We start from the raw sequence: 144,179 nt of genomic DNA, 5'->3' as shown, positions 1-144,179 counted from the left end.
ATTTTTCCGGGGACTCGAAGTAATTATGTCGTCTATTTCTGTAAAGAGCCTTTAATGATTGATTTCTGCCACATTGATTTGACTTCTTGAAAGTTTTGTCAAATGGATTTGTATTGTGTCCGTCATTTAATCATGTAACCATTGTCTTACACATTGCAGACGGAGACTTTTGAGTTTATTTTGAGTTCGATACAATTTGTGAATTTCTTTGTAGCCAGCCGCATTTGCAGGATTGTAGTAACTCCTGGTCAAACGTGCGTCCATATTGTTGCTGCTTAGTTACTCATCCAGTGATATGGACTCTTCTGTTCGTATGGTATTTTGGTATAATAATAGAAAGGAAAGTTTCAGTTTCCACAGACGTTATCTGTCCTTGTAAGCATTTGTCTTGCCTTTTTTTTACCTCCGTCCTCCTCCTTTTTATCTCTGCTGAAGAGGGTGTCGACATAACTATTTTCATCAAGTCTTCCATTTCTTCTCGCAGTGGAGTAGACGACCTTGTCAACAGGGTCACCTAAATCGGGAGGGTTGGCGTGTTCAAACAGAAGAGGTTTGAAACATATCTAATTCTTTTTGTTTTCTTTCTATCCCCTTGGCAGTGTCTGTCGTCTTTAGAGCTGCTGTTGCTTTTTTTCTTTCTTTGATTTTAATTACATGTTTAAAATCTCATTTATATCTTTAGCTAAATACGAAGACATCTTTGGACATGGACGATGCTGTGTGAGATGCCGTGTGAAAGAAAACATTTAATTCAGAGGAACTTAAGCGAGTCTTGTCCAACACTTTTTTTATTCTGGAAGTCGTATCCAATGATTATCAGGACTTCGTGCCCACTTGACACTGACCCCAACAAGATGACGTGTTGTCAACGGACTAAATCGTACCAGTACTTGTTTGGACAAATCCTGTGAACTTTTAAAGATTTCTTATCTGTCTTGCACTTTTTTCTTAGGGGATGCTGACGTTTTTATTTCAGGAGCTAGAGTAAGAGAAGCAGACGTAGAAGTCGATTTGGAGATGGGTTTCCATTTTTTCATCTGATGGGAGAACGCATGTCTTAAATCATGTTTCACTGACATCATCAATAGCGGAGTAAGGGATATGAGGAGGAGAAGAATGAAAGAAGGATGTATATTAATGTTTTCGTAAGTACTTCCGCGGTCCAGTCACAGTACCTCTCTTTCATGGTGGGTCCAGTTTTGGTTTCGTTTTTTCTTGGGAAAGATTGAATTGGAGTGTGAACTCACTGCCACTCTCTTCCATTTAGTCTCTATTATGAATTTTGGTTTGTTCGTTTTAGATTTCTCAGCTTTGGCTCTAGTTGTAAACATTTCTAACATTACTTTTCCCATTCACCCCATAACTGTCCATCACGTTAATTATATGGGCTTATGTTGAATTCTCATAGACCCGACAACGGACTATTTGACAGATGGGTTTATGGGGGGGGGGGGGTAAAAATGGTGACCTAATATTAAATTCACATTGACTCTTTACTGGCCCATTTGACTCCACGGTAGCCTCCTACCCCACTCATACCACGACAAGCGATGGGCGGAATATAGAAAATGTCTACACCAGCTTTGTAATGTATAAACCTTTTTCTTTATTCAAGTTAAGAAATAACTTTCTCGTGTAGAGTACCTCACTGTACCTTCGTAATTTATATTTTTAACATATTGAATATAACTGATACTTTTGCAGATACAGTTATCAGTTTATCCCTTGAGCTTAAGTGCAAATCACGCTTTAAAGTCCAGAATCCCCCACCCCCACCCCTGCATCCATCCCGGTGACTTTATAATACCTCAGTTAAATTAAAATCAAAACTGTAGGCTAGCTTTTGTATATCTTGTTTGTAGTCAGGGAGAAATGATGCAAACTGCATAAATAATTTGTCCTTGTTTTGGGTTAAACAATCGACCACTTTGATGGCGAATGCACATTAAACGCCTTCTTCTCATATTTTATCCAAAACTTTAAATCTTAATAAATAGACGGGCTGTCTGACGCAAAGAGTAGCTGTCTGTATGTGTGTTTATATTTTTAAATGGGAGTATCGACCAAAGCAATCAATACATGCACAAGCAATTAAATTTCTACTCAGATGGGTTATCTTTACGCAGATTATAATGCTGAAATGGTGCAGGTACACCAAACAGTCAGGGAGGTGCTTCTCCTTAGATCCAACTATGCTATAAGGATACAATACACATAATGTCATTAAAGTCGAAGTAAAAAGTCAGGGACAGAAAATTATTTTATTTTGAAAGTTAGAAGTACATTACTTTTAGGTGCAAGAAAAAACTCTACCGACTGTTACAAAACCCACTTTGTATTAAGTTTTTCTAACGATATTACAGAAGCCCATTTGTGTCAAGTTTTTCTGACGATATTACAGAAGCCCACTTGTGTCAAGTTTTTCTGACGATGTTACAGAAGCCCATTTGTGTCAAGTTTTTCTGACGATGTTACAGAAGCCCGTTTGTATCTAGCTGAATCATTAAGTAGAAAATATTCGCAACACTTTTGTGCAAGCATGCACTAATACTACTAATATCTTTATGAATATTCGCATTGAATTTGCAAATATTTATGAAACAACTAGCCATGTAGGTTTGTATACATTTGTGTATGCATATGTTTGCATGCGTGTGTGTGTGCGATTTGAATTTTTAACCTAGCTTTAAAAAAAATTCAGTCATATTGCTTCGATATCTGCAGTGGGAAAGCATATAGTGATGTCTAGCACTGGGACATCATGCCACATACATGTAGCATGACGTCCCACCCAGTCACATTATCATGACACCAGACAGACCAGTCCTAAACACTAACCTCTTAATGCTGAGCGCCTAGCGAGGCAGCTGTTAATACCATTGTTATAAGTCTTTGGTGTGACTCAGCCGGGTTGCATATGTATGCATGTATGTATGTATGTATGTATGTATGTGTGTGTGTGTGCGTGCGTGCGCGCGTGTGCGTGTATATGTGTGCATGAATGCATGCATCTGTATTGATAAAAGGTGAAAAACCTCTCTCAGAGGACTATTTTGATATATACTGCAAGACGGACAAATATTTACATACATAATAAATCCCTGCATACTGCAAGTCTGGGACAAATATAGAAAAATGCAAACACAATTTCATAAAATACAGGTATATTTAAACACAAATCCATTATTGTTATTATTTCCTATTAAAATGGCTTTGCACCATTTGGCATCCATATTGCATAAATAACATATACTTATATACAAGTTCAAAGTAGGGTATTGGAAACAAAACTATAAAAGAGGAAAACTTAAGGCTACTGTTTATACCGATATAACAGATCAGGTTAGAGAACTGTCATTCTTTCCAACCAGGAATCGGAACCATGTATTGAGTTTGGCAGCTATCTGCTACATACCTATGTGAACGTTTCACAAAGGGTTACCTCCCCTCATAGCCGAGTCGTTGCTGAAGGAGCGCTCTACAGATATTACGAACTTTCGATAGTGACAGGTGTATGTTGAAGTGGTCTGCATTTGCAAAATGACTGCTCCCGTGTGCTAAAAAAATTACCCTGAATTAATTTGAAATACACTTCAGCAGTTATTAAAATAAGGAAAATGAATTTTGCTAGACTAGGCTGCAAGCCTGGCCCTAGGATGTGCGGGGCCCAAGCCAGCAAGCGATGAGCGGGGCCCCCACGCCCAAAAAAAAATCGCATTGCGGAGTTGATTTCCTGAAAGCGTGGGGCCCAAGGCGGTTGCCTCGTTTATCTTGCCCTAGGGCCGGGCCTGCCAGGCAGAACAGGCTGCTCAAAATGCAAATTATAAATTACCATATATATATATATATATATATATATATATATATATATATATATATATATATATATATATATATATGAAAAAGAAAATTATTGGCTCTTTTTTTACCAGTTACCTCGGAAGTCCAGGAAATGAAATTTACCAAGTGGAACAAACAGCTTTTTTAAATAAGTGCACATCTGAAGTAAGGTCAAGCTGTGTAATCCATAACCAATAATACATCCATCAATCATACACCAAACTAAAGGGAACAAAAAGTTCTTTTGACAATACCTAATATATACAAAGTCGTTTTAGATAGCCAGTATAACAAGCGAGGAAACCCTGTGAAGTTCGTTTTCTTTAAATATTTAACTCTATGAAAAATACGAAACTGTAGACTGTCACCGTACCGTGTCATATGTTGTCCGCTTTGATTCATACTCCTCAGTGATGGTTATCTTCCCTTGGAAGGATACTACTACTACCACAATGTGGTAATTTCGGTAGTAAAATGGCACCAAGAGAAAACCTCATGGTTTGATGGCTGCATCCCACTCAGTTTACAATCCATTCGGATGTCAAGGTTTGTATTATAAGTAGAAAATATGTAATATGTAGAAAATGTCAGTAATTATTAACTTGCAGTGATGCACAGAGCTGAGGACGTTGGAAGGTATTATGTGACAGACGTGACACCATACAGTCTTCATGGAAGTCACAATCAAGCGCATCTGAGCTGTCAAACAGGACGTCCTGGGCCGAGACACGAGAACGAGGCTCTTGATCTGAGTACAACGTTCTTGTGAATCGTCATCTGAGAGTGCATATTTGGGGATATCCGAGAATGTGTTGTTGGCGTTTGGGCAAGAAACTTAAACAAGTCGCATGCTTCACTTTAGATTAGATTTAAAGCAAATCTTCAATAAGTTACCAAAACGTTTTTCAAATTAATGCACAAGACATAACCGAGCATGTGCACTCATCTTTTCTTAGCATTATATGATCACTGATAGAATTATATTTACTGGAACTGAACATGTATAGATTTATAGTGGTACATAACCTATCTACTATAAATCACTGGACAATTACTGATTGGCAAAATTTCTCTGTAACAGTGGAGTCAATTTTCAACAAGCTTTCAATTCAAACGTATAATGAATCCACATGTATTGCTATAAATCATACATGAATAAGTACTCTGGAATAAATACTGTTCAAGTTAAAGATAAAATATAGAATTCAGTTGGCGCGTTTGTCTACTGATACAGATAGATGATGTGCTAAAGTTTAAACGACAGCCTTAAGGCAGCAATATATTCTGAAAGAGTACGAATTTGGAGGAACAGTTTGGCGCAGTTTCGAAATGTAATATGGGAGGTAACTCCATCGTAATTATTTAAAAATTCGGATAGATTTACTTCCATTTCTTACCGAAATGACCCTGACCCTATGATCAATATTTTAAAATATATTTTTGTTCTTGTTTACATAACAAATTTAAAATACTTTGTGAGCGAAAACCATATTGAATAAATCTAAATGTATTCAGTAAACCTCAAAACATCACAATTTTTGTAAGATAAAGTGGTAAAGTGAACTATCAAGAATCTAGAACATTACGCGAATATTCCAGAATAGCTGATGAATGTAAACAACGTTTTTGCGTCATACCTAAGCCGACCGTCAGTATATATAAAGGCTTGCATCAGAATTTTTTTAACTTTGTAGATATTTCCAGGACCGGCAATTTAGAGTATTTGGCAGAGACTATCTCTAATTTTACACGGACTAGAAGACACTTCGAACGGCTTGACCAAAGTAACCATCCCGAAAGAAACACATATACCGGCTTACCATTATGGCTTGGAGGAGAGCTATTTTACCATTTGTGTCGAGACACGGGCCCCTCAGGGCAGTATGCACTCGTCGAAATGTCCCCATTGTCCGTCCGTGGAGAACAAACCAGTCACTGTGGGATGATTTTTTCCATGATTTCCCAACTCCTTTCAGCCGGACCTTCCGTGATATGGATATCTATTTTTCGGACATGATGCGCAGAATGGACAGAATGTTCCCCAGGATATGGGAGACTCATTATGTAAGGCCAAGGTCTGCGGCGGAGGTGGCGTCCAAGTCAGAGGTGGCTGAGGTACTGGTTTGATTTACTGTTTTTGTTTATTTAAAGAAAACTGCCACAATATGCCACTGTTGTTTGCTAATAGTATTATTTGGGGGTTGGTGTTTAAGTCTCGGTGATGCAATACTTAGTGTTTGATAGATGTACTTTGTAAGAAAGACATGTTTGCAGGGTCGGTAGTTATATTAAGGTTTTCATGTGTTATGCATAGCAGGGAAATCCGTACATTTATATCACCCTAGTCCAATAAATCGGCCCCTAACCCCAACCTGTTGTTGATACCGTGGGCCTGATAGCACCTATTAATAAAATAGACGAAACCTTGCAGACAAGCCTGTCTGCAACATATCGGTGTACATTTTAGATATTTCTCGCGTTTCTTGAGCTATTTTTGGTTTAAGGGTCCTTTTGGCGATATGTACTGAATATTTCCTGATCGAATCTTATGTTTGGTGACTTGTAAATTCACGTGAAACAACACAACCCTATGTCCAGTGGACTTTTAAAATTTCATTCGTTACCAAATAGTGGTAAGTGTCTAAACTAAACGCGGGAGTGTTTCGGGAAGATTTGCATACAGCAGAATTGCACATTTTAATGAAAATTTTAGGTCAGACGAACAAATCATCCAAAAGTATCAGCAAAATTATTAGGCGGTCTGTTTTTTGTTGTTGTTGTTATTATTCTTTTGTTGTTGTCGACTAATGTCAACCTTGCATCCAAATTTTGGAATTGGGACATGCACGCTCAAGCCAAAATTGTATTCATCCGCGGCGTGTAGCCTGCATGATTTTGTTATAGTTGCACTGAGCCGCATAATTTCTTGTAACGCCCCTGACAAGTCTTCAATCTCCATGGTCTACGTAAGATTAATAATTTTAAAAAATGTATATATTACTTTTTAGAATGTTGTAATTTCCAAATATTTTGACGAAATGTCGTAAGAATATTGACATCATATTGCTGTTGAAGTTGTACAAATTTCCACTTTTATGCATGTCCACCCTTTACGTTTAAGTTGCATGTTGGAACACACCTTAGTTCAGTTATCTCTGTTCGCGAATATGTCAGTAATTTATTCATATTTTCTTTTTAGGTAAAATTTGACGGCAAGGATTTCGAGTTGAAGCTGGATGCTCAACAGTTTTCACCGGAAGAACTGGAGGTAAAGCTTTTAAACGAAAACCGGCTGGTCATACGCGGGAAACACGAGCAGAAAGCAGACGATCATGGATACGTGGCGCGAGAATTCCAGCGAGAAATGGATTTACCGGAGGTATGTCCATGTTTTCCTTTAAGTGATCTTATTCATCTTTTGAATTACATGACTTTTCTTTAGCAGTTGACTTTGGTCTTGAGGCACAAGAAATTGAATATTCATGTTTCTGTCGGGTTCAACTCGTTGTTTTGTTGAATATTTTTGGGTAGTAGTAAAAGTTTTAGAATCGCTTCTTTTCTTCGCATTCCGTTGCACAAGGGTGCGAGAACTCGAGTTCAATAACGAAACTTGTTACACGGAAAGAAAAAGTAAAAAATGTACTTTCTGTCTGTGACTTTCAATGCTAATTGCTGAGATTTAAATTTTGCCTTTGATATCTTTCAAGATTAAAAATTCGAGAGGCCCAATTTATGGACATCTAGGAAATACGTAACAATCATGTACTACGTCGCTCACTCTTGCAATCGTGGTCAGACGTTTCACAGTATTGATATTTCATGTATTAATATTTTATCAGACAGGTACAACAGTAGAGGTACATACTTTAGTATTGTTCTTAATGACAGTGCACCCCTGTTGAAGTTGTGACACTTTTCTTCAGTTTCTTAACTATTTTCTTGCTCATTTCTTTTTTTTCTAAAGTTAGAACCAACTCTGATAACCTACAATTGCTTTTATTCGCGTGGTAGCTTTTTCTTATTTCTCGGAATTCACGGGGGAAGTGGGAGCTGTCAGTAAATTACAGTAGCCGCCAACGTTTTGTTCTATAAATTATAAACAATACGAGGTTTAACGATCAGTAAACTTTTACTTTACGCGCCCAAAAAGAATATCTGGAAACCACAAAGCTTAGTAGTTACCAATAATTAAGAAGTGACGTTCGTAAGTTACAAAATTTATGAAGTCATACAACTTGAAACCAATTTTACACTGCTTGAATGGTTGTAGCGACGTGATGGTTGTTAATTCACATATGTGATCGATTTTCAAGTTTCATGACACAATGCAAACTGTAAAATATGAAGTTTTATGATTTTAATTACAAACAGTTATAAAAGTAAAAAAGAATTTCAAGAAATAAATAACGTTTCAAACGTTGCTTACAAATGCATTCCTTTCCTGTGTAATGAACTAATAACATCTAGTTCCCTTCATCTTTTGTTATAAATATTTCATTGTCGTTTTGTTACAAAATATGAGATTGGACAAGTTGTCTAACTCATTCAGGTCCTTTCCCAAAATTTTTTTAATCAGAGATGACATTCATCTTAGCAAATATTAAAGTACATCGGGAAAATATTTAATTTGTGGAAGAAGGTCGCTCAAATAGTTAAGTACTTGGTTATTCATAATCAAATACATTATACAAATCTCTTCATTTTTCTTCGTTGTGCTAAAGAGTTTCCAAAACAGTTAACGCATAGAGAGATTTTCTAGACCATACATTCTCAAACTTTGCTTCGCGGCACACGTGTGTACCGGCGGCCTTCTGGAAGTGATACATAAAAAAGCAGGAAGTGTGCCGTACAGTGTTTGAAATCCGTTGCTCTAGTATAAGAAATGGGTAGACCTATAACGATTGGTGTATTTTTTGTGCGTCACGTAATGTAATTTAAACCAATCTAAACGTTTCTTACAATGCTTGGTAAAAACGTGCAATTACTGTCCTTCAGAGCGTTTACATCCATGTGTTCATGTAGGCTAACAGTCTTTATTTCTCTCGCTGTTATTCTTCTTTCCAGAACATCGACCAAGAGAGTATAACGTCATTTATCACAGAGGAGGGCGTTCTCGTGATAAGGGCAAAGGTCAATGCTGCACAGAGTGAAAAGACTATAAAAATTGAAAAGGCATCTTCAAAGAAAGAATAATGAAAAGACTTAACATAAAATTCAGACTTGAGTTACTACTGCAAATGTTCGGGCGTTTGTATATTTTCTTGTTTTCTGTGGTAATCATGTTTTTTTGGAGATGAATGGGGGCGGGTAGTAATTTCATAAAATAAAATCATTAGCTTTCATTGCTCTTTATTTTTACATAAAAGCGTGAATATATATTAGGAGAAAGGTTTATACTTCAAGCCGTGCCTTTATTGCAGGCCATAGGCCTTTGCTTATATGTTGTTGAATTGTGTTGTACCTTACATTGCAGGCCGTAGCAGGGGCGCTCGCAAAATTATTTTTTCTTGGAGGCATGGGGCAAACATGTCAGCTACTAAGTTTTACGGATGTAGGCCAAAACATGTTTTAAAGGTGTAATGGGGGGCGGGGCTATGTGCTGGCGTCCATAGGGCTTGATCTTTCCTTATATTTTAAGACGAGCGGGATGCGGTAAGTCGCTGGTTCGAACCCCGGACGAATCTTACTAAAGACTTATAAAAATGGTACTAGCATGTGCCTATCTTGGCGTGCAGCATTAAAAAGTTATTGTTAAGACTGGTTGGCCTGGTGTCAAGATAATGTGACTGGGCGGGACATCATGCTACATGTCTGCGGCATGATGCCCCAGTGCTAGACATCTTTCTAAAATGCCACACTGCAAACATCGTAGGAAAATGACTAAAACTGTTAAAGCTACGCTTAAAATCTAAATAACACGCACGCACGCACTCACACATTTTAAGATATCACGTGTTGCTTCATATTGCAGGCCATTTATATTTGTTTATATTTCGTCCTTTTCATTGTCGCCTAATTTCACTTTGTTCAAAATGTTGTTGAAGTTTATATCCTCTTTTTAGTCAATACACTGTTTTCTGGAAATGTGACTTCAAATGTACACAGCGGAAACTAAACATTGTAATGTATTTTAACCAATCGGAGAATCTAAATTGCGTTAATAACAAATGGATACAATCAACTGATATTGAAGCAAAAACTTAGTTCATATAGTTTCCAAGACCAAACATTTACAGGAGGTTTTGATTTTAACCTTAAAAGATGTCATTGTTTTGGAAACTAAAATAACTGTTCTAGAGGCAGATGATTGAATTTGTATATTTATTTGTAAAGTAAATTAATTTAATATATTTGTATTCTAATCAGTTAGCGTTAATTAATATGTATATATTGTTCCTGCTGTGATAACTGGACGTTTTAATGGTAAAATATGGGCGTGTTGACATAAAAGAGACATAAGCCTTTACTGAATAAAAAGACATGGGTCTGCTTCTCGAACCCACGACCAAAACACTGCTGTAAAACCACGTGATCTAGACCCCAGTGTCAAAAGGATTAGCGTAAATGTCACCGAATGACTTGTCTGAGCGTCATAACGGTTCATCCGACGCATACAGTCCATTGATGGATTTTGACGTATAAGCAAAAGCGAAAAGTTAAGCTAAAAACCTTAACGCAAATTTTTCGACTGTAATGTTTTATCCCACTGCAAAAAGAGTGGGCAATCATATCAGAAAATGAATTATCTTCGATTCACATTGATTCAACTCGTGTATGAAGAAAATCCATCAAATAAGCAATGGAAAAGACCAAACAGAAAACCATGATGCAAGATATGTGATTCACTTTGACCCTGAGGTAAAAGAGGCGAGCCGGCATGTCAAACAATGAGCTGGGATAGCTTCATAATGACTGTTTAAGGGTTTAAGAAATATAAAAAGATTTTTAAAAAATAAATAAACCAGTACTTTGATACGTTAAACTGTTACAGACCCCGCCATCAGAAAATTGTTCCGATTCGCCTAGTTTCCTAGTAATGTTGGCTAGATATTAATTGCTTTAATTAAACAGGTTGATGTCAAACATCTCTCTCTCTCTCTCTGTATGTATGTATGTATGTATGTATGTGTATGTATATATATATATATATATATATATATATATATATATATATATATAATAATCATCATCATCATCATAATATTGAGGACTTTGTATAGCGCCCAATCATTAGAAGCTCTAAGTGCTACAATAATAGGCAACACCTATATCATAAAAAAACATATGTAATGATATGATTACAAAAATCAAACACTGTGAAATTAGAAGAAAAAAAAACATGCTGAAAATATTTAAGGTAGGAAACGTTATTAGGTCTTTAAGTTCGTTCTTGCAATCGAAATAGGTTAGTTTTAAGAGCACTCTTGAACGGGATCACTGTCTTTGTGCCTAAGTTCAGTGGGCAATTCATTCCACGTTGCTGGGCCCTGCTTTGCTGAAGAATGTTGTCCATATGACTTTGTTTTCTTAGTCGGAATAATGAGTATACGATTGTCAGAACAGGAGCGTAAGTATCTTGCTGGTGTATACACATGGGTGAGGTCGGTAAGGTATGTTGGACTGGAGTCCGTCAGTGAAATGTAGCGCAGAGAACAAATTTTGTGTTTGATTCTAGATCGAACCGATTGCCAGTGTATGGTACTGAGCAGCGGGGAGGTATGCTATGAAAACCAATGTGACTTTCTAAACAAACGCTCCACCATTGACCAATTATTCCGACTAGAATCGGATATAAAAATAGCATTCAACTCAACAAGGAAAACATATAGAAACCTTATAGCAGTTTTTCTTGACTTTGAAAAAGCCTTTGACATGATTTGGACCAAAGGTCTGATTGCTAAATTTAACTGCTTCGGAATAACGGGGCGACTTTTTAACTGGATAAATAACTTCCTAACAGGTCGCAAAATTATAGCAAAGTAGAAAACACCCTCTCAGACGACTTTGCTCTAGAAAACGGCACCCCTCAGGGGAGTGTACTCAGCCCAATACTCTTCAACTTAATGATAAACGACCTAGACCATAACCTGGCCTCCAACAAAGTCAGTCTATCTCAATTTGCCGGACACCCCTGTAGTAAACCAGTTATAAAAGAATTACAACTTACTCTGGACAACATAGGGAAATGGGCAGACAATTGGGGATTCAAAATCTCCCATGAAAAAACAGTAGCAATAATCTTCTTCCCAAAACACAACTCTAAACTTTTATACCCAAACTTGTATCTCCAGGGAAAACTAATTAAATATTCAAAGTGGCCAAATTCCTAGGCTTGTTTTTTGATCATCACCTAACTTGGAAACAACACATTGAATAGATAATTAAAAACTAATAATGATCTAAATTTACTACGAAACCTAAAAGGAACATCTTGGGGACAAACCAGGTCACTCTACTCACGATATACAAGTCACTAATTAGATAAAACTGGACTATGGCTGCCAAGTCTATAACTCTGCTAAACTAACATGGTTACGAAAACTGGACGCAATACAACGTAAAGCTCCCTAGACGAGCTCCAGATCCTAACCGGGGATTACCATTATACCTGAGAAGGCAAGAAATGATACTCGGGTACACAATTAGGCTAAATAACCACCCCAACACTCATCCTACCAAAGTTGCAATTAATAAATGTAACGTCACATTTAAAAACAAGCTAATACCGAATATCCCAAGCGGCAAACTCACCCTGGAGCTCAGGGAGAAACTACCTATCCTTGAGCAACAAGAAGAATACGTATAACCACCCAACCTAACCCCCTGGATGCAAACCACCAAGAGGGTCAAACCAAGGCCACTGAATACCGGAACAAACATGAACAGGAAAACTAACTTAAAACAGTAATAGCAAATGACATCCAACTGACATATGAAGGATTCACTAAAGTCTATACAGACGGATCCAAAACAGCTAAACCACGAAGAACGGCGGCTGCTATAGTTATCCCAGAATACAACATTCAAATAGAATCCCGATTGCCAGATTATTGCTCAATCTTCACCTTTGAATTCTGGGCAATTACTGAAGCGCTGAACATGGATAAAAGATAATAACACACAAAATACGGTCATAATAAGCGACTCTCTTTAGTGCAATCACATCAATCAAAAATCGCCACACTAGGACCAGAGAGCATTTCCTTGACAGGGCCATCTGTATGCTCAAAGAACTATCCACAAGAAAACAGATAGCTGACTTCATGTGGATACCATCGCAAATAGGAATCCCTGGAAACAAACTAGCCGACAAAGTCGCAAAAACCAAATTAGGAGACCCCAGCCCTATCCCATTAAAATATAGCACAACCGAAGCACAGAGCTTCGTTGTAAACTATATAAACCAAAAATGGCAGGAGCATTGGAATACCTCCACCAAAGGAAGAAAACTGTACACTCTCCTACCAGCAGTTGACCGATCCATCAGACCACCTAAGGGCTCCAGTGTAGACCAAAAACTTATTAACAGAATTATGACAGGAAAAACTAGGTTAGCAGGAAGCTTTGGCAGATTTATCGGCCCCAAACCAGCTAACATAAACTGTTATAACTGTCACACTGTAGAAAACCTAAGCCATATATTCAGTGATTGTACTAAATTCTGAAAAGCCAGAAATAACTTTCAAATAGCTCAAAAACAAATGAAATCACCTTATCGATACCCAGACTTCTTATCTCTAAATAATCCAAATAGGCACACGAGTAATCAAAATATAATAAAATTCCTTGAAACAACAGAGCTTAAAAATAAAATATAGGGACAGATAGGTAATAACATAAGGCAGGTGACTGAACGTCAGAAGAAAGCTCGGCAAAGAAACCTGCCTTATCCAATTAATATTATACACCCCCACCCCCTTAAAAAAGAAAACAAAAACAAAGTTAACCATAGGGAAATTAGGTCGGGAGGCTTTGACGCGTCTTAAGCGACCTGAAAATTCAGCAAGGCCTTCCAACTAACTCTAAACACCATAACTTACAGCAGGCCCCAAATTAACTTTAACAATTATAGAAGAAAAAAAAAAAAACTCTCATCCTTCTCCCTTTGTACTAACTACAAAACAGCACAGAGTATATTTAATTTTGGCAAATAAATATCAAAATTCTAAATTCTAACTCCACGCAAGCATCAACCTGGACCATGTGGACATAGACAGGAGCAGCAGACAAGAGATTACCTGAGCCGTACCTCCCTCTCCACGTCCAGACCATTGAAACGTCCCCATACAATAAAACTGAGTGAGTGCAGGTACTGTTCCCACTCAACCAAATAAACCAATCAAGAAAAGAAAAAGGAAAATCACCTTAGTATCATGAGTGCGTGGGTCTATTCCCACTCATGAAACAGCCCTACAATCAACCGCATGGGACTTAAAGGTCCCGCGGATGAAGACTAAAATTAACAGTGCACCTTGTGTACATAAACGCGTGGGGGATGTGGCTCTTATTCCTTCTCCCAGGGGCAATTAACAGGTTGCTGTGCAACTTTAAACAAGAGGCACATGCACATATGTGCCAAAGCCTCTAGATTCAAAATAAGTAAGGTGGAGGGTTAGGGACTGAAACGTCAAGATCGCATATAATGCAGAGGTGATCTGATGCAAGTTCGCGGGATACCAGGGAGGACCGTACAATATTATCATCTGGTCTGTGAAGATTCCAGTTTAAAATGTGACCATGTTTATGGGTCGGTTGCTTAACTGACTCGTTGAGGTTGAAACCATGAATGGAATCTAGGAGATTTGATGTTTTTGAGTTTCCTGGACAGTCAAAGTAAAAGTTGAAATCTCCAACAATAATCAGATTGCAACCCATCGAATTTTCATACTCTTAAAAGAGAGATTCAGTCAGCTTGTTTTTTCTACTAGGAGGGTGGTAGATACAGAAAAAAAATGGACTGACCTTTGTACCAGTGTGAGTGTGGTTTGGACTAGTTCAAACGATGTGTGGTAGAAATTGACTACACACACACACACACACACACACACACACACACACATATATATATATATATATATATATATATATATATATATATATATATATATATATATATATATATATATATATATATATATATATATATATATATATATAAGACCTGTAAACTTGATCAAATTGTATAGGTCAAGGGTTTCAAACCAATCTCTAGACTAGAATATTGGTTTGTCCAGAGTTGGCATTTACTTTTGTCATGAAATGACAAGCGACACGACACGCACGTACACATACAAGCTACTACAAATACAAAGAGTATGAAACTTTGTTGGCTGTATACATTTTCAGCGGACTGAGAAATTGACAATAAAAGACGCTGAACACATCATACGTATGGGGAAAAAAAACGTTTAACCAGGACACTGATGTATCTACTTTGTATGATTGACATAAAAAGAACATAACTAGACGACAGAGCCAGTTCTAGAGTGCACGGTGTCAACGCGCATTAAGAGAAACCTGACATTAAAATGCCGACCCAAAGTGGTTGTAGAAATATTAGATACACAAACATTCAACTAATTTGAACGATACATCCTTGAAAATAACAAAGTTACAACACAATAATGCTTATCATGGATAGGAAATGAGTAATAAGTGTATTCTTCAAATGACACAACTAGATAACTGGCTTGGGTGGGTACCTAACCCGTGACCATTGGATTACGGAGTCGGACGCTCTACCAACTGAGTAACCGCGTACCTCCTACAAGATAAAAAGCTAATATAATCCGCATTACTTTGGAAAGTCTCACATTATTTGTCTGGTAGTACATGAACATGAAGCATCTCGGCTGAGTTGACAAGAAAGAAAATCGTAATGTCCGTCAGAGAAGAAGTCTTTACACTCGGTGTCTAAAATATGTGCTCTGCTATCGGTGCACACCATCAAAGGATGCAGTCTGGTCTTGGTCCCCCCTTAACCTAATGTGCACAAATCCGCTATGTGTATCCTACACAAGTGCAATTCGTTCTGTATGGGAGATGTCACTCTACAGTGATGTGTTTAATATTTCATTTGTCGTTCTCATTCCACAGTGACTGCGTGGTAGTTTTCACTGCTTTATCTGGTATATCGTTGCCTTTAATACCAATCCGACAATGCAGCTATCCGTGCTACAATACTTTTTTCTTCCAGATTTTATGAGCAAACTTTGACTAATAATGGGTTGTCATACTTAGGATTTTGCAATGCTTTCAGTGTGGAATGGGAATCCGAAAAGATAATGCAGTGCGTTGTCACGGGATGAAGTGTGTTGTCAAGGGGTGAAGTGTGTTGACAAGGGATGAAGTGTGTTGTCAAGGGGTGAAGTGTGTTGTCAAGGCGTGAAGTGTGTTGTCAAGGAGTTTCAATGTAGTTGAATGCTCTGAGTAAGGCCGAAATTTATTCGGTATAAATGGGGTATGTTTCCGATAGCAGACTCTAAAAGTTGTTGTGGGATGTTGAAACGTCAACGGCAACTTTGTTTCCATCTTATTCAACCGTCTGTACACAGGTCAGTATGTCACTGTTATCAGACTCTTACTTCACTGAAAATATCCTGAAAAAAAAAAGATTCATAGAGGACATTTCAAAATGGCAAAGACTAATCTTTTCCCTTTTTTCCCTATGTACATTGTTATCATTTACCAGTTGATTCTAGTTATGGTATGTAGGGCCGTATATAATAAAAAATAATAATGAATAATAATGTACATTGTCAGTTGATTCTAGTTATGGTATGTAGGGCCGTATATAATAAAAAATAATAATGAAGAGAGAAAATGCATTTTAATTTCTGAATGTACATCTCTCTCTCTCTCTCTCTCTCTCTCTCTCTCTCTCTCTCTCTCTCTATATATATATATATATATATATATATATATATATATAAAGAACTGTAAACTTGCTCAAAAGGTCAACGGTTACAAACTCATCCCAGTTAGAATGTAGATTTGTCCAGAGTTGACACTTATTTTTGCCATGAAAAGACAAACAAAAAGAGTCACACACACAACAACAGCAACAACAACAACTACTACTATTGCTACTACAAAGAGAATGAAACTTTGTTAACGCTATACATTTTCAACGGTTTTAGAATTTGACAAGAAAAGCCATATATGAGAGAAAACAAAACACGCTTAACGATGATACTGATGTATCGAATGTGTATGATTGACAGAAAAAGAAAATAAGTACACGATATATCTAATAATATAGTGTATGATTTCAACACGTATAAGCATAATCCTGGCATTAAAGTGCCGACCCAAAGTATTTGTAAAAAAAAATATTAGGTGCACAACTAATTAAAAAGATATATCCTTGAAAATAATCGTTTTTTTTTTCTTCTCCTTTTTTATATCTGCATTTCCTACACAATAATGGCTGTATCATGGATAGGAAATCAGGTATAAGTGTATTCCCCACAGGGCACAACTAAACAATTGGCTTGGGTGGATATCTAACCCGTGACCATTGGATTACGAGTCGGTTTACGAGTCGTACGCTTTTCCAACTGAGTTACCAAGTACCTCCTACAAGTTAAAAAGCTAATATGTTAAAATACAGTTAAAGATATACAGAACACAAAAGAGGTAAGGCAATATATAGACCATATTTTGTTATATACTCCGCATTGCTTTGGAAAGTCTCAGATTATTTTTCTGGTAATACATGAAGCTTCTCAGCTGAGTTGACAAAAAAGTAAAAATGTTCCTCAGAGGAGAAGTCTTTACACTGGTGTCTACAAAAATGTGCTCTACCACCAATGGACGCTTTTAAGGGACGCAGACTGGTCCGGGCCCACCCTAATGTGTACGGATCTGTTATGTGCGTCCTACCCAAAAGAAATTCGTTCTGTATGAGGGATGGCACTCTACCGTGATGGATTTAATGTCTAGAAGCTTGTTGTGACTTTCCCATTCCAAATATTTGGCTAATTAGAAAGAGTATACATATTAATACAATAACTAAAATCGTTGTTCACCATTCAGAAACAGTGACTGAGTAGCACATTTGACGTGAACAGTGTTGTTGGGTGTTGAACCTTAACTGCAGCATTGTCTCCATCTTTTTGAACTGTCTGAATACATGGAAGTATGGTCATGATATCAGACATTTACTTCATAACAAATTTTCTGAAAAAGAAAAGTCATAGAGGAAATTTTGAAATGGCGAAGATCAGTCTTTCCCCCCCCCCCCCATGTACTTTGTTATCATTTACAAGTTTATTCAATGTATGCTCTGAGAGAGAGAGAGAGAGAGAGAGAGAGAGAGAGAGAGAGAGAGATTTACATTGCAAAATTCAGGGCAAACTGTCTCTCTGCATTTTAATTTCGCAATGTACATCTCTCTCTCTCTCTCTCTCTCTCTCTCTCATATACAGCGCTCGATGTTACTTCTTTGCAAGTGTCATCCTCCTTGGTATACAAGCCATGTCATATTATATGTCATATTTACTAATTGTTGACCAAACGCCTTTTGTTTTCACGGACAAAAATGTTAGCAAATTGCCCTGTCCGACCCTTTCACCCGTACTAATTAACAATTATATTGACCCTGGTACCCATCTTTAAAATTGTATAAAAATCCCTTTATTTTCACATTAATTAGGTGAATACATTTGGCTGCAAAGAGGACATTTCAACATTGCTCCTTTTTAATACAAAGTAGATAATATCCGATATAATTCTAGATTATGCTTTTGACAAGCATTCGGATTGGTTGCAAGATGAGAGAGAGAGAGAGAGAGAGAGGAAGTGGGGTACGGCAAGCGCTATAAAAAGTAAACCATATACGAAGCTGGCGTACACTTGCCTTTTACAGATGCATATATCACATGTGCAGGCGTGGATATAATAGTATGGTTGTGGTGTGACGGGTTGTTATGCCGTCACTGTGCTATGTGTTATGGTTGGGGTGGGGTGCTCCCAATATTATATTTAAATTATTACAGATATCCCACCAGGCTAGATTTGATTCGAAGTTAAATTAGTGAAAGATAGATGTAAAGCTCCGAGCCCCCAGGCAGCAATGCTGACGGTTAAATGGCTGAATATACAAAAAAAAGTGAAATTCAACGAATAACAATTTAATGACAATTCAATAGTCAAATGATTAACATTTCCCAAGTACTCTCCTTGCGCTCGGCCCTATTGCATCATTTGATTAGTGGTGTGAGATAGCTTTCCACCTGTTCTTGTATTCTACTCATCTGTGTATTCTTCTCTCCTATATCCTCCAATTCCTTCTCCTCTTCCTCCCGACTTTCTCCAAATTCCTTCTCCTCCTCGACTTGTCAATACTCATCCTCCTTGACTTCTCAATACTCCTCCTTCTCCACTCCCTCCTCCTCGACTCTTTTTCCTCCTCCTTCTCGACTCTCTCCACCGACTAGATTTGTCGACTCCGACTGCTCTGGTAGTCTCACTTCCCTCTCCCCTCTTAGAGAGTCGGGACTCAACTGAAACTGGATGTTCTGTCCCCCAAAAGGCTTCCTGTGAAAACACAAGGACGGTACAATATTTTCCTTAGCCCTCTCATCTCACACTACACACAGCCTGTCATCAGATAACGGCTATTAAATTTATTCGGTCACGCATTCATTCACATCGAAACACTCATACGTTCTTGTATGGTAAAACAACTTCGTAATAAAAGCACGGTATCAATTACTTCTCATGCATACATCAATAAATTGCGTCACATCAGTATATATTCTTAATCCCATTATACTAACAATATCACAGCAATCAGACGCATTTCTTTACATTACAACTCATACCAAGTACACAAATATTCAAATATCCATGCTCTGATATATCCATACATACATACATATTAACTAATCTTACAGACTTCCACCATTTTATGAATTTACAATTCAAGCATGTCCAAATTCTAACAGATAAAATGAATAAATGCATTAGTTTACTACGAATTAGCGAATGACAAAATTAAATCTGGCCACAAGCTAACAATCTACATAATTATCTACATAATACTCATACTCATTCCTCAAATACGCATGTAAATTAAACACTATGTACTAAACGATCCTAGTAATTAAGTATACACACAACACATAATTACAATTACAATGCCGTAATATTCTGCAAAAATCGAGAAAACAACTTACTGACCTTTACGAAGCTCTGTCTTTCCTTAGAATCTGCTTTCCTTAGAATCTGCTAAGTTTTACCGCCAAATTACGAGTGGCTTCCTCGGAGTTGCCCTATATTGCTCAGCAATCTCCCTAGCCGAGACTAAAATTTCGCTTGCTAGCTAGAAGTTATAATTCGGATCGAAATTGTTATCACACCCTCTATTTCAATTCCGACTGGGTGTCGCTTTGACCGAATCAAATCAAACTTAGCGGTCAATGTCCTTCTGCTGTCTGCCCACGTGGGGACGGATTTTGAACACGCACGGTCCCTTGCGGTTCCTTTGATCTTTGTAACACATAGGTGGGAAGTCGCTCGATCTAATGCCTGTGCCGATCCAAGATGCAGCATCTTCAATCTGGTCACGGTAACCTTGCGTAAGAGATTAACTGTAGCCTGCGGCAATGTTTAGACATCAACCATGGCTTGTAATAATACCTTAGTTTATAGACGACTTACAAACTGGGGCTGAGCAAACGTGACATCGGTGTACAATTTCAAAGTTGATGAGTGGCGTTAAAAAACAAACGTCTAAACCCTATTGTAACCATAAAAGTAGGAAATTCTTGAACAAACAGACAGGCAACTAAGCGTGAAACAATCCCGATCTTTTCATAAATCGACATACTGTGTCTCACCAATTGTACGCTGGTGGCACTCTAACTGCCCAACTGAAGCCGAGGCTACCATCAAAGGCGCAGAGAGGTGGATTTCCGATGTGTATATATGGATGATATGTAACAAGCTGTAGATGAATGATGATAAAACTAAAGCGATCCTGATCATCACGCAAAGACGTTCTCGTTTACAGCTTTACCACAAGGATTAAGTATTAGCAATAACAACATTAAATTTAAAGTCAATACAAAACCTATGTGTCACCCTCGTCAGGACGCTCTCATTGCACCAACATGTCATGAACATATGCAAGACTGCATATCTAGAGTTGAGATACATCAGCTCCATTCGCAATAATCTTTCAATTGATGCCACTAAAACACTCATGAGTTCCTTAATACTTTCAAGACTGGACTTTTTGCCATTCACTTCCATCTGGTTCGTGTCAGTGCCTACTACAGAAACGTATAAAATATTCAAAACACGGCTGCTCAGGATCATCCTTAGAGTACGATGAACTGAGCACACCTCTCCCAGCTTTGCAACCATCACTTGCTATCCCTTCGATCCAGAAGCAAGCACAAAATGTATTTGACAACTCCATGTAACCGTCCATACAAAGTTGCGTGACACTCTGACCTTATGTCAACGATAACATAAGTCGACGAACTGTGAAATGTAGTCCAAGTCAACCTACATTCGCATGACAGTTCATTTGTCGTCAAATTTCATCCACATATTCAAGTAAAAGATGCTGCTGGTGAGATTATTTTAACATTTCACCTAACGCCATGCTAAACAAAACAAATAAAATATGCAGAAAAGGAAAGACTGAGGGACAGATTTGGAAAACGGATGAGATGGAGATGAAATGACTTGTCACATTTATTGTGCATCACACAAAATGGTTTACGTCCTCAAAAAAATTTCACCGTTAGACACAAGGTATAGTGTTTCAAAACGTCAACCTTTTTGTAGGAAACTTAAAACAAAAATTTTAATTTCATACTTTATATAACAGCTTATCATAACTTAAAATAAAAAAGTAATTAAAAGCTAACAGACATGCGCAAGAAAATATCTCAAAACTGATGTCGATGACGTATATGCGATAGCTTTTAAGGTGCTGATTTGTCAACATTCTTTTGTTGAATAACAGAAATATAGTTTCAGGTTTGAAGTCAGTATAAATTCCAGTGAATGTCTTTATCCAAGAATTTTGACAGAGCACTTTTCTATTTCCAAAGAGAGAAAAAAATCACTAAAATTAAATTATTTGAACTAAATCAAATTCAGCCCAAACTGGTCACAACAAAATACAACTTGAAGGTGCTAGATATTAAAGCACGAATGATAAAATCCTCACAGTCACAATATTAGAGAGTTTTCTACTTGACTTAAGTCACAATTAGCATTTACTTTTTAAAAAATTACGTAATGGAAACCTTCTAGAATGATTTAATGAGCCTTGTTTATTTACAACACAATAACCTGTAGAATACACTTAGGAAACTCCGAACACTTGAAATAAATACACATATTTACTCCTTCTTATTACCTGAAAAATAATCCGATATTAAGCTCATACACATACAGCATAATTTAGCTATTTATTAGTTGTTGACATAAACGTAAATGAAAAATAGTCAATCAGGTCAAGCAGAAATGAAGTGAATTTTGGACAAGGTCAAGTCCAGAATGCAATGTTACACTGCAATTACTTATAATGAAATATAAAAAAAATTGAAACTAGCAAACAAACAATTAAATTAAATATACATATACTTCCCCTCATAAAGAAAAAGAAGAGTTTAACTATAGATCATATATACGTGTGGTTAATAATACATAAGACAAAATCTTACGAGTGACACAAAGTATGCACGAAACAATATATTTCTATACACGTGAAAGTGCATCTACTATTAAATTGTCTTTTCCCTTGATGTACCTGATGTCAATATTATATTCCTGCAACAACAAATTCTACCTTAATAATCTATAATTTTTGTTTTTCATCTTGCCGATGAAAGTAATAGGGTTGTGGTCACTAAATACAATAATCAGAGAGGAGCTAAACTAGTGTAGACTTCAAAGTGTTATAATGTCATTATCAAAGCCAAATAGTCCTTCTCGATTGTGGAATGATTTCTCTGTCGCATATTTAATTTCTTTGTAAAATAGCACACTGGATGATCTACATCATGTTTGTCTTCGTGAATCAATACCCTCCAAACCCGACATCAACAGTTTAAATGATTAACTGAAATTTGGAGCTGTAAGAGCTGGTGAGCTCTTATGTATGGCCCTTAACTTATCAAAAGCCACATTATATTTTTCAGACCAATGAAACTTGATTTTCTTGCGCAATACATTGGTCAATCATTCAGCATTTATGGAAAAATTGAAACAAAATATAAGATAGTATCCAACCATACCTAAAAATCGCATCAGTTGTTTTTTTTTACTGACAGGCACATGAAATTCAGAGATAGCCTTGACCTTAGCATATATAGGTTTAACTTGTCCATGTCCCACGATATGTCCTAGAAATGTTACACAAGGACGGCAAAACTCACTTTTTGACACAACAGAATTTAATTGTCAAACTTGCATCTGTGAGTCTGTCAACGAGTTTCCAAACTGTCTCTAAATGATCTTTCCAGGTGTCGTTGTAGATGATGACATCATCGATGTAAGCATCAGTTATCTGGACCAAATGTAATCATGTTCATTAAACGTTGATAAGTACTAGTCGAACCTTTCATTCCAAACGGCATCACTTTATATTGATAAAGTCCATCTGGAGTCACGAATGCCGAAATTTCCTTTGCTTTTTCCGTCAGTGAAATTTGTCATAATCCTTTCAAAAGGTCAAATTTGGTGACACACTTTGTATTTCCGATTTTATCAATTTAGTTATTGATTCCTGGTAATGGAAATGAATATGTTTTAGTCACACTGTTCACCTATCTATAATGAGTGCACATGCGGAAAGTATTATCTGGTTTCTGAACAAGTATAATTGGTGAACTCGTCACTCGGCTCTATAAAATCATTCTTCAGCAAATACTGAATTTCATTTTTCAAGCATTTCTGTTTGACAGGGTTCATCCTGTAGGGGTGTTGTTTCACAGGTGTGGAATTTACAATTTCAACGTCATGGTAGATTTTATTTGTTCTTGTAGTGTTATGTATATTTAATTTAATTTAATTGTTTGTTTTAAAAAAATTTTATTCCATTACATGCTATTGTAATGTAACATTGTTTACTGAATTTTGCATTGTCCAGAATTGATTTTTTTATTTTTTTGCTGTATTTTTGATGTAAACAATTAATAATAGAAACATTGTATGTAGTTGCTGACCTTGTTCCAAAATCATTGACATTTTTGGTAAACAACTATTTTTTTTAAATGATTTTATTATTATCTTAGAGTGAGAATCGTTAAGTTTAGTCAATGTCATACCTGGATTACTTATCCTTAGGCATGTCTCAATTGGTAAACAAACTTCTATTTTTTCCAGACGTTTCATCCGGGAATCTGTTTTGCGTTTTAAGTAGGTGTATAACTAATGTTCTGATAAAAGTTCTATCAGTCGTGCTTTAATATCTGACACGTTAAGTTGTATTATGTGTAACCAGTTTGGACTAAGTTTTTTTCTTCTTGAAATTATTGAATTAAAGTGATTATTTTATTCTCTAGAAATACAAAAGTGCTCTGATATAACATTTGCACAAAGATATTCAATGGAATTAATACGGAACTAAGAACTAGAATAATATATACTGTGCTTCTGCAAGAGACTGTTGACACATCAGTACAACGATGACCATTACAAACGCCATTGCTTTCCATCTTGAATTTCATTGGGATTTGAACTGAAATTCACTTAGAAATTTTCACTGATAAAACTTGTGTTTTTAATTTTTGGATAATTTTAGGATTTAATTCGTAAAACCGTAAGTTCTTTTTTCTCATTTTTCACTTTGTATTCTAAGGAAATAAATTATTTGTTAAATTTTGCAAAGCTTTTGTCTTCACTCTTTTTTCTGTTACTGTTTTAAAAGCATAGACTCATAAGAGTAGGAACATCTGGAAATAAGAGGTCTAATTTAAGTAATAACTGTTTACTTGTTGTTGCAAATGTAAAAAAATTCTGGACCAGATTATTCAGAATTTCAGAATTCTGAAGATTTTGTTAGTACAAAGTCAATACAGTCCGACTGCATTCATTCGCGTAAATCCTCAGTGTGTTGACAGGTACAACTAAATTAATTGCACGAATAATCTGGCAGTCTCTCTCAACATACTCCTTTAAAATATTTATGTAGCAAAGCTTTTGTTTTCGCCTCCCAGGAGTATTTATTATATAATTTAGATAATTTACTTTCGTTTCAACTGTGTAAGTACTAATATACTTGGCCTGAAAGGGATTTTGTGGTATGGGCAAGAGAGCCAGAACTCTATCACCAGACTGAATTTTTTTTCCCCTTGCATTTTTACCATACCTGAATTTCATTTTTGTCTGAGTAGAGTGCATATTAGCTCTTGCAACCTAACAAACCTTTGACGACTTGTACTTAAAATTGGAAACATAATCGAGAAGATTCATATTAGCATCTTCATTAGAAAGAAGTTTCTCTTTTAACAACTTCAATGGTCCACGTACAGTATGTCCAAAAACTAGTTCAAAGGGTCTGAATCCTAAAGATTCTTTAACTGATTCCCTAACAGCAAACAATATTAAATAAATGCCTTCATCCCAGTCTCTATCCGTATCAAAAACAGTATGATCGAATAATATTTTTCAAAGTTTGAAGAAATCTTTCTCAACCCCTTGGCTCTCAGGGTGATAGACAGCAGATTTGAATTGGTGGATGCCTAATTCCTACATAACTTGCTGGAAAATTCCAGACATGAAATTTGAGCCTTGATCAGATTGGACAGATCTGAGAAGGCCAAATTGAATAAAAACTTATCAAGCGTTTACTATTGTTTTTGTTTTAATATTCCTCAAAGAAATTGTCTCTGGGAATTTTGATGATGCACACATTATGGTTAGCAAGTATTGGTTACCTGACTTGGTCTTAGGTAAGGGACCGACACAAGCTACCATTATTCTGTTAAATGGTTCATCAAATGCTGCAATAGGTTGCAGATGAACCTTAGGTATCTTCTGATTGGGTTTTCCTACCATTTGATAAGTGTGACAAGATCTGCAGTATTTACAAACATCACTTTTAATTTTTGGCCAATAGAAGTGATTCAACATCTTGTGATAAGTCTTATTAATAGCTAAATGACCACCCAGAGGAATTTCATGGGCCAGACTAAGAATTTCCGGTATGCTTGATTTTGGAACTACAGTTTGATAGTTCACTAACCACTTATCACCAGCAGATACTTCGGGTTGTCTCCATTTTCTCATAAGAATCCCGTTTTTAATGAAATAACAGACAAGTACTTCTGTGTCTTCAGCTTCACTAATGGCCCTTTGAAACAAACAGGAGATCTCAGGTTATTTTTCCTGTTCTACGACAAGTGGTCGTCTTTTGTCACCCTGATTAGAATAAAGAAAATGAGTAGTTAAAAGAGGATCACTGTGATAAATAGCCTTTGATTGATCCAAACGAGGAGTGAAAGTGACCGCGTCAAAAGCCTCACCGATCTTATCAGAAACTTGATTTCTAAACGTTGCATGTGAGTGGAATTTAGAAGGATCCCTATTAAGCTGAAATACTTTCTTAACCGAAAACTGCTGAATGGAAGACTTTCTAACAAAATCAACATTATGAGCTAAGGAATACTCATAAGCAGTATCATCAGCAGTACGAACATCATTTTGCAAGGTTTCTACCTTATGCTCATCAAGATAAGTGTTAATGTCACTAAGGACGCAATTCTTAAACTCTTGAAGTAATACGAGTTGTCTTAGATTTTGGTAATCTTTATTAAGTTTATTGTAATAAAAGAGTCCAATGTTCTCTTGTCCATTTCGAATTTTCAGCAAGTTTTCAAAATGAGGAAAATATTTATTTATGTCTGTTTCTCTAAAAGGGGAACTTAACTTAATATTCTTGGTAACATCAAAACTTGAATTTGTTTGTCAAGTGGGGATGTGCCTTTCACTTGCCAGCTCTAATTCTTTTAATTTAAACTGATATTCCCTTTCTTATTTCTATCTTTCTCTCTGCAATTCTCTGTCTTCCTTTTGTTTTTTCATTTGTATTTGTTTCTCCTCTTTCTGTAACTGCATTTGCTTCTCTCTCCCCTCTTTCTCCAACAGCAATTTCCTCTCTTTCCTCTTTATCTAATTGCATTTGCATTTGTTCCTCCCCTTTCTCTTTCTGATGCTCAAACTTTCTTAACTCTAATTCCACCTTGTATTTTAATTTTAATTCCATATTAGAGTCTGATACAGACTTACTAATCAAATCCAAAGCACTTTTATCCAAAACATTCTTTTCTACTAAATATTGGACCAAAATATTTTTTTATTTCTTGCTTCGTTTAAGAAGCTTTTGCCTCAGAAAGATATTTTCTGGCAAGCTGAAGCAATTCATCCTTTTTTCAAGGAGTCTAATTGCTCCTGGTAAGATTTGAAATGTAGATCTCCACTTTAGATGATATTGAAAAAGCTTGTTGATTTCACTAAATATTTCTAAAAGTTGAAATAAAACTTGGGATTTTCAAATTGAAAATTCAAAAACAAAGTTTTCTAAAATATTTTAGCAAAATTCGGATTACAAGGACGAGCGCCCACTTTTCCGTTACGAGTCCGTGCTCTTAAAATAAGTAACAGAAAAGAGTGGGAAGACCATAAGTATTGTAAAATTTAACAAATAATTTATTTCTGTAGAATACAAAGTGAAAACGAGAAAAAACAACGTACGGTATTTCGAATTAAATCCCAAAATTATCCAAGAATTACAAACACAAGTCCTAGTAATTTAAAGTCTTGAATAAAATTCAGTAAAAGTCCAGAAAATATCTCAAAACTGAAGTTGATGACGTGTCTGTGATAGCCTTTGATGTGCTGCTGTGTCAACAGTCGTTTGTTGACTCACATAAATATAATTCCAGGTCTGAATTCAGCATTAATTCCAGTTAATGTCTTTATCCAAGAATTTTGTCAGAGCAATTTTGTATTTCCAGAGAAAATAATCACTTAAATTCAATAATTTGAATTTTAAAAAATTCAGCCTAAACTGGTCACATCATAATACAACTTGAAGGTGCTAGATGTTAAAGCACGAATGGTAAAATCCTCACAGTCACAAGATTAGACAGTTCTCAGCTTGACCTCAGGTCACAATTAGTTTTTTCTATTTAAAAAATTACCTAATGGAAAGTAACCTTCTAGAATGATATAATGAGCCTTGTTTATTTACAGCACAATAACCTGTAGAATTCACTTAGGAAACTCCGAAAACTCGAAATAAATAAATATATTTACTGCTTCTTGTTACCTGAATAATAATCCTGATATTAAGCTCATACACATGGACAATAATTTAGCTATGTCTTAGTTGTTGAGATAAACTTAAATAAAAAAGAAAATCAGGTCCAGCAGAAATGAATTCAATTTTGGACAAGGTCAAGTCCAGAATACAATGTTACATTACAATAACATATAATGAAATAAAAAAATTTAAACTAACAAACAAACAATTAAATTAAATTTATCACATAGTCGGTTCACTTTGCCTATAGTGCGTGCAGTTTAATATTTTTGAACATATCAATTTATGTGATTCTGATTGGTCCAAATAAGCCTATGAAATTATTGTGCAATATTCTCTTTACTGATTGGCTGCGATCGTGAGAAAACGTTTTTAACCCCGCCTTCTGGAATTTTTTGTTTTCATTGAACGTTTTTGGCCACCATTTTTAGTCGACTCGCGAAAGGAATAGGGAAAAAATGGTCTCGTCTGTTTCAGGATTGCCAAATTACGCCCACAGGGATTTTTTATGTCATGTATAACATATCATAACATGAAAAATGTCAAAAACCCCAAGACAAGAACTATTACAACAAGTAAAATTACGTGTATTGCTCAGATGATAGCGAGGATGAGGGTAAGGATGGAGGGGCGGTATATCTGTAGCATGGAATCCACTTTATATACAAGCTTGGTTTAAATGTGAACTTACTGAATTAAATAAATTCACCTTTGTGCACAGAAGAATGTAGACATAAACCGATCTTCCCAACTGACAGAACTTTATCCAACCTCAGCATATTTACGCGTTAAATATGTGATGCAAGTCCGACTCAGAGAGAGATTTGTTTACGTCTTCTGTACAATCTAATGTTCCAAATCAAATGCTGCAAATATCCGGTCACAAATACATCACAATAAATATGTGTATTTCTGCATCCAGTGATCTTCTTTTCACAAAAATATCGCAACAATGTAATGTTTAGTTGTGATGTAGAATTTCAACGTAAACATTGGCACTGTGCTGTGATGGCCAACTCAAACCGGTACTGTGCACCGTATCAAAGAATATGACATCACACGCATTGGACATTTTGTGTTGACAAATGTTTTGTCTTTTGTAAAATGTTCTGTTTATTTGGATGGACGCTTGTTCTTTGATTGATAATTAGCAAAACAAAATTGCTAAAGCTACGTTAAAAATCCAAATCATATACACACGCATCTTATCTCTAATTTTATTAAACATTAAATTCAAACGTTAATCTAACAGTATTTTCCCCCAATAATTTACAACAAAATAACTTGTAAAATTGAAAATTGGGTAAGAACCATTACATAAGGTCAGGAATATAAGTGAACATGAAATGTTTATTCATTCCAACAAGGAACAAGCAAAACCTTAAACACAACCTTCAACCTAAATCTTTTGCCTAGAAATTGACAGAAACAACTTAGTAAAATGGGTTGGAATGTATTGAATAAGGTCCGGCATATGATATTTATAAAAGTGACATCCAAATGTAACGTTCTTTCCAATAAAAAACAATTAAGACCGTAATATTAATGCCAGTACAGAGCAAACCTTAAACCTAAACTTCAATCTAGAACTTGTCCTAATAAATTATAAATTTCACAACGGAAAAGTCAGTAACATTTGGAAATAAAGTATTGCACTAGATCATACAGATACTGTTTAAAGTACAGTTTCCCACAAGCCTTAAATAAAACCTTAGACACAAAATTTAAGCTAAAACTTGGTACCATAACCACCGAACCCACCCACATCCTGAAAAAGGGGAAAATCAGTCAAACTGGGTACAATTATTAAATAAATTCAGAGAAATGTTATTTATCACAAAGAAGTGACATTGTAAATGCATATTTTCCGATAAGCCATGAACAAAGTTTAAATACAAATCGCATTCATGTACTTGGCACTGTATCTTTAAACCCAACACTGAGAAAGTTGAATTTCAATTTTTGGATTGAAATAATGCAATAAAGTAATTACAAACCCTTGCTTTCATTGAACTTTAAGTTAAAGCAATGAATTAATAGAGAAAATAGGAGTGTTGTGCGTAGGGGCTTCGAACGCCACCACCTCAAAAGACAAGCCACATAAACCAACAGCAGGAATTTTGTTGGACAGAGCAGCCAAACTCGACAAGACTGTTACATGAAATGGGGCATGGAATGTGAGAACGTTGTACGAGTCAGAGAAACCAGCACGCGTTGTCAAAGAGATGGATAGGTATATATGTTGTAGATTCAATGAATTGAGTGAGGTTCGAGAGGCAACATCTGTCAAAATCACAATGGAGAGGTATATGTTGTAGATTCGATGAACTGAGTGAGGTTCGAGAGGCAACATCTGTCAAAATCGCAATGGAGAGGTATATGTTGTAGATTCGATGAACTGAGTGAGGTTCGAGGGACAATATCTGTCAAAATCACAATGATATCGGGACAGCTCTTTCTCAACTCAGAACTGCTAACCTAGAACGTTGTGTATGTTGAGTGTCACAAACACATCAGCCTTACACTTAGTAACCCATATACTTAGTAATGCATATACTTAGCAATATGTACACTTAGTAATACATGAACTTTCTAATACATACACTTAGTAAAAGGTGAACGTAGTATTACATACACTTAGTAATTCATACACTTATAAATACATGTACTTAGAATCGAAAATATACTTTAAAAAGCATATAAATTGCTAAATAAGTTAAGATCCATTAAATACAAGCTGAGTACAAATTCATTAGATATAAGTTTCCTGTCATATATTAGGCCTGTACCGGTATGAGTAAGCAGATGTTGTCTGGGATGTTTGTTCATCCTTTGTTGGGAGAAATTGCACGTCAAGACAAAATTTATGTAATCGATAAAACTTGTCAGCATCAAATGATAAACTAGAAATAACAAAAACAAAAAATAGAAAATAAAAACCTTTGCCTAACTCTTCTATTTTCACATGGAACACACTAACTGAATGTGGCAAACGGAGCGGGAGTTCTCTACAGTTTAAAAAGTATATTACCCCACAACACAATATCGTTCCTTGTTGTTATCTTTCTGGTGACAGCAAATACGCTATGATTCATAGTAGGATCAGAAATGAATGTAGCGACCCTAAATATTTGTATGTCAATAACCTGCCGAATAATCTCCTATGCAATTGTGGGGTAGAAAGAAAAAGGGCACAACGTTATATTTTTATTTGCACTCGATACACAGTGCAAAGGCAAATTACAATGGTCTTAAGAAAAGGTTCGTTGCCGACACTACATACACTCATCTATTTGGCTCACCTGAACTCAAAACTTAAAAAAGATTATCTTCAGTTGTTTTGTTTTTTTTTATATAAAAAAGTACATTAAAGGTATATGTTGTTCAGTTAATATTTTTCATAAAGTACAATTATTTCTCAGAAAGTACAATGACCAATTGATAGTTGATACAGGGCCGTAGAGAGCGATCACGGGCCCTGGGGTAAGAAACACCCGGCCATCTTCTTTTTCTTGTTGAAACAAAAGTTTTCTTTTACAAAATTAAAACGTGTTGTTCTGTCCGCGTGGGTTCTAGTTTCAGGTTTGCCACCGTGGATATGTAAGGAGGCTTGCCATAGCTTCGCGTGGGTCGTTGGTTTTTCCCGGGATGTTTCCGGGTTCTTCCTCCATCAGATATACTAGCCGCCATGTACATCCTTTCATGTGCTGAAAAATGGCGCAAAACACAAAACAACAACAACAACAACAAAGTCAAACGAAGAGATCTTATACAAAGATCAGATATTTTATGTAATTTATGAAACATCGTATGCTGTAAGATAACTTATATAGTTTATGAGGCATGTAGTTTGTTGTTGTTGTTGTTGTAATAATAAATGTCAATTTGGCTTGCCCAAAGGAACACATTATTTGATGAAAGATTGATCACCCCAAGTTAAACATTGGTTATATTCCATACAAATAATATAACTTTTAAAAATATTTTTATTTATATTCTTACTGTTGAGTTCTTGTTTTGAAAAATATTTTTTACTTTTTACTAATTCCTTTAATCTGTATATTGTATGGAATATCATCGGGCACATGTTTGCAGATTATAAAAATGTCACCGTATATAACAATCATATATCACGCCCAGTCAATATTTTTTTTCCACATTTGTCAATAATTGTACCCTTTGTTGTTCAGCAGTCCACAGACGAATAAAGACAGTTTTTAAATCGTCGTTTTTTTTGTTTTGTTTTTTTTTTTTGTTGCGTTTTTTATGGTAAAGATTGACATGAAAATGAGACTGTAAATAAATGTATATAACAACGTTATCTCTTAGCAGTTCCGTAAGGACCAAAAATAACATGGTATGTTCGAAAAGGTGAATGCGCGCGCAGTCTGTTGTTGCGCTTACAAGATCAAGGACGACGATCAACAAGTGTACTTTTAATGTTGTCGAATGCTAAACGAGGAGATTGTTTTTATTCAGGTTGTGATAACAGGATAAACAGCGTGTAATGTTAGGCGAAGCCAGAGACAGCAACTGTGATGGATCTGTCAAAACGGAAAGGTTTGTCGACCATTTTCAGTCGCTATGCACGTAGTTGCTTGTCGCACGGTTTATAGACGAATTAGGCTATATTCTCGATAGGTATTAAAACTTTTGGTATAAACCACAGGTGCGCGTATAGTTGCTTACAATTTACAAATTAATCATATATCTACTATATTTAGTACATATATGAGTTATAGGTAAATTGTAAGCGACGATACGAGCCCCTGTGGTATAAACCAAAGGGGCTTTTATATGTTTCTTACACTTTACCTAAGCCGCTCATGTACATATATGTATATGAGCCACAGTGGTATAAACAATGTAGAGTACTTTTCAGTGTTTTGTAGCCTTTATTGTTCATATTGGCGTTTCATAGTTTAGGCCACAGAGGCTCGTATCGTCGCTTAAAATTTAGAAGTACATACATTAAAAAACTTTTTTTTGTTATAGAACATTTATAATTTATAGGTATCATTTAAACAAAATATGAGCCCCAGTGATATAAGCACTATAATGTCAAATTTAAAATTTCATCTCGGGTTCATATAATATTTTTGCGAAGGTTAAAATATCAAAAGTTGCATATTAACAAATAAATTATAACCCATTTCATGGTTTTTGCTCATAGCAGTTGTAAAAAATAGTTACTTTATTGCCTGCCAGACAAGATTTTGGTAAAAAAAGTGAGCATTCTTTGCAGTGTATATAATAAATACAAACCTGGTAAAGGAGTGGGATTTTTTTGTTGTTATTTTTTGTTGTTTTTGGGTTCATTCTCGAAGCAGTCACTAAATAATATAACCAGACTGTTCTTGTGTCATAATTTACACATTTATGTTGTATATAATAGTGGTTTAGGAGACCATATTGAACATAAGGATTTCAGTCACACTTTTAGCTTATAAACAAAGTTTACTGCATGTAGTAAATATGGGTAAAACCAACATTCAGGTGAACAAACTGATGAACAGAATAAATAATAAACACCTTTATTCATGTTTTATTCATGCAAAAGTGAAAAATAAATGACATTTGTAACAACTGGCTCCTTAATTTTCAATTTTCAAAGAAATCAAAATGAACAATGTGTCAATAGACTGTCCATGTATTTGTGCCTTGTGAATGCCTACCTGTATGAGAAATTTGTTTAATTATCTCAGTAATACATATATATATAAAAAAATCTTCCCCGGATTTGCAAATTTTTTTTTGAAATTTTGTTTCAGTACTGTTTTACTGTATATACTGTTTCAGTTTTACCTTTTTTATTTTATTTCATAGATGAATTTGTGCTGTACTATTTTTATGATAATTATATTTGAAAAAATGTAAAATCATGATGAAAGGACAGACAAATGGAGATGTTTATTTGTGAGGATTTATGTTACCGCAGCCTGAACTGGCAAAACTGCAACCATATCTGTACAAGATATAGGTATAAATTTGTGTGAATTTTGTTTAGCTACATTAATTTAGTAACCAATATATATTGAGCAAGTACGATATTGTGTTGTAGCAATGAAAATAATGGCATAAATATTGTTACATCTACCAGCAGTTCAAGGGAGAGAACTGATATGCATTTTGTTTAAATAAAACCTTTCCTGCGTGAAACCATCATCTGTCCACATCATTTCAAAGTACCTTTTCTCAGAACTATGTCAAATTCTTACCATACAGTATGCATTCAGAGGAAAGCTACATGGTTTATGTGGATGATGACATCAAATGTTTCACAATCTATAAGATAATCCAAAAAACACTAAAAGAATGGGAGCACCATAAACTGGGTTACTTGACCTGTACAGAAATAATAACATGGAAGCATTCTGTTTGACAGAAGCTCCACCTTGCAGCATTGTTAACATTGCATGATACATTTAAAGAGAGCTTAATAAATTTTTACTTTTATGCTCCCAAAGCAGCAATGATAGTAAGACATGTTTACCTCTCAGTTAACAAATTACCACTCATCATGAGTTGGACACGTCTTACTCAACTCTCATAGCTTTACAATGAATGCAAGTCTTGTATGAAACACCAGTTTGAAAAAAGAATGGAATAGAACTCTTCATACCAGAAATTTTGAATGAATAGCTGCAGTCAGTCTTTATGTCAACCATGCATTTAATGTTGAACCAGAGCTGTAAAAACTCACTTTGTGAATAATGTTTCATGTGGTCTTAATGAAGGTTTAGAAAGCCATTAATTCAGAGCTGTGACGTGGAGAAATATATCTTTATTGCAAATATTTGCAGTACTTTTATAAATAAACACACTATCATTTTGTAGTAGAAATAATGACAGAAGGTATTGTGTTTACTCAAAATAGTAAAGTTTACTTACAAATTATATTTACAATAGTGTTTCTTACATGTGTGTATGGACACAATATCATTTCATTTATCTATAATAATGTTGTAATATATTCTTGTGAATTAACACATTATTAAAAAAATACTGTTTATTTGCATTAGTAATCTAAGTGGAATACTATTTTTGCAAAGGATCTCATTACTGTTGTGAATAAACAAAGTATGACATTGCAATTTTTTTGCAAAGGTATTGTAACATATTTGCAATATTATTGTTATGAATATTGACATTATGTTTGTATATTATATTTGCAAAAAGTATTGTAACATTTATAGAATCATTGTCAATATTGACTATTGTTATATATTATATATATTTTCAAAAAATATTGTAATGTATATCATTGTGAATATTGACAATATTGTTGTGTATATTTCCAAAATTATTTGTGTGTATATTTGCAAACATATTGTTACATATTTTTAATATCATTGTGAATATTGACAGTATTGTTGTGGATATTTGCAAACATATTGTAACATATTTGCTAAAGTTATGTGACCATTCACAGTAAAAACATTTTCTCCATGTCTATATCAACTGGACATGTAGACCTCATAAAATACGCATGTTTCCACTTATGCTTTGAAAAAGGATTTTATATTTTTTATTGAAGTAATTTAGTATGCCGTATTTGTATGAACAGAGTATACAGTTTACATTTTCTTGTATGTACTGAAAAAAATTGTGTCAGTTATTGAAATCTTTTCATGATTTTTTTTTGTAATTATGAAAATGTAGGGTTGCTGGCTAAATATAGGTTTGGTTGGGTTAGAGGAAACACATTTGGAGAGGGGAGGGGGAGCGGTGCTCATTAGTTTTTGTGTGCAGAAGACTCAGATACCTGAAAAATAAAAATGTAAGTATCCAGATATGAATGTCTTAAATGATACACTTTTTCTGCTAGAAAATCTTGCTCCCAAAAAAGCAGCTGGTCCTGATTCAGTACCCAATATCCTTGAATTCATGGAAAATTCCAGGTATCGTGGAAAATTTCAGGGATGAAATTATTACTTTGGGTAATTCGTAACAAATAGGCATCTAGAGTTTCTGACATCATCTCCTTCATCACAAACTGTTTACACGTCCCTTTATATCTGATTCTAGAAAAATATCAGTTTGTAAAAAAAATTATTTATATAATTTTGTTTTTGTTTTGAAAGAGAAGTTACTTTATTGTAGTGGAAGTAGTAGTAGTTGTTGTTTTGTTCGTTAGTAGAAAAAGAGTTTTTTTTACAACAAGTTCTTTATACGAGGCAAAAGTACATGACCCAACCAAGATGTGTCAGTTTACTAGTCTGGCATAATAGAAATTGAGACAGCATTAAAATGAATAATTTGGCAATGAACACTTGCTGTAGAATTCAAGTACTTGTTATGCCTGAGTGCATCAAAAATGGAGGTTTATTATGATCATTCTGACTTATACTACTGTTATGGCTATTTTCTTTATTAGTAATTCGCTTTCCAACAAATAAGGACTAAACACTTGTTGAAATTCACCAGAATAAATATGATGATAAACATTCGAAAAATTATTATAATGGAAGTAGTTTTTTTTCTTCAAAAGTGGGATATCATTATACACTGTCTTTAGTGTGGTGTAAGTGAGGGAGCCTTATGACTGAGGAATGCCCTAACTAGGCTGTGTAAGAATAATACAAAAAAACAGTATTAAACAATGTAATATGATACTGTAGTTGGTTATGATTTACCAAGAACTGAAATTTAGTGAAGTAAATAAAGTTGTGGTTTTAAAACAAAGCCTGTGTACTGAGCATTCTGATTTAAAAATTTTCTCTCAGCTGCACCCAGGTAGCAAAGTAGTAGATAATGTTTCAGCTTGTGACATATGTATGACTAGCCAAGATGTACTTATAGAACCTTCATTGACATGACTACCATGTGACATGTGTATGACAAGCCAAGATGTACTTATAGAACCTTCATTGACATGACTACCATGTGACATGTGTATGACAAGCCAAGATGTACTTATAGAACCTTCATTGACATGACTACCTTGTGACATATGTATGACTAGCCAAGATGTACTTATAGAACCTTCATTGACATGACTACCATGTGACATGTGTATGACAAGCCAAGATGTACTTATAGAACCTTCATTGACATGACTACCTTGTGACATATGTATGACAAGCCAAGATGTACTTATAGAACCTTCATTGACATGACTACCATGTGACATATGTATGACAAGCCAAGATGTACTTATAGAACCTTCATTGACATGACTACCATGTGACATATGTATGACAAGCCAAGATGTACTTATAGAACCTTCATTGACATGAGTACCTTGTGACATATGTATGACAAGCCAAGATGTATATGGAGCCTTCATTGACATGACTACCATATTCATCCTTGTGTAATGTTTACAAAGCTATGAACAAGAATAAGTCCTGACTTGACCTTTGCATAATATACGTGCAAATTAGGCACTGGACTGTTAAGTTCTAGTCATTGTTTTAGGCAATCAGCCTTTGCATAATATACATGCAAATTAGGCTCTGGACTGTTAAGTTCTAGTCATTGTTTTAAGCAATCACCCTTTGCATAATATACATGCAAATTAGGCTCTGGACTGTTAAGTTCTAGTCATTGTTTTAAGCAAACCCTTATACTTCTGCCATGCCAATTTTCTTGAACTGAAAATTGTGTGGTAAGGATTCACTCCTCCACTTGAAAATGGGAGAGACTTTCTGAATACAGGAGGGATTTATTGAAGAAATAAAAAAGTTTGGGGTTAAACATTTTTTATGTACGTTTTTTTGTGTGTAATTGGTTGATTATTTTGGCATGAAATTTTAGAAATTAGTATGAATCCTGCAATTACGTCCTAGATTGAAACCCCAGTTGTGGTTTATTATGTATCAAAGGGCTGGATTTATTTTGTTTTCACCACTTGATGTGTGTTATACATGGATTAGAATAAAAAGTGGGGAATGTATTTAATAGAGATTAATTAAATAAAATCCATTTATCAGACCTTTGATTATACATGTAATCTGTTATATTCAGTGGCAGCAACACTTTATTTTGTGACCAAATGTATTTGTGCCATTGGGTTGGAGTATCTGATATCATGGGGGATTTTAAACATGATAGCACACTGTGAAGATTTTTTTACTGCTACTTGAGACACATTCATATTGATACTCTGATGTCATTGAAAGACTACATACGTGTTATAAATGATGTCATTGAAAGACTACTTATGTTTTATAAATGATGTAATTGAAAGACTACTTATGTGTTATAAATGATGTCATTGAAAGACTACATACGTGTTATAAATGATGTCATTGAAAGACTACTTATGTGTTATAAATGATGTCATTGAAAGACTACTTATGTGTTATAAATGATGTCATTGAAAGATTACATACATGTTATAAATGATGTCATTGAAAGACTACTTATGTGTTATAAATGATGTCATTGAAAGACTACTTGTGTGTTATAAATGATGTCATTGAAAGATTACATACATGTTATAAATGATGTCATTGAAAGACTACTTATGTGTTATAAATGGTGTCATTGAAAGACTACATACGTGTTATAAATGATGTCATTGAAAGACTACTTATGTGTTATAAATGATGTCATTGAAAGATTACATACATGTTATAAATGATGTCATTGAAAGACTACTTATGTGTTATAAATGATGTCATTGAAAGACTACTTATGTGTTATAAATGGTGTCATTGAAAGACTACATACGTGTTATAAATGATGTCATTGAAAGACTACTTATGTGTTATAAATGATGTCATTGAAAGACTACTTATGTGTTATAAATGGTGTCATTGAAAGATTACTTATGCGTTATAAATGATACAAGTGCCAATCTGGCTTTCATCATGACCATCATGGCTGCCATCTTAAACATCTTATTGGTTTTTCTAATGAAATGATGGTTGCATTGACATTGGGGTTTCCACTAAAATACTTTTATACATGCAGATGATTCAAAATGAAAATGTTACAGATGTGGTATCCAACCTGGTGCCTTGACAATCTTTTTGTTATTACTTCTACTGAATGGACTGTCATATCACACTAGATTTTCACTGGAAGACTTATTTTGATACATTGTTGGTCCCAATTATAACTGGTGCCAATCTGATGTCCAATATGGCTACTGTGTCAGCCATTTTGATCATCTTAATTATTATTCTGCCTAAATAGACTGTTATATCGACACTGGGGCTTTTATTAAGACTTCTAGTAATATAATATGTGGGTGGTGCAGAACAAAAATTGTGCCCATCTGACTTCCAATATGACCATAATGCTAGCCTTTTTGAGTCTTGTTAGCTACTACATGTACTTGTGAATAGGTGGGCAAGTCTACCTGGATTTTCACTCAGAGACTTCTTATAATGTCTGGTTGTAAATGAACATGATCAGACTGCCAGCACATTCACAGTGGTGGCCATTTTGAAATTCTTGTATGAACACTTTTTTTTTGTCATATTGATACAGGTTTGTCACTAGAGCATGTCATACTATTTGTAGTTGGTCCTTTTTGAAAATGTATGTAATGTTTTATTACAGCGTCTCCTGAATGGATGATTGTATTGACATTGGTCTAACTTTTCCATTGAGACACTTACTGCAATGTTTAGTTGGTCCTGTATTAAACTATGCCAATTCAGCTTACAAAATGGCTGCCTTGGTGGCCATCTTCAGAATCTTTTTATGCATGTCTGTACTACTCCATTGTTTTACAGGATGAGTGATTGTATAAGTCCCCACTAAATTGAATGAATCCCCTTCATCACAATAAAGTCCCCACTAAATTGAATGAATCCCCTTCATCACAATAAAGTCCCCACTAAATTCCCTCTTTTAAAATGAGTGCACTGCAGCTGTGCTCATTTGATATGTTGTATCATGAAACCTTTAACATTTATTAGTACCATTACTGACAAAAGCATAAGGCTGAAATGTTTGCACATGTAAATGGTTTAGTATATTTACTGCCTGTAAACATTGTCAAAATTGGTAAATGTGTAAATGAACATCCATGTGAATGTCATTGGGACAGGAACTAAATTTCATTTAAATTATGTATTTCCAGGTCTTTGCTCAAGTGGATTGTTGAGTTGGATTTTTATGTCACTGCTTTTCTTAATATACCAATCCATGATTTTCACACTGGATGTGGCATCACTATGAAAAGAACATTTGACGAGAATTGGTTGTAGCACACACTACAGAACATAATACAGGTTGATAATGCTGACAAAACACAAGTCGTTATTTTTAAAAATCATGTTGTCTAACAGAACCTTTCATTAGTAACATTTTGTTTTAAAGAAATGCTGTTTCAAGGTTGTAAGCAATGGCACAGTTTCTTTGTAATTGTAAATCCTACAAAAGCCATAGGTCCAATACCATTGTTGATTTTATTCATGTCCATGTATCTTGTACATACACAGTGTATATGTGACATGATATAAACTTTGATTTTTTTTTTATGTCCATGTATCTTGTACATGCACAGCGTATATGTAACATGATATAAACTTTGATTTTTTTTATGTCCATGTATCTTGTACATACACAGTGTATATGCAACATGCTATAAACTTTGATTTTTTTTATGTCCATGTATCTTGTACATACACAGCGTATATGTAACATGATATAAACTTTGATTTTTTTTATGTCCATGTATCTTGTACATACACATTGTATATGTAACATGCTATACACTTTGAAGTGTTTTACTGAAACTGTCAGATTTACCATATATTCTCTTATAAGCCAAGTCCAACTGCAAACTGCACAGACCCATGTCTGCCATTGCATAATGCACCATCAGATTTGGGTCTGTACAGTTTGTTTGGAGTAATTAGTAGAACAAACAACATAGAACTTTTTCTGCAGGCACATTAAGGCATGGTAGATCAGGATCTATGTTGACTTGATTTATAAGGAAGTATATACTGTATTTAGCAAAGACATCTTGTAATTGAAATCTGGTCATTATAAGATTTGTTATTGTTGTTGTTCTAGGTTTTAACGCCATTTTTCAGCACAAGATAGGCTATAAATGGCGGCCAGTATAACTGATGGAGGAAGAACCCTGGAAAACCCAGGGAAGAACCACCAACCCACAAGAAGCTACTGGCAGGCTTTCCCACGTACCCATGCTAGCCGAGCCTTGGACTCACGCAGACAGAGGTGAGATGGCAGCGATCCAGAACAGTGAGCACTTTAGACCACTTGGCCACCCGGGGCCCCTGGTCATTATAAGAGGCAAAGGACATAGAGCAAATAACATAAAGCAACTGAAACAACTATAAGTAAGGAGTGAGAGACAGTAGTAGCAGCAGTTGAATAAGCCTAGTAGGTAAGTATGGGAAGAAAGTTGAATTTCTAATCATTTTGATGAAATTGCATCATTTTGGTTATTCCCTGGAGAAATCATTCAGTATTGGATAATACTTAAGCATTGTGAAGTATGTTGTTAGTCTTGAATGAAATTTATGCCTGATCTCACCTCCAATGTTGAAGTCATACTACTATATAACAAAGAGTCCCTAGAAGGGACAGGCACTATTATCTGAATAGTATTCAAGATAAGACCATCATTTTAAGTGCTGAATATTGATACTGTGTCTGATAATAATAAGTGATGAGATTTTACAATTAGCCACTGTGGCACTCATATTTGATATACTGTAAGATTAATACGATTTTCATTTAGGATAAATTAGATACTGTTTAAAGAAAACCTCATTTTGATGTGACTATCCATTCATAAGAATTAATGATAAGAATTTCAATATGTTCATTGTGGCAGCCGTATTTGAGGTTAGATCAGCACCATTTTCATTCAGGACCAACTAGACATTGTAATTAGTATTCTGGTGAAAACCCAGTGTTAGTATGTTTTCCATTTAGGAGTAACAGTAACAAGGTTTAAAAGATGGATTCTGTGGTGGCCATATTGGATGTCAAATTGGTACCATTTTCATCCAGAGCCAGCTTGACATCTTAGAGGTTTTATGGGGAAAACCCTGTGCAGATATGACTTTGTTTGGTAGTGATAATTTTTTTTCTAGATGGCTGCTATTGCAACCTCATTTAATATCAGATCAGCAACATTTTCATTCAGGCCCAAATAGACATAAAAAGTATTTCAGTAAAAACTGCACACTCATTTGACCACACATTCAGTAGGCGTAGTAATAGCAGGATTTTCAAGAGATGGCCACTGTAGGGGCCATATTGGAAGTCTGAGTAGAACCATTTTCATTTGCATGCAGCTAAAATGATAAGAAGTTTTCTGCTGAAAACTCATGTTGATATGACTTTCTATTCACCAGGAGAAGCTATGACAGGATTTTCAACATGGCTGTCATGGTGGCCATATTAGATGTCAGAATGGCAACATTTTCATTTTGGACCAAGTAGGCAAAAAATCTTTCAGTGAAAACTCTTATGTTGGTATGAGCATCATTTCAACAGAGTAGTGATAACAATATTTTGAAGATGGCTACTGCGGTGTCTGTATTATCTGGCTGGTGCCATTTTCATTTAAGACCAAATAGACATCATAAGTCTTTTGGTGAAAATCCTATGTTGATATACTTTAAGTTCAGAAATCACTAACAAGATTTTCAAGATGGCAGCTTTGTCCATCAGATTGGCACCATTTTCATTTAGGACCAACTTGAAATTATAAGAAGCCTTTAAGCTACAAGCCTATGTTGGTACAACCATTTGTTCAGGAGCAGTGATAATAAGATTTTCAAGATGATTGCTGTGATGGCTATATTGGATATCTGAACAGCACCATTTTCATTTAGAACCAACTAGACTTTGGCTGTATGTGTAAAGTTTCATGGTAGTCCTCCAAGTAGTTTAGAAGTAGTGATAACAAATGGAAACAGGTGAGAAACTATAGGCTATTCCATAAACTCTTCTGGTCTTGACCAGTAGGGCTAAAAATCTTGGCATTACTCCTTTTGAAGGAGTGTGGGCTTGTCACTGCTTGTGAAGGAATGTTGGCTTCTTGTCATTGCCTGTGTAGGAATGTTGGCTTCTTGTCATTGTCTGTGAAGGAATGTTGGCTTCTTGTCACTGCCTGTGAAGGAATGTTGGCTTCTTGTCATTGTCTGTGAAGGAATGTTGGCTTCTTGTCATTGCCTGTGAAGGAATGTTGGCTTCTTGTCACTTCCTGTGAAGGAATGTTGGCTTCTTGTCACTTTCTGTGAAGGAATGTTGGCTTCTTGTCACTGCCTGTGAAGGAATGTTGGCTTCTTGTCACAGCCTGTGAAGGAATGTTGGCTTCTTGTCACTGCCTGTGAAGGAATGTTGGCTTCTTGTCACTGCCTGGTGCATTTTGCAATGACAGATCTGAGTCTCTGCAGTTCACAGTTGGAGCTGACTTATAACTGATTATATATGATGTGTGTACTGTGACATTTTGAAGAAAGAAACAAATTTATGTATATAGTTTACAGAACACATTTTGTAGCATTTGCTTTTCATGTATAACTGAAAATAGTTTAAATACATACAAAATTTAGACTAACTTCTTTTTCATCTTTTACTTTATACACTGGATTCTGTCAATGTTCCATTTAAGAATCTGTCAATATTTCAGTTGTCAAGTTGACCATAAGAACAATGTTTAAAGAGCTAAAGTCAGTATTGTAATAATTTATGAGTATTAACATCAGCAATAAATTGATTTGAGACACAGATCTGGATACCTCCATATAAATGCCATCAGCTCTGATGGTTGATGCAGCACACATTACAACAACAACAATAACTACTCTCATTTAGTTGGGGATTTTACGACTTGTGGCAGTGTGTTTTATGGGCAGAAAATTACATTTCCTGACATAAAATATTTACTTTTATAAAAACTTGCATATGTCCTGCTATGGGGCATGTATTATATGTTATTTAGACACTTCTTTGGGTTTGTATGGTGCTTTAAGGCACAGCAACAGAAATAGGTCATTTAGCGCAAGAGTAATTGGAACCAAGTGCCTTGCCCTAAAACACACCATAGTAGCTGACCTATGCTGGTTAAATTGTAGGATTCAAAACTCAGACTTTTTCTATCATGAGTCAGGGCATCCTAACCACTGAGCCACCGCAGTTCCCTTTTGAACTTTCTATTGTGATATACTCTATCAAAATACAGACCATTGTATTATGATGCATATTGTATTGAGGCAGACCATTGCATTGTGGTACATTTAGTATCAGTACACAGACCATTCTATTGTGATATGTGTTGTATTAAGACAGACCTTTCTGTTCTGAAACATATTGTATTAAGACACAGACCATTCTATTGTGATGCATATTGTATCAAGACAGATCTTTCTATTGTGATACATATTTTATCAAGACACAGACCACATTGTTTTGATTTGTATATTGTATCAAGATACAGAAGATACAGACCATTGTATTATGATACATGTTGTATCAAGACACAGACTTTTGTATTGTGATATATCAGTATATTCTGTCAAGACAAAGACCATTGTATTGTGATATATTTTACCAAGACACAGACCATTGGAATGTGATACATATTATGTCAAGGCAGAGACCATTTTAGTGTGTGATACACAGGGCCAGATTAAGGTCCTTGTAGGCCTGAGGCACTTTAATAAAAGGATTGATATAGACATGATTCTACCTCATTGCATATACTCTTTCAAGTATCATGTTTTCATAGGCCCAATCCACAGTGCCTACTGTGCCAATTGGTAATGCAGCCTTGGTGATACATATTTTATCAAGACACAGACCATTGTACTGTGATATATTTTATCAAGACACAGACCATTGTACTGTGATATATTTTATCAAGACATAGACATTTGTACTGTGATGCATATTTTATCAAGACACAGACCATTGTACTGTGATGCATATTTGATCAAGACACAGACCATTGTACTGTGATACATATTTGATCAAGACACAGACCATTGTACTGTGATGCATATTATTTCAAGACACAGACCATTGTACTGTGATATAGATTTGATCAAGACACAGACCATTGTACTGTGATATATTTTATCAAGACACAGACCATTGTACTGTGATATATTTTATCAAGACACAGACCATTGTACTGTGATGCATATTTTATCAAGACACAGACCATTGTACTGTTATAGATATTTTATCAAGACACAGACCATTGTACTGTTACAGATATTTTATCAAGACAGAGACCATTGTACTGTGATGCATATTTTATCAAGACACAGACCATTGTACTGTGATGCATATTTGATCAAGACACAGACCATTGTACTGTGATACATATTTGATCAAGACACAGACCATTGTACTGTGATGCATATTTTATCAAGACACAGACCATTGTACTGTGATATATATTTGATCAAGACACAGACCATTGTACTGTGATATATTTTATCAAGACACAGACCATTGTACTGTGATATATTTTATCAAGACACAGACCATTGTACTGTGATGCATATTTTATCAAGACACAGACCATTGTACTGTTATAGATATTTTATCAAGACACAGACCATTGTACTGTGATAGATATTTTATCAAGACAGAGACCATTGTACTGTGATGCATATTTTATCAAGACAGAGACCATTGTACTGTGATGCATATTTTATCAAGACAGAGATCATTGTACTGTGATATATATTTTATCAAGACACAGACCATTGTACTGTGATGCATATATTTTATCAAGACACATACCATTGTACTGTGATATATATTTTATCAAGACACAGACCATTGTACTGTGATCTAAATTTTATCAAGACACAGACCATTGTACTGTGATCTAAATTTTATCAAGACACCGACCATTGTACTGTGATGCATATTTTATCACGACACCGACCATTGTACTGTGATGTATATTTTATCAAGACACTGACCATTGTACTGTGATAGATATTTTATTAAGACACAGACTATTGTACTGTGATGTATATTTTATCAAGACACAGGCCATTGTACTGTGATGCATATTTTATCAAGACACAGACCATTGTACTGTGATATATATTTTATCAAGACACAGACTATTGTACTGTGATCTAAATTTATCAAGACAGAGACCATTGTGCTGTGATGCATATTTTATCAAGACAGACCATTGTACTGTGATGCATATTTTATCAAGACACAGGCCATTGTACTGTGATGCATATTTTATCAAGACACAGACCATTGTACTGTAATATATATTTTATCAAGACACAGACCATTGTACTGTGTCGCATATGTTATCAAGACACAGACCATTGTACTGTGATGCATATATTTTATCAAGACAGACCATTGTACTGTGATGCATATTTTATCAAGACACAGGCCATTGTACTGTGATGCATATTTTATCAAGACACAGACCATTGTACTGTAATATATATTTTATCAAGACACAGACCATTGTACTGTTACAGATATTTTATCAAGACAGAGACCATTGTACTGTGATGCATATTTTATCAAGACACAGACCATTGTACTGTGATGCATATTTGATCAAGACACAGACCATTGTACTGTGATACATATTTGATCAAGACACAGACCATTGTACTGTGATGCATATTTTATCAAGACACAGACCATTGTACTGTGATATATATTTGATCAAGACACAGACCATTGTACTGTGATATATTTTATCAAGACACAGACCATTGTACTGTGATATATTTTATCAAGACACAGACCATTGTACTGTGATGCATATTTTATCAAGACACAGACCATTGTACTGTTATAGATATTTTATCAAGACACAGACCATTGTACTGTGATAGATATTTTATCAAGACAGAGACCATTGTACTGTGATGCATATTTTATCAAGACAGAGACCATTGTACTGTGATGCATATTTTATCAAGACAGAGATCATTGTACTGTGATATATATTTTATCAAGACACAGACCATTGTACTGTGATGCATATATTTTATCAAGACACATACCATTGTACTGTGATATATATTTTATCAAGACACAGACCATTGTACTGTGATCTAAATTTTATCAAGACACAGACCATTGTACTGTGATCTAAATTTTATCAAGACACCGACCATTGTACTGTGATGCATATTTTATCACGACACCGACCATTGTACTGTGATGTATATTTTATCAAGACACTGACCATTGTACTGTGATAGATATTTTATTAAGACACAGACTATTGTACTGTGATGTATATTTTATCAAGACACAGGCCATTGTACTGTGATGCATATTTTATCAAGACACAGACCATTGTACTGTGATATATATTTTATCAAGACACAGACCATTGTACTGTGATCTAAATTTATCAAGACAGAGACCATTGTGCTGTGATGCATATTTTATCAAGACAGACCATTGTACTGTGATGCATATTTTATCAAGACACAGGCCATTGTACTGTGATGCATATTTTATCAAGACACAGACCATTGTACTGTAATATATATTTTATCAAGACACAGACCATTGTACTGTGTCGCATATGTTATCAAGACACAGACCATTGTACTGTGATGCATATATTTTATCAAGACACATACCATTGTACTGTGATATATATTTTATCAAGACACAGACCATTGTACTGTGATCTAAATTTTATCAAGACACAGACCATTGTACTGTGATCTAAATTTTATCAAGACACCGACCATTGTACTGTACACAGACTATTGTACTGTGATGTATATTTTATCAAGACACAGGCCATTGTACTGTGATGCATATTTTATCAAGACACAGACCATTGTACTGTGATAGATATTTTATCAAGACACAGACCATTGTACTGTGATATATATTTTATCAAGACACAGACCATTGTACTGTGATACATATATTTTATCAAGACACAGACCATTGTACTGTGATTTATATTTTATCAAGCCATTCATTGGTAATGTACAGCTATAATATGTAGCTTGGTATCACTTTATGGAGAATGACATACATTTGATATGTGCTGACTTTTCTGCAAAATAGTCAAAATGACAACATCCTTAGCTCATCTTGCCATAAGGCCAAACTAGCTAATGATATACTGTATATACACTGTACTCACTAATAAGTTGAATCCAACTGCAAACTGCACAGACCAAGATCTGCTATCGAATAATGCACCAGCCGATCTAGCCTTGTGCATTTGTTAGGAGTAATCAGTAGAACAATGTATACCCTGGTTGTATTATTGAAAGGTAGATCAGGATAATTAATGTTTGCAGTTTGACTCAATGTATAAGTAGGTATATATGGTAGCCCTGTGTCTCTTGTTTGTCACTTATTGTATATAAACAGTTGCTATTTTAAACTTCATGTTGCATGTAGTTGGACTTAATTTATAAGTGATTATGTACTGTACCAGAATATTTTCATGGTAATAATTTACTGACTATTTAAACTATAAAACTATCAAGTGCGGATTCCTCAATTCATTCACATTTGAGTGCATTCACACATAATCGCAAAGACATCAATACAAGATGACATAAGTATTATTTTGCCTCTGATGTAACTTTTATTCCAAAATGTTACTTTTGTGCCCTTGAAAGGTCTCTTGCGCTTGTTGGGCGTGTACTACAATATGCTGAGAAATAGTTGTCTGCTTGAAACTGGGTGATAGGTATTGTTTCACATGCACACAGATGTTCTCGCTTAAAAACAAATGTTAATATTGTTTTGGTATTCTGAGATATTTCTTCTTTGAAACGTATTATTTGTATTTCAGGCCACCAACAGTAGAATCTTGTGTAGTTGATTCCAGCGGCCAACAGGAAGATGATGAAACTCCTAAACTCAACAAAATGGACTCCAAAAGGTAAAATGAGACTCAAATACATGTAAAATATATTTCAGGATTTTTCTTTCCATTATATTTCCATTTAATAGTAAGTTTGTTTTTCTTCTTTCATCTGCATTGCCATCCATCTGGTTTTATATCATGTATATAGTTATCTCTGTCATCGTATAAACATTTTTGCTTCAGTAGCATAACTCATGTACTGATTCAGTTATTTCAGCTAAACTTGGAACATGTATCAACTTACAGAGATGTGTCTTGATACATCGAATGTTTTCTATTGAATATTTGTTTATGTTTGGTTTTGTGGGTTTCAACACTATTTTTCAGCGCATGATAGACTATATATGGCAGCCATTGTATTTGGTGGAGGAAGTACCTATGAAACCACATAGGAGGAACCACCAACCTAATTTTTCACATACCCACATTGGCCAAGGTGAGACTTGCAGTCACAGTATGAGAGGTATAATGTCAGTATCTGTAAAGGCAAGCACGTTAGACCATTCAGTCACTTGTGGAACCTACCGTAGAAATAAAATACAGAAAATGCTGTATGTAAATTGAATGTTTCTTGACCATTGGGTACTAACACAAGTAGTATATCACTCAGTTGGTATGCTGCTTACTGTATATAAAGACTTCTATTGCAAGTTCTCTATGATCCAGTACTCAGTCTTATGCTAAAAAGTACCCTATGGTCCAGCACTCAGTTTGTATGCTGCTTGTATAAAGACTTCTATTGTAAGTACCATATGGTCCAGCATTTAGTTTGTATGCTGCTTGTATAAAGACTTCTGTTGTACGTACCATATAGTGCAGCACTCAGTTGTATGCTAAAATGTACTCTATGGTCCAGCACTCAGTTTGTATGCTGCTTGTATAAAGACTTCTGTTGTAAGTACCATATGGTCCAGCACTCAGTTTGTATGCTGCTTGTATAAAGATTTCTGTTGTAAGTACCATATGGTCCAGCACTCAGTTTGTATGATGCTTATGGTATATAAAGACTTCTATTGCAAGTATTCTGTGGTTCAGTACTCAGTCTTATGCAAAATGTACACTATGTTCCAGCACTCAGTTTGTATGCTGCTTATATAAATGACTCCTACTGCAATCACCCTATGGTCCAGAACTCAGTCACATGCTAAAAAGTACCCAATGGTCCAGCACTCGGTTTCTATGCTGCTTATATAAAGACTCCTATTGCAAGTACCCTGTGATCCAGCATTCAATTTTGAATACTGTATGTGCAGTTAACCTATGGTCCAGCACTGTATATGTAAGGACCCTGTGGTCCAGCTATCAGTTTTGTATGCTACACATGCATGTACCGTATGGACCGGCACTGTTTGTATATGTAAGTACCCAATGGTCCTGCACTCATTGTGTATACTACTTACCGTTGTAACCAAAGTCTGAAACAGTCAGTGTGTATGTAACCTATTTGACACTATGTTTCCATGGTAACATAAAGGAATCAATTCAGAAAGTTCTAAATATAATAAATCACCTCTGTGTAGTTTACATGACATTTGTACATAGTTTTTTTGAAATACATTGAAAGGTTTAAGAGCTGTGCAGTGTAAATAAAATTGTTTTTGGACAGTAGGACAGTTCAGGCAGACATAAATTTGAGAGAGCTGCCCCATAGGGTATGTATGAACATTTTTAAATTGTCCACATATCTATCTGGGTCCATTTTTGTGTGTGTGTGTGTGTGTGTGTGTGTATTGGAATGATAGTAGAATGTTTAATTGCTTTTACGTCAGTTTGGTACAGTTGACAAAATATTTACAATGGGTCATTGGTAAAGAAAGTCATTTGGTACAGTTCACAAAATATTTACAATGGGCCATTGGTAAAGAAAGTCACTTGGTACAGTTGACAAAATATTTACAGTGGGCCATTGGTAGAGAAAGTCATTTGGTACAGTTGACAAAATATTTACAATGGACCATTGATAAAAAAAAGTTATTTGGTACAGTTGACAAAATATTTTCAATGGGTCATTGTTAAAGAAAGTCATTTGGTACAGTTGACAAAATGTTTACAATGGGCCATTGGTAAAGAAAGTCATTTGGTACAGTTGACAAAATATTCACAATGGGCCATTGGTAAAGAAAGTCATTACATGTATAATACATTGAAATAAAAGTATAGCTGGCAGAAATAATGAGTCTTATTTGTTCTGTATTGCTTTTATCAAGAATAATGAGCAAGTAATGAACATATTAGTTTTGATTTAGAATATCCTTGTCAAAGAAGAGCTGGAAAAATATCCCAGAAACTACGGTATTGGAAAATTCATATTAATTGACATATTTTACAGATTAAACTCTCCAACCTTAATTAAGATATGGGTCTATCTAAAGATAATTTACAAACCTGGGATATTAACTTGTTTTACTTTACCTAATTCTGTTGAGAAATTTCTGGTTTCTGATATATTAATAGACAAAATACAGGAATTTTTCGAATCCAATTTTGTGGATGAATATAACCTCTATTTAGAATACAAACAATAATATAGAAATAATTTTCTGAGCAGAATATTTCTAGTAATTCCAATGGCACCAAAAAGACATTCAAAATACTTTTCTAATAATCATGCTGATACCATCTTTTATGATGAATACAAAATAAAATCATGTAGGGCAGATACGCCTCCTTTTCTGGTTGGCCTTTGTGGGCTTTGGCATAAAGAATAGGCTAGATATGTGCCCCAGAATGTTGTAAAAACAAACTAATAGATGCAATGTAGGATGTGTCCGATGAAGATGTTCCAGCCTTTAATGTCTTGGATGATTAAAATTGTGCGTTTATATTTTAAAAAACATTGACTTTGTATTTTAAGGAATTTACCAATTTGTTTTTAATTTTCATTCTTTTGTTTGTCTTTCTTGGGACACCTAAATTGTGCTTATGTGCCAACATACCCAACTGATGCATATAGATCCTTTTATTTAAAATGTCTCATTCACTTCAGTTAAATACAGATTTCCTAATCCATTAGCCACAGCTCCCGGTGGCCTAGTGGTTAGAGCATCCGCCTCGGATGTGGGAGGTCGTGGGTTCGATCCTCAGCCGAGTCATACCAAAGACTTACAAAAATGGTACTAACAGCTGCCTCGCTTGGCACTCAGCATTAAGAGGTTAGTGTTAGGACTGGTCGGCCTGGTATCAGGATAATGTGACTGGGTGGGACATCATGCTACATGTCTGCGCTTGATGCCCTAGTGCTAGATATCACTATAAACTGTCACACTGCAGACATCGTACAATATGACTGAAAAATTATTAAAGCTATGTTTAAAAAAAATCCCAAAATTCCAAATTAGCAGCAGCTCCACTTGAGGACAGAGGAAAGAATATCCCTGAAAGAAAAATGTTTCTTTAAAAAAAAATTTATTTAACCCTTTACCTCATAGAGCATATTACAAAGTGCAGTGCACTATAAATAGAACACATGTTACCTATTTGACTCCATATGCATAGTTCTGCCTGTTAACTATTAAGCAATGTAGTGTATGTTACGTTTAACAGCAATTTTAACCATTTTACATTTTTGGTACACATCTATTATATGCGGAAAAATTTAAGAGTAAAGTCCCATTATTTTAGCTGTGTAATTATTTTTCACGGAAGAATTTTTTTATGTGCTTTATAATCTTGAGAGAACCCCTACACCGTCATGTCAGCGAGGCTGCTTGACCAACCGTAGCTGCCATTTCTCATACTCAAAAATTTACAAGTTTTTCGTCTGCATCTACATCACTAAGTCATCTGAATTTGATAATTTATAAAAACTAATTGCTGCCTACATCAATATCAGAGCCTTTACCTAAGTTATTGAATCTTTCATAGTTGTGATTCTAATCGTAAAAACTTCGTAAGTACTGAATGAAATCCGCGACCTCCATTTTGGATAGTGGAGATTACGACCCAGTTACTTTAAATAGCAGATATCGACCAGAGCATAAACAGTGACCACATGATCTGATGTAATTGTCATGTGCTGAAATGAATGTAGTATCTAATAGGGGGTTTTCCCCGAAGGTGGCTTTATGAAAACCAGCTTAAAATGGCTGATGTTTATAGCAGGCATCAAAAGGCACTTCCATGCTAATGGAATAGAGGCGTCAAAAGGCGCTTCCATGTGAATGGAGTAGAGTCGTCCAAAGACGCTTGCATGAGGTAAAGGGTTAAAATGGTTATATAGTGACATGTTGATATTGACTGACAGGTAAATACAAGTACAATTATACACATACTTAATTTCAAAATGGGGCGGAGGAGCTGGGGTGGTCTGGTGGTTAGCATGTGACCAAAAATGCGTGTGACTGAATCCTTCGATCAGGCCTGACACAGTAAGTTATCTTGGTGTGTCCTTGGGCAAGGGACTTTACTCCAATTGTCTCTACACTTGGGTTGCTGTTCCATTAAATAATCAAAACCATAACAAATTCATGTTAGGCTATTGGTCAGTAAAGTTGTCTAGTCTTAAGATTGAGATACAAAATTGTACCTGTATGTTTGAAAAGTACCTCAAGGTCAGAATGGACTCATAACAAGACAACACCGTCTAATCATTAGAATTGACATACATTACAGTTAAACAAGGTCAAACTGGATGCAAAACAAGACAACACAGTCTAATCATTAGAATTGACATACTTATATTTATGCCAATCAAACTCAGATCTACATAGATAACGACAGTGTGGCCTGATAAAATCAAATTTAAATATCTTATGTTGGACTATCGTAGTATCAGTCTTAAAGAAATAGCAAATGCCATATCCACATGTATGCTTGTTGGATTGATTTATAATGTCTGTTGTGGGATTGGCTTATAAATAATTATAATATAATATATATATAGAATATAAATAATTAAAAACATCAGAGTATCAACATACTTATTTACATCATTCTGAAACATAGGAAAGTAGTATAAATGTTCAGTTTTTATAGGTTTTTTTCAGAGCTCAAACAAATTTTGATTCAAAGTGATTGTGCTGATCTTGGCAGTTGTCAATTATGGACTGAAGGATTTTGATATTTTCCTATTGATTAATTTAAGCTGTGGATACATGTAAAAAGAGACAAAACAGATGAGACTCAACTGATTTCTTTCTTTTGAGAAACCTACACATAGTCAATTTTTGCAGCAGTCTAGCTGTCACATCACACTGAAATGATCAAAACAATCAATATTTTTGTCTTGTCCAAAATGCAGGACAGAAAGCAAGGAGTGTAATGATAATGCCTGATAATAACAAAAACAAGGAGTGTAATGATAATGCCTGATAATGACAAAAACAAGGAGTGTAATGATAATACTGAACAAGATCTTGGCCAGTGCAGTTTGTTAGGAATGATCAGTAGAAGGGGGGTGTGTGCAGGTGGGGTGGTTGCCCCAGTTGCCAGTGATCTTAAGTCACTAAAACCACAGGTGCCAGAGACTTTGGGGTGCCAAAACCCCTTTGGGTCATCATCATTGCCCCAGGTGCCATTTACCTTTAGTATGCCGCTACATCAAGGAATGGAATCAGGGAAAGTAATTTTTTTTCTCAATTCATTCAAATAAAAATGGAAGATAGTACTTAATGCAGTATAAGTGCTAAGAAAATGAGATAGTAGTAATCTTGTTCACTTGACATTTTTGCCACCTTAACTTTGTAGACTGCACTGTACAATCATTTTTGCCTTTGGACATTTCCATTATTGCAGTAAATGTTTTATCAGGTGTTTAACTAATTCATGAAAATATTAACATGCTTAACCTGTTACGCGCTGTACTCTGGAATTGTCCGATCTGGATCATGGTCTCATTTAACTTGTCCAGTAATGTAGGACATCAATCCTAATATGTATAATTTCTCCACCCCAACCCTCTTTAATTGTACTCAGATTATATGTGAGGTATTTTCCTTTACAGGGTTGATGTCTTACATTCTAGAACATTCATATAACTTGAAATGTCTACTCATCCACCTGCATTCATTAAAATAATTTTCGTTAATTTTGGTATTAGTTTTCTAATTATTCATTCATTGATTAAATGACAAATTTGATATCTAAAAAAATGATAGTCCCTTTTGTCATTAATTTAACCTCAGAATAAATTAAATTATTGTTGCTGTAGCTGTGCCTTCTGCCTGAAAAATAAGCTTCACTATTGGCTTCGAAAACTTATGATCTCTCCTTCCTCTAATCTCTCCTCCCTCTGTCACCCCACCCCCATCTCCAGGTTTATAGTACACAGATTATATGTAAGCTATTTCCCTTATCAGGGTTGATGTCTTAAATTGTAGAAAATTCATTTAACTTACAATGTTTGCTCCTCCACCAGCATTTATTAAAAACAAATTAACTTATTTAATTTTGGAATTAGCTTCCTATTTCTAATTCATTGATTAAATGACAAATTTGATATCTGCAAATCATAATAGTCCCTTTTGTCATTATTTCATCCTTAGGCTAAATTAAACTGTTGTTGCCATAGTTGTACCTTCAGTTCCAAAAAATCAGTTACATTCGTGGCCATTGAAGACTTGACATTAAAAATGGCATGCTAACACAAACCTTGCATGTTTTGAATACCAAGTATGTTGTTTTAAAATGAAAATATACTGCCATCTGAAAGTTTTTGTAACAACATATACCAGTGCTAGCACCAATGTTGAAGTGTATGGACATGCTCTGAAAAAAAAAGTAACAGGTGTATTTTTTTTCTGATGAAAAACCGTACTTAGGAGGCATATCTGAATCAAGATTCGGGGTACTGTGGACAAAAGTTCCAGGAAACCCATAATCCTGCATGCTAATTCGGTATGAATCAGTATAGAATGGAGAAATACTGTATGACTCTGACATGTCAAGTTAATATGGACCAGAAAGAGTACATTATTAACTCTGTTATTTTCCCCATAATGTATGCAAAAACATCATTCTTTGTGCATGTACATGATTAAATATGTGATGGAGCCATGGTAGCTTATTTGGTACAGTATAGGACTTGTAACCAAGGGTCACAACAAAGGACTTGTAATCCTAGGGTCACAACACAGGACTTGTAATTCAAGGGTCAGAACATAGGACTTATAATTCAAAGGTCAACTTATATGACTTATAATCCAAGGGTCACAGCATAGAACTTATCCAAAGGTCAAAATATATGACTTATAATCCAAGGATCACGGCATAGGACTTACTATCCACAGCATAGGACATATAATCCAAGGGTCACAGCATTGGACTTGTAATCCAAGGGTTACAGCACAGAACTCATAACCTAAGGGTCAACGCATAAGACTTGTAATTCAAGGGTCACAGCATAGCACTTATAATTCAAGGGTCACATGATAGGACCTACAATCCAGTGATCACAGCATAGGCCTTACAATCCAAGGGTCACAACAAAGGACTTGTAATCCAAGGGTCACAGTATAGGACTTGTAATCCAAGGGTCATAGCATTGAACTCATAACCCAGTGGTCACAGCATAGGACTTATAATCCAGGGGTCACAGCATAGGACTTGTAATCCAAGGATCACAGCATGGGACTTGTAATCCAGGGGTCACAGCATAAGACTTGTAATCCAAGGGTCACAGCATAGGACTTATAATCCAAGCATATGACTTGTAATCCAGTGGTCACAGTTAGTGTGTGAAACTTACCAAAACCCCCAGCATGCCCACAGGACCAGTAACCTCAAAATGTTACTGGTCCTGTCCATTACAAACTAGTCATAAATTTCACAATACAAGAAGACAAAATAAGTAAATGACTCTGGGTAAATGAAGGTAGACATCAACATCAGCCCATAATATGATTATCTTGTTTAATGAAAAATGGAAAAATAAAGAAAAACGCAAACAAAATATTTATATAATATATTTTATTTATTACTTTTATATTAAAGTCAGTATAAAATGGCCACTGTTTATTAACCAGGACAATGCTGCTAACTGTCCAGCCGATTGAGATTCGTGCATACCTATTTTGAAGCTGGGTATCAGAATCTGATGTTGCCATTGATGACCAAACTAGGTCATAATCAGAATGGGAATTAGGATCCCCATACACTGACTTTTCTGATGCCCCATTGCTAGGGATCACTATTAACTGCCACCAAACATCGTAACGATATTTTTTTAAAAGCTATGTTAAAAATCCAAATCTCTCTCTCTCTCTCACACACATACACACACACACATGCACACACACACACACACACACTTGTCTTTAGTGACAGCATTAGAACTAGCCCCATCCTCCAAAGATGATGCAATATTACCAAACTTACAGGTGTCCATGAAATTTGGTCTGTGGAGAAATGAGTTGCAGGAGGGAATTGCTAGAACTAGATAAAATGCAGCCCAACAGTTACGATCTTGATCTTGGTCTCTGCGTGTATCCTGTTTCTTAATGCAGCCTTCATTTCCTTTATTAGAGACAAGCCTTTTTCACACATAGCACTACAGTCTTGTAGAAACAGGATTAAATCTATAAAACATCAAAGCATCCGAACAGTTCCACATGTTGATGTTGGAATTGGAAGTATAGCTCTCCACTAATACAACATGGTACATGTAGTAAGGCTCCAGTACTGTGGACCACATTATGCACTGAAACACATTATACTGATAATTGCAATATGTACAAAATTGTGATATACTGAGAATATCATAATAAACAGAACCATAGTATAATGGACACTATCAAAATTTGTTACATAATGTTGTTTTGAAAGAAAATGAAGACATAAGACAAAATTTTATATAATTTTCTTTGCTGTTTGATTTTGGATTTGTAAAGTAGCTATAACAATTTTTCAGTCATATCGCTGTGATGTCTGCAGTGCGGCAGTTTATAGTGATGTCTTGCACTAGTGCATCATGCCACAGACGTATAACATGATGTCCCACCCAGTCACATTATCCTGACACCAGGCTGACCAGTCCTAACACTAACCTCTTAATGCTGAGCGCCAAGCTAGTCAGCTGCTAGTAACAGTTTTATAAGTCTTTGGTAGGACTCGGCTTGGGTTCAAATCCACAACCTCCCACATCCAAGGCGGATGTTCTATCTGCTTAGGCCATCAGAGTGATGTAATTTTCTTTGAACCCACATTGGTTGATTTTGGTAATTGGGTCCATAGCAGTGTTGCATTATATTTGGAATTGCATTTTAACACATTAACCCCTGGAGGTTTTTGCCATTTTTGCCTGAAAATCGAGTAGGAAACACATTTTGAAAGCTATTTCTGAATAGACTCGAAAACACCAAATCCCCGGTCATCTTTCAATAACATACTGCCTAGTTGTGTTAGAAACATCGTTTTTCATTGGCTATTAGACTCGCGCATGAGCAGAAGGGTAAAAGTAGGACTTGTTTCTTGTCCTACTTTTTGCAAAGGCTCATCTGTCTGCTTGCAGCTGATACCAGTTTGCCTTAGATCTGAGACCAAAAAGTCTAAAATCCAGACACAAAATGGGATTCCGACCACGGGTGAATTTTGCGTAAAAAAAATCGGGTCCAAAAAATGAGGTTTTTCTATCTGTATTTTGTAGTGCAACTAGATATTCCAGATTATTTGGTATCATTGTAGAGCTACATCTGTCCACCTTTCTATAATACCATCCACGTTATGTTAGTTTATCATGCATGACCATGATGCTACAGAGCTCAGCAGCAGGCTACTACCTCCAGCCCCGTAAAGTCGTTGCTAGGGGTTAATGTGTTAACAAGGTGCATTACAATGGGAGAGAACTATAGCATATTTCCCGACATAACACAGACTGTACACCAATTTTTCGATAGTTATTTCACTTCTCATCTCACTCAGCAATTCTTATTGTTATGCTCTGCATTCAAAAGTCATCATCAGAAGCAATTAGCTGCTATTTATTTTTCACATGCTTTTTATTATATTTTAATATGGTAACAAATATACAATTTATAGATTTATCAAACTGGCAATACGGTCTGGTTACTTATTATTTGCACCTGTCTGCAGCAAAATTAGCTGACATTAGACCAGTGGGCTGGTAGCCATTTACTAAATTGGTTGCTGGTTCGATACCTTCACATTAAAACCACAACAACAAAAAAAAGAAATAACCAAGGTAATTATACCTATGACAAATGCAAATCATAATTAAGAACAATTTTTAATCAGTATGCAATATGATAAGTTTTAAGTATATGTATCTTGTTCAGTGTTTTCTGCAGCTTTCGAAGTAAAAGGGTGCTAAAAGCCAATTGGGTTTAGTTTATGGGGCCATGTGCACTTTCATGGGACCCTGCCTGTTATATGATAATTTTCTTATTATGTGTTTATTACATCACCACATTTATGAATATTTACAATACTCCTATACATTCAGTTCAAGTGATCTCTTGTTTGTTTTAAGTAAGAATGTTCAGAGAAAAGATATATTATAACTTAAAAAACACTTCCAACACAGAGTAGTACAGTCATGTGTTCTACTTTAAACTGTTGCATAGTTGTTAAGATTTTTTAAAATTATTTTGAAGTCAGCCTTTTTTATTGGGATATATGTAGTGTAATTATTCCATTTATTTATTGAGATACATGCAGTGTAATTATTCCATTTTTTATTGGGATTTATGCAGTGTAATTATTCCATTTTTTATTGTGATTTATGCAGTGTAATTATTCCATTTTTTATTGGGATTTATGCAGTGTAATTATTCCATTTTTTATTGGGATTTATGCAGTGTAATTATTCCATTTTTATTGGGATTTATGCAGTGTAATTATTCCATTTTTTATTGGGATTTATGCAGTGTAATTATTCCATTTTTTATTGGGATTTATGCAGTGTAATTATTCCATTTTTTTATTGGGATATATGCAGTGTAATTATTCCATTTTTTATTGGGATTATGCAGTGTAATTATTCCATTTTTTATTGGGATATATGCAGTGTAATTATTCCATTTATTTATTGAGATGCATTTAGTGCACTTATTCCATCTTTTATTGGGATTTATGCAGTGTAATTATTCCATTTTCTTGTTCATTCTTTACACTTGATTTGACAAACTTTGCTTCTCTTATTAAATAATTAAAAGAAGAATTTATACTAAATAAAATAGCAGACCTTTTAGAGAAAACACCAAAAGTATAAAGATCCATCAGGATTTTTTTATAGCAATTTATGACTTGCCGTAAATCAGCCATTCAGGCTTCTGTTGTCAAAAATTGATGTAATCTCAGGAACTGCAATTATACTAAACAAATTTACTCAACTAAGTAAACAAATAATGCAGTTCCCGAGATTACATCAATGTTTTTTTTTACTTAGTTGAGTAAATTTGTTGAAAATTGATGTAATCTCAGGAACTGCATTATACTAAACAAATTTACTGAACTACATACGTTTTGTGTTTTGAACACAGAGAGTCTAGGATCTTCATCCCTTGCAAAATGAAATGAACTTTGATATACCCATTTACAGCTGTGCATATCATGGTAAGATATTGTCTATCTGTGTCTCAGCCCATCTATTACATATTGGTTTCGGGATAATAACTAAAGCTATTTTGAGGAGGGATTGTGCTAGGGGTCAAGCTAGGGGTCAAAAAGAATCATATTAATTTCAGGCTTAAAAGGTCAGTGGTGTAGTCACTATTACAGAAGGAAAATGAGACCGCTCCGGTGGCCTAGTGGTTAGAGTGTCTGCCTCGGAAGCAGGAGGTCTTGGGTTTGAACCCCAGCTGAGTCTTACCAAAGACTTACAAAAATGGTACTAACAGCTGCCTTGCTAGGTGCTCAACATTAAGAGGTTAGTGTTAGGACTGGCACGATGCCACTGTGCTAGACATCACTATAAACTGCCACACTGCAGAAATCATGGCGATATGACTGAAAAATTGTTAGCTTTACTTCTAGGAAGGGAGGATCCAGTTGATTTGGGGGTTACAAGGTCATAGGTCAGAAGGTCACTGACTGACAGGAAAAACATTTTTTGTGCAATAACTTGAGTTCTCCATCATCACTGGTTACTGAACATTGTGGATGGATTGCACTTGGGGTAGGGATAAACCCTATTGATTTCGGAGAGAAAAGTCAAAGGCTGAGGTTTCTGTTAAGTAAGTATTATAACTCAGTTTAGCCCCATCCTAATAGACCGTGATAACTACTGTTATAAAATGCGTTCCTCCTGATACTAATATCCAAATTAGTATAGTGTTATTGCATGTTACATAAGCACAGACATAATGAAGTGTGGCCACTTTATTCAGATAAGTGAATATGCAAAATCTGCAGATAAATATACGTGGATTATGGCCAGGAGTTAGGATGCTTGGTAAAAATCATTTGGTCCCTCTCTAATAAAATAAGCCCTTCTATCAAGTAACACATGCAAAGTAAGAAAGGCCTAACTAACTTTTAAATGTTTTATATTTAAATTTAAAAATAAAAGGTATGTGATGGAATTTATGCAGTCAAACTGATATTAATGTTATTTAAAATAATTATAAATAACCATCAGTCACGGTGCAAAACCTTTTCACTTAAATCGGGGTATAATAATGAATAACATTTGCTGTTGGAGGCTACAATATTATAGTTACCATATATACTCACTTAGTCTAACTGCAAACTGCACAGACCCAGATCTACCGATGCATAATGCACAGGCAGATCAGAATCTGTGCAGTTTGTTAGGAGTAATAAGTAAAACAAACACCATAGACCCTGATCTGCAGGTACATTATGCTATGTCAGATTGGGATATCTTTTGTTTGCAATTTGATTTAAAAGTGAGCATCTCCAATCCATTCTATTTTTGTACTGCAAGAGAATGTATTTTGATGTGTTATTTGAGTCTTGCTGACTGCAAATTTTTAAGCAGTGATCATAGAACTCGCAGTCTTTTCATTTAGTCAAATTGCTTTCTCTTTTCATCCCAAACTGACATTTTGCACTTTTGTAAGGGGCCATCCATTTAGTACGTACGCAAAAATCTGGCAAAGCTTGACCTCCCTCCCCCCCTCCTGTAAACATGCATACTTTTTTACACACCCCACCTGCACATACGCTTGACGGATTAATAATATTAGTATGTTTAATAAAACAGACAGTCCACCGATGTTGCATATCTGGCTGCATCAAAGAAATAAGATGTGTAACTTTAAACGGTTTGTCTAGTGTCCGCAAAAATTCAAACGCCAACTGAACCCAGTCAAACAGGTTACATATTAGACAAATTATTATTATTATTACTATCATTATACCCACCCGCTTTCCTATCTGTACGTACATTATCAATAGACCCCACCCCCATTTACAAGTGTATGCATTGGGGTTACCCCTCCTCCCCCTCCATACATACATACTAAATGGATGGCCCCATACAACTTATTCCATAAATGGCAACCTCACACTCTCAAAACTAAACTATAGCTATTACAGTAAAGTCCAATGTCTTCATAATTATTACAGTAAAGTCCCATGTCTTCATAATTATTACAGTAAAGTCCAATGTCTTCATAATTATTACAGTAAAGTCCATTGTATTCATAATTATTACAGTAAAGTCCAATGTCTTCATAATTATTACAGTAAAGTCCAATGTCTTCATAATTATTACAGTAAAGTCCAATGTATTCATAATTATTACAGTAAAGTCCAGTGTCTTCATAATTATTACAGTAAAGTCCCATGTCTTCATAATTATTACAGTAAAGTCCAATGTCTTCATAATTATTACAGTAAAGTCCAATGTCTTCATAATTATTACAGTAAAGTCCAATGTATTCATAATTATTACAGTAAAGTCCAATGTCTTCATAATTATTACAGTAAAGTCCCATTTGTTCATAGCTGTTAGTAAAGCTCCATGTCTTTGTAGCTATTACAGTAAAATCCCATGTCTACATATCTATTACACAAAATGCTCAGGTTTCACTGTTCATTTTTATACTTTGCACAGGTTTAAATTTTAAAGAAAAATAATTTCCCATGTTTTCCTCACTAGTTATCATGGTTATTTAAAAATGACTTTTGATATATTAGGTATTTTTAACATAATTTTTAATTCCCTTTATTTTGTTGTGTGATTATTGAGTGTAATTGGGATTATGGAGTATACTTAAGATGTGCAACTCTCAAAAGACTGCTAGCTCTGCTTGGTCATTTTAACGTCCTGGATTTCAGAGGTAAATTGGGAAAAAAAGAAATAGTTGTTAACTTTAAATTTAATTTTTATATATTTTGTAATTCATTTAATACACTTTCAGAAGTTAGTATTTTCGAATCTGGCAAAATTCATTACACTATTTTAATAACTACTGAACTTAGTGTACATGTACCATGACTATTTTGAGCTTCTATGTCAAGCCGATGGGAACAGCCATTTCTATCAACTCTCTGCAGTATGCAACGCGTTTTGCTTAATACCAAATATAAAGAAATTTCAGTCACAGTACATAAAAGTAGCATAGAGCTATATAAACATTCTCTCAGTTGTACTTGTTGCGAACACACACAACTTCTTATAGCTCTCCAGATTTTAAAAGTACGTAATAACTAGAGCAGAACTTCATTGCTTACATGTGCATAATGAGTTTGCCACACGTGTGACTGTTTATAGTTTGATACCCTTGTACATCTAGCAATCGAAAGGTGAAACGTCATGATCGTTAAGGACTCAAAGTACTAATTATATAGAAAAATGGGAATCAGTCCTGAAATGGGTGGACATAAAAGCGAGTATATGTATGGGTTTGGAGGGCCATGATTGCTTGGTTATGAAAAGTAGAAACCTTTAGTAAAAAGTATTTTGAAAGTTTATTTTGTTTGTAGCTGGGGGAAAAAGTGACATTGTTTTATTGTTGGAGATGGAGTCCTTTACAGACTTCACTTTGGAACATTCATTAATTCCTGTTTCTTTACACATGGAATTGAAAACATGTGCTTCAGACACATATAGGTAAATAAAATGCAGTTGCTCATATGTTTATTTTTTTCAATGGAAGCTTGGATCAAGGGTGGGTCTTTGCTGATAGGTTTGATCGTGCACATTTGGAAATTTAAAGTTATTTAATTTTCAACATTGTGGTATTTCTATATGTTCAGTATTGGAATTTGACCATGTATAGTCTACCATGAGCTGCAAAATGGCATTAAATTCCAAACAAACAAATATTGGAGATGAATTACATACTATATCTACTCGCTTATAAATTGAGTCCAACTACAAACTACACAGACCCATCTGCCATTGCATAATGCATTGTCAGATCTGGGTCTATCAATTTGTCAGCAGTGACCATAAGGACAACAAACAGTCCCTGATACTCATGCACATTATGCTATGGTAGAATTTTATATTTGTTGTTTGCATTTTTTTTACTTGACTTATAAGTGAGTATATATGGTATTATCATCAATCCTATAGAGAACACCTGCCTTAAGGTGGGTTGGTGGGTTGACATCATTGAGTGTGTAAATCGGACTGTGTTAGTGGGATATTTTGACATGGTAAATATCTATGAAACTAAAAATAAAAATTTTAGGCAGTTTAGAAACTGTAGTGTAAGTTTGATATTTCCTAGCTACCATATATACTCACTTATCTGTTGAGGCAAACTGCAAATAACAAAGATCCTGAGCTGCTATAGTATAATGTGCCTGTAGACCAGGGTCTATATTCTTTGTTCTTATGATCAGTGTTTTCCTGATTACCCCTAACAAACTGCACAGAACCTGATTTGCCAGCACATTATGTGATGGCAGATCTGGGTATGTGCAGTTTGCAGTTGGACTCGACTTAATAGGCTAGTATAGATGGTATGTTTTGAAACTTTATGCTTCAAACTTGATCGCTTAGGTCTGTACCACCATTCTTGTTCTGATGACTCTGCATTATTTTGTGTCCTGCAGATTCCATACATTGATTGCGTTGGAACTTCATTTTTATTTTTGTTCGCTAATGCTTCCTTACTTTAGATTTAAATTACACATGTTCTGGAGAAGTTATAAGTAATTTTTGGCATTTAAACTTCCTTGTTTGATGTAATACATGCACACTGCATGCATGGTGACCTTGACCTTTTACTCATTTATCAATAATTTGACAAGGCTGATAATATATTTCAGTTGCAAATTGATGAGAAATAAATGGTGTTTGCAAACAAGGTAACCCATGATTAGACATATTTATTGGAATACTTTTTTCTGATTTTATGAAATGAAGTTCAGATACTTAAATGTTACCTGTAATATACTGTTGCTGAGGTTGGTATACTTGGACTTCCAATATACATGTAATCAAATATTCACTAATGTAATTATATGCACATTGTTCACTAATGTGTTCTTCTTATATACACAGGGCTGTCATGTAAGTCAAGGGAGGATATAGGACTCACATTACTTTAAATATATAGAAAATGGAAACCAGTCTAGAATGGTTGAACACAATTAGAGTACATATGTATATATGGATTCAGAGGGCCATGATTGCTTGAGGTTAAAAAGTATAATTTTAGTAATAGGAATGTTTTGGAAGCTTATTTTATTTGTTACTGAAAAATAGAGGCAATGTTTTATTGATGCAATTTAGACAGTTTACACAAGACTTAAAGTCTTACCTTTGGAACTCTCATTTTCTAAATTAGCACCATATTCTTTAGGTACTGAATTGAAAACACGTGTAGAAAAAAAAATGCTGCAAATGCTGTGGCCCAATGTGACTTTCTGTACATAGAAGCTTGCATCGAGGATGGGTCTATACTTAGAAGTACAGGTTTGATCATGAGCATTTAGAAAGTTAAAGTTACTGAATATTTAATATCATGGTGTTTATAATGGTTGTTATGGTAGTTAAATTAATACTGCATTCGGTAACATAATTTTTACTTTATGTTGACCAGAACTCATTTTTACTTTATGTTGACCGGAACTCATTTTTAATTTATGGTGACCGGAACTCATTTTTACTTTATGGTGACCGGAACTCATTTTTACTTTATGGTGACCGGAACTCATGCTGACTTGAGTTGAACAACATCGTGCATCTCAGCTGTTAGCTTTTATCACCTTAATAGTTAAAATTGGTATTGTATATTCTCGCTTATAAGATGAAACTGCACAGACCCAGACCTGTTAGTACAAAACATGCTGGCATGTCTGAGTCTGTGCAGTTTGTTAGGGTAATCAGTAGAACAAACAACATAGACCCTGATCTGCTGGTGCATTAAGCTATGGAATATCAGGATCTTTGTTGTTTGTAGTTTGATGTGACTTATAATCAAGTAGAGATAGTAGTAATGGCTAATAATTGTCAAATGGACAAAACCTGACATGGAAGGAATACACAGTGTAAGGGTAATTGGATTACTTATCTCTATGGATTAAAGTTAGGTACTTCAGTGGCATGTTCAACTGACATTAATGTGTTGAATTTATAAATCAATAAATATTCATGAGATTTCCATCTGTTAACCCCAATCTGGGTCAATTTGCGAGGGGAGATTGTACTTTTCTGCATTTATATCCTAGCTAATGATTTTGTTAGAAGGATGGCATCTTTGAGAGGTGCATTTAAACATGGATTCTTTGGATCCAAGGAATTCTTGCCTTAGAATATGAGTGGTTGCTATTCATTGGGGCCTTTCAAGAGGGGGGTCCACTTTGCTGTATTACATTGAAAATTACACCACATAATCATGATCTCACTTTTACCCAAGTTTAGTATCCTAAGTGTAACTTGGCATTCATGAAATGTTGTATCAGCCCATGAGTTTCAGGATTATCTATCTACATATAATGCATAGTCATTGATGATGTCACACATTTTAAGTAATAATGCTTTTGATATATAAATTTAAGACAATGTTTCCTGGTCATTTCATAAAATTTTCTGCTGAATAATAGTTTGTGATTTTCAGTGTAGCTTAAACGTGCATCTGCATTACATCAAGGCATCAAGACTTGTGTCTATTCGTAAACTTTGTCCAAATATTTGTTCACCTATATGATTGTTTATAACTATGAAACAAATTAAAGATTGTATGACCTTTAGCATCACATCATCAAAAATGTAATTATCATATTGATGTCCCAGTAATTTGTTTTGCTTTGTTGCAGTAATTTATAAAGTCCCATTTTTAAATTTGATCATATTTTCTATCACATTAAATTTATGCTTTTTAAGATTAACAAGGAAGTTCGGTGAGAAAGTCCGCAGAGATCGGCTGAACAGCTACATCACAGAATTGGCCAGTGAGGTTCCATTGATAGCAAGTCATCAGAGGAGGGTTGATAAAGCCACAGTTCTTCGCCTTACTGTCAGTTATTTGAAATTACATCATGGTGAGTGTAGACTTGATGTATTTTGATTTCATTGTTTGCGCTATTTATTTTAAATGATGCATGTTATACTTTGTTAAAAGATACATTATATAATTTTAACATGTGCTTTAAATAAAGGCCCATTCATTTTGCATTACTAAAACTGTCCAGTATTTTCCAGTATTGATTGGGTGGCTGCAGATGTCTGAGTGGTCTAAAGCACTCACCTTTACCGATCACTACCATATCACCTGTCTGCGTGGGTTTAAGTTATGGGCTCAGCTAATGTGGATATATGAGAAAGTTTGTCAATAGCTTCTGACAGTAGTGGTTGGTTTTTACCAGTTTTTTTCCAGGTTCTTCCACCATCAGTTATCCTGGCTGCCATGTATAGCCTATCTTGTGCTGAAAAATGGCGTTAAACCCTAGAACAACAACAACAACCAGTTATCCTGGCTGCCATGTATAGCCTGTCAAGGGTTTAAATGGTGTTAAACTCAGAACAACAACAAGTATTGAATGTAAGCCCAGAATATAGCTAAACTTTTGCATGTACCATTGTCAACCATGTGACATATGGCTGTTTTGTTTACGGAAAGTGAGGAATCCTGAGAGGCTTATGGGAGGGTAAAAAATTTTAAATTGTTTTGATTGTAGAGAATCTTGGTGCTAATGTTGGTAATACAAAAACCATTGTAAATAGTATCGTTGATTTTAGTTGTTAACTGAGTTACCACCTCAGGTTCAGTTTCATTGACCTGAAAATGGTAAGACTTGAAAGGACAGATGTGCGCATTTTGTATAATCTAGACTTTGTTGATACTAGAATTTTGATATCCATTGCTTTAAAGCAAAGAACATATTCCAATAACAATGATAATACTTGATTGCTTGCAGGCCATACTAATGGTGGCATAGCATGGAATCATTTTAATATGCATTGGTTTTATACTTATCAATCTATATCAGGGACTGAATAATCAGGTTTCCTTTGACCTTTCCCATGTTCCCATTTGTAAAGTTGGAACTAGTCAAAACTGCTAGGTGTGACATAGTGTAGTTGCTTTATGAAGGGGCTTCCATAATAAAGGGATCATGCATTCTACCCTGCCTGCCTGAAATTGATAAATACAATATTTATCTTGGAACTAAATTCCTAATTTGAATAAGCAAGTATGTGAACTGATTACCCATTATTGAACAGATTCTTCCTTGTAATGCAGCATTTCAAAACTGATATCATCACCATATCTACTTTTTCAATTGCAATTGAATCATCATTGGTGTTTTGCCATGAACTTCATTGCTTGTTCATAGCTGCCAACCCTCACGAATTTGGTGTGAATTTCACGACTTTTTCAGCAATTCACGGATTCACGCCGTAAGCCAAAAATTCACGAATTTTCCAATCTTCAATTGTTTTAAATCTTTAATAAAATAACCGATTTCCCGTTAAGCGCTAGTCGTGATATTCGCAGTTGCCGAAACGGTCCGGTACTGCTGGTCACGATATTAGTAGATCTACAGCCAATTAGTACAGTTGGCCCAGTAGCAAGCATTTTAGCCTATTTTAATCTATATGTATAAGAGTAGTTTTACAAATGCTTTTGAGAGAAACTGGGGCCTAACCAGAAAACTGCTCTGCGCATGCGTCAAAACACTGATTTGAGTTACCGTTCAGCATCACATGTAAGATGTTGAAAATGTCTTCACCACCAAGGAAAAAGAAATGTATTACTCAAAAAGTGAAGTTTAATTTGGAATATATCAAAAATTAGTCGTGCATTTTGCCGTTAAACATTGATATTCATTCATGCTTTTTGCACTCAGTGTGCCATCGCAGAGGTGGCACTCACCAGATAATATGTACTTTTGAGAGAGTGACATATGTAAGGTGAAGTAGTTCGCATTTAAAACATGCACAGTGGAGAGAATGTTTGCATACCTCTATGCTACATTAATGTAATGTGGATGATATTTCTTTTGGATATTGCACTTTTGGAAATTTTACATGATTTAAGCACACTGCTAACTAAAATGACTGCTCCCTTCTGTTAAAAAATCAGTCTGAATTAGTCTAAAGTACACTATACATAGCAGCTATTAAAATAGGGAAAATGAATTTTGCCAGACTAGACAATACCAGCTTCTGAAAGTGCAATGAATGAATTACCAAATATATAAAATGTAAAAAAAGTTATTGGCTCTTTTTTCATACAGTTTACCTCTGAAGTTCAGGAAGTGAAAATGACCAAGTAGAGCTAGCACTTTTTTGAAAGGTGCACATTTGAAGTAAGGCCAAGCTGTATACTCTATAACCCATAGTACACCCATCAATCATACACCAAAATAAAGGGAATTAAAGGTTCTTTGCATTATACCTAAGATATACAAGGTCTTTTTTAAATAGCCAGTATAACCAGTGAGGAAAGCCGGGGAAATTCTTTTTCTTTAAAATCCTAACCCTATGCAAAATGCGAAACTGTATAGCGCCACCAGAGACGATGTGAGGAAGAATGTCGGTTGCAAAAAACATGTAGAAGTTGGGAAAATTAAGAATTCGCAGATTTCAGCTCTGGAATATTTGAAACCATTGGCGGAAGATCTGCAGGCTACCAACGCTGAAGCATTATCTGTGAGTTTTCTTGTCGAACACAATCTACCTTTATCAGCTGGAGACCATGCTAAACATTTGTTCTGACAAATATTCCCGGACTCGAAAATCGCTTCCAAATCGTCCTGTGGAAGAACCAAAAATGCTGCAAATCCTGTGCATTCCTCACAGCAAAAGTGACAGCGAAAGAGTATTTTCTATGGTGAGGAAAAATAAGACAGACTTTAGGGCCTCCTTAGGTGCAAAAAATTTGTCAGCAATTTTAGTCCCCAAGATCAACCATCAGGCAAGAAGTCAGAACTGTCTAGAAAACAAACTTACGATCAAGCAGTTGAGGAAGTTCAAGTCTGCCAGAGTATCATGTCTTGATAAATAACTATCTCTGTATATATGTAGTGTTTTATTTTTATTTTGCGAACTTGATATAGTGTAGTATTGACGGTTGGAGTGGATGGGGTGGTCAGAGTGGATGGAGTTATTGTCATGGTATTTTTCACGAATTCATGTCCAAATTCACGACTTTTTATCCCTATATTCACTAATTGTGAGCCTGGAAGGTTGGCAGCTATGCTTGTTTGTTTTGCTTCATTGCTTGACCTAGCAATGAGGAAAAAAATGTGTTTTTCTGGTCTGCTGATCATCCCTGTTCTTTGGTTCTGAACCTAGCACTTTTCCCCTACTGATTTAAAAAAAAAAGAATTAAAAAAATTCTGAAATTGATTTGCTTTTTGCTTAGTACTTGAAGTGCTTTGTAGAATATGTGTGCTAATAATCATTGTTTACAAAAAAATTAAATTTAAAAACATAAATTCCTGAAAATTGATTTGTGCATCTAATTGAACTGGCTTAGCACAGTACTTGAAGCCCTTATTACATTTTATATACTAATCATAACGTATATAATGTTAAAAAAGCCTACCTTACCTAACCTAATTGTAAAACCAGTGCAGTAGGAAACATTTTTTTTTTTGCCTGAAGAAAATGTTGGCTACTAGAATTTGGGATAATATAAAGCCAGCAGTGTGTGAATGGCAACATATTTCATCTAGTTATTTGCTTCAGTCTTATCTTATTACAGGGATGAAGTATGTTGTAATTGCACTGTTATATAAAATAAATAATGATCCATGCAGCTAGTGCTTGATGTAGATTAAATTTACTACACCTGGTAGATAGTAGTTACCATGCGCCAGTGTCATATAGATTTGGCAAATTCGATTGGGGATGTGCACAGGCTTACCACCGCATTCTAAACATAGGATGGTAAAGGTTAGAGTAAATTCTGACTAGTTACTGAAATGCTCTAATGTTGCAAGATTTTGTTGCAAACACCATATTCTGGCTTGAAGGAAAATGACAATTACCACCACACCTTATGATAAAATGTCCAATGCCAAATGGACAAATATTGGTGGGAGCTTAGTATATTTAACTTTAAAAAAGTGTTTATTTTTCTTTTAATGTCAAAACAGTCACATAGATAATATAAAGAAATTTAGAGTATTACTTGCTTTTTTGATGTTATAACACAACACTCCTTAAATTGTGTGACTCAAAGTAAAAGACATTACTTTGCTGCAACAAAAAGTTTTAGAAAGGATCAATCTGATTATCATCACATAAAAAGGTTGATCTGATTGGGTCCACCTCCATCTGTGGGGAATAGGAAGGTGGTTGATCTGACTTGTTGCTGAATCCAGGTACAGTGTGACCCCGCTATAACATGGTAGTTGGGAGCCATAGAACCTGACTCTGTTATAGCCCGAACCTTGTTATAGGCAACCAGGTTAGTTAGCTGAAGAAGATTATGCATGTACTCCAGGGTGGGGTAGGTAATAAATGCGGACGGTAAAATATGTGCTTCATTGGCACAGTTGCCATCTTAAATCGATGCATATTAAATGAGAAATAGACCTGTAGTGAAAACAGAGAAAGCATATATAATATTTTACTTTATTTAGAGAACCACACATTGGTACATAGTACTTGTATACTTTTTATATATACATGTTTAATGTATAGCATGAGTCAACACCATGTACTCACTTGCGAATCTCATCATGTACATTGAATCCACAATACAAGTAATTCCAACAAAAACATGCACACACACAAATTTAAAATATTCAATAATTTTGTCACAGGTCATATAGGCCTGAATTCAGTGGAAAAACATGGAACAATCACGTAATGGACGATGAAGTACATTTACTTTTCAGTACGTCTCAAGCTGGTAAAAGTTAGTTTGAGTTTTAAGCTGCCGTTGGTAGCATTCATAAGCATAATTTTTTTCCTTGCAAAAAGGACACACTGCACAGTAAATGTGTTCCAGCAATGTTGGAAAATGAAAATAAAATCAACCAGATTCCATTGTTTTTTATTTAAGTTTGGTACTGACTTTCTTTGAAGAAAGGTTCATTGTTTTTATTGAAGATTGTAGTTGGCTTTCTTTGATGATGGGTGCATGCATTGTTGAAATCACTGCTAAAGGACAGGTTTGGAGAACCAAACAAATGCCCATTTCTTATTGTGGCAGCAACATCAAATAATTGTATTGCATGATTGAGACTGATTTTTTTTCCCATTTGCTTAGTACGATTTCATAATCGGTGCTTAAAAGTTAATCTGTTTCCTTTGAAATTTCAGCAAACTATTTTATGTGGGTACATTTGTAAAAAAACAAAATGGCCATCATTTGGTTGATTGTTCCACCATGCTTATTGAATAGACCAATAAGTAAGATGTTTTTTTGTGTGTGTTTTTAATAACAATTTGTGGTGCTGCCTTCCATGCATGCGTCAGAAATTTAACAAAAGATTAATTGACGATAGAGACGTAGATGCTGTGGTCTGATGGCAGGGATTACTACAGAAAATGTGAGTGTTCTGAAGGATTTAATTCTGAGTGAAAAGATGAGGAATTTTACTTACAAATGTCAGCCTGTGTAAATATATTAATTATTAGAATAGATTATGAGATAATGTCACGTCCAGGTGATTTCCGCTATCAGAAATGTCAAAAAAGTGGATATCTCACAACATACAGTACTTGTGTTAGATGTCAACACAAGCGGATTATGATATAACAATGTACTGTTAAGATGGATTGTCAGTATGAACAAAGAATTTGTTTATGTAACAATAGATAAATTTCAGTGCATTTTATATCAAATTTGCAGTTTCCTTTCATGAGTTCTCTGAATTTCTCCATTCCAAACCAATGGCTGTATATACAAATTTAAACAGACAACAATGTCGCCAATAAAAAAAAATCAGCAGATGGTATATTTTGCCACCAGTAAGGGAAGAAAAATTGCACTTTGCGACATTGCTGAAGCCCTATGTCATCCAAGAATAAACGTTTTACACATTATTTTTCATACTTTTAAGAAGGAAATACTATTTTTTCGTGTACGAGAAAAATACATAAAATTTTAGGAGCCATGCCATGATCATCTTGTATTATTCACACATTATCTTTTCCCCAAAATGATAATATATTTTTTAAGTTTTTTTACTATTAAGAAAGAATTTTTATTTCTCTTGTAGTCAGTACTGTAGATAAGCACAGTACTGACTAGAGCATACATCATCGTCATACATCATGGATTTTACATCAGGATTTGAATTTGAAATTATTAGAACACTTATTACTAGGACTTTTGCAATTTAATTCGTGGATTATTCCTAGATTAATTTTGGATTTGATTCTTGAAACCATAAGTTCTTCTTTTTTACATTTTTACAGAATTTTCCAGGAAAATAAATCATTTGTCAAAGTTTAAAAAGCTTGTTGTTTTCACTCTTTCTGTGTTACTGTTTATTCAAGCCTAAACACGTAACGTGTCAAAATCTGTCCTGCCAATCAAAAGTAATCCTCTGAGATATGGACAGTTAAATTCCAAATGTCAACACTGTTAAAAAGAAATTTGACAAGAATTAGCATCAAATGAATGTCTGTTGTGGCTTGGGAATGGTGTTATTTATATTACAATAAGCTATATTTCTTGGCATGTCATAATTAACAACCAAGGAAATGTGTCATTTATATTACATTAAGCTATCTGAATTGGCATGTCATAATTAACAACCAAGGAAATGTGTCATTTATATTACATTAAGCTATCTGACATGGCATGTCATAATTAACAACCAAGGAAATGTGTCATTTATATTACATTAAGCTATCTGATTTGGTGTGTCATAATTGACAACCAGGGAAGTGTGTCATTTATATTACATTAAGCTGTCTGAAATGGCATGTCATAATTAACAACCATGGAAATATGTCATTTATATTACATTAAGCTATCTGACTTGGCATGTCATAATTAACGACCAGGGAAGTGTGTCATTTATATTATATTAAGCCATCTGACGTGGCATGTCATAATTAACAACCATGGAAATATGTCATTTATATTACATTAAGCTATCTGACTTGGCCTGTCGTAATTAACAACCATGGAAATATGTCATTCATATTACATCATGCATTAATATGAATATGTTAATGAGGGCAGTGGGCATGACCTGTACTGGACCCTAAGTAGAGAAGTTCTGTGCATATGAAAATAGTAACAAAAGAATCCCTGTGGCTGTTATTATTGTATTATCACATCGTTGGCAGAGTTTTCCTATAGTATGTGCATTTTCATATTTTTGATATCACAACATTCCATATCACTTAATGTAATTCTGATTGGTTCAAATATGCCCTGAAAATATTGTGCAGTATTCTCTTTACTGATTGATCATAATAATAATAATAATGAGGACTTTGTATAGCGCCTAATCTTTAGAAGCTCTAAGTGCTTTACAACATCAGACAACACCTATAAGATAAAAAAAAATATAATGATATGATTACAAAAACAAACCCCATGAAATTAGAAAACATGAAAAAACATGCTGAGAATATTTACGGTAGGAAACATTATTAAGTCTTTAAGTTAAGTTCAGTGGGCAATTCATTTTACGTTGCTGGGCCCAGGTATGCAAAAGAACGCTGTCCATATGACTTTGTTTTCATAGTGGGATAAATGAGTATAAGATTGTCAGAAGAGGAGCGTAGGTATCTTGCTGGTGTGTACACATGGGTGAGGTTGGATAGGTATGAGAACAAATTTTTTGTTTGATTCTGGATCGAATGGATAGCCAGTATAGGGTACAGAGCAGCGGGGAGGTGTGCTCTGATCGTGGTACTCTAAGTATGATCTGAGCAACTGTGTTTTGAACTTTTTGAAGTTTCTGGAGTAGATATTGAGATGAACCAGACAGAATTGAGTTACAATAGTCCAGTCTTGAAAGTACTAATGAACGCACAAGTGTTTTAGTGGCATCAGCTGAAAGATATTTGCGAATGGAGCTGATGCGTCTCAGCTCAAGATATGCAGCCTTGTATATATTCATGAAATGTTGGTGCAATGTGAGAGTACTGTCCAGAGTAATACCTAGGTTTCGTACTGATTACATATTAAACTTACAGCAACAGTTTTGTTGTAATGCTTAAAAAGGATTTTAATCCATAATGAAAACCAAACTATTACTAAACTTAATCAGGAGTTGGATGTTTCTTGCATAAAAGAACCCATGGAAAGTTAAGGATTTTTTTAAACCTGTAACTATAAAATATTTTTTGTGTAGATACATTTATTTGTGCATAATTATAGTAACATAGAATCTATTATTTGTAGATGTCCAGTGGTTACATTATTTGGACTGACTGCAAACTACTCCCGTCTGACACTCAGTTATGAACATAAATTTTATACTTTTTCTTATATTTATCTTCAAAACTCTAAAATCAAATAATTTCAGATCACTTATCTTTTGAATCAAGCACGTGATTGCAAATTTTTATACGACAGATTACAGACTACCTTGAGTATTAGGCATGATTACTTCCTAATCTTGGCTTTTGACTTTCACCAAGCAAAGCAGATTAAGGTAGTCACTGCCATTGCAGTGATCCCATCTGTACTGTTACACATACTGTCAAGCATCAAATGAAATCTTCACTTGAAACTGTTACACATACTGTCAAGCATCAAACAAAATCTCCGTTTGAAACTGTTTGCATTGCTTTAACAACAATGTCATTGTGACTTTGTTTCAAATTAAAGTATTGATGCAGAAAAGTTAAGATCAAATCAATCACACCAAGCTTCTTTCCAAGTTTGGTTAATTGGTTGTTCATTACTAAAAATAGCCAATCAAAGAAGTTTGATGGCACAAGTTGCAGTTAATAACATCATAGGAAAGGTACAGCTCTATGATTTTCAACATAGTATTCATTATGAATAAAAGAGAGAGGATAAAAATTGTAATCCGAAGAAGCCCACAAGTTTCATAAGCAAATTGGGTCAAAGTAGATCTCATGACTGAGATGCTATCATTTAATGAGATGTTTTGTTAGATATGTCAAAGACCGCTCTGGTGGCCTAGTGGTTAGAACGTCCGCCTCGGATGTAGGAGGTCGTGGGTTCAATCCCCGGCCGAGTCATACCAGAGGCTTACAAAAATGGTACTAACAGCTGCCTTGAATGGCGTTCAGCATTAAGAGGTTAGTGTTAGGACTGGTCGGCCTGGTGTCAGGATAATGTCTGCAGCATGATGCCCCAGTGCTAGACAACACTATAAACTGCCACATTGCAGACATCGTAGCAACATGACTGAAAAATTGTTAAAGTTACGTTAAAAATCAAAATCAAAATCACAGTTATGTCAAAGGCACAAGTAGAAGGACAGATTTTGTTTTTCCAGAGTATTTCTAGTTTAGGAAGTCAACTCTTGTCAGCCATGTTGGATGTGATGAACAGATACATTTCTCTAAAGCTTCACATCCATTTCTTTGTTGGATAAGATGGCAGATGAAAGAAGCTGTGACAGTGACATTTTAAAATTCCTATCAGAAATTTACTTTTTCTACAGGAATTTGATGTTTCATTAATAAACTATGATGAAAAGTTATGTAAAAAATGAAATACCTGTAAATGTCAGTCTCGTATAGATGCCACAATCTCAACTTCCAACTTTTCCATTCAAAATACAGTATTTTTGATTGTTTCCAGCTCTTGTTTGTAATTGATTGGATTGAAGTTATTGTAAGTATACTGTATATGATTGAACTGTTGCTGGCATCTTTATGGTCATGATAACACCACCCTGTCCTGCACCATCACACAGCCCCCATCCCACTGCCTATCACAAGCAAACATCAAATGTATGACAGCATATATATATATATATATATATATATATATATATATATATATATATATATATATATATATATATATATATATATATATATATATATAAACACAGAAATACATAAAACAATGATTATAGCATTTATGTGCATGTCTTAAAGTGTTTTTTTCAAATATTTGACAGTTTGGAAATATGCAGTTTAGCTGGTCCTTATTCACACACTTCCACCCCACCCCAACTCCCAAATAAAACAGCTTGCTGAAGGTAGCAACTGAGGTGGCAATAGATTAGCTAGAACAAGTTGGCTGCCTCAGTATTCTTTTGGAAACTGTCTTAGTGTCTTTTTTGAGGCTGCCGCTGTGTTGTTGGGAGGCTGCCTCAGTGCCCTTGGGAGGCTGCCTTAGTGTCTTTGGGAGGCTGCCTAAGTGCCCTTGTAAAAGACCTTGACTCTCATTCTTTACCATTATATAGCTAATGATGTGTTCAAAATACTGATCAAAACCAACATGTCATATTGGCATGTTATATCGATTATTATTTTATTCTAAATTCCTGTTGATATTAACTGAATAAAGACATACCTATACAATTTACTTTTCAACAATTTTGTAAAAATGAGAATTGGCAATCTTCTTTTGTTTTAGTCCAGTAAGTTTAATCTGACATGTAAAAAATGTCAGGTTTTGTGAATATCCTCATCTTTGAAGTAACTATGCAATTAACTACTAGTTGTGGGGAAAAATTTATAAAATAACAAGGATTTATCAAAATATTACAACTGTTTCTCACCCTGTCTTTTATTTTATGCCTGTTTGTTTACCTTTTCAGGTCTGAAAAGGAAAAAATTAACCCAAGTATGGAGGCCCAAGTTTTTGACTCAGGATAAAATCCTGAATGCTCTAGATGAGGTAAAAAGAATCTTTTTATTTATCCAAATGTGATCGTACAATACAGTCAGCATCATTTTTTTGAGCATATAAGCAATATTTGTAGAAAAATACGGTCAACCTCAATTTGAGCATAAAACCAGTATTTGTAGACAAATACGGTCAGCCACATTTTTTGAATATACGCAGGAAGAACAAAGTTCTGGAAGCAATGACGATCTTTTCCCGCAAATCCCATGATATTTCCTTCTTTTCCACTATAATCTTTTTATATTAAATAATTTGAAAGAACATGGTCTGGAAATAAATGAATGGAACAATTTGTCTACAAATAAATTGCCATGCAGATAACGACATTACATCTGAATGAGAAATGCAGTACTGATGTTTATACTTATGTATACCAGTGTGATAGTATTCAATTTCAGTATCATAGTATTCAGTTTATGTATACCAGTGTCATAGTATTCAATTTCAGTATCATAGTATTCAATTTATGTATACCAGTATCATAGTATTCAATTTATGTATACCAGTATCATAGTATTCAATTTATGTATACCAGTATCATAGTATTCAATTTATGTATACAAGTGTCATAGTATTCAATTTATGTATGCCAGTATTGTAGTATTCAATTTATGTATACCAGTATCATAGTATTCAATTTCAGTAACATAGTATTCAATGTATGTATCATAGTATTCAATTTATGTATCATAGTATTCAATTTATGTATACCAGTATCATATTATTTAATTTCAGCATCATAGTATTCAATTTATGTATACCAGTATCATAGTATTCAATTTCAGTATTATAGTATTCAATTTCAGTATCATAGTATTCAGTTTATGTATACCAGTATCATAGTATTCAGTTTATGTATACCAGTATCATAGTATTCAATTTCAGTATCATAGTATTCAATTTATGAAATGTAGTTAGGAGTCACAAACCAACTTGGTGATTATCATGATAATCACAAGCTTATCATTCTCAGATTGAATAGTGTACAGCTCCGTCACTTTTCCCAAAGATATTATCTGTTTAGGTATTTTTTACATACAGACTAGAATAGTCTCACCATTACGATATAAAATTCAGGTAGAAAAGTCTTTATAAATATACCCATTAGTTCTTTTTATATCCGATATATATGTATTCATTGTTTTCACAATGGTCATATACACAAAATTGTCCTTTGCAAAATGAAACAAATCAAAATCACTCTTTGGTATGTTCACATGGTATAGAAAATCTTTTAGGTTATGTAAATTTTGGAATATGTCTTGTTGGCGTATTTTCTTTTCTGTGATGGTGAGTTTTGAATATTCTTAGAATAGTTTATTGTCAACATTTACATTCTATATTTGATTGCATGACTTTTACTCTAGTTTGTGACTAAAGATGTCAAGTTATTGACTTGTAATCTTGAGACAGATTGCTATGTTCTTTCATAAAGTCCAAGGTAGTCTTCACTATTAGTCATAGTTTAACTGAAAAGGGATTGAATTACGGTTTAAGTAAACAGAAATATAGAATTCTCCTAGATCATTTAAGCAGACCTTTTGTAGCTACTGTTTCAGGGGAAACTTCAAATAAGGGAGTAGCTTAGAGTAAAGAATGGGTAAGTATAGTTCAGAAGGCTGTATTTGTTTTGTTTTGATTTTGTTAATGGCTGTGAAATGTCAAAGAACCCCACATTGGCATTTCTACCATTTGATTACCAGCAAGATGATAAGATGGTCCAGTTTGTACAAGTAATTATCTATTGTCATGTACACTTAGGTTGACCTATGGGGCCTACTGCATGAACTCTTTTAAAATATAGGAAATAGTAGCTCTGAGCTTAAGTAACTAAAAAAAACTATTCTCTTGATTTTGCTTCAGTTTGTTGTGTGTGTGTGATTTGGATTTTTAACATAGCTTTAACAAGTTTTCAGTCATATTGGTTCGATGTCTGCAGTGTGGCAGTTTATAGTACTGTCTAGCACTGGGGCATCATGTCACAGACATGTTGCATGATGTCCCATCCTGCCTCAGAAATGTAGCATAATGTCCGACCCAGTCACATTATCCTATTTGGTATAACCTGGTTGGGGATCGAACCCACAATTTCCTGCATCTGAGGTGGATGCTCTAACCACTATGCCACCGGAGCAGTCTGCTTTGGTTTGGAATTTTTTTTTTTTAATTAAAGCAATCCTCAATTCCACAGTATTTCATAAATTTGGATAAACTAACAAAGACTTTTTTTTGCAAATGAACATGGACAGGGCTTGGAGCTGGTACTTGGAACTGTTAGTTTTTTGATAGAAGGTAAAGGAATTGTACAAATTAAAAGTTGTGACTTCTGGTGTGTGCATATTCATACAAGTTCAAATATAGTTTCTGGTCACCCACAACACTCGTAGAGTCTAATGTAGTGTCCCTATAACATGATTCAGAAAGGTGCTGATGCATGATGCCAATAATACCTTTCTGTGATGATGATGGTTGTGGTGGTGATGATGGCAGTGGTGGTAGTGATGATGATGATAACAGCAATGCCTTTATTGATAATTAGGATAATAAAGCTGTAATCAAGTAAGATTGCATTTTGGCATATGTGACCAGGAATTTTGCTTGACCTAAATCACTACTTGTACAGATATTTTGGTGAATGTGGTAGTAACTTTAAGTCTGTACATGAATCTATTTCATTTCACCATAATGAATCTTACAAAGACATAACATCATCAAAGTAAATGTGAACCAATTCTTTGGTCATAGAAAACCTTCTCAGTACAATGTATTTTCCATATTGTGGATACCTCTTTTCGTTATCGTAGATCCAAACTAAATCCATTCGTAAACTACATGTGCATGCTTTGAATGACAGTTTGGAACCATTCCCGTAATATAGATGTCCATTTTTAAAATATCCCAAATTAAACTGATGGGTAATTTTTGGTTCCTAGTTTAAAAATTTTAAGATAATTAATTTACTGGTAATCATGAAAGTTTAGCATATTTCTCTTTTTCATCCAGTTAATATCATATGGTATCATGAAATGTTCCTTTCCATATATTTGAATTATATGGAATAGGAAGTAATCTCTTATGAATCAAGGTTATTTTTCCAATTTGTGTCATGGTCTGTTTTTTTTCCCAATCAGGCTTAAAGGGACCCTTCTCAAATATTATGTTTGATTCCAGATTATCTTTTCAGGCAGCTAATGGATTCTTAATGGTCATCTGTAAAGATGGTTCCATCTTGTATGTATCCAGCAAGGTCCTTACTCACCTAGGACATACACAGGTACGGTTACCATTATACCTGGATTAAGTTGCTAAACATTGATACAAATTAAGCAAGTATTGGCTTTCATAAAATAGTGTGCAGTCTTTTAGCTGAATCATGTAGCCAATGGATGCAAACCCTTGGATGTATGGTAATACCCAGACTGTTACCGAGGAAGGTTGGTGGAGAATTTGTATACATAGTTTTAGCAGTAAAAGGCTGGAAGACCCTATGAGATGCTACATTGTCCATCATCTATCTGTCTATAGCTTAAGTTTGTTGTCACTGCTCCTTTTAAACTACTGAGGATTGCCATGAAACTTTACACAGGCATTAAAGTCTTGTTGGTACTCAATGAAAATAGTGCCCAACAGGTCTCCATTATGATCATCAAGTTGGCCATTGTGAAAATTGTGTTATCACTACTACTTCTGAATGGATGGTCAGATTGACATACGTTTTCAGTGAAATAATTTTTATGTCTTGTTGGACCTCAACAGAAATTGTGCCAATCTTAGATCTAATATGGCCACCATGGCAGCCATGTTGTAAATCTTGTTATTGCTACTACTGCTAAATAAAATAAATAAAACTCGTATAGACATGGGGTTTCCATGATAAAACTTCTTAAGTATCTAGTTAGTTCTAAATATGGCCTCCAGAAATCTTTTTACTCTTTCAGGATGCACGATTGTATCAGCCTGGAGTTTGCACCAAAGGACATATTATAATGTCTCATTGATCCAAAATTAAAATTGTGCCAATCTTATATCCAGTAGAGTGATTATGCCAACTATGTCACTACTTCTATGGTATGGATGGTCATATCAATATGAAGTTTTCACCAGAAGACTTCATATGATGTCTGCTTGGTCCCAAATAAAAATGCTGCTGTCTTGCATGGTGGCCATCTTGAAAATCTTGTTATTGCCTAAGTAGAAAATTTGTCAATGACAGGAGTAGCAATGCTTTACAGGGATGTTATCAATTATAGACAGCAAAAGAAGAATTGTATCAAATCTGCATTTTATTTGAAATATTTTTCATACGTGTTCATTCTTCCTTTTTTATGTTCCATTTGCATTCCTTTCACATTTGCATTTCAGCTGCCATCCTATTGTTGTTAGTTCTACTGTTCATAGATCATTAGAGCTTCTTTGTTGGCCTTTGTCTGTCGTCCATTGTCTGATGTCTATCTATTCATAGATCATTAGAGCTTCTGTGTTGGCCTTTGTCTGTCATCCATTGTCTGATGTCTATCTGTTCATAGATCATTAGAGCTTCTGTGTTGGCCTTTGTCCATTGTCCATTGTCTGATGTCTGTCTGTTCATAGATCATTAGAGCTTCTGTGTTGGCCTTTGTCCATCATCCTTTGTCTAATGTCTATCTGTTCATAGATCATTAGAGCTTCTGTGTTGGCCTTTGTCCATTGTCTGATGTCTATCTGTTCATAGATCAGAGCTTCTATGTTGGCCTTTGTCCTTCATCCAATGTCTGATATCTATCTGTTCATTAGTACAAGTTTGTTACCATTTCTCTGAAAACATTTGAAGGATTGCCATGAAGCTTTACACACATATTCATCCTAAGGTATACATGGTCCAAATTGAAAATGGTCTGACATTCAGCGTAGATTCCACCTTGAAAATTTTGTGATCATCACTCCTGAATGGAAAGTCATATTTACATGGGGTTTTCAAAAGAAGACTTCTGACGTCTAGTTGGTCTTAAATGAATATGGTGCCACTCTTACATCCAATATGGCAAACATCTAATGATGTTGAGTTGGTCCCAGTTGAAAATGATGCCAGTCATACATCCAGTTGTTTTTAACAATTAAAAGAAGAAATGGTCTTATCTCAGATTCCTGGAAATTCTTTTCAGCTGTAGAGCATCAATTCCTTTGAGGAACTTTTGTTCATTTGTAGTCTTAGAAATGCATTGTTATTTTGTATTTATTGCTTCTATTCATTATTTCCTTTACTTTTTGTTCATTTGCAGTGCATTCACAGTTGGGATTTGTGTTCTTTTGAATTGAAAGAACATTTGTTTTTGTATCTTGTTTTATTAAAAGTATGCATAGAAAATGCCAAAAATTTCAGAAAAAGCATATAAGTTTTGATAAATAAGACTATAAAACAGCAGTGGCAATATATATAAAAATATTGATGTAACAAGTCAACAATTGGGAATTGATAGCTCTGATTTTAGGTCAAAAGCTCAAAGGTCATGGTCACTGTGACTAAAGAAGAAAAAGTACTTCCTGGCATTAATTTCAGTTCTCCATCATCTACAATTACCAAACCTTGTGGATGGCTTGCTCTTTGGGTAAGGAAGAAGCCTTTCTATCTGGGGAACAAAAGGACAAAGATCATGATCATTGTGACTGAAAAAGAAAAGGTGGTTTATGCCAAGGAAAAAAAATCATTTATCTTCATAGAGGAGTACTAACAATGGGACAGGTTTATAATGTATTGTTTATGATCGTCTTATGTCATGCCATGACATGGCAGGCTGTTCATAGAATTCAGCAGAATTTTTATAATATTTTTAAAATAAGTTACTTGTTTAGTGTTAATAAAAATCAAGCAGAGAAGTAGAAATGGCATCTTAGAAGGGGTTGGGTGTGTGCATGGTCTGGTACCCATAGACAGCCTCTAGTCACAGTTTGAACAGGCTTTTCTTTTATGTATAAATTTGTTATCCTTTGTCATGAATATACAGAAGATTTCATCTTTCGGCAGTGGCTTTATGTATCAGCCAGTTGCAACAGTTGAAACAAAGTGTTTTAAAATCAGAGCTACTCAGACAAGAAAGATAGCTGAGATAAATAGCATCTACATCAGTGTCTTTGATGGGCTGAATTGCTTGTGAAAAGTTACTTTTGGTAAAATTATGTATAAAAACGTTCTTCGTATTAGTAAAACTTATTTAGTCTAAGTCAGATGTTTGTCTCTTGTCTTCCTGCATGTAGCATTTTTGTGTATCCTTGTCCTGATCACTGTCATCATCATAATTCATGATAGACTGAAATTACAAATCAGGGCATAGATGTAACTCTACAGTGATACAATGTAATGTCGACTTTCTGATCATGTTAAAAGCCAAAAATCATTTTTAGAGCAATGTTTTTCTTTTAGCCAAAAATGACTGGTTCTGGAACCATAGTCTGAAGCTGGATTTTAGACTTCTTTCCATTAGATCTAAAGCAAACTGGTCTGAACAGCACATGGACAGATCAACCCTTTGCTGCAGAGATTTGGAGTAAAAATGGGCCAGAGCATAAAAATGCAATAAGCCTGTCCCCCCCCCCCCCCAAACAAATCAAGTTGTCTCTAATCTGCTCACATGCACAAAAGAGCCTGTCAAAAACATCTTTTATAATCTAAGCTGTGGGCAAAATGAAAATCTTTCTGAAACTGACATGTTTGGATTCAGTTGAAAGTAACCAAAAAAAAATGTGTTTCATACCTCCATTTCAGTTGAAACAAAACTAATCATCTGGGGAAAATGAGTTGATGTTGCTATAGGCAATTTTCAGCTCAACTGGTCATGACCAGAAAAGCTTATGGGATGGTCTTTTGTCCATTGTCAGTCTTCTGTCATCTCCTTTTTAGCATAAGTTTGTTATTGCTACTTCTAGACCAGGGGTGGGCAAACTATGGCCCGCCAAGGGCTTTCATGCGGCCCGCCAAGGGTTTTCATGCGGCCTAGGAACAAGTCATCATTTGCACTGACTCTGTTTATGTTACTCTGTTTATCAAATAAATGTGCTTCTTTTGAAGTTTAAGTTTAAGTTTTCAAATACTAACATATTAACAACTGAAAATTAATTATCATGTTATTTAGAAAAACCTTTTGTTTTTGCTATTTCAAATATTAATTATTTTACTTAATGAACTATGCGGCCTGCGACAAGTGTAAATTTGTGTATGCAGCACTTGCACTGGAAAGTCTGCCCACCTCTGTTCTAGACTATTTCGAGGATTGCCACAAAACTTTTTTATGACTCGGTGGCCTTAAACTAAGTAGAAGAAACAAAAGCAATTTTTTTATAAAAAAAAGTCAACGGGCAATTTATTTCCCTAGAATACAAAGTGAAAATTTGAAAGAAACATTCAATTTTGTGAATTAAATCCAAAATAATCCTAAATGTTACATCACAAGTCCAGAAGCATAGAATGTTCTGATTGAATTCCAGGAATCTTGAATATGGTAATGTACTAATAGTCTTAAACAGATTGATGTACCAACAGTCTTGATATATCACAGTGATATAATTCAGAATGTCTTTGAATGCATTCACAATAATCCAAAATAGTGTTAATCCAGTTGATGAGCACTTCATTCATTCCAATGGATGTTGTACTATGTATATTTAATTTGCTTTGTTTGTTTGTTAGTTTTATTTTATTTTATTTCATTACATGCTATTGTAATGTAACATTGTATGTTGACTTGGTCTTGTCCAAAATTGAGTTCATTTCTGCTTGACCCAAATTAACTTTCTTTTATTGTAAACATTGTAAACAACTAATACATAGCTAAATGTGTATGGGTTTAAAATCAGTATTATTATTAATAGAAGAAGTAAATATGTTTATTTGGGTCTAAGTTTTGGAATTTCCTGAGTGTAATCCAGGTTATTGTTTTGATTTTGTAAACATCAGGATCATTCTAGATGGTTATATTCTGTTAGGTAATGCTTTAAGATCTAGCACTTTGAAATTTGTAAATTATGTTGTGTCCAGTTGGGGTGAATTTTATTTCTTCAAATTATTGAATTCAAGTGATTATTTTCTCTGGAAATACAAATGTGCTCTGATAAAATTCTTGGATAGAGACATTCACTGGAATTTAAAGTATATTCAAACCTAGAAAGATATTTCTATGATTCAACAAAAGACAGTTGGCACGTCAACACACCAGGAGCTATAACAGACTCATCATCAGTGTCAATGTTTGGATTTATTCAGGACTTTAAATTATTAGGACTTGTGTCTGTAATTCTTGGATTATTTTGGGATTTAATTCGTAATACTGTAAGTTCTTTTTTCTCATTTTCACTTTGTATTCTAGGGAAATAAATTATTTTACAAAGCTTGCCATCTTTCACTCTTTTCTGTTACTTATTTTAAGAGCATGGACTCATAACAGTTTCAGATAATGATTCCTCTCAGAATATAACTGATCAGAACAGAAAATTGTAAGTTCTTTTTTCTCATTTTCACATTGTATTCTAGGGAAATAAATTATTTTACAAAGCTTGCCATCTTTCACTCTTTTCTGTTACTTATTTTAAGAGCATAGACTCATAACAGTTTCAGATAATGATTCCTCTCAGAATATAACTGATCAGAACAGAAAATTATTCTACAGATACTGAACTTAAAGGAGGAATGAATAATTTTGATGACAACAACATTATACTTAAGACCAGGATGTCCATCAAAGGTTTGCTTCTAGAACATTTGACCTTGACCTTGAACTCATATCAGTAAAAAACTTAATTTATTTAAACTTTATTTAAAAACATAAGACACAACAAATGACCAGGATGTGCAGTGGCCATCTTGAAAATCTTGTTATCGCTGCTTTTTAACAGAAAGTCATATTGACTTGCAGTTTTTATAAGAAGACATCTTTTAATATCTGGTTGGTCCCAAATGAAAATGGTGCTGATCAGATGACCATTTATAAATGTTTGTTATTTCTACTCCTCCTGATTGTCAAAATGGGGGTGTCACTAAAGATTTCTTATGATGTCTACTTGATCATTATTGTGTGTGTGTGTGATTTGAAATTTTAACATAGCTTTAACAATTTTTCAGTCATATCGCTACAATGTCTGCAGTATGGCAGTTTATAGTGATGTCTAGCACTGGGGCATCATGCAGCAGGCATGTAGCATGATGTCCCACCCAGTCATATTATCCTGACACCAGGCTGACCAGTCATAACACTAACCTCTTAATGCTGAGCGCCAAGGGAGGCAGCTGTTTGTGCCATTTGTGTAAGTCTTTGGTATGACTTGGCCAGGGATCGAACCCATGACCTCCCGCATCTGAGGTGGACGCTTTAACCACTAGGTCACCGGAGCGGTTGATAATTAATGAAAATGGTGCCAATCTAATGTCCACTATGGCTGTCACAGTGGCCCTCTTCAAAATTTTCTTAGTCCTAGTTCTCCAAAATGAAATGCAATATTGCCATGAGGTTTCCAGAATTCTTACGATGTCTAGATGGTTCTTCCTAAAAATGCTGCTGATCTGATGTCAAATGTGGCTGCCACAGTGGCCTTCTTGAAAATCTTGTTGTTTGCTAATCCTCTTGAATGAAAATTATATTACTTTAGGGTTTTTATGGAAGACTTCATATGATGTATAGTTGGTCCAAGATGAAAATGATGATGATTTGATGACCACTATGGACCGATATGGTGCCCAAGTAGTTAGAACATCCACCTTGGATGAGTGAGGTCACAGGTTCGAATCCCAGCTGAGTCATACCAAATACTTATAAAAATGGTACTAGCAACTGCCTCGCTTAGCTTAGTGTTAGGACTGGTTGGCCTGGTGTCAGGATAATGTGACTGGGTGGGACATCATGCCACATGTCTGTGGCATGATGCCCCAGGGCTAGACATCACTATAAACTGTCATACTGCAGATACTGACTGAAAAATTGTTAGAGCTACATTAAAAATCCAAAATACGCAACACATATCCACTATGGCCATGACAGTGACCATCTAAATAATATTATTAACATTACTCCTTCTGAATGGATGGTCATATCAACATTAGCTGTTTGCTAAACAACTTATGATGTCTAGCCAGTCTTAATGGTGCCATTCAGACATTAAATATGCCTGCCACATTGTCCATCTTGAAAATCTTGTTATCACCATTGCTCTTGAATGAATTGTCATGTCAGCATAGAGTTTTCACTGATCGATTTTTTTTATTTCTAGTAGCCCTAGTTGCCTTTTTCTTAATGGTACCAATCTGACTTATAATATGACTGCCACAATAGCTATCTTGAAAATTACTGCTTTCGCTACTTCTTTTAGATGGATAGTCTTATCATTATGGTGTTTTCACCAAAATACTTTTTGTGATGTCTAGTAGCTTCAGAATTATCCTCCGATACAATGTATTGTTGTATTTTTACCGATTTATGCCACCAATTTTAGCATTGATTTGTGCTGTTTAAGGTTGATTTAATGGGCAGTAACATCCAGGCCTATCTTCATCCAGATGACGTGGAGATGTTTGAGTCCCAATTCACCATGACTGACAACAGCATGAATGTCGTCATTGAAAACCAGTTCACAAGTAGTCATCATCGATGTAAGAATACTTTGCACAAGTCATTCTTCTCAGGATATATACTTGCATACAAGTCAGGTCCAACTGCATTGACCCGGATCTGCCACTGCACCATGTGCAGGCTGATCTAGGTCTGTGCTGTTTTCTAGGAGTAGTCATTAGAACAAACAACACAGACCCTGATCTGTTGTTGCTTTAGGTGATGGCAGATCAGGGTTTAGGTTGTTGCCAGATTGACCTTTACTTACAAGCATGTGCAAACATTAGAGTCAGTGTTATAGTTGATGTCACATTTATTCATGTTGGAACATCCTCCTGATTTGGAATTATTCCATTGCAAATTAAAAATATTAATTACTGACTTAAGGGCAACAGTAATGGTACTTTGTGCCAAACAAAAGAAATAAATATTGCACTAAAAATTAAAGCAAAGCTAATTCCTTATCGGATTGATTCCCTCTTACACAAAAAGTATTTGTGTTAGACCTTGAAAGGAAGTTTGTATTATCTTGAAGTTTGTATCTTGAAGTTTGTATTATCTTGAAGTTTTTATGATCTTCCCTGGCTCTGTATCATTGCCATGCATTATCAGTGCTTTCATCTTTTTCAAAACAGATCAAAAGAATTCAATCAAATTTGACAGGTATCATTCTGGTGTCAGTCTATCACAAGTTTGTGGAAATTATGTCAATTTGCTAACAAATATGGCCACTTTTGAATAAAATTAGAGAAAAAACTTTTAAATGATTTTTAATAAAAACCACTTTGCAGGATGTAACCAAATTAATTGAAGGCATCCAAGTATGACTTGCTTTTAGATTGAACAAATGATGACTATCTACCAATAAATTTGGTTGCCATTACTAATAAAAGAGAACCTTTTAAGTGACTTCATGTGAAAAACACGAATCAACAGAGTTAGACCAGATTTAACAGAAAGCATTATGGAATGAAGGGTTTTGAATTGTTTACAAATGGTGACAATCCACTATCAATACAGCTGCAATTAAATACAAAAATAAAAATAACCATTAAATGACAGCTTGTCAAACTTGCTTAAGAGAATTTGACCAAATTTGATGGAAAGCATCGTGGCTTGCAAACACTGATCAATATAATTTGACAACTTCGACTGAAATCATTCTGACATAAAATCATTCTGACATAAAGTCCATTCAGTTTTGAACAGGTGTTGTTGATGTGCCAACACATTTGAATGAAGGTACAGAAAGACAGAGAAATCTTGAAAACTTTAATTTCCTAACATATACATTCAACTTCATTGTAAGAAATTTCTACAGAAAGGACCATTTGGACTTGTTTGTCTTTGTTCTTGCATTTGCCTGTTAGGCAGATGTCAGGCAGGTAAGTGATCCCAGGCCCTCTTTTGCCTCTTGTTACTTTAGTAATGTCACTTTTCTTCAGTATAATACTCATTTTAATGTTAATTAATGAATTTTCCACTCATGGCATATGGTGCCATTTTGTAAGCTTTAAAAAAGTCTTTAATTAGTAATATACATTCATAGTTAGATAGTTTCTACTTTGAATACATTCCCCAATCACATTAACCTTAGGAATTTAAACCTGCTGCCTCATGAGTCCAGCACTTCTAAACAATGAAAATTCATCTTTTCTCTTTATATCTTATAAAAAAGGGCAATAACTTTGACCCATTGCCTCCTCTTGCCACCGCTAGGTGTCAGCAGATTTTATGCTCTGCTTCCATACAACGACATAGTATGAGACACTTTTCAACAATCCAGATCAAATTTAATCATTAATTTATAAATTTTTTGTTGTGTTTTGTTTTATTTTATTGTTTCAATAAAGCCTGTCAAAGAAAGGCAATAAATACAACAAGTTCAGGTCCAAGGAAGACATAAATGAGTTTGCCTTTTGTGTACAACATATACTTTGTACCATGCAGTGTGTGTACCATATGATTTGAGAGTATGGAATACAGTTTTTGCAAAATTCTACCTTGGCAAAGAAAGAGGGTGACTGACACAGAATTGTAATATTCCCACAGGTAATTACGATATGTTGGGTGAGTGTACTCCCATTTTTAGCGAGCCTTTGTGGCATAAGGCCCCTCCAGCATGCATGAGCATGACCCTTGGGCCTGTAATTCTGGGTGCATTGGGTATTTAACAGATAATTTGATCCATCAAATACTACTGTATCATCTTCCAGAGCCATCCAAGATCATCAAACCAAGCAAGAAAATTATCCAGCCAGTCCAGCCATCTCAGTCAGGGTATCTTACTGAAAGACCCATCCATCTAACCAGGCAAGAAAGCTATCCAGCCAGTCCTGCTGTCTCAGGGTATCTTACTGAAAGACCCATCCATCTAACCAGGCAAGAAAACTCTCCAGCCAGTCCTCCTGTCTCAGTGGATCTTACTGAAAGACCCATCCATCTAACTAGGCATGAAAACTATCCAGCAAGTCCTGCTGCCTCAGTGGATCTTACTGAAAGACCCATCCATCTAACCAGGCAAGAAAGCTATCCAGCCAGTCCTGCTGTCTCAGGGTATCTTACTGAAAGACCCATCCATCTAACTAGGCAAGAAAACTCTCCAGCCAGTCCTGCTGTCTCAGTGGATCTTACTGAAAGACCCATCCATCTAACCAGTCCAATTGATCATCTTTCTACAATGATAATAACTTAATGAGAGATCTTTTTATCTTTCCATGCTCTTTCTATATACAGTAATAATTACATGAATCTTACAAATAGATCCCTTGATCCATTTCACACATAACACATACATTATACCTCCTAGAATCCAAGCCATCTTAGTGTTCAAATTTGACCATCCAGTGTAAATTTGGATTTATTGTTTTGGACAATCATTCTTCTGCAGATTGTATTTTTAAATGTTTTTCCACATTTGAGTGACTTTGTAACCTTTACAGAATTTGTCTATTTAAGGCCATGTCACAAGATGCTGTTGTTAAAATCATATTGTCATTTAGAAGTTATTACTACACTATTTTTGCTTATTCTGTTAGCAATAGGGGTGTTATTAATGAGTTAGTAACATGCTGAATTGCTAATTTATTCTTTGTTTTCTCTTCTTGTCAACTAAATGCACAAAAAATACACAAAGTTCAAAGCAAAGGAAGACAAGCATGTCTCTTGTATGTAATAAGTGTACATTGTCTGTACCATGCAGCATGTGTAATACATGGACAGAAAAAGTTGGGTCTAGATTATTAATGAGTTAGTAACATGCTGAATTGCTAATGTATGCCTTGTTTCCTCTTCTTGTGTCATTTCATTAGAAATATCAACTAAACTTATGAAATGCAAAAGTTCAAAGCAAAAGTCCAGATGGTGTCAAAGGGAAGAAAAGACAAAATATGTAGAGGAAAGATAACATGGATATACTCAGTATACATCCAGAGTCGACCTCAATTGCAAGTTTTCTTGGGGACAATGCATTCCCTTTTCAATGTAAAGTTCATTGCTTGCAATTTCTGACACATTTGGAGGGGTTGTCCCCATAATTTTAGGTTGTCTAATGGGCATAAGTCAGGGCGCATGTTTTTTTTTATATACTGGAGCCATTGAATCCATTTCATAATACAGCCTCGCTGTAATTCGCTTTCAAACTGGCTCAGAATGGGGACTTTTTCGGTTTTTGATAAAATGGTCTGACCAGCTAGGTTTTATGGGAATTTAGTGAGATTTTTCTGTTTAGCTGTACCATCAGTGACATACCCTTACTTTGACAGAGATTTCAATAAGAAATCTTTTCATCCAGCCAGGTTCCTGGAGCAGCTGGTATCGATGATAGCCAGGCTGTCTTCTTTATCACAAGCATCCAAGCTCATCATATGCCTGGCAAACCAGCCAGCTGTCCTGGCAGTGCCAGACATCCCTATGTTCACTGCTTATCCACATGAGAGAGTAAGTGGAATTTTCAATGAGAACAGAATTGAATCATCAATGCTACCTGGTATGGCTTATCCAGAGCTGCAAGTGGAACCAGAGTAGGAATCGACATTCAGTGTGACAAAGCTCCTATAAATCAGCTGTACTCAGATCTGACGAGGGAATGGACTGAATTTAGCTTCAAGGCTGCAGTTGAAATTTATAGGGTGTTGGCAACTTCAGAATGCCCCTTCCACTGCTCAAGACTATCAGCTTAAAGAATTGGTAGATTTCAATGAGGAGGAAGGGGTGCCATCCTTTCAGTTCCTTCCCCAATTGGCTAAAATTAAGGAGATCATTGACCTGTTGTTGGGTAGAATGGGTGACCCAGGGAATTCTAAGGCTTTCTCTTCAGAAAGCCAGGTACCAGCGATATACTCATCTCACTGATACAAAACTCACTCAGATGCCTTTAGTACAGATCTCCCAGCCCTTTACAAAAATCTAGTAGCAGTTCACATGTCCCACACCACTGTTTAATAAAGTGGATAAAAAGATGTGTTTCATGCCATGTCAGAGCTAGTCTGGAATGTAGTCCATATGTGTTCCATTTGATATTTGGCTTCATTGGCAATTTTACAAGTCAGAGACATTCAGCAGTAACTATGCCTGGGAGACAGTGGTCAGGATTGATAGTCACTAACCAAGCAGCTCACCATTCCTTGGCCATTGTATTGACTGCTTCGGCCAACTTAGACCTGATATGATGCATTTCTGTGGTCCATGTCACTCAATCCTTATCATACCCTGGCTTTATGGATGACCCGGTTTGGGTCACCATTACTCTTGGAGGAAACATTTAAGATGTTCGGAGGCAGACACCTCAAGAACTACCTGTCCAACTCATTGCTCAACCCACACTGGTGTTTCTGTGGAAGGATAAGTGGACTTGGAACAAAGGATCTTTTCAGTCAAATGTGCAATTTAGACCCCAGCCTAATGCCAGGAGACAAAATTCTAAACAAGCTAGGTGGTAAATATGCAGAGGCAGTAAGAAACCAAGTTTCTGTGCTGTCAAGCCTTCTAACTCTCAACAGTGACCTTTCCTCACCACCTCCCCCAGACAGCCAACATGTGGTTGGCCACCTCCTGCAGTTTCACACAAACTAGATCACTCTATACCCTCAAAAAAATTGGGCGGTCAGGTTATTTCAGGAAGAGCTTTTTATTTCAATTATCCAACTCCCTCCCCTTTCGTCCTTTCACTTTTCATGAATTTACTGTCAAATTGGGTTAAAGATGCCTTTCTACAGTCCGAGTTACTGTCATCAATAAACAATTGCATCAGTTTTATTCCAGACTTTTTCTTATTTGGAAGATAAATTTTCAAGGTGAGGCTGCACATTGATCTGAGTCACCTCACCCACCGAAATTCAAGATGGGATGAGTATTTCATCAGTCTAGAATATGAATATTTTTACATCCCTATCCACCCAGTGTCAAGGAGATTTCTGTTTTGCTTACCATGACATGGTTTATTGGTTTGAAGTCCTACCCTTTTGCCTCAGCATATGCCCTTGGGTTTTGATGAAGGTTATGGATTGCATTGTCACCCTGTTCTGATTGACATCCTCCAAAAACATACAATAAGTTCTATTCTATTCCAAGGCAGAAATGACCTCTTCTCACTTTTAGAACATCTAGGCTTCCTAGTGAACTTGGAAAAAGTCCAACCTATCACCCATCCCAGCTTTATGTCCTTCTGTGTATGGAGTTTATTACCAACCTGAATCTTTGTATGACTTCCTCGTGTTTGCTTGATCAAGGGATTGTTGCACTCATCTTGTCTGTTTCCAACAGGACTTGGATTTCAACAAGAGACTTCTTGCAACTCTATGGCTTATTCGTTGATCCAGCTCTGCCTTCTATTTATATGCCCCTTACAAATGACGTTGCTAGCACAATGGCACCTCTTTTCACAGTCTTGATCATGCCAAGATACAATCATTCCTGCATCAGTGGTGCAAGCCAGGTTGGCTGACCATGGGGATCCTACTGAAGAAGCTCCAAGAGGAAATAATAGTTTGTACTGTCAACAGTACATACGGTTGTGGTGCCCACCTTTTGCTGTCATCAGCACATGGGAGTCAGGAGGGCGGCCTCTTCACCTCAGTTTTTAGAAATGAAGGCTGTCATCAGTGCCTTTCATCTCTGGAAGGATCAACTCTTAGGCAGTCATGGTCCTCGTTATGTCCAACAACTCTGCGGTTTTGACCTACTTCATCAAACAGGGGAGCCAGATCACCTGACCTGTGTCTTCTCATTTGGCAGTTTCTTCATTGTTGCAATACCTTCCATATCAACAAACAAATCAGACACCTTCCTGGCAGATTCAATGGATTTGCCAACACTATCCAGGATAGGTCAAGTCATTCACATGGAATGGTCTCTTGTGGACATCTGATGATTGATCTCTTTGCAACATGGCAGAATTCCAAGTTGACCACCTTTTTTCTCTCCAGTTTCAGACCCAGAAGCTTGGGCTTTTGACACTCTTGTCAATCACTTGGGAGGGTTGTGTGAATTTTCCTACCCTCACATAGTTCAGAAATGCAAGAATATTTCTGATAGCCCCTCTGAGATGGGACATGTCCTGGGTCTTCAATCCACATGGTCTAGCGATAGATCTGCCCACGATCTGCCAACCTGAATCTTCCCAAGCAACCATGGTCATGGGTGTTCCATCCCTGCCCAGACCATCTTCCTCTTTATGCTTGGCTCTTGTCTGGACAGCTTTGCGAGACAAACAATTTAAACCTTCAGTTGTGGAGAGAATTTTGAGAGCAGGAAGGCCCTCCACTCTGAAGGCTTACAAGGTAGGGACTGGTGGCATATCAATAAGATTGTCCCTCTGAGTGCCTCAGAACAACTGGCTGAATTTTTTCTTGGGGTCTTTGAAGAGAAACTGTTGGCCCCAATTATTATCAGAGACTGTTGCTCCATGATATAAGACAAATTCCAGCATCATGGTAGTTGTGATATTGGAGGTGATAAAGATCTGTTGGATCTTTTAACCACTTTTGATCTCATTTCACCAAAACACTTCACACAGAATAGAATCTCATGGATTTTAACATGGCTCAGTTAAAATAAATTTGAGCCTTTAGCCCACACTTTGCTAAAGCTAGTATCATTCAAAACATGTTTCCTGATAACTTTCAGCATGCAGGGTGAGTGAGTTACATGCCCTTTCCATCATCCTGAACTATCTTCAGTTCAGACCAGATGGTTCGGTGGTATACTTGACACAATCAGGCTTTTAGCCAAAAATAGGTTACTATCTGTGGGCAATCGAAGAATCCTCATTTACTCACTGTTCTATAGACAGGTCAAGAGCAGTGATTCTGCTCAGGAACTCGAGCACTACTTGAAATGAACAAGTTGTGGCAGGTGTGAGCTCCTCTTTCTTCCAGTAAAAGTCAGGCAACAGGATGTCACCTTTCAAGCCCTTGCTTCATGCTTGAAATGGATTATATGCTCAGCATACTCGGTAGTCTCACAAGGTCATTGTCACCTAGTAAAGAGTACCACTCATGACAGTAGAGCAGTATCTGCAAGCCTCACATTCAAACATAACATTTCAATCTGAGATATAGTAGAAACTGTTGGCTGGCATGCAGAGACAACTTTCTCAAGATTTTATCTCAGAGATTTAGCTTTACAGAGGCAAACTTTGAAAATGGTAGGTCCAGTGGCAGTAGCCCAGATGACTACTAGACCCAATTAAAACAATCAACACAGCCTTTCAGCTTTGCTTTATTCACCAGTGAAATTTACTAGGTCAGAAGATTTCAATAATTATCATTTTAACCATATGTAGGGGTCTCAGATCAAGTGATCCTAGGCTGTATTGCTTATGTAATTAGGAAAATGGGTTATTGTTAGAATGGGGAATCCAGCCATCATTCCCTAGAAAGATACCTGAGGTAGTGGTTGAATGCTCAGCATTCCATCCTTCAATGAACTATTCTCCTAATGTTAATGTGATTGGGGAATGTTTTTGAAGGAGAAAGATACTTACCCAATCACATTACTTATAAAACCTCCCAACCACCACATCATGTGAGTTTCTTCATTATGATTTTGCTCAGCTTAAAAACTAGTAACTTCTGGTGGTAGCAGAGGAGGTAGTGGGCAAGAGGTATTGCTCCTTGTTTAGATGAGGTAGACAGGAAAAGACATTTTTTTAACTTTTAGTAAGTCTAGATTTGCGAGGTAGCAGACTTATTTCACTAATGTTAATGATTATGTAAGTATTCTCAGAGAAACACAAGTTACTTTAAAATTTGCTTTCCTGATAAATTTAGATTCAGCATGCAGGGTGAGTGATTTATTTGCACTTTGAGTCTACCTGAATTATCTTTAGTTCAGATTGCATGGTTAAGTGATCCTTGTGATACAACCAGGTTGTGTAGTCAAGAACCAGTTACCATCAGTGGGCAATCGGAGAGTCATCACATGTTCTGTCTTGTTGATAGGTAAGTCAGAAGCAGCAGCCATACAGGGTCCTGTCCTCACCCTCAAGCACTACCGTATATGCTCACTTATAAGCCGACCCCCAAACTGAACAGATATAAACACTGTCCTCACCCTCAAGCACTACTTGAAATGCACAGAGGCAAGTTGGGGATAACTTAAAATGACTCTTTCTCGCCATGAAAGTGGGAAAGCGGGATATCACATCTCAAGTCATATCTTCATGTCTTAAGTGGCTTATACATTTAGTGTACTCAGACATCTGAATAATTAGTTGCCTTATGAGGATTTCTACTCATGAAATTATAACGATCTTTGCGAGTCTCATGTTCAAACACATCTTTTTGATCTAAGACATCACAGAAACTGTTCGCTCACATGCAGTCATCCTTCTTGAAATTCTATCTTGGGGATTTAGTTCCACCTGAATCTGGTGGGTCCTGTGGCCACAGCCGAGATGACCACCAGATCCAATATAACCAACACAGCTTCCTAGCTTTGATAGATTGCCAGTGATTTTTTTAAATTGTATAATGATTTCATTAATCATCTTAATCAGATGGAGCAGTCATGGGTCATAGGTCATGGGTCACAGGACCATATGCTTTAATAGTTTAAGTAGGAGAGTGGGTTATCATTCACATAGGGAATTCAGTCTTTTTTCTTGAGAAGGATAACTGAGGTATAGGTAGGATGTTCAACATTCCCTCCTCCTATTTCCTGATCTCCTGTTCTTAACATGATCAGGGAGGAGTGCATTCAAATGAGAAAGCAAATTTTAGATGTAAATTATGTTTCTCACAGAATACACACCCAATCACATTACTTGAAGATCCTCCTAACCATGCCATTTGGCAAGCATCTTAGTTATTTGCTTAGCTTTAAAACTGGTGACACCTAATGGTGGCAAGGGGAGTAATGTGCAAGAATTATTGCCCTTTGTCCATAGGATTTAGACAGAAAAGAGTAATTTTCGTCTTTTAGTATGGCTGGATTTGGGAGGTAGTAGGCTGATATTCCTAATGTTTCAGTTGTTATAATTTAATCATTATCTTTCATTTCATGTCTTGAAATTTGTACTATCAAAATATTAAAATGTCTTCTGAGTAAAATGGAAAAATTCAGAAAGAAAAATTGTTGATTTGTCTTTTTTTTGGATACAAAACCCACAAAGCAACATGCTCATGAATAATCACCATTATTTTGATTTTCATGACTCATCATTTGAATATGGGATATGAATGGTGCAAGGCATGTATTTGAGAACTCTCCTTTTACACCCTCATTCAGTATTATTTTTTTAAAACTTTTACTTCCAGTCAACACAATGCAGGGCCAGAATCGGACATTCTATGCGCGGTTTGCCAGTAGTTGGAAGAATGATAAGGAGCAGGTGAATTACAAGATGTTACATATCACTGCCAGTTTGCTAGAGGACTCTGAGCACTCAGACGAATCATCTGATGGTAATAATGCTAAGAAACTTTTATATACAAACAGCTCAGTCATTATTTTGATTTTTACAGTCTTGTGTTCTCAATTCACAGTTTCATACTTTTGCCATTAAGATCATCAGATAAGCCATGCTCATATGCATGTTAATGGGTTGAATTATCCCCTGCTGTAGGATCTGTTATTGGGTTGAATTATCCCCTGCTGTAGGATCTGTGTTAATGGGTTGAATTATCCCCTGCTGTAGAATCTGTGTTAATTGGTTGCATTATCCCCAGCTGTAGGATTTGTGTCAATGGGTTGAATTATCCCCTGCTGTAGGATCTGTGTTAATGGGTTGAATTATCCCCTGCCATAGGATCTGTGTTAATGGGTTGAATTATCCCCTGCTGTAGGATCTGTGTTAATGGGTTGAATTATCCCCTGCTGTAGGATCTGTGTTAATGGGTTGAATTATCCCCTGCTGTAGGATCTGTGTTAATGGGTTGAATTATCCCCTGCTGTAGGATCTGTGTTTATGGGTTTAATTATCCCCTGCTGTAGATCTGTGTTGATGGGTTGAATTATCCCATGCACTAGGATCTGTGTGAATGGGTTTAATTATCCTATACTTTAGGATCTGTGTTATTTTGTGAATCTCCAGCTGCTCAGCCTAACATCCATCTGTAAATACTTGTGAAAATGAACTTGACAGTTGTTTTGGCAATCGAGTAACTATTTAGAACAAAGGTATCATTTTTTTCATGAAAGCTGAGATCAGATTTTATGGCATGCTATTGAAGATGCCCTGGTTTCGAATATCGAAGTTGAATATTGAAATCCGATAAGGAGATTAAGCTGATAGTTTCTTTACTCTTGTCCACTTTTTCCTCCTTACGTTCATTAACACTATTTTTCATCTCTTTAGCTTGCAGATTTCAAGATGGAATCATTACAAACAGAAAATCTGCTAAGTAAGTGGACTCAGTGTCCTAATGAGAATAAAATTAAATAAAATCCATAAAACATAAATGGATTTTTTTTATACCAGGCATAATGTATCACTAGGTTAGAGCCTGCACTATTCACACAAATTCATCAGTCCTGTTTTACCAGATTCTTACATGGCCATGCGAGGTCTCTGCCATATGAAATCCTGGCAAAATGCTTCATTTTTGCTGTTACCGATAGAAAGAACTTACTACAGAAACATTTCTGATTATCAGAAGTGATCCAGATTTATTTCTGCAATAGTTCAAACAAATTTCTATGATTGTAAGCTTAAAGATTAAATGATTTCAGAAATATGGCTAGATCATTTCTGATGGTCAGAAGTGTTTTTGTAGTTTCACTTAAACAAATTTTAACTAAAACTGCTTCTGTTGGTGACTTTGAGTGAATAGTGCAGACCCTGACCAAGTGTTACAGCATGCACCAAACTGCTAACATTGTAGATTCAGCCTGCTGTCACATAATCCATTGACAGACCTGGGCCTACACAGCCAGCTGTCACATAATGCATTGACAGATGTGGGCCTACACAGCCAACTGTCACATAATGCAGATCTAGGCCTACCGGTATGCTGCTGTTTATTTTGCCAGAAAATGATGTTTAAAAATGCTGATGCAAGAGGTATTTCTTAATCAGCAAGTGAATGTTCCATGTTTATGTGAAACATGACATGACATCACAGTGATATATATGTAACCTTATCTCATCAGCCAGTCAAATTCTTTTTTCATATTTTTGGAAAGTCTTGTTAGGGCATTCCTAGTAAAACTCATTTACCATCGAGCCCCATGAGATGGCTGGTTCAATGAGACTTTTAAAATCATGTACAAATTGAACAACAGAGGCCCAGATCTGCTGATGCATTATTTGACAGCAGGATGAGTCTACATTGTTAGTAGTTTGGTACATGGTATAGCTGTAAAGAAATTATTTGTTAATAATAAATTAAATTTTAAGATACACACTTGGTGACAACTCTATTTTTGCCTCAGAAGGGTAAAATATTTTAAAAGCAATAATTCATAAAATCATGAACCATACAACCTCAGTTTATACCTTTGTTTGTAGGTGGAAAGAATGTGTGGATGGTTGCGGTATGTCGGCCAGTGAGCCGAGCACTTGATCAGGAGTTGTCCCTGACTATGTCAGAGTTCCAGAAGGACAATGAATGGGTCTCGCAGCACAGTCTGGATGGCAAGATATTGTTTAGTGACAACAGGTATAGCAGTGTTAATCATTAATTTATTATCATTCATGGCATAGTAAATTCATCCTTCAGTGGGGACTGTAGGACTCTTTGTCTCTTCAGAAGAACATCCAGGAATTATTTACAAAAATGCCATTATCTTCAAAATAATACAATTTTATACTCACAAAAAGAATCATATGTATTTGTGCTTTCTAAACCCCTCCTCCCCCCAGTCTTTTCTTCTTTTATGTAAACCCATTCACACAGATCCTAGTGCATTTTTTGTCTCATTTGCCTTCTCTAAAGCATGACATGGTTATTGCTAAGTCGTTCCTGTGTGTGTCTATCCATCTTTTTGTCTGTCTACACCAGTGTATCCCCTAGTGGTGCAAGACTTAGAGCCAAAAAATTCTTTGGTGTCAAAGCTGGTGGTCAGAATGAGTAAAAAACTTTGGTATCAAAACTGGGGGTCAAATAAAAAATTTGGGGGTCTTAGAAGTGCAGATGAGGGTAAAGGGAAACACTGCCTTACACTAGATTAAACTCAATTCAGACTCAGTGTTTAAGTCTTTTAGATGGCTAAATAAATGGTGGGTTTGACAGAAATGGGGTCTTTTGTATTTTCAAAGGCCACTGCTGCAGTGGGGTATCTTGATTTGATCTTGTCTGACTTTACAACTATCTGTCAATTCCTGTCACCACAATAGGAAGATTGCAGAAAAATGCTTTTTGTTGACAAATGAATTTTAAAAGTCATATTTGTATGCATTTTTAGATAACCTAATTAGTTGTTAAGCTATTACAGCATTTTTTTTTACAAATTTGTATGACAGCGATGGGACAAACTGAGTTACCTGTATCTGTCTGTCTGTCTGTCGGTTGATCTCACACTTTGGGTAAGGTCTTGCATTGTCTGTTGGTTGATCTCACACCTTGGGTAAGGTCTTGCATTTAGATCAGTAAGGTAACGTGCAGGGCATCATTGTTATATGAACAAATTACTGCTTGACTTTTGAGACTTTGGTTTTTTAAAATAAAATTTTGTTAGATTAATTAGGAAAAAAAACTTCTGGTCAACAAATGAAATTTGCTATGCATGTTGTTATACATATAATGATAGATAACATGAATTGATTTCCTTGCAGTTTTTCAAATTTTTAAATGTTTTGAAGGGAGTCACGTTAGTGTTGGTAGAGCATCAGTCTTCTAATCTGGGGATCATTGATTTAGTTACTGCTAATGTGTGCCTGAGCCACCTACTGTGGTGTATCCTTGGGAACGGTACTTGGCATCTATTCCTTAGCATGGTATAGCAAAAAATGTGTTAAAAGTCCTGCTAAATCCAACAAAAAACAAAATCAGTTATTGATCTTATTTAGACTTTAACCTTTGGGTCTGCAGTGCGGGTATGTTTATTTTGCAAACACAGTAAATCCTACTCTTTGTCATAGTTCTTAGTTATGGTAAAAGAAATGTAGTATATATACTCTCTTATAAGACAAGTCCAACTACAGACTGCACAGACCCAGATCTGCCATCGCATAATGCACCAGCAGATCTTGGTCTGTGCAATGTGATAGGACTATTTAGTAGAACAAAAACAGAGACCCTGATAGACAGGTGCATTATGCTTTAGCATTTTAGGATGTTTGTTGTTCGCAGTTTGAATCCAACTTATAAGTGAGCATGCATGGTATTGTGTGCATTAGTTGATATCAAAGTCAGTTCAGCTCTCAACTTACTTGCGGTGATAATCCTTAATTAATAAACACATACATGAAATGAATCCATCCAAAACTTTAACATAATTTTAGCAAAATTATTTTAACAATGCCTGGAATAATGATAGGCATCCCCCAACTTGTTAACAAAGTCTGTCACGTAAGCTAACCAGTTTGTGAGCTAATTGTTAATAGTAGAAACAATTATATTTTATGTTGTCTATTGTAATAGATTTGCCAACCAAAAGCCATATATATGTATGTATGTATGTATGTATGTATGTACGTATGTATGTATGTATGTATGTACCTATGTATGTATGTACGTATGTATGTATGTATGCATGTATGTATGTATGTACGTATGTATGAATGTATGTATGTATGTATGTATGTATGTATGTATGTATGTATGTATGTATGCATGCATGCATGCATGCATGCATGCATGTATGTATGTATGTATGTGTGTCTGTATGTATGTATGTATGTATGTATGAATGTATGTACCTATGTATGTATGTAATGGTATTAAAGTTTTGATAAAGAGGGATAAGCTTGGAAATTATTGCTCATGTAAAAATAATTATCATTTTAGGTTTTCCCTTATCACAGGCATTATGTCTAGTGAAACAAGAGGAAAATCACCATATTTGTTTCTTGTCATGGAGGATTTGGATGCTGTAGCCTTAAGTCACTCAAAAAGTAAGTGTCACCTTCACTCACTGTAACACTAGTTTTAGATAACAGTGTTGACAAGAAAATTTCTTGACTTTGAGAAAATGTAGCAGTCAATCCTTTTTAAAATACTTTAACATTTATTATTTTGTTAATGAACTTGCATATCAAAAACAGAATCCTTGCCCTCATCAAATGTAAGAGTCAGTTGAACAAGATTCTGTTTTGACAACTCTAAACTTTGTCAACACCAAAATTTGTCAACTCTAAACTTTGTCAACTTTGTCAACTCTGAGCTTTGTCATCTTGTTCTGATTGGAGAACACTTTATGTTTCTGTTGGAGAGTGCAAAACTCTTCACTCAAGAAAAGCTTGTGACCTGGATTTTTACTCTTTTGTGACTGGTAATGTTTTGTGTTCAGGTTGGTTTCTTGCGGACAGCTCTTAGTGAGTGGAGTACTCTTCCACCAAAAGCAAGTTGTGACCGATATTCTATGCTTGATTGATTTTAATTATGTTTTCCACAAATTAGTGCCAGCAAATGACCCCAATGGGGCCCGATAATGGGGTCATTTAAAAAATTTGGGGTCAATAGTAAAACTTTCAATCTTTTCAGTATATTTTTATCTGCTGAAGTACATGTGCTAGTAACAAATAAGAATATACCAGCATACTTTGTTAGTTTTCATTTACCTTTAATCTGTACACTGTGCTGAATGATGGATGATTTTCATTTACCTTTAATCTGTACACTGTGCTGAATGATGGATGATTTTCATTTACCTTTAATCTGTACACTGTGCTGAATGATGGATGATTTTCATTTATCTTTAATCTGTACACTGTGCTGAATGATGGATGATTTTCATTTACCTTTAATCTGTACACTGTGCTGAATGATGGATGATTTTCATTTATCTTTAATCTGTACACTGTGCTGAATGATGGATGATTTTCAGGGCCTGCTTGACAGGATTCTAATCAATGATCATTCAACAGACACCATATACAGTTTAAAGACAAATATAAAATCAACTGAACTAATATATATATATATATATATATATATATATATATATATATATATATATATATATATATATATATATATATATATATATTACACAGTACATAGCTCCCATCATTTCATAAACATGTACTTTTCTCATACATAAACTTGTTTTCTTTCTTAAAAGTAAAAAAAGTTACATGTATAAAGTTTGTTATCATTTTTGGGGAAGAAATTTTCTATGAATTCTAATATAAGTTGATCATGGCCTGTAATTTCATATACATGTATTTATCTCACACAAAAAAGTGTTTTCTTCTTAAAAGTACGAAAAATAACATATAATGTTTATTCAGGGATCACGCTAGGCTTCACCAGTGCCACAAATTGTGATTTATTTTCCTTACTGGCAACAAAATATACCATCTTGTGAATTTTTTTCTCCAGACATTGTTGGCTGTTAAAACTTGTATTTACAACTTGGGTTTGGAATGAAGAAATTCAGAGGCATCATGAAAGAAAGCCTAAAACTTGATACAAAATGCACTGGAATTTATATATTGTTAAATAAAATTATTCATTATTCATATTGACTAACCAACTTAACAGTGCATTATATCGTAATCTGCTTATTTTGACATCTGGCCTGAGTACTGTATGCTGTGAGACATCGGCATTGTTTTTTTTTCTTCAATATTACTGGTGATGGAGATCAATTGGACAAAGCACTATCTGATGATGGATCTCTCAGACGAAATAGTATCATATTATCGGCCATGCTGTATAATTAATATATTTATTTTGACTAACTTCCGTATGTGGATGGTAAGTAAAATTCCACTTCTTTTTACTCACAGAATTAAATCCTGCTGAACACTCTTATTTTCTATACTAATCCATCAGAACAGAACAAAACGCCTGTGTGTTCATTGTCTGTTGACCATTTTTGAGAAAATTTCAGATACATGTGTGGAAGGCAGCATCATTCCTCCACCAGAAATGTAAAAAAAAACCCCAAAAAATATTTAAAAAAACAGAAATGGAGATATACTTGCTGGTCTATCTATGCTACCAAGACTAGCTCCAGTCAACCTACTTTTGAAGGCAGGAAAAGTAACTGCTACAGTCAACCAAATAGTGGCTAATTCCTTTTGTTTTTAAAATGTCCCAGAAAAAATAGTTTTGCTGAATCTTCACAGAAAACTGATCACCTTTAAAGCACTGATTGTTCAGTATAAATACCATGCAAATGAAGAAAAAAAATTCAGTCTGAATCAGTGTTCTACAATTATTTTGATGTTGCTGCTGCAATAAAAAACAGACATCTGTTTGGTCCTCCAAAGCTGTCCTTTAGTGGTAACTTCAAAAACACATGCACCCTTCATCAAAGAAAGCCAACTACAATCTTCAGTAGAAGCAGATAGCCTTCCATCAAAGGATGTCAGCACCCAATTTAAATAAAAGCTAGGGAATCTGATAGATTGTTGCTTTTTCCAAAGTGACAAGATTATGTCTGTGTCATTTTTACAGGAAAAAAAAATTATGCCTATGGTTGCTACCAATGCCGGGATAAAATGCAGATGAAATTTCCAATCTTTTGAAATCATAGATATATAGATGTCAAATTAATTGAAGATGGGGTATCTTGCAAAGATGTTTCTTAAACTTTTTAATTTGTTCAGGTTTTCATTTCTCTATCAATAGCCTAATCCCCTGGGTAGCCTCTGCAAGATGATAGCTGTCTCCAGCTGACCAAAATTGGGGCCAATTTAAGTGTATGTACATGTAGCATGTAAACAGCTATAGCCTTGTGCTGCATGTGACAATTGTAGTGAATTATTAAGTGACAAAAGGATATAGATCAAAAGGAAGACTAGCACGTTTTATACATATGTGTTACTTGTGCTTTATAATGGGATGTGAGTCATATAAGTTTATAATCTGTAATAGAATTCATGGATTTAGGGTATACAGGTACATTACATAACGGATTATGGATTGTACTACACAAATGTAAGCTGTCAATATACAAGTGTCTTTCAGACTAGTTTATCTTCATTTAATCAAAAGCACATATTTTTGTGCCCACTGTTATCCCCCTCCTCTACCTCGCCCATCATGTTTTAGGTAAATATATCGTTTTCTTCAGCTAACTTACTTGGTTGATTATAACATGTTTCAGTCTGTAATATGGTCAAGTTCTATGGACCCCAACTACCATGTTATAGCAGGGTCACACTGTGCATATATATATATATGCACTTTTAATGATCTTGAGGTTGCGGGTTAGAATCCCAGCTGAGTCATACCAAAGACTTATAAAAATGGTCATAACAGCTGCCTCGCTAGGTGCTCAGCATTAAGAGGTTAGTGTTAGGACTGGTTGGCCTAGTGTCAGGTTAATGTGACTGGGTGGAACATGACGCCTCAGTGCTAGACATCACTCTAAATTGCCACACTGCAGATATCATAGCGATATGACTGGAAAATTATTAAAGCTACTTTAATTATCCAAATCACACACACACACACACACACTACAATAAATTAACTGCAACTTGAATTTAAGAGAGCAAAGTATACAATGATGGATGGGTCAGATTGTCCATACTTGCATATAACATATTAAACGCACACCTAATAATACTGAATTGTATCAGTACCAGATACTACCTGCAATTGTAAGTCAACTTGTAATTTATTCAAAACCTAGTTTTTCTTGCTGCATGTTAGGTGTGTGTACTAGTTCTGAAATTGGTGTTTTGTTCAGTATTATAATTCTTCCTTTAATGCTTTATGCAGAGAATACTCATCATAAGCCATCCATGGAAAACATTTCAACCATCTATTTTGGAACTTTCTCCTTTGAGCTGATTTACTTTTGCTATTGCTCTCATTTGGTTTATCCTGATTGTAAGGTGTATTATTGTAGTTATCGATTATGTTATTATCTTCAACTGATTTTTCTTTTCTTTGTCTTTGAGGGTCCAAAAAAGCTTAGGATCATCTGTGACTTTGAATTGCCTGATGTCATTACTTTGATTGGAGTATAATTAATCAAGTGATTGTGAGAAAATGAAAGCAATAAATTTATGAAAAGTGCTGTTAGCACAGTTTTTTATCAGTAACCAAACCAAGGCATTGTTCAAACTCAATTTTGTTTGCTCCGATTGCTGATTTTATCCCAGCCAAAATTTGTTGTGACCAATAACCAGCCTACTGGAATTTTGGTGCACCATTTGTGATATTTTTGTATCTATGACGCAATGGCATGTTCTCTGCAGAACACTGCGTGGGTGTAGGAAATGTGTTCTATGTATTCATTTATGGTTCCTCATCGACTTTTATCAGGGAAGTTGAAAAGGTGTTAGTTCAAGCAAATGTTAATAATATCTCTTGTTTCCATGTTCCCATTTTCACTTTTTCAGCTTAATCCCACCAACTTGTACATAGCAACCATGTTAGATTTCAATCCGAGCTTACTTTATCTACTCTAGGACACAAAGTGGCTTTGCTGAAATGTGATAAGCTTTTATGACATAATGGCATTGTTCTCTTTGATTTCAGTTATGGATATAAATGAAATTTCATCAACCATATTTCGCTTGAAGACAGTGTTGGGGAATGAAATCTACGTGGAGTCAAGCTCAGTTGTGATCATGGATTCTTGGACAAAAAAGGGGAAGTTCATTGTCAGCATTAACAGATGTTTAGAGTGAGTAGTCATATCAAATATCCTTTGTCAGGTATCTCACATCGGAAAAAGTTTGCTTTCGTTTCCTGGCATAGCTGAATGCCAGTAAATGGATAGTGATGAGGAATTTTCAGATGTTAATCAGCACTTTCAAGTGTTAATTAACACTTAATTATAACTGTGGTATTTTTTTTATTGATATACAAATGTACAAAAAATTTGCTTGACATGTAGAGAGAGTCTTAATTCTCATTTCAGATATTGTTATAGACTTCGTAAAAAAACTTCCCAGCTGCAAGGCGTTCATTGCCAAGTCCATCCTTTGAAAATAGATGCTATTCACAGATTTGATCAATTATTGCCCTTTGATTCAATTGAGTCCACTGGGAGAACCACTGCTGCCTCTACCATTACATTCCTGCAAAGCACCGTATTAAACAAACTGTAACTTACACTGATGTCTGAAGTGAGATGTTTAATGCCTGGTGTATTGTGCAAGATATAAGAATGGACTTGCAAGATGAGACAAATGTCATATACGGTGACATTTACAACTGTTCAGTCTCATCAAAAGCAGTAGATGGAAAAAAAATAAAGCACTTTAAAAGCTTACATAGTTAAGCTACTTCCAGAGTGGAAATGTTGATTCAGTGCTGCATAATAAGTGGAATTTGGGGAATAAAGGTATGAAAGGAGAAATGTACTCATCACAATCAGTAAATAAAGTAAACAAAGCTTATGTTATTTGTACCATGGACGGGGTTGTTGAGAATGGATGGTGCACATGTATGGAGGGGAAAGGACACTTGTGCAGTCATGTCAGCACTTTCGTTGTGAAAAATTTAACAGGATGTGAGAAATAATCATACTGGTGTCAGTTATACTGACAAGAATCTAAGTGGGACAGAGATACAAAGAGAAAAGTTGAACCAAAACCCAATTTAAATATTAAATAAAAAAAACAACAAAGTGATGACAGACCAATTAAAGCTGACAGAGAAGTAGTGCTTGTTGCCAGAAAAGCACCATTTTATTTGACAAAGGCAGAGTTTAAAACTGCTTTAGAAAATTCACAACTTAAAGACTTTTTTCAAATTAAAGGAACAACAATGAGCACAAGTTTAGCAAGTGACTCTTTAAACTGTACAGCAGTCATGACAGCATCTTGCATGAAAATTTTAACATTTGTCAGAAGTATGTACGCCTGGATGCAGATCATATCAATACACTTCAGAATAAAACTGTTGGTTGGAGAAAACGTTTTATTTCAAGAGACTCTCAAAATTGAGAATTACACCTAGCAGTGCACACAAAGTACCCATTAAAGAGACAACTGATTGCATCCATTTCATAAGGGATCATTTACATTCAGAATTTATTAGTAACAAATTTACAAAACATACAGGACAGAGAGGTTAAAGCAAACAAATGTTTTGCATTAGGACCTAAATATTAAGGATCTAAATATTATTTCTTTTATATATGCAGAATTCTTATATAAATTGCTCAGGTCTGTTTAATTAACAATGTACACTCCTCAAGATGACTCCAAATTTATACATTCTAAAAATCAGGTAGGCAAGGACCTGTGAGTGTCTACACTAATCACCCTAGCAGACTAAAATTGTTGACACATTGGTGATTAATAATTGGCATAGGAAGGGTAAGTCATAAGCTACAATGCAAACATAACTGTCTTAGAATGGTAGTATAAGAGGCATTTTGGAATATTACCTGTTGACATACAGGTGATTCAGAATAGTACCATGTGCCTTTGTTTACAATTCTGTAGGAGGCTGTTGGATTACATCTGGTTAACTATTGTGTATTATAACAAGACCTCAAACTACTGTCAAATAATTATAGCTTAAGAATAGCTGACCATGACACAAAAGCTATAAATAATTAACATAGGTAATTAACAACCTTACCTGTATCAATTTAGTGGACACTGACACTGAATAAATGATAAATTTGCAAGGTACACAAGTTGTATTATTTAATCATCTTCTGAATCTCTTAGAGGATCTGATCACGCATTAACAAGTGCAGCACACACAATTAAAATGTCATCAAAAAGTTTAATAGATGAAACTGGGACTGTAGGACTTAAAAGATTAAGCACTTTTAGTCTTTTAATAGCTGTATCAACATTTCTTACAGCAAGCTGAACACATCCTTGGCCTCACCTATTGACTTGGTATCCTAGGCTTTATTTCAGCAAGCTGAACACAGCCTTAGTCTCACCCATTGACTTGGTATCCAAGGAAGTATTGCAGCAAGTTGAACACAGCCTTAGACTCATCTATCAGTAATCTTATGGTTGTGCTTGGGAGTCAGTCTCATGGATGGTTCATATTCAAAACAGTAGCACTACTCACTTGCAGCATGCAGAAAGTGATGCTTTTCTCCAGTTCCGCTTTCCTTTAGGAATACTATAAAGCCACACTTACATCACAGCCACTGTCATCCAGCATTCTTCAAAGTCACTGGCCACCTGTATTGTACAAACGTGAGATATTATTATAGTTATAAACAAAATGCATTGATTATGTATGCACACCATAAAAATGTTTAATTAGACTTAAAACTCTGCTTTATAAAATGAAAAAATTATTCAGCAATCTCCGTAAACAATTGGTAGCATCTGCGTGCCAAAACTGGATATGATGTACATTTATCCCTTCTATTCAACTTAGCCGTTGAAGTGTTCAATTTCCCCACGTAAATGTCTACATGATATATCGTACGATCGGTGCTTTTGTACAGCAAATATAGTGCACTGTGTTGGTTCTTTCTTTTTCTGCAAGACCACATTTACCAGATAAAAAGTGGATTTAATCTGTGGGATTGAAATGGGGAGGGATGGGAAAGTTGTATCATTTATGCCAGATTATAGTGAATTTGGTCCAAATACAGTTTGGTCCAACTCGAAATACAATTCGGCCAAACTTAACAATAGTTTGTACGTTCTTTTTCTTCAACAAAAAAGTAGATGCTATGTAAGATAGGTTTTAGGAAAAAAAACAAATTTAAACAAACTATTTTGATATTCTTTGAAAGAAAATAATCATACTTCATAACGTACATATTTATGAGAGAAAACACAAACTGATATATCTTGCTTGTTTTAATTAAAATATTTATTTACATTTTTTATACCCAAAAATGTATGCATCTGCATGACATTTTCAATTTAAGACTTCTGGTCAAATTATCAATAATCATTTATAAAACAATAATACAGGTAATATTCTACAGAATATGTATACATTTTTCTACGAGTAGTGACACTGTACACTAGATATTATAATAAATATATTCAGTTTTAGGCTTCTTATTGTAACACTGCTGCATATAATACACACTCGACTACACATGAGAGAGAGAGAGAGAGAGAGAGAGAGAGAGAGAGAGAGAGAGAGAGAAAAATTGTAAATTGAAAGCATATCATTACTGATCAGTATTGTCAATCATACCTACTCCATTATTCCGTACAAATTAGAAAGGAAATAATTGTTTTGAATTTGTGCCCCCCCCCCCACGGTACAAAGAAAATGATAAACATACACTTGTTTGAAAATAAAATGAAAGAAATTAACCTTGCATTGTTATCATATATTTCTTCTTTTTTCATCATGCGAAAATTATTTTTATAAAATATATATCCAAGAACTCCGTATATGTAGTGGATACCAGCTTGCATATGCATCATTAGTGTAGTGTGTATCGCTTGTGTCAAATAACAAAATCGCAAATGAAACAAAAATATCACCCAAATGCTTGAAGGCACCTGCCATTTATGCATGATAAGTTACTTGTTGCAAACTGACCCATATTGTATTGTATCCAGGTTAACTATAAGATGGTATCTCGCAAATAAAAAATCATTATTTTAAAATACATTCAATGTGAGTGTAAATGATAGTCTTTTTGGTAGCATGGGTTACAAAAGTATTATTAAAGCAAGTTATTATTACGTATACTATTTGCCCTGTAAACATCAATTATGGTGACATATGGCAACAAACAAATAGAAACCCAGGTGATAGACACAACTGGCAGTGAGCAATAAACTCATTGTTTAAACTTACAGACAGGATATCAGATACACAGGTTATTTTATTACAAAACAAGCCAACCCTGCAAAGTGACTTTGGTATCTTTTTAGCGTGCTGAGTATCTTTTTAGTGTGTCAATTTTTGCTTATGAAGTCAGCGACAAAAGAAAGTCAAGTTTGGTTCCTTTGGATTCTTTAAGTGCGCCAATTTCTTTTTCTTTTTTTTATAAAGTCTGCTGACACAGGGAAGCCAGCAATGATTCTTTTTACCTGTATTAATGGGAATTTTCAAAATAAATTGAAACAATGGAACAGTTTCGAAAGTGACACAATCTAGTGCGTCGTGCATGCATACCGATATAAGGCTGAACACTAAATTAGTTTACATTAGTTTCATCTAAATATTCCCTTTGAATAGTTTATAGTGTTTTATTTTTCGACAACAAGAAGCATGTACTTCATCTTGTGGGGATAAATGTATGTCATTTCCAGTTGGCGTCCACTATAGGTGGAATATCGTAACTAAGGGGAAGTAATAGATTTGTATGATTCTATTTCGAGTAATTAAATTATTATTTCTTCTTTACACTTGATAATTTTTTTGTTCTTTTTGTGTGAGTGTAACTACTTCTAATCATGCAATGCAAATCTAATGTAAAAAGGAAAACGTTGGAGTATGGCCGGTGCCCTTTCATGTAGTTGAAGTTAGGAAACAGACTGCCAAGTAGCAGACCTAACACAGGACCACTAGCAAACTCACAGTCCTGATGAAATCATCCATTTAAAAGGCAAATGGCCTGCTCACCCCTCATTATTCAGATGAACCTGCAACTGCCGGGATTGACTACACCAGGATTTATTTACAACAATGTGGAATACAGATCTGCCTGGTTTGTCTCTTTAGTCCCAAATCCAATAGCCTGGGCAGCCAATTTTGTCTCTTTAGTCCCAAATCCAATAGCCTGGGCAGCTAATTTTGTCTCTTTAGTCCCAAATCCAAAAGCCTGGGCAGCCAATTTTATCTCTTTAGTCCCAAATCCAATAGCCTGGGCAGCCAATTTTGTCTCTTTAGTCCCAAATCCAATAGCCTGGGCAACCAATTTAGTCCCATCTCCAATAGCCTGGGCAGTCATTGCTCTTTCAATGAACTGGAATGGCTTAAATGCATACACCTTTCCCCCATCCCTCTAATCCCCAAAACCTTAAATAAAGTTCAGAAACTCTACGTGCCATAGGGTCCTGATTACTCACTTGGGTGAGAAAAATCATGGATAAATAATCTGTTAAACTTTTCAGTGGAAATTCATCAAAAATCTGTATTTTTCCTCACATGCTCAAGCAAGCTTGGATGCCGGTGTTATATCAGAAATGTTGAACTCACATGACTGGTTTGTATCAAGCAAGCCTCAGTACAAAACATTCCATTAAGCAAAATGGTGGATAGAACTACTTAGGCCCACCACATTTAAAATATGTGGAGGGACGTGAATAGTTTCTCTTAGTCTGTGAGTGGAAACATACTCCATTAAAAGCCTAGATGCCACCAATAGCTAAAATTCTCCTTTGGTTGTTTAAAGATAAGTTGGCCCCCATCACTATTCTTCATAACCTCAGACATGTTTTGTTATCACAGAATGGAGGATAATAGCCAAAATAACAACTGCTCTAACCTTCTGAGGATCTTTGTTTTATCTTGACCTTTTAATGGAATATTTGTCCGAAAGAAGCCATTGTGGTTAATAAGAAACTTGAACTACTTTTTTTTTTGGATTAAAGAAATTCATATTCAAACACTTGGTTATTTGACTTTTCTGACCAATCTTTGATTACTTTGATTGATTGTCACATTACTGTGATACACTAAATTGAACACTCATTACTGTGAAACCAGACTTAAAAGACCATTGTTTTTTAAGGTCATTTGTTATGAAAGACTAGATATTTGTGTGATATAATGTGATGATGTTGTACGATAGACAACTTGTCTTGAAAGACAATGTATTGTTTGCAGCAGGGATGGTCTTTAAAGAGAGATTTCACTTTAACATTTAGACATTGGAAGGATCAACTGTGTGATATAATGTGATGGTGTTTTATGATAGACAACCTGTGTTGAAAGACAATGTACTGTTCACAGGAGGGGTGGCCCCTAAAGAGAGATTTTGACTTTAACATTTAGAAATTGGAAGGGTGTAAGTCTATGATATTAAAGCTTTATACACAAGCTCAATGAATCTAACTACACTACCTTTAGATATATTTGTCACCCAGATCTGACTGGAACGATTTCTGTTTTATTTAGTTATAAATGCCTAAATTGTTTTGTTTTGTTTTCAGGGAAGGTGAAGGCAGGGCTAAACTTGCAGCACAGAGAGCAAAAATTCAGGAATTTCAGGGAGCCACTAAGAAACTGTCCATCACCTCAGAGAAAGATGAGGATGAAAATGACAAGGTCTCATCCTCTTCATCATCTTGCACATTAAAATCGAATGAAGTTTTGGTTGCAGACCCTGGATATTTTGATGGGTCTTCTAACTCGTCTCAATCAGACTATTCATCAGTTGATGTAAGCAACATGAATTCTACATTTTGTACATGTTTGTCGGAATTACATGATACCCAAGCCTCATCAGGAGCCTGTACACAGTTTTTGACTCAAATGTGGCAAGTGCAATCATCTCCCTTTAACAGAAATCAGGTCAGCTCTGCATCACCCACTTCAGAAACATGGACAGCAACACCCAATGCAGATATCCAGCAAAATTCACCCTCTTCTTTCATTCCAGACCAGAAACAAAATTTTATATCACTCTCAACACACAGCAGTAATGTTGACAGGTTTGATAAGGGATTTGGGAACATTTGCCATGCAGGATCATTTCCACCTAAACCGAAAAAAAATTCTTCTGCTGGAGACAGTTCATGCGGGTCTTGTTCAAATGACGATTATCATTCCCCTAATTCCACTTCATCTAGTAAGTGGTCGGCTTCATCCTCCACAGTTGGTAAGAAAAGGCAACGAGATTCCTTGGACGAGCTGGATTCTTTGTATGGCATGCCATTAGGGGCCACAGATAGTCGTGACATTAATCTTGAAACAGATGAGAAAGATGAGCATTCCACTAAGGGTATCATGGGATTGTGTCATGGCGAATATGAGTTAAGTAATAGTCCAGAGGTTACAAAACCAGCTTTACACAGTGAAGAGCAGCATGGAATGTCTAGACTAAGACAATTCTTAGAAAGTGAACCAGGTACAATGCTTGACCTTACTTAATTGTATAATTGTGTCAAAATAATGCTGTGTTCTCAGTATGTAATTATGTAGGTTGGATTTAGTTCTTGCTGTGTGTCTCTGCAGATAAACAATTTTGTTTCCTCAGCATGCCTCTCAAACCGCTGAAGATATATTGTTAAAAATTGGTAAACACATTATTGTTTTGGACTAGTGGTGCCATTTTACTATTTACCAGTCTTCTGTTTAAATTTTTGTAATGTTTCTTTCTGTTTATCTGTCCATCCCTATTCCATTTTCCACCGTTTCATTTCCAGGGCAAAATTACATCCATTAAAAATATCTCTCTAAAATTTGTTTTTTTTTTTTAGACTAGTGATGAAAATGTACATTTTGGTATGCAGTGTTTCAGTTTCAATATTTTTTATAATTTGTCCATTGTTTCATCCATTCATCCATCTTTCGCACATTTCTTTTTCGATAAAAACTCCAAAACCATTCATGATATCTTAACAAAACGTTATTAACACTAGGGCTGTCAACGGGTACTCGGGTACCCGACCGTATTGAAAAACCCGGGTATTGAAACGTAAACGCGGGTACCCGTAAACAAAAATCGCCACACTCACCAACCACTTCAAACAGGTGTGACAGCTATGGCTTTAATTAGAAACCAGATCCCTGCTTAATATAAATAAATAATACATCAGAGAGTCTGTTTGGATTAATAAAATTCATTGGCATTGTGCAACAGGACAAACCGTTATCCCCGAGGCATTATATACCAAGGTTAAAACATAGCATTGTTCTACAGGTAATAAACCTCTTTGTAGATGGTAACTATTGATTGTGGGTACTAAATGATCGGTACATTGCATGCTCTTTTAATGAAATCCAGATGGATACCTTTGATTTCCGAACACAATTGTCGAAGAAATCCCACAATTTATATTATGAACAATTATCACCTAGACACCTTGAAATCTTCGTACACACACACACACACACAAAGACGGTTTTAACGCATTACTCTTGACATGTGGTAAAGCTGCTTTACACGCATGCGTGGGTAATTAAAATATGCGGTCAAAAGCCAATGAATAAACGTGGTCTGTTCTAACAAGGACTTATACTTTAAAAAAAGGTGAGTGTTCTAAAGGATTTAACGCGGCTGATCACAGTGATCATTAAAAGTTGGATTATACCTACCATCCGTGTACAAAGGTCATTCTAAATAAATTTATTAATTAATAGCGTGCGGTCAGATCATTCGCAGCTACATCGGTGCGGACGCATCAGACCGAGTAGTGCATTACACGGTTAGCCTCTATCGCCATATAAAATATTAAAGAAATGGGGATAACAATTAGTTGGTCTACGGTTGTACATGTCATTCATGTGCTAACGGGTACCCGGGTACCCGTTAAATTTCGCAATGGGTACCGGGGTTGGTTTTTCGTGATTTTTGACAGCCCTAATTAACACTAGTGGAGTGGATAAGGAGTGGAGTGGAGTAGATAAAGGCATTCAGTAAAAGCTGAAGCACATGATGCATTACTCAGAGTAGCAAAAGGTGGAGTGGAGGTGGGGATAATATTGGGCAAGAGAAAAAATTAGCAAGCTTTGACTAATGCCTTTTATCCCAAAGAAATCTTGCCCTGATCTCAGGTGGATTTGGATTACCATGATAAAATATCTTACAATACCTATTTAATCAAAAATGCAGACACCAATTTTGGATTCATATATCATCATTTCTCCAAAATTACCTGTTTATTTAAACTTCAATCTATTTCAAACATAATTAAATGTGTAGATTTACCTGTTTGTTTCTGAAACGAGTTTTCTCTTTTTCTGGATTAATTTGTGTCTTAATTATTAATCAGGTTACTTAACTCATGCAGGTTATTCAGTAATCTTTCATTGCATAACTTCATCAAACTAGATTGTATAGGTATGTATCAACCCAGTTACTGACAATTCACCTTGTTTATAGCTTTTGTGATGCTTTTTAAGTTGAAACACTGTTTCCATCTTGCATTTACTGTTAAATGCACAAGTTTTCATTATCAGTTCTTGCAAAATTGTGCATTGCATTGCGTTGCTTGAAAATTTTGAATCAACAGAATATCTTAAATGAAATGGTGATTGTGATGTTGATTTATTATCTGTTCTTTGCTTAAAAGGTATCCTAATAAAATTAATGTTTGGTGGATGCCCCATTTGTTAGGTGGTGCTTTGGTTATTATTATCTAGGATTTGATTGACTATGGTATTATTGCTTAGATCAAGTAAACAATAAATGAAATATGAAATTAATGGATGGAATAAGAGAAATCTGAGCTTAGATGTAGAATAGAAGAACACAAGCCATTGTATTTAAAATATAAAAGTTTAATCAATTACATAAACAAAATAATATTGAACATGACATTAATGAATGATATTGCAAATGATGTGTTGAAAGTGCAGTTTAAATCAGTCAAGAAAATTTCACAGTGCATTATATGCATTAGGATTTGTGCAGACTTTTTCATACTATTATAATGCGAACAAAACAAATGTGTGGAGGGGAACAATAAGAATAAAAAAATACCTAATTTACCTCAGCAAAATTTTTCTAAGAAATCTTGTGACTTTATTCAGTTGTTAAAATAACAGTCGAGATATTAGCCAAGTTACACTGATGGATTGACTTGAGTGCGTTGAATTTAAACAAGACATGTTAATGCATCAGTTAATATGACATGTCTTTACCTAAACAATGCCTTTCTTGTGAAAACTAACACTTCATTTGCACAGTCAATAATGCTCAAATGACCACTCAAGGCAGTAAGAAACCATGACCATGGAAAGAAGGTGACCATTTAATACATTACTTTTATAGTAGAAATTGAAATCCCGGAAGGGGGGGGAATGTGAATAGCCATTGAAACCATGTAATTATGTAATATATATATATATATATATATATATATATATATATATATATATATATATATATATATATATATATATATATATATATATATATATATATATATATAATGTTCTTGTGGTTTTATTTGTACCTTTCAAGCAGGAGAGCTTGTACAGTCCTCAGTGCCATATTGTTGATGGAGATGTTGGCAAATGTACACCTTTTATGCTTAAGTCAATATCTCAGATACTTTTGTCTTTGAAAGTTGATGTGTGCATGCAGTCTGAGAAGTGGTATTCCACCATCATGAAAGTAGGTCACTGTGACCTATATTTTACACTTTAGTCACCGTATATACCTTTTATGTTTGGGTCAGTTTCTTGGAACTGAGGACTACTACACCATTGTATCAAATGTAGTAACTGTGACCTACTGTCATTTTTGTTCTTCATAGATCATGTACACTTTTTATGGTTAGGTCCATTTTTGTTCTTCATAGATCATGTACACTTTTTATGGTTAGGTCCATTTCTTGGAAACTGCTGCTTATACTCATGAAGTAGATTTGTACATGCATTTTGAGAAGTACTATACCACCAGATCAAATGTTGGTCATCATCCTACTTTTCATGCACCAGTGATCATGTGCACTCATTATGTTTAGGTCATTATCTATGACATATGCTTGTATAGTCATAAAAACATCAATGTGCATTGATCCCAAGAAGTGCTTGTTCACCATAAGAAAAGTAGGTCACTGTGCTCTGTATTTCACACTCAAATGATCATGGACACTTTTCATGTTTATGCGAGTTTCTGACACTGGTTTATGGTTATGATACCTCATATGTATATGCATCCTGAAAAGTACTCCACCATGATATCATAATTAGGTCACATTGACTTACATTTTAAACTTCATTGACTGTGTATAACATTGATGTTTCAGTGAATTTCTTTAATCCTGTTGCATGTTTTCATCAAATTGGCTATAAGCATATGTTGTACAGCATTACCATGTATAAGAAAAAAGAAATTGTTACCTGCATCAAAAACTTTGTTCATCTTCATTATCACTTGGTATTATCACTTTGAGTATTAGTAAATGCAGAACTCTTTTTTCTGAATAAGTAGATGAAGGCAAGCATTTCTGTCATTCAAAAATTTCCTATTTTGTTTTCAGTGTTGGCTGGGAACAAGTCATTTCCTGTTAGCATTTATGGGAGTAGCAGTAGCACATTGGACATGGTGGAACAGCATCCATTGGTAAGAGCATCATATATTGGACAATTAGATTTGGTCTGACAGTGCTAGTTCACATTTGTTTAGAGTTGCTTCTAATTTGATTGCATATGTATCTGTGCTTCTAAAATTTTATTTTTGCTTATAATGGTTTGTTAATTGGCTTGTGTCCCTTAATCTGTGTATTTGTCTGTAAGTTGGTTCTTCTGGTAATTGCAGAAATCATCTATGGAACAAGGGTGACTATATAGTATTCAGTGCGATATTTCAGACTAATGGTTTGATAAGAAGGATTCCAAATCTTCGATGCATCCCCGGGTAAACTAAGATTGAGGTGGGGGTCAAAAGTATGAAAGAAATTAGACATTTTTTAAGGCATCTGGTTCTATTTTTGAGATGGATTCAAACAAAGCAGTTAAATTTGATACGTTAATTTTTTCCCTTTGTTTACTTTTGAAGAGTTTTACCCAATTCAGCTTCCATTAATCCATGGAGTCTGGATAATACCATGACAATAAATAAAAAGGAAAAGAAATAATTAAATTCTGTTTATAAATTTATTCAAGTTTCTGACACTGGTTTATGATTACGATACCTCAAATGTATTTCTCACAGGCTTCTCAATAGGATACACGTCTTTATATAACAGAGACTAAGAGTAAATATTCAAATGTTAGTTACTCATGAAAGTTTTATGGTTAAAACATTTGTATATACAGATGGATTAATAAACCTTTTTCTTATCTAAGCCATGAGACTGCTCAAATTTACATGAATCGTATTTTCCACCCAATTACAGTCACACTTTTTAAATGGCTTTCACCAGGGATAGGGAAATAGTCTATCAATTGTATGGTGAAAAGGTCACGTTCAAGGTTAGTGTGACTAGAAGAAGAAACATGATTATGCACAAGAACTGGAGTTTCCTGTCATCTACTGTTACCAAAATTTGGGGTAAATAGGAAACTCATGATTTTAGTTTCAAGGTCAAGAAAGGCCAAGATCACTATGACTATTGGAGAAAAAATGGTTTCTGTACCAAAGAAATAGTTTGATATCATATACCTGGACCAAACTTTCTTATGGGCCTGGATGTTGGGTATGGAAGGAGGTCTTTGGTGTGGGGATCAAAAGATCAGATGGTTAGGGCACTGAGAGTGATAGAAGAAGAAAGTCTTTTGGGGCAGATCAGAGTTCAGAGTAAGTGTGGTTCAAAGAAAAATGAGTTTTGCTGAATAACTTTAGATCTGGAATATGTTCCTTGACCATGAGTAAACTGTGGATGGCATACATACAGTTAGGATAATACAGAAACCTGTAGATTATATCTAAAAGTCAGCAGTCATGGTTATAATAAGTTTAGTAAGAAAATAATAATTCTGCATGTTTAATCAGTAACACATAACATGGTCATTGAGACTCAGTAATTAATAATCCCTGGTTTTATCTATCTATTACCGACATAGAGAACTGTTTAACATTGTCTGCATACATTAGGCAATTAAGCACTCCAGTTATAAAATATTTCATTTATTAGTTCACTTAGCTGTAAGGTCAGGCATTATTAATATTATGACCTTGCTTGTGCTGTGCATCTGCAAACCATTGTTTGTTACCATTCTGGATGCCATATTTATAATCTGATTTTATTAAACTTGGAAAATTGCCCAATATCATCAAGCTCTCAGAAAGATGAGCTGGCATTTGATTGATTGGCTGCAATTGTTACAGCTTTGGAAAAAAACATTGCTGATCATTTTGATCATTTTTGGATTATGAAGATGTTATCACAATCTCAAACAAGTTTGATAACAAGCAAGATTCATGCATATTAATGAGATAATCATGAATCCCATGGACTTTGTTACTACTGTCAGAAAAGGGATCTTGCATCAGAGAGGGTGAACTTGTTTTGTCTGTGGAGACCATGCTTTTGATCCAGTTTTGATCCATCTTGGAATATAAGCATATATCCTCTTTATCTTGGATGAGTTCAATAAATATCTTGGTTGTTATCACATGTGGGACATTTGTTCTGGTCTGATTTTTATACAACTTGGTAAATAGGTTTCAGTCATCAAAATTTCAGATTTCAGGTGATCTTGCATCTGATTGGCTGAGTTTCTTACCATTTAGGTAAATTATCTGGCTTGGTTGAAAGGTTTGCATGATCAAGATACCCAGTGAGTTTTATTATGACCAGTGCATATTTATGAGGTGATATTGAAACTGATTGGATGAAATTTGTACCACTCTTAAGACTGGATTTAGGTAAAAATTTGATCAAACTTGGCAAATTGACATATGTCATCAAGATCTCTTTTGACATGATTGTGAGATTAACATATATATGATGAAATCATCTAGCATCTGAAGCTGTCAGCATTGGCAAATATATTTCTGATTAGATTTTGATAAAACATGTTAAATAGTCTTAAATTATCAAGGTACTAAAGATGATTTTGATTATGAGTAAGGTCTATGCATATTAATGAGGTAATCTTTCATCTAATTGGCTGAGTTTGTTACCACTCTTGAAACCAAATTCAAGTTGCATTTTGCTTCACCTTGGTAAATAACCTTACTTGTAGTCTTAGACAGGGTTATACAAAGTGGCATAATTGTGTATTAATGAGATGAGCTTGCATCATCTATAGATACAGAGGCTCTGTTTTTCATCCATTTTCACCTTATCTTGGTAATTTCAGTTTGGAAAACAGTTGATTATGTTGGTTTATATCCTAATCATTTTCAGTGACCACACTTATGAGTAAGAGACTGTGCATATCAATTATGCGTTTATATTGGGAATGATTGTTTTAATAAGGTTATCAATTCAACATGACATTATGCTGATTGCTTACATTGGTTGTGTTCTTTCAGTATTACAAAGGCCTGGTTACTAAAATGGTCAACTGTTAAGTTATGTAAGCCAGGTAATGAATACAAACCTTGCTTGGACCTTTTGTATAGTAGTACTGTGTGTATTATTTTTATTTTTTTAAGGCCTGTGAGAGGGTTCCAGTTCCAGTAATGGTACAAACACACCTGTCTGGGCAGCTGCTGAATAAGTGTAGGATGCTTGATAATATGGCTAAAAGTCAAACAAAAAGCATCAAGGAAATTGAGCATAATCTGACCCAGTTTTCTCAAGAAATCCTGAATCCAGATCAGCAGGAAACACGAAAGATTTTGGCTTCAAGGCTAAAAACAATGGAGGTACATGCTGTTTACTATTGCTTGTACAATTTCAAAATACAGCAACAAAAAAATTATATAGTGATCATAAAGGATCCAAGTACAGCTTTGTTGATAGGGGTTGTTTATAGAGAGATCCAGAATGTATGTAATATCAAATGAGGGTTTATCATTTGTGTTCTTTAAGAGTTGGTGGTCTTTATACTTTGACAGGCAACTGATGTACAAATTACAGTATGATATAAGAGAAGTCACTCATTCTTTCAACAAAGTTGAACTGGTCACTTGGTTGTTTCGTTGGTTTTTAATGGCACTGTCAGCACAGCAATGTTTATATTACACCAAGGAATCGGGTATTAGGTGTATCTTCCAAGCTGGGTTGGATGGGTATTGAACCTGCAATCTTTGAATTATCAATCAAGCCACCTAAAATGCAAATTTCACTTGCACACAGCTCCAGTTACCAAGGAGGGATTTTCAGGGAAATAAACAAAAGGATCAAATGAACACTGCTAGGACAGACAGGGATGCAGTCTGGTTGATACTCTACTCCTAGAAGATCACAGTTCTCGAGAACAAAAGTGGACCAAAAGGTAGAGAGAAGGCAATCATATTTGCCTGAGTTTCTCTCCACATCAGCCTCCGTATGTAACAAGAAATGACACCATTTTCATGCCACCCTTACTAGATATCCTTATGGGGCGAAGCCTCCTATTCTTCACTGCTGAATGGGAAATAATTTGCCACAAATAATGGACCCAGCAAGTATTTTTTTTCTTTTTTAGGGTCTCTGTATCATGTTTAGTGCACCTCCTGTATTGTCTAGGGTCTCTTTGGCTACTCACATCCCCAAAGACCCATTCAAGAAAAGATTCTCTATGCAAGAAATTAGCAACCTACTCCAGAAGAAGGTGGCAGAGATCATTTACAATATAAACTTAATTAATATTCAGGACTGTTCCTTGACCAAAAGACTAAGAATGTGCTTAGACCGGTCACAGACCTAAGTGTCCTCAATCATTTCAATCACCATTGTTTCAAAATGGAAATACCAAGTTAAGTTTTAAGTACCATTCAGAAGAAAGACTTTGTGTAGACCAGGATGTCCCAATTCACAAAGCTTTCAAAAGGTTCCTGCATCTTTTTTTTTTGGGAGAGTTTACCAGCAATCCCTTTCAGACATGGAATCATTCTCTGGGTCTCTGCATTAAACATTCAGCTACTGGATGGCATTCTTCGAAAACACCAGGTGAGTTATATTTTGGAGTAGGACCTGATATTTCTTGTTACTTGCCTTGGATTCCTTGTCAACAGGGAAAAATCCGAAATCATACCAACTTAGCATTTTATCGATTTTATGTATGAAGTTAAAAACTTATAAACAGAATGTCTCACTCAGGAATGTGTATTGAAAAATATTTCAGTGGGAATGTGTATTGAAAACAAGTTCATTGGTAGCTTCAGTTTGTACACAGGACAGTCTCTTCATCCCTAGAGTTTATTTAGTTACTGGGTTTGCAAAATGTTTGAGTGGACGTCAGACACTCTTGGTTGCCTTTTTGTGAGACCATTACAAGATTCTCTCATGCCAGTGAAGGCCGATATTTTGCCCCTTGGATCAGACATTACATGTCCCCTGAACCTCATTTAGCTCACATTGGGTGTTCTCTTGCAGGTGCAACCTTAGAAGATGATGGCTTGTATGGATGTGAACAGAGAGAGCTCATGTGTACAATTCCTTCCAACATTTAAGGAGGCCAGCACCATTCAGGATCGTCTTTTACATATCAATATCCTCAAGAAGAAAGCCATACTAGCATTTTGTTGGTGGCAGGATAAGCTACATGGAAAGGATATTCTCATTCTGTTCAACTCCACTGCGGTGAATTATCTCAGAAATCAAGACCATTGCTTCTTGTTGATTTTTTAAAGTTTTATCTAAAACCACAAATCCATATTACAAGTTTGTCTTATTCCAGACTAACTTAATGCCCTGGAAGAATAAAAACAAATGGAATGGTAGCTACATACCTTGGCTTGCAGTCACATCTCTGATTCTTAAGTGATGTAGATAGCAAGAGAATAGGCATGTCACCTCATCCTGATTGTTCCACACAAGTGGAAACCATTCTTGATAAATGACATTAAAAATCTGGCAGCAGAAATCCCAAGGAAAATCATTTGCTCAAGTAGCCCTGATGGCAGGTATTGCATCCCAATCCAGATTTGTTGAATCTGCATATCTGTATCATATTAAACTAGCCCTCATGTGTTCTCATTTGGTGGAGAAAACCACAACTTTGAAAGGATATGAGGGAAATGGAGAATTTTCTCAATGGTGTGAACATGAACACCATCACAGCTGATTGCATCAATAATTTCATACTTCATCTCAATTTAATGAATGCTGCAGAAGAAAGGATATCAGACAAAATAAGGACCTATCTGATTTCTGTCCAATTTCAGTTGTTTATGCCCAAAGACATTGGCTCTGTGCCCAAAGTGGAATCTGTCATGTGTGTTAGCCTGGATGGATAGAACACCAGTAGAAATACTCTCAGGAGCTTCATTGGTTCACCATTCATATAAGACCTACTTCATACTTGCTGTAGTGACAGCAAGTAGAATCCGGAAAATGCATGGATTGCTGGTTGTCCTGAACTACTTACAACCCTGTGGGGATGAGTGTGTCACTCATGAGGACATCTGTTTTCATTGCCAAGAACATGGGAAATCAGTCATTTCTAAGGTTAAACCTGTTCATGGGAAATCGGTCATTTCTAAGGTTAAACCTGTTCATGGGAAATCAGTCATTTCTAAGGTTAAACCTGTTTCTGTCCTGAACCCTCCATCTCTAGGTCATTTACAGAACCTGTAGAAATCTCATAAAGTGATACATTAAATAAATGGAACTGGTGTATTAGAGAGACCCCATCTGTTCTTATCTTTCAGAGAGGGGGAAGGGTAACGTCAGTATAGACACTCTAACTCTGTATGTTATACTGTCTCCATATCAAGAATTAAGCAAAGATCAATTGCAGCAAGCACTGCATTTGAGTGAAGCTCTTCCCTGCTATGAGCCATTGGATGGAAGTCAGTCCACTTTCTCGAGCTTCTGCTGCTGAGATCTTTTATCCCCAAAGGCTCAAAGAGATCTGCTGGGGCCTATCACAGCAGGGAAGCAGGTTATCTTCCCAGGTTATTTGGCAGCTTCCTGAAGATGTGGCATGACAACTTTCACTGAATTTATGGTATGGAACTATTTTGGTTTCATGCAAGCTGCAACTTAAGTTATGGAGTCAGTGCTCCAGGTGGGTTATTAATCTAAAAGATGTCTTGCATATCATAGGGCACTTGCTATAGCTTCTCTTGGGTAATGGAACTTAACTCCCTCACTGTCTTATGGATACTGCTAAAGTAGTATTATTGAGTAAAATACTTGAAGAAGAAATCAGAATTTTTCTGGTAAAATTTGTTGCATTTGATAATATGTACCCAATCATAATATAGATACACTTTCCTGGCAGTTGTTTTCTTTGTAAGAGAGCATGCATTTGACTCCAGTATTAGCTGAAGTATTTGTGGAATTAGGCACTGTAGTGTTAGCTTTAAATATCACCCATCTGTTCTGGACTGTAAATATAAACAGACATTCCACACTGGATTAGAACTGACACACACCAACAGCTGGTCTGTTATGCCCTCACTAGGGTTTAAGTTCAATGAGGAAATACTTTCAGGGCATTCTAGTCTCCTTTTCACAACTGTACTAATGTCATAATTAATAAATTGTATGGATCACTTACTGGAGTTATTCTTCAGTAACAAATAACATAACAGGCACCAGTCTTTGTATCAAGAGGAGGTCACTCTATCAAACTGTCACCTATATGGGCAGGTAGCTTTTAGCTAACTAAAAGGTTATCCTGGAAGGGTTGGATTTTCGAGGTAGTAATTAAAGTTTGTGATCAGGTATGTACTTGTATTACTGACCAAACACATTTTTCTTGTATAATTTTTGTTTCTAATTCTTTGATTTTGCATCAATTTTTAAATTTTAGGACGAAGTGGAAAATCAAAAGCAGCACCTGAAATACTTGGCATCAAAACTAGATAAGGCAGATCAACACAAGTGTAGTGACAACACAGTATAATGAGTACCGTTATATGTAATATGACCATATTGAGTAATCATTCCATATATTTATAGGGTAATCATTACATATATTTATAGAGTAATCATCCCATATATTTATCGAGTAATCATCCCATATATTTATAGAGTGATTATTCCATATATTTATAGAGTGATCATCCCATATATTTATAGGGTAATCATTCCATATATATATATATATATATATATATATATATATATATATATATATATATATATATATAGTAATCATTCCATATATTTATAGAGTAATCATCCCATATATAGAGTAATCATTCCATATATTTATAGAGTAATCATTCCATATTTGGAGGGTGCTGAAATAATGGCCATTAGTGAATAAGAAATTCCTAGTCCTGGTGCCCAAAGCATCTTTTAATTTAACATGATAATTGTACAGTTATTTTTCATTGAAAATGTCATTTGGTTTTCTTGAGTGCAATAGAGGATATAATCTAGCTCAGAAAAGTGTAATGGCTTAAAAAAAATTGTATTTATTTCATCTAGAATTATCTTATCCAAAACATAAACATCTATGCCGGTGATTCTACTATTATGAAGATTTTTCATACAATTCATATAGCATTGCATTAACTGTATAGATAAAAAATTATCTGTTGGCACATAATTCATATTACATGATAGTTTACTCTATTTTAGATAATTTGTGGAAAATGAAGGTATATGATAATTATAAAAATCGACGTAGATATTTTGTTTAATGTCTGTGGAAAAAAAACAAGCTCCATGTGGTGTAGAAATTCATTAAGACTCATAGTTTGAGATATACTCAAAAGACATGTTAAACAACTGCATTCCTTAAGATGAGAACAAGACAAATCGGCTTTTGTATGTATTAAATACCTTTCTCCTTTACACGTTAGAAATATTTCTAGCTATAATATTGTAAAGAAAAACTAACAAAGATATTGCAATTTATGAAGTTCAGTTTGGTACATTGACAGATCATGGAGTGGGTATACATTATAATAATTGACATTGAGCTTGCATAGTTTCTCACCTGACCAATCATGGAGTGGGTATACAGTATAATTAATTGACATTCAGTTTGCATAATTTCTCATCTGACCAGTCATGGAGTGGGTATACAGTATATTAATTGGCATTCAGCTTGCATAGTTTCTCATCTGACCAATCACGGAGTGGGTATACAGTATATTAATTGGCATTCAGCTTGCATAGTTTCTCATCTGACCAATCATGGAGTGGGTATACAGTATAATTAATTGACATTCAGCTTGCATAGTTTCTCACCTGATCAATCATGGATATACAGTATATTAATTGGCATTCAGCTTGCATAGTTTCTCATCTGACCAATCATGGAGTGGGTATACAGTATATTAATTGACATTCAGCTTGCTTAGTTTCTCACCTGACCAATTATGGAGTGGGTATACAGTATAATTAATTGACATTCAGCTTGCATAGTTTCTCACCTGACCAATCATGGAGTGGGTATACAGTATGATTAATTGACATTCAGCTTGCATAGTTTCTCACCTGATCAATCATGGAGTGGGTATACAGTATATTAATTGGCATTCAGCTTGCATAGTTTCTCACCTGACCAATCATGGAGTGACTATACAGTATATTAATTGGCATTCAGTTTGCATATTTTCTCACCTGACCAATCATGGAGTGGGTATACAGTATAATTAATTGACATTCAGCTTGCATAGTTTCTCACCTGACCAATCATGGAGTGGGTATACAGTATAAGTAATTGACATTCAGCTTGCATAGTTTCTCACCTGACCAATCATGGAGTGGGTATACAGTATATTAATTGGCATTCAGCTTGCATAGTTTCTCACCGGACCAATCATGGAGTGGGTATACAGTATAATCGATTGACATTCAGGTTGCATAGTTTCTCACCTGACCAATCATGGAGTGGGTATATAGTATAATTAATTGACATTCAGCTTGCATAGTTTCTCACCTGATCAATCATGGAGTGGGTATACAGTATATTAATTGGCATTCAGTTTGCATATTTTCTCACCTGACCAATCATGGAGTGGGTATACAGTATAATTAATTGACATTCAGCTTGCATAGTTTCTCACCTGACCAATCATGGAGTGGGTATACAGTATAATTAATTGACATTCAGCTTGCATAGTTTCTCACCTGACCAATCATGGAGTGGGTATACAGTATATTAATTGGCATTCAGCTTGCATAGTTTCTCACCTGACCAATCATGGAGTGGGTATACAGTATAATTAATTGACATTCAGCTTGCATAGTTTCCCACCTGACTAATCATGGAGTGGATACACAGTATATTATTTGGCATTCAGCTTGCATAATTTCTCAAATGCACATTAATAATATTTCAAGTCATTTTTTTTTTAGGGCTTATTTGTGCTTTGTATTCATAACTTTAGAAAGGATAGGTTCATGCTACAATGTGTTCAAGCCCCCAGTGATTTTTATTTCTCTCTCAGGCTTAAGACTTCCTTGGTAGAATTTGGGTTAAATAGACATGTTAATGTTTTTGCATGTTGAATACAGCTGGTTACGTATTAGCATGAGGTTTCATTCTAGACCATCATTCATACAACCACTCTGGTGGCCAAGTGGTAAGTGTGTACGCCTTGGATGCGGGAGGTCATGAGTTTGAACCCCAGCCAAGTCATACCAAAGACTTCTAAAAATAGTACTAACAGCTGCCTTAATTGGTGCTCAGTATTGAAAGGTTAGTGTTAGGACTGATCGGCCTGGTGTCAGGATAATGTGACTGGGTGGGACATCATGCTACATGTCTATGGCATGATGTCCCATTTCTAGACATCACTATAAACAGCAACACTGCAGACATCATAGTGATATGACTGAATTTTTTAAAAAGCTATGTTAAAAATCCAAATCACACACACATACACACTAGACCATCATTCTGCACAACCTGTGCCTGTGGTCCCTAGAGCTGGATACCACTTGAAACTTTGTACCACATTATTTCTGAACATACTGTAATACATACCACTGTGTACTGCATTTTTATTAGGGAACACACAATGTATTGTTTTGGGGCAGGGACGTGGGACTTTCCATGTGTCAATTAATTTTTAGCAAAATGACACCACATCATATCTATTATATTATTTTGAATTTTTTTTATCTTGAGCTAAAAACTAATTTCTCCTGTAAAAAAATTGCACTACCACCATAATAATTTAGTAGACAGTATTTTATATTAGATGAAATCACTGTGTGTTTGTTAATTGTTGTATAATTTGTTATTTAGAAACTAGTTAAAGTGGGATGATTAAATTTACACTATATCTCTGACACCGTCTGAAAGACAACATACTAACATTAAAGAGCTTGTTGATAAAAATAAGAAGTGTTAACTTGCACTGAAGCTTACAATTTTATTGCTACACTGCAGTAATAATGGGATGCCAACACCCAGGCAAGATATCTATCAGAGAGGACCAGTAAACTTAAACACGCTTAATCCACAAATGAGAAAATATTAAGTAGGCATGAGAAATTATGTAATGTGTCCTGAAAATCTTGGGATAATTCTCAGTCTTATATGTACTTACGACATTAACATATGCTGGTAAATAAATAATAAATTACATTTTAGGTTGCTTTTTATTTTCTTCCAAACTTTTTACAAAAGTTGGACTTTGCCCAACTATAACTTTCCATTCAGCCACCACATTGGCACATGTGGTATGTTTTAAACGTGGATCATAAATATAATTATTTTTGTAATATTTACAATTAATTTGAGACAAATTTAACTTCTTTTTGAAAAAAAATAATTTTGTACATATATTTGTCATGATAAATGAAAACATGCTGTTAATATTTTAATTTGTAAGAAGATTATTTGTTAATTTCCATACATACTGATAGAATCTATTGAATTACCTGTACAATGGAAAGGTACCATAGTATATCTATTGAATTACCTGTACAATGGAAAGGTACCATAGTATATCTATTGAATTACCTGTACAATGGAAAGGTACCATAGTATATCTATTGAATTACCTGTACAATGGAAAGGTACCATAGTATATCTATTGAATTACCTGTACAGTGGAAAGGTACCATAGTATATCTATTGAATTACCTGTACAGTGGAAAGGTACCATAGTATATCTATTGAATTACCTGTACAGTGGAAAGGTACCATAGTATATCTATTGAATTACCTGTACAGTGGAAAGGTACCATAGTATATCTATTGAATTACCTGTACAGTGGAAAGGTACCATAGTATATCTATTGAATTACCTGTACAGTGGAAAGGTACCATAGTATATCTATTGAATTACCTGTACAATGGAAAGGTACCATAGTATATCTATTGAATTACCTGTACAGTGGAAAGGTACCATAGTATATCTATTGAATTACCTGTACAATGGAAAGGTACCATAGTATATCTATTGAATTACCTGTACAATGGAAAGGTACCATAGTATATCTATTGAATTACCTGTACAATGGAAAGGTACCATAGTATATCTATTGAATTACCTGTACAGTGGAAAGGTACCATAGTATATCTATTGAATTACCTGTACAATGGAAAGGTACCATAGTATATCTATTGAATTACCTGTACAATGGAAAGGTACCATAGTATATCTATTGAATTACCTGTACAGTGGAAAGGTACCATAGTATATCTATTGAATTACCCGTACAATGGAAAGGTACCATAGTATATCTATTGAATTACCTGTACAGTGGAAAGGTACCATAGTATATACCACTGGAGAAAATACTGCAGTAAACCAGTATGATGGTAATACTGCAAACATCTATCCCGGGTTGTTCCTCCACCTTTAATACTGGCTGCCATGTATAGCCTATCTTGTGCTGAAAAATAGCGTTAAACCCTACAACAACAACAACCACTCAGAAATTTCTCAAGTGGATATTGCAGTGCTTACCACTCAAAAATCTTGCAGGCAGATTTTGCATTGCTTATAACTAAAAAATCTCAAGTAAGCTTGTGTGAGATTATTTTTTCTGTGCAATTAAGTTACACCAGTTCTTTTTCAAAATATTATTACTTCCAGGTTATTTGATTTGCCAGTTCCAGCTTTGCAGCAGCTGAGTCAAAGTTGTCTCCCTTTGTTCTCTAAACTCATTTGGTAGAAACTTTGAACTAAAATAGGTCAGTTTAGAGGATGCCTGAGTATGACCAGGTTAATTGTCTTTAGTATATAATTAGTATATAATTAGATGAAAGTAAAGTAAATAATATCAATGTGGACAGTGATAACTAGATTTTATGTGAACCGTCAATCAGTGAATATGTAGTTTTATCGCTCAAGAAGAAACTTCCTTTTTTTGGAAATAACCCACCCACCCTGGATTTAAAGTTTATAATAAAATGGTTTGTTTGAGAGATAATATATTTTAACGATAGTCTTACAAAGAGTTATTTTTGCAGATATATTTCATTGTAGTCTGAAATCCAACCATGATTATATTTCTAAAGTATCATTTGTTGTTTGCTAATTGTTGATTGGTGATTATTTGTGGTATATAATCAATATAAAAGTGGCACTTTATTGTGTTATTGTGATTATGGTGTTACTGTTTTACTCAAAAATGACAGTTGTACATAAGATAGAATGGGCGTACTATTTGTTCTATTTCGAATTTAAGGGCGAAACAAATCGGCTTATGCTCGGCAATTCGACATTGGGAGAAGATGCATTGGGACATGTACATGTGCACTTGAAGTAATAGAGGATTAATATATTTTTCTCAGAATTTTATCTGAAAGGGTAGTGTTTGATAGCTGTTGTTTTATAAATGTTGTCTGTGTTATTTTTCATGATTATTGATGTGTGTTTATTGCCATTTCATTGATCATACATTGATTTTGTCATTTCAATTATTGAGCAGGTACCAAGCTAAATGTTGCATTATAGTTTTTAAATAATGCATTTGACTTTGGTGTCATTATAAATACAATAAAAATATTACCGTAGCTATGAGTTAGATAGCAATTGTCATTGGATAGCAGTTAGATAGCAATTGTCATTGGATAGCAGTTGTGATTGGATAGCAGATAGCAATTGTCATGTTATCTCATTTTATGTCCCCTTTTTTTTGTTGTAGTTTGCTGCTCATTTACCAACTTTAAGTTTATGTCATTTCATTTATGCCAAATCAATTTACATGCTGTCATTTTTATGCCATTTATAATGAAGAAATAATTTTCAATTTGAGCCACTGTGCTCATTTTTACACCGTCACTGGTGCCATTTGCTTTGTTTCAATGCAGTTGACATACATGCATTTACATTGCTTTTGATTTTCACCATAACCACATAAATGCATCTATGGCGTAAATTGAGCATCACCTGTATCAAAGATAATATGCTCACTTTCTTGTGTGATCAGGTAGGTTCCATCTGATTTGATGCTTGCAAGTTTGTGATGTCAGCTGTAGTCAAATATCAAAAACTTGTCACAATTTAATACAGGTTACTATTTTCTTAGAAAACTTTTTATTGATAATTTATAAATGAACTATTTATTTTTGTGATTGGTTATGTATGATGATTGATAGATTTCAGCAGGCAAGCACCCCTGCAATCAATGTGATATACCCTATTGAAAACATTTTCTTGCTATAGTCCATTTTAGCACCTGCTTAAAGTAACAGCTGTCCAGGTGTGTAGCTATCATTTTTAATCTGGTGAAATATTTTTCAGAAAAGTGCAAAGGTGTATTAGATTGTGCTAAAATGGACCTAACGATTATAACTTTGTGTCATTGTTGTATTTATTAACAATTTATATGTCACAGTGTAAGGGTCACCAGACCCATTTAACAATTAGTTGTCACATATATATCTTTCCAAGTGTACAGAAATGATGAGCTCAGTTAGATCCTAGATGTCAGCATTAGAATCAGTTATTTTATAGACTTAAGGTGTAAATCATGGTTACATTTATAAGGTGGGTTTAGTAATGGATCTCAATACAGTATGTAGCAGTAACACTACATGTATTTATAATATAATATGGGCCCTGGGTGGCTGAGTGGTCTAAGGCATTTGCATGTACAGATCACTGACATCTCAACTCTGTCCACTTAGGTTTGAGTCTCAGGCTCAACCAACATGGGTATGTGAAAAAGCTTGCTAGTAGCTTTATGTAATGTAATCAAGCTATCACCCTTTGAGACTGAATGGGGTTTAAGAAATAGTACATTTGTGAGTGACAGTGAAAAAATGTATTATCCTCTCGCACTAATGATTTGTAAAATAAAGAAACAGGACACCGAAATAAATACAAGATTACATAGTATGGACCCGATGGAAAACAATGACGAAGAACATAATTATTTGGAATATTCAGTAACATGATGACATTGTCTTAGTCAAACACTATCGTGCCTCTTGTCTCTATAGTCAACCACTACACTGACATTACTCTTTATAGTCAAACACTTTAATGACATTTCTCTTATAGTCAAACACTATAATGACATTTCTCTTATAGTCAAACACTATAATGACATTTCTCCCTATAGTCAAACACTATAATGACATTCCTCTTATAGTCAAACACTATAATGAAATTTCTCTTATAGTCAAACACTATAATGACATTTCTCTTATAGTCAAACCCTATGATGACATTTCTCTTATAGTCAAACACTATAATGACATTTCTCTTATAGTCAAACACTATAATGACATTTCTCCCTATAGTCAAACACTATAATGATATTCCTCTTATAGTCAAACACTATAATGACATTTCTCTTATAGTCAAACCCTATAATGACATTTCTCTTATAGTCAAACACTGTAATGACATTTCTCCCTTTAGTCAAACATTATAATGACATTCATAGTCAAACACTATAATGACATTTCTGCCTATAGACAAACACTATAATGACATTTCTCTTATAGTCAAACACTATAATGACATTTCTCTTATAGTCAAACACTATAATGACATTTCTCCCTATAGTCAAACACTATAATGACATTTCTGCCTATAGTCAAACACTATGACATTTCTCTTATAGTCAAACACTATAATGATATTCCTCTTATAGTCAAACACTATAAAGACATTTCTCTTATAGTCAAACCCTATAATGACATTTCTCTTATAGTCAAACACTGTAATGACATTTCTCCCTTTAGTCAAACATTATAATGACATTCATAGTCAAACACTATAATGACATTTCTGCCTATAGTCAAACACTATAATGACATTTCTCATACATATGACCAATGTTTACTTGACATTTCACATGATGCTCTTGACCCACTTGGTCACTTTAACCACCCAGGCTTTCCATGCATACACACGTTGGCACTTCTCCTGGCGGTCTTTCATCTCTCCTTACTATAGTGGTCTCTAGCTACATCTAGTTAGCCTGCACCCAGTTATCCACACCTAGTCAGCTGAATACGAGAAAACAACTTTCCAAATATTCTGTTTTCTGATTATCATTTTGGTTAATAACATCTGAGCATTTCAAATGAATCAATATCAACACACCTGAAATATTTCCTTATGTACGACTTTCTGTAATGTACGAATGACATACCGTTGATTGGCTAAAACAAAATATGATATACGAAATCTCATATATATATATATATATATATATATATATATATATATATATATATATATATATATATACACACAAACATCTTCAGTATTAGTTAAAATAGCGACAAAATAACTTACAAACAGGAGTACTGCATATATGCTCATATCCTTATCAATAATCTGAACCATAACATCTCTTGCTACCAAATCACATTAAGCCATACACTCTTGGTAAATTAAACTAAAATTATGATAAAACAGTGCAAGCAGGTAATATAACAGTGAACGTGTTTTGCAAAACTGAACATTAATTTGAACTAAAAAGAATATAACACCCAATTCGTTGGCTTGAACTAGGCAAACCTTAATGGCAATCCCGCCCCAACAGTCAAATGTATAAGGAGCTTCCCTCTAATGGCTGTCCCAGTCAAGATCCCTAAGTGATATATATAGTCGCGCATGGTAACAATTATTATGCACATGCCACTCAAGCAATGTAGGCATCACACGATGCAAGGAAAAAGGTATATGTACAAAAATACTATGGTGTGCCAAACATGTCACCTTAATAATACTGGAATCTATGATAGTCTAGCCAAGTCATATCAGGTATTTCATAACACATTTGGTTGTTCTTTTCAGGGTATTCCTGGGTTCTTCATTTACCAAACATACTGGCTGCAATGTACATCCTATCATGTGCTAAAAATGGTGTGAATCCTACAACAACTGTAATGTACAGTCTGTACCTGCCTACAAGTCGGGTCCAACTGCAGATAACATAGACCATTGCCATTGCATACTGAACCAGCAGATCAGGGTCTGTGTTGGTTCTACTGGTTACTCCAAACAAACTGCGTAGTCCCAGATCTGCCAGCACATTATGTGAAGGCAGATCTGGGTCTATGCAATCTGTAGATGGACCCAGCATATAAGCATGTATATATGGTATCCCAAAATAAGGTGCTTTGTGTTTTGGCTTTGTGGGGTTTAGCACCATCTATCAGCACAGAAGATTTTACATAAGACAGATTGTATTATATAGATGAAGGGAGAACATGCGAGAAAATACTGGCAAGTCCTCTCACATGCCCACACTGGTTGAGCTGAGACTAGAACTCACACAAACAGAGGTGAGGTTTGTGATCAGTAGAGGCAAACACCTTATACCACTCAGCCTCTCCCCCCCCCCCCATATAACGTGACCTTCATTTACAACAAATGTATTTCAGTTGTGCAACAAATATAATTCAAAATGCATTTTGTAAGAAAACAGAGAGCACAAATAGAAGACCCAGTGATAAAAAAAATTCAAGGATATGTGAATGCATTTCCTTCATGGTTTTGAAAATCAGATATTTTCAGGCCTCCACTTAAGTTTCATGGTTGAAAGTCATTTCACATAACAAGGGGATCAGATTCTTTATGCTAAAAATTTGTTTCCTCAAAAACAATGTGACATAGTTTTTGTCAAGGCAAATATAACAGCAGTCAGTGTTTTGATGATGTCATCACCATTGTTTGTAATTAATCAGGAGTTTTTGAAAAAAATGAAGAAATATAATTTGATGACACATTCAGCTGTATTTTTACATTTATTGCAGCTGTTATATTTTATACTTTGGAAATTTTTTGTGTTTATTTGGCATTTTATGCATTTGCTATCTTGTTAAAACACTTTTAGTAAACAAGATACAAAAGCAAATTCTATTTCAATCAAAAATGAAAGGATATGATGAACAGAAGAATTAAATGCACAAACAGATCACACTTCTGAGGCCACTAAGAAAAACAAAGAGATGACAGCTGAAATGGAAATGTGGATACAGTGCAAACAAAATGAATTATGAATGCATTTCATATGCAACCGAAGTGCAGTATATGACTTGTGTAGTATAAAATTACCCACTGTATTGCCTTGTTGTGAACTCTCCATTTAAAATTCTGTTAGCTTTATGTTCTCGTGAATATTCTTGATGTGCCATTCTAGATAAACTAAGGCTGATGTAACCATGGCGACTTTCTTCAAGGTTATATACACATTCATTTGTAGCATATTTTTCAGTGTTTTTAACTTTGCTTTTTTATTATGCATGTTTTTATATTAATGCTCATAATTCATCTGAGAGGTTTTCAATTTACTGAGCATATCACAAAGGTGTACAAGCATATTTTTATACACTATCATTGATACCAGCTTGAATTTTTAACACAAAACCCCATAGATTTGTAACACCAAAAGACATCAATACTTTTTGCATGAATTGAAAGAGAGAATTCTGTTTATGTGTGCATAAATGAGAAATTGTGTTACATAAGAGAGAGAGAGAGAGAGAGTGAGTAATCATGAACAACAGTTGTATCTGTAAGAATGCAAAAATATAAGTTGTTTGCTTTTAACGTCTAACAAAAATTAGCTTAACAAGATTCATTTCTGTGTTGGATACATTCATAGAACATATTAAATTTAGGAAAATATATTCCACTACCCCTTTTGAGGACTCACGGTACTAATTCTGTTCCAATAGTAAACCTATGCAAACACCATGATATTAAAAATTCAATAACTTAAAAGTTCTGAGTGCCCATGATCAACTCTATATTAGTATAAATGAAACCTGGATGTCACTTTCTGTGTAGAGAAAGGATATGAGCCACTGCATTTTCTGCACCTGCATGTGTTTGAAACACGTGCTTTCAGTTCTGTACCAAAGAGTGAGGTGCTGATTTTAGTAATGAGTGTTCCAAACTCAAGACTGTTTAAGGACTGAAATTCCGTCAGTAAAACAATGTCTCTATTTTTTCATTTACAACTAGGATAAGCTCTCAAAAGATTCCTTTTCCTACAACAAAACTTACATTATTAACCAATCCTGGACAGCCAAACCCATATATACTCTATTGTATGTTCACCCATTTCCAGGCTGGTTCCCATTTTTCCATATAATTAGTACCGTGTGCCCTTGAGCCCTTCTCTCTTGGAAGAACAATTCCTAGTTTTGGAGGCCATTTAAAGGAAAGAAACTCTTAACCATTACCACCCCTGACCACCGTTACAGAGCTCAATCAGATGGATGTTTATCAGTTGAAGCTTTTGCTTCGTACACTTGTCATGCCACAGGACTGCTTGATAAGAACTAATTTGCATGTAATGTTTGTATCAATTGAACCAGGTGTAAAAAATTTTATTATTTATTGTGTCAATTGAACCAGGTGTAAATTGAATGTATTGTATCAAGTGGACCATGTGCACAAAGAATCTTTTATTTATTGAAGATCCACCTTTTCATTATTGCTCATCAGATTTATCATATTGTTGTTACTTATTGTTGCAATAAAGAAAATGTGCTGTTAACAATGTTTTAATTTTAGATACATCCTTCTACCACCCCCATTCCCCCATTTAAATAATAAATTGAAATCTGAACTATTAAGTGTATTTACTGTCCTCACTGATGGTCATTTGAAGATGTTATCAAGAATGTCTTGAATGTACTTAATCACATGATTGTTTGCCAAGTTTGTCTATGATGATCCATATACCCAACAGCAAAGATGTTAAGGTAGAATTCTGTACAAATGTCAATAAATCCAAGAGCAAAGAAGTTACAAGTCCTGTACTAATGTCAATATACCCAACAGCAAAGACATTAAGGTAGAGTCCTATACTAATGTCAATAGATCCAACATCAAAGACGTTAAGGTAGAGTCCTAATGTCAATAAATCCAAGAGCAAAGACGTTAAGGTAGAGTCCTGTACTAATGTCAATATACCCAACAGCAAAGACATTAAGGTAGAGTCCTACACTAATGTCAGTAGATCCAACAGCAAAGACATTAAGGTAGAGTCCTAATGTCAATAAATCCAAGAGCAAAGACATTAAGGTAGAGTCCTATACTAATGTCAATAAATCCAACAGCAAAGACGTTAAGGTAGAGTCCTATACTAATGCCAATATACCCAACAGCAAAGACGTTAAGGTAGAGTCCTATACTAATGTCAATATACCCAACAGCAAAGACATTAAGGTAGAGTCCTATACTAATGCCAATATACCCAACAGCAAAGACGTTAAGGTAGAGTCCAATACTAATGTCAATAGATCCAAGAGCAAAGATGTTAAGGTAGAGTCCTTTATTAATGTCTATATCCAACAGCAAAGATGTTAAGGTAGAGTCCTGTACTAATGCTAATATAGAGTAGAGTCCTATACTAATGTCAATAGATCCAACAGCAAAGATGTTAAGGTAGAGTCCTATACTAATGTCAATAGACCCAACAGCAAAGACATTAAGGTAGAGTCCTGTACTAATGTCAATAGATCCAACAGCAGAGTCGTTAAGGTAGAGTCCTATACTAATGTCAATAGATCCAACAGCAAAGACATTAAGGTAGAGTCCTGTACTAATCTCAATAGATCCAACAGCAAAGACGTTAAGGTAGAGTCCTATACTAATGTCATTAGATCCAACAGCAAAGACGTTAAGGTAGAGTCCTATACTAATGTCAATAAATCCAACAGCAAAGACATTAAGGTAGAGTCCTATACTAATGTCAACATACCCAACAGCAAAGACGTTAAGATAGATTCCTATACTAATGTCAATATACCCAACAGCAAAGACATTAAGGTAGAGTCCTTTGCTAATGTCAACAGTTCCAACAGCAAAGATGTTAAGGTAGAGTCTGTACTAATGTCAATAGATCCAACAGCAAAGACGTTAAGGTAGAGTCCTGTACTAATGTCAATAGATCCAACATCAAAGACGTTAAGGTAGAGTCCTGTACTAATGTCAATATACCCAACAGCAAAGACGTTAAGGTAGAGTCCTATACTAATGTCAATAGATCCAACATCAAAGACGTTAAGGTAGAGTCCTGTACTAATGTCAATAGATCCAACAGCAAAGACGTTAAGGCAGAGTCCTATACTAATGTCAATAGATCCAACAGCAAAGACGTTAAGATAGATTGCTAATGTCAATAGATCCAAGAGCAAAGCAGTTAAGGTAGAGTGCTGCACTAATGTCAATATACCCCAAAACACTGATGTTACTGTAGAGTCCTATACTAATGTCAATAAATCCAAGAGCAAAGAAGTTAGAGTCCTGTACTAATGTCAGTATATCCAACAGCAAAGATATTGTGGTAGAGTTCTGTGCTAATGTCAATAAATCCAAGAGCAAAGAAGTTAAGAGTCCTGTACTAATGTCAGTATATCCAACAGCAAAGATGTTAAGGTAGAGTCCTATACTAATGTCAATAAATCCAAGAGCAAAGAAGTTAAGAGTCCTGTACTAATGTCAGTATATCCAACAGCAAAGATGTTAAGGTAGAGTCCTATACTAATGTCATTATACCCAACAGCAAAGAAGTTAAGAGTCCTGTACTAATGCCAGTATATCCAACAGCAAAGATGTTATGGCAGAGTCATGCACTAATAATTGCTATGTCAGTAGCTGATAAAGGAAAGTAACATTTCCACTGGTCAGAATGTTACCACATGATCGTTTATTTCTGTATGACCTGTAAGGAGAACTACTTTTCTAAGAATACCTACTTCTATTAAATTGAGTAATGTGTACAGCATAAGATAAACACTGCCAGTGAAGGCAGACGCGAAGTAAGCACTAAAAAACAAGAACATTTTAACAATTGAAAAAAAATAAATAAATTTGGCTTCCATTGGTTGAAGGACTGGTATAATGATGACCTTATTACAATCAAACAAAATAATCCCAAGTGATATAAATAGAAAACCCCAAACACGTATTATTACGCTCAGTTAAAATTTCTGTTTTTTAATGATGCAAACAAAATAATGTAACAAATAATTGAAATATCAATTATAAGAGTTTAACATCATTTTTTTCTGAGTTTAGCATGGTAAAACCTTCGGGCGTTATTTGCTGTGTGAGTCGGTAACTGGCAGAGTATACCACGATATACTCGGAAAAAACAATGCTAAACTCTTAAATGTCAGTATATCCAACAGCAAAGAAGATAAGGTAGAGCCCTGCACTAATGTCAATATACCCAGCAGAAAAGGAGTTAAGGTAGAGTTCTTTATTAATGTCAGTATACCCAACAGTAAAGGAGTTAAGGTAGAGTCCCTTATTAATGTCAGTTTACCCAACAGCAAAGGAGTTAAGGTAGAGTCCTTTATTAATGTCAGTATTCCCAAAAGAAAAGAAGTACTAATGAAATACATATTGAAAATGAAAAATATTTTGGGTCTCACATCAATACGTCTCGTGAAATGTTGCCTCTATTATCATCTATTTTGGTTGTGATGAAGATTTTTTTCAAAATTAAAACTCACTTGGCATCAAAATGGTATTAGCTGATTTGACTAAGTTTAATAAAAATCTGATCAGAAACAGCTAAGTAAAATAACTAACAAGCTCAGCCAATCGGATGCAAGATCACCACATTAGTATGCTTTGATCTTACTCCTAATTCTAACCAGATCTTGATGTATATGTACTAAATTTACTCAAAATCAGATTACTATGTTTTAAGAGTGGTAACATGTTCAGCCAATCAGATTCATGATAATCTCATTAATAAAGAGTCTGCTCATATTCAAGATACCATTCATATAAACCTACATTCCAAGTTTGATCAATTTTTAAAAATAAAAAACGGCTAACAAGTGGCAATAAGAAAAAGGTAATTGATGGACAAAAGATAACAGACACAAAGCCATACCATACAATATCTTGACCTAAAGGTAGGTGAGTTAAAGAAAAGAGACAAACTAGAGGAGTGATGAACAATTTGTTCACAAACACCAACCCCCATTTATTGAAATGACCTATAGTACAAACAAATGAATAACTTTATAAAAATAGTGAAAGTACAGTGAGAACAGTGCAATACACTGCATCAAGCTGCAAGTAAAAAAGGGCAATAACCCTAAAAAATTTGTACAAGCATACAGATTTGTCACTATGCACATCTTTATAGGATGACTACTATATGCACCATACACCAATCCATAAGAAAAACTGTAAGACAGGTTGTGTTCATGAATTCTAGCAATGAACATGGCACAGGACAAAAAGAGAAATAACTCTCACAAAAACTGTGAGCACAGTGATCTGTTAATATGTGCGTCTTCAGATGATGACGATATACAATGTACAGAGATTTATGTCAATCCAATGAAAACTAGGAAGACTTCATGCATTTACATGATTGTCATATACTACATCCAGCCCCAAGTCGAAAAGATTAATAACTAACAAAATATGCAGTAGCAAAGTGAATTTGTTGATATGCACATTTTTAGATGATCTAAGACTTAAGTTTCATGGCATTAAAATCGGACTAATTGTATTCAAAATGAGTCTGTCATTTACTACATGCAACTGAAACTAAAAATGAGCAATAACTCCGATATAAATTGCTGAAGAACAGCGATTTGTAAATATGAACATCTTCAGGTGACCATAATATTTCCAAGTTTCATAACAAGATATCAATAAAATGCAGGATGGTGTGATGAATAGACAAGGATTCCTATCTTCAACCATTGCAATGAGTGTGAGAGTATAATAAGGGAGTTAACTCTTACTGGGAATACTAACATTTGTCAATATATGCATGTGTACGTAATGACCGTAATATACCAAGTTTAACAGCAATACATTAGCTTGAATTTCAGCACCTCCAAGCTGAGTCCATGATCAAAGCATTTCTATAGAATGTTACCTTCATTCTAAGGTTTACCTAGCTTGTTGTGGAATTTTCTAAGCTTCACAACATGTTGTGGAATTTTCTTAGCTTCATAACAAATCATCCAACATATGAACAAAGTCCATTTATGAAATTTATGCAAAGGAGAAAAGTTGAACCAAAACTTAAATACCAATTTTCTATGAATGCATTCTTGACCTGAAGATGAAAGAGGCAAGCATGCATGTGGTACAATGAGTTGCCAAGGCTAAATCATGATTCATCCCAAGTAATATGAAAATCAATCAATGGGTTTAAAAAATATACGCAAATGAAAAAACCTTAACACAAATATTCTTTTACCAAGGTCATTGGGTTAACTAATTTGGCTTCTTAATGGTTCATTCCAAGTATGAAGAAAATCCATCGAAAAGCTGCATGTAAATCCTGACCCCCAAGCTTTCCATAAAATGATTTTGTACACATCAGATGCATCTGCATACACAGTAATGTGATTCTGTGACCAAACAAATTTGAGAAATTGACCCAAAAAACCCGTGCCATTGAAAAGCTAGGGTATGGACAGATGGATGAACAGACATGCACATGAATGCCAAAGTGAGTGCCATATGGAGTTTCTGCAAAGCAGGGCCAGACAAACTGCAGGAGTACAGTAATTTGTTGATACATGTACATGCATTTTCATATCATGACAATAATATGAATCATGTTTCACCATGATCCATACAAACATGGAAACTAGATATGCATTCAAGTTACAAATAAATAAAAAAAGAGGACAAATATCTAGCAAAAATTTGGAAGCAAAGTGGTTTGCAAATATGCACGTCTTCAGGTGATGACAATGTAATTTACCTTGTTTCAAGATAATCAACTGATTCAGAAACGGTAATTTGTATTGTAAATTATGTTGTCTTGACAACAATACTTACTTTGCCACTTTAACATTAGAAATTAACCATGTATCAATCCTGGAGAGCCAATAAAAGTAGTCTTTTCTGTAGATATGCCACAGAAATTTAATTGCTAATATTTAAGGGAAGCAACTTAGACAATATTACAATTGCCTCCCCTTATCACTGCAAGCTGGGTTCTATATGCCAGCGTGGTTTGGTTTTGTGGGGTTTAAAACCATTTTTCAGCACGAGATAGACTATACATGGAGGCAAGTAGATTTTGGTGGAGGAGAAACCCAGGAAGAACCACCAGCCCAAAAGTAAGCTATAGGCCAGCTTTGTCGCATAAAAACCTTGGTTGAGTGAAGGCTTGAACT

At 35.1% G+C, this 144,179-nt stretch overlaps 2 protein-coding genes across 2 annotated transcripts; both read left to right on the top strand.

The window, feature by feature from the left end:
- The first annotated feature begins 5,429 nt into the window (after positions 1 to 5,429).
- On the top strand, positions 5,430 to 9,182 carry LOC149798129 (protein lethal(2)essential for life-like). The gene is made up of 3 exons (XM_089963219.1): positions 5,430 to 5,955; positions 7,040 to 7,219; positions 8,905 to 9,182. The coding sequence occupies exons 1-3, from the start codon at positions 5,665 to 5,667 to the stop codon at positions 9,031 to 9,033; spliced, it is 600 nt and encodes a 199-aa protein (XP_089819345.1). The 5' UTR covers positions 5,430 to 5,664; the 3' UTR covers positions 9,034 to 9,182.
- A 23,369-nt stretch (positions 9,183 to 32,551) lies between these two features.
- Positions 32,552 to 126,677, top strand: LOC149798128 (uncharacterized). Its single transcript, XM_089963218.1, has 14 exons — positions 32,552 to 32,692; positions 48,864 to 48,953; positions 67,141 to 67,298; positions 77,934 to 78,013; positions 81,207 to 81,296; positions 88,496 to 88,631; positions 98,349 to 98,495; positions 100,541 to 100,691; positions 102,981 to 103,087; positions 107,637 to 107,784; positions 114,161 to 115,077; positions 119,162 to 119,244; positions 122,227 to 122,439; positions 126,480 to 126,677. The coding sequence occupies exons 1-14, from the start codon at positions 32,640 to 32,642 to the stop codon at positions 126,570 to 126,572; spliced, it is 2,466 nt and encodes an 821-aa protein (XP_089819344.1). The 5' UTR covers positions 32,552 to 32,639; the 3' UTR covers positions 126,573 to 126,677.
- Positions 126,678 to 144,179: the final 17,502 nt, after the last annotated feature.

Source organism: Sinohyriopsis cumingii, chromosome 6 (assembly GCF_028554795.1).
Source record: "Sinohyriopsis cumingii isolate HCF-2022 chromosome 6, ASM2855479v2, whole genome shotgun sequence".
NCBI lineage: Eukaryota > Metazoa > Mollusca > Bivalvia > Unionida > Unionidae > Sinohyriopsis > Sinohyriopsis cumingii.
This window is presented reverse-complemented; position numbering and strand designations above follow the sequence as displayed.

Excerpts from the sequence above, each read along its gene's own strand:
- LOC149798128 (XM_089963218.1), top strand. The coding sequence starts at position 32,640 with ATGTTAGGCGAAGCCAGAGACAGCAACTGTGATGGATCTGTCAAAACG. Across the intron at positions 48,954-67,140 it reads AACAAAATGGACTCCAAAAG|ATTAACAAGGAAGTTCGGTG; the intron begins GTAAAATGAGAC and ends ATGCTTTTTAAG. Across the intron at positions 103,088-107,636 it reads AGCCTTAAGTCACTCAAAAA|TTATGGATATAAATGAAATT; the intron begins GTAAGTGTCACC and ends CTTTGATTTCAG.
- LOC149798129 (XM_089963219.1), top strand. The coding sequence starts at position 5,665 with ATGGCTTGGAGGAGAGCTATTTTACCATTTGTGTCGAGACACGGGCCC. Across the intron at positions 5,956-7,039 it reads CCAAGTCAGAGGTGGCTGAG|GTAAAATTTGACGGCAAGGA; the intron begins GTACTGGTTTGA and ends TTTTCTTTTTAG. Across the intron at positions 7,220-8,904 it reads GAGAAATGGATTTACCGGAG|AACATCGACCAAGAGAGTAT; the intron begins GTATGTCCATGT and ends TCTTCTTTCCAG.